The 144,179-nt window shown below is 39.3% G+C and overlaps 1 protein-coding gene across 4 annotated transcripts; it reads left to right on the top strand.

Moving 5' to 3' along the window:
- Nucleotides 1-26,434: 26,434 nt before the first annotated feature.
- On the top strand, nt 26,435-119,185 carry epha3 (eph receptor A3). 4 transcript variants are annotated; one of them, XM_030757387.1, is made up of 19 exons: nt 26,435-26,597; nt 34,256-34,320; nt 43,750-43,761; nt 44,669-45,329; nt 80,206-80,361; nt 84,519-84,878; nt 88,843-88,967; nt 93,871-94,033; nt 94,438-94,543; nt 95,284-95,348; nt 96,510-96,635; nt 99,703-99,888; nt 103,197-103,258; nt 105,549-105,758; nt 108,181-108,330; nt 108,621-108,814; nt 112,826-112,981; nt 115,066-115,184; nt 116,582-119,185. In XM_030757387.1, the coding sequence occupies exons 1-18, from the start codon at nt 26,504-26,506 to the stop codon at nt 115,145-115,147; spliced, it is 2,973 nt and encodes a 990-aa protein (XP_030613247.1). In that variant the 5' UTR covers nt 26,435-26,503; the 3' UTR covers nt 115,148-115,184; nt 116,582-119,185. The 4 variants fall into 4 exon arrangements, with proteins under 4 accessions (XP_030613247.1, XP_030613244.1, XP_030613246.1 ...); XM_030757384.1 differs by lacking the exon at nt 115,066-115,184; XM_030757386.1 differs by lacking the exons at nt 43,750-43,761; nt 115,066-115,184 and having other exon boundaries at nt 94,441-94,543.
- The last annotated feature ends 24,994 nt before the right edge of the window (nt 119,186-144,179 follow it).

Genomic DNA, 144,179 nt, shown 5'->3' with positions numbered 1-144,179 from the left:
TTCCATCATTTTTTTTTCTGTAATGCTCATGCCATTAAACGATTCTTCTTCTTGTTGCAGACCTTTAGCTATAGACCCAAGATTTTACTGTAATGCCACATGCCTATTGCATGCACAAGGGGGAAAGGCCACACATGAAGGAGCCCCATGTGAGAGAAAAATGAAGATAATTCCATTGCAGTTTGATTAAATCATAATGTGGCAGGTAATGAATCTTCACCTTTGCAGTTTCATTACTCATTGAGTCATGTTATCAAGCCCTAAATATAACCTCATTACATATTCCATTTCTACCAGCTCAGTTCAGAAAAAAAGAAATGCTCCTTTCTGAACGTCAGGTGTATATTTCACTTTACTGTTCACTCTCCTTTCCTTTCTTATCCCTCTCACTCCATTTCCTTGAGTTATAGTCACCAATCACATATATCAGCCAGATAAAGACGGCTTTTGCACATGAATTGGAAATAGATGAGAGAACCAGGGGTGAAGCACTTGAATGAGAGGTTCAATTATTTTGATGACTGGTCTCAGGAAATGTTTTACAAGTTGACACTATTTTGTCCCAGTAACGCTCCATGCAGACTTACTTACTTTACCCTCACCCACTCAGCATAACATATGCAAAATCAGCAGCCTATACTGGCCCATATAATCTTTATTCCTAGATTTACACAATATGATAAAATTTGTTAACTTATTTGAATCTTCAACTGTTAGTCCATCTTCAATTACCCTTTATACCTCAAACCAAAAACATCCAATTAAAAAAGTAAATCTGTAATTAGAATGGTGCTAATGAACTTGACCCCTGAGGTGGGGCACATGATGTCCTGAACAGAGATGATGACTAATACTGTTTCGACAGAAGAGTCAAAGGTCACAGATGAACTCAGATATGAGATGGGCCTAATGAATACAATTGCTGGATTAACTAGATGCCAATCCTTGATGGGGGGGGGCCAATAATGACCCCCAGATTTGCACAATGAGAATGGAGGTAATGGTGTCATGCAGACTGGAAGAAAGAAGAAAGTCTTATTTTGGAATTTTATCACAAGGTATTCTCTGGACTGACAACTCACAGTTGAAAGTAATTTTTCAAAATACAACAAATACTCATGCAAAACATACTGAATAGGACAATAAGAAACACCTTTCTAGTAAATCCATCATCCATCCATTTTTCTTCCGCTTATCCGGGGCCGGGTCGCGGGGGCAGAAAGCCTAAGCAGAGAAGCCCAAGCTTCCCTCTCCCCAGCCACCTCCTCCAGCTCATCCGGAGGGACCCCAAGGCATTCCCAGGCCAGCCGAGATACATAATCTCTCCAGCGTGTCCTGGGTCTACCACGGGGCCTCTTCCCGGTGGGACATGCCCGGAACACCTCACCCAGGAGGCGGCCAGGAGGCATCCTAATCATAGGCCCGAGCCACCTCAACTGGCTCTTTCGATGTGGAGGAGCAGCGGCTCTACTCTGAGCCCCTCCCGGATGGCCGCACTCCTCACCTTATCTCTAGGGAGAGGCCAGCCACCCTTCGAAGGAAACTCATTTCTTCTGCCGCTTGTATTCGCGATCTTATTCTTTCGGTCACTACCCAAAGCTCGTGACCATAGGTGAGGGTAGGAACGTAGATCGACCGGTAAATCGAGAGCCTCGCTTTACGCTAAGCTCCCTCTTCACCACGATGGACCGGTGCAGGCGTCCGCATCACTGCAGAAGCAGCCCCGATCCCCTGTCGATCTCCCGTTCCCTTCGCCCATCCTCGTGAACAAGACCCCGAGATACTTAAACTCCTCCACTTGAGGCAAGAACTCGTTCCTGAGCCGGAGATGGCAACTCCACCCTTTTCCGGCTGAGGACCATGGCCTCAGACTTAGAGGTGCTGATTCTCATGCCAGCCGCTTCACACTCGGCTGCGAACCGTTCCACTGCGAGCTGGAGGCCCCCCCCCTGATGAAGCAACAGAAACCGCATCATCTGCAAAAAGCAGAGATGAGACTCTGAGGCCACCAAGGAGAAGCCTTCCGCCACCTGGCTACGCCTAGAAATTCTGTCCATAAAAATTATGAACAGAATCGGTGACAAAGGGCAGCCCTGACGAGTCCAACACCCACAGGAAACAAATCCGCTTATTACCGGCTATACGGACCAAGCTCTCACTGTGGTTGTACAAGGACTGAATGGCCCGCAAACAATGGGCAGACACCCCATACTCCTCCGCAGAACCTCCCAAAGAACACGCCCCGATGAACACGGTCGAATGCCTTCTCCAAGTCCACAAAGCACATGTAGACTGGTTGGGCAAACTCCCCACGCACACTCGAATATCCTTGAGAGGATAAAGAGCTGGTCCAGCGTTCCACGACCAGGACGAAAACCGCATTGTTCCTCCTGAATCCGAGGTTCGACTAACGGACGCACCCTCCTTTCCAGCACCCTGGCATAGACCTTACCGGGGAGGCTGAGGAGTGTGATCCCCCGAAAGTTGGAGCACACCCTCCGGTCTCCCTTCTTAAAGATGGGGGACCACCAACCCCGGTCTGCCAATCCAATGGCACTGCCCCAGATCTCCACGCGATGTTGCAGAGGCGTGTCAACCAAGACAGCCCTACAACATCCAGAGCCTTCAGGAACTCAGGGCGAATCTCGTCCACCCCAGGGGCTCTGCCACCAAGGAGTTGTTTAACTACCTCAGTGACCTCACCCCAGTGATGGTCAAGTCATCCCCCTCATCCCAGACTCTGCTTCCACTACAGAAGGCGTGTCAGTGGGATTCAGAAGGTCCTCGAAGTATTCCTTCCACCGTCCGACTATAGCCTCAGTTGAAGTCAGCAGCACCCCCCCCCGCACTATAAACAGTGTGAGTGAAGCACTGCTTTCCCCTCCTGAGTCGCCTGACGGTTTGCCAGAATCGCTTCGATGCCGTCCGAAAGTCTTTTTCCATAGCCTCACCAAACTCCTCCCACACCCGAGTTTTGCTTTGGCCACTACCCGAGCTGCATTCCGCTTGGCCTGTCGATACCTGTCAGCTGCCTCCGGAGTCCCACAGGCTAACCAAGCCCGATAGGACTCTTTCTTCAGCTTGATGGCTCCCTTCACCTCCGGTGACCACCATCTGGTTCGGGGGTTACCACCATGACAGGCACCAACCACCTTGCAGCCACAGCTCTGAGCAGCAGCCTCAACAATGGAGGTGCGGAACATGGTCCATTCGGACTCAATGTCCTCAGCCTCCCTCGGAATGCTGTCGAAGTTCTGCCGGAGGTGGGAGTTGAAGATCTCCCGGACTGGGGCTTCTGCCAGGCGTTCCCAGCGCACCCTCACAATACGTTTAGGTGTGCCAGGTCTGTCCAGCATCTTCCCCTGCCACCTGATCCAACTCACCACCAGGTGGTGATCAGTTGACAGCTCAGCTCCTCTCTTCACCCGAGTGTCCAGAACATACGGCCGCAGATCTGATGATACGATTACAAAATCGATCATCGACCTGCGACCTAGGGTGTCCTGGTGCCATGTGCACTTATGGACATCCTTGTGTCGAACACGGTGTTTGTTATGGACAAACTGTGGTTTGCACAGAAGTCCAATAACAAAACACCATTCGGGTTCAGATCGGGCAGGCCGTTCCTCCCAATCACGCCCCTCCAGGTCTCACTGTCATTGCCCACGTGAGCGTTGAAGTCTCCCAGCAAGACTATGGAGTCACCAGATGGAGCACTCTCCAGCACCCCACCCAGCAACTCCAAAAAGGGTGGGTACCCCTGAACTGTCATTCGGCGCATAAGCGCAACAACAGTCAGGACCCGTTCCCCAGCCCGAAGGCGCAGGGAAACTACCCTCTCGTCCACCGGTGAAAACTCCGACGTACAGGCAGCAAGCCGGGGGGATACAAGAATACCCACCCCAGCTCGCCGCCTCTCACCGAGGGCAACTCCAGACTGGAACAGAGTCCAGCCCTTCTCCAGGAGACTGGTTCCAGAGCCCAGGCCATGCGTTGAGGTGAGCCCAACTATGTCTAGCTGGTATCTCTCACCTCACGCACTAGCTCAGGCTCCTTCCCCACCAGAGAGGTGACATTCCATGTCCCACAGCCAGTTTCGATAGCCGAGGATCGGTCCGCCAGGGCTCCGCCCTCGGCCACCGCCCGACACACATTGCACCCGACCCCTACGACACCTCCTGCGGGTGGTGGGCCTGCAGGAGGGCGGGCCCATGTAACCTCTTCGGGCTGCGCCCGGCCAAGCACCCACGGGCTAATGCCTGGCCACCAGACGCTCTCCCTCGAGCTCCCTCCCCCGGCCGGGCTCCCGGGTGGGGCCCCGGTAACCCTATCCCCGGGCAGGGTAAACTGTTCCCTTGTTTTTTCACTCATAAGGGTCTTCTGAACCGCTCTTTGTCTGGACCCTCACCCAGGACCAGTTTGCCATGGGAGACCCTGCCAGGGGGACAAGCCCCCAGACAACATAGCTCCTGGGATCACTGGGACACACAAACCCCTCCACCACCGATAAGGTGGCGATTCATGGTTTTATTTATTTTGTAACACAACTTACCGCATGTAACCATTAGTGTTTTGTAGTGTTTGTTCAAAATTACATCCTTCACGACCAAAGTTTAATAAAAATGTAATGCAGTTGTGCACATTTGAGAAATGTTCAGTTGTGGGAGACTGAGGCTACATAATAATGTCTCACATGCATAATAATATAAGTAATAAGTCTTACTTTTCATTGCTGAATAGAATGAACCATTAACTGCTTAGACTATTATGTTAAATTGCCTTTGTGTATAATATTTTCTTGGAAAAAAAGCATGGTTAAGACTGACACTGAGACACTTTCTGTTCAAGTAACCCAACAATAATAAATTGATTTATGTCTGAACATCAACACATAACTTGGTGATGCACATGGAAGAGCGATGCAGTTTGATACTGTTTGCAAAAAAGGGCTGATTTGGTTCAAATGTATAGCTTTAAAGTCACTCAGCATAACAATAATATTTGGATTCTTATTTAAGATTCTTTCTTCTTCTGCCCAACCATTATAAATGATAGGACCATTACAACCACAGTTAACCTGTTATATATATTTTTATATATTTATTTCACAGTGAGTGAAGTGTGTGTGCGTGTGCGTGGGCATGTGTCCTTACTGGAGAGCATCCCTGGGGGTCTCCTCGGCAAATCTCAACAAAGGTCATTGTGGGGGAGGACACCACACCCTGCGTTGACCCCTGAGGTCACAGGAGGCCTGTATGATGGAGATACCCGAGAGGGTCAGATAATAGAATAACAATGTATATGTGTTGTGTTTTACATGCCCTTGTGCACAGCCTGCACACATGCATGAATTCTCCATTCGGTATGTTTGCCCAGTTTAGAGCATGCATGCAAGTCATTTGTGCAAGCTTTGTCTGTTAGCTTGCATGAGTCTTGCATTAAAAGTGAGCAGTTTTCCTGTATCTGGGTGGATGTGTAGCAGATAATTGTGTTTGCATCTCTGGTTCTGTACATAAGAGAGGAAATCCTTGTGTCCACAGCCCAAATATTGCTTTCTGTTTATCCTATGGATTATAAACTGCAGATAATTAGAGATAACAGGCTTGCTTATAGAGTCTGTTAGTGTTGTTTCTCTCACCTGACAATAGTGCAATTAACCTTTCCATTCAAATGTGAATATTTGTTTTTGGCTTAGACAGAAAAGGTCCCCTCATGAAAAACTCAAAAGATTGCGAGTAACCAACATACCTATAATTATTTATATTATATGATTATTTTTCAACTTAACCCCTTAACACCTAGTGTATCATATTGTTACATGTGCCTTTGTGATTTATCAGTGTGACTCCCCCCCCCCCCCCCCCCCCCCCCCCCCCCCCCCCCAAAAAAAAACCTAAATAAATTGCACGATACATTTTTAAGCAATAAATTGCCAAAAATGCCATTTTCTCTATGGTTTGCCTGCTAATTATGTTGTGAAAAATATGTCAGCAGTGTCTATAAAGAGGAAGGAAAGTCAGGCACCACACACACACACACACACACACACACACACACACACACACACACACACACACACACACCACACACACACACAATCTCTTGCTACAGAAGCAGTTAGACAAGTTTAAAATGCAAAATAAATACATAAAACTACATAGCATTTTGTAAAGATTTGAAATTAAGAAGACTGACATCAATACTATGTGTAATTTCAACTGAATTCACCTAATGCAGGTTCTCACATTTGCTGCTGTTTCAGACACAATATGTTTTTATGTGTTAAACACTGAGCAGCGTTTTTTTTTTTTTCTCTCATCCTTCCCACTTGCCCCTCAGCAACAGATCCACATGCAGGCACGAAAGCTGTACTAATGTAGGTCTAATTGCAGCACTGGAGCCCTGAATCATCTCTTAGAATGTTTTTCAGAAAACCTAATCGTGTGGACAGGCAGAGTGAACTAATTATCTGCATGCTGTTTTCCCAGCCAAAGCTTGTAATTTAGCAGCAATTGACCTCCTGCAGTCTGCCAGCAAATGAAAACATGTAGGCCAGTCTGCTAACGAAGGGCCTGAAGACCTCAGGGTTTGTCCGGACCCTGCTCTGCACCGTGGACACAGAACCCCTCACTTCAGTTCCAATTTATTTCTTCACCACCTCCAGGGGAGACTTCATCGTCCTCACACTGTGTAATGACTTAACGTGTCTGGAGCAGAGGAAAGGCCTGTTGGGAGAACAACTCAATACTGTGATTGTCTGGAAAACAGGATGTACTTCTTTCCAAGGTGGTTCACTGATGGCATGTGGCCTTAATGACTTTAGCTGAAGTGAAGACTAGCCGGTTAGGATTCAAAGTTTTACAAATGTAGGTCCTTTTAAAGTGGTTTTGACTGCCGTGTGAGAAGGTAAGATTGCAAAGAAATGCAATTTGCAGCCAGTAAATTGCAGTGTTGCTCTTGATTTTATGAAAAGAAAAAAAAAAGAAAAGAAAAAAAAAGAAATACAGACAGCACAATCATTGTGTGTCTGTTAGCTTTATAGTTTCAGAAATTATTGCTTTTGTGCATGATCTACATGATTCTTATTGTGACATTTATTGAGTACAGAAGGTTTTAGCTCTTTTGGCTAATTATCTCTTGAAACAAGTATAAAGGTAGTAACAAAAAATTGCACTAATGACGTTGCCCAGGGATTATGTCTTTGATGCAGAGACCAACACAGGCCTTTTCAGCCCATTTTATTGAGACAGTGCCTGGTTAAAACATGGCCAACGGCTGATACCAGGTGACATGAGTCATTGTTTCTTTCATTAAGCAGTGTTGTTGTGCTTTGGTCATGTTGTTTACACAATGTTGCATGATGCTTGTACTAACAATATGCCAAATTATTTAGAGTAAGATAACTGGATAGAGTACCAGCATTATCATAGTTTGTAATGGGTGTTTTAAAATCTAATGGGCCACTGGGAGGGGACTGCAACAAGCATAGTTATGTGCACAAACAGGACAACACATCACAAAAGCAAGATCAAAGCCTATGAACCTTGGCTTATGCAAGCAAATATCCTCACTACTTGGGGATGAATATGATATGAAGTCTTAGAAGCTACAGGATAATCTCACTTGAGATTGAGAGGACTGAGGTATTCTATAAGAATGTAATATATGCAGTAGTTAATCTGATTTGTGCACCATACAAAAAGGAAATACATTTTTTGGTTGCGATAATGTGAATTACTCAGCCAGATTCCAACTCTTTCATCTGAAAAGTTCTTTGGCTGCATTGTACGTATGTTTATTGATGTACAGTGCTTCACAAATTTATTAGACTACTTGTCATAAAAACAGGAAAACATTTTTTTTTTTTTTTTAGAAATTGTCAAAAAAAAACTTGACTGAATTCACTGAACTGAACATCTCAATCAAAAAAATAATAATGTGCTTCTTTTATTTTTTTTTGTAAAACAGTAAATTTGAAATTTCATTGATAACAACACTAATAATATTTTAGCATTAAAATATAATTTTCACTAAAATGCTTGCAAATAATGGTGAATTAACCATTGCTGAAACCCAAAAACTGATTTAGGTAATTACCAATACTGTTAATTTAGGACACCTGTGACATAAACCTTGCATTGGGTGGCAGTCTAATAAATTTATTAAGCACTATATCTCTTTGATACAAGTAAGTAAACAGGTTTAGCTGTATTTGAGCACATAGATTATTCATGTATACAGCCATAAATGCCAGTGCCACTTCCACTGGCAGCAGTGTACGTCCAAGCCAAAATGGAAGCCAGGCATGTTTGTCAAATGAAGTTGTGCTTTGGTCAAGTTGGTGATTTATTTTTTTTTAAACTGGGACTTGGTATTTTTGAATTTCCATTATACTAATTTTATTTTGTTATTGTCTGTTCTGAAGTAGAGAACAAAACACTGTGACTCTACTAATATTTAAACTCTGTGCTCCAAGTGAACACCCTGCCTGCTGATAGCTCAGTCAGGTGAGCTGATGGATCACTGCTCCTTTGTGGTTGTATTCCAAATTTTATTCTCTTGGGGATGCTCTGCTGTCATCTTTAAAATGTCACGTGTCAAGGATAAATACAATAATAATTATTAAAATCCTTCCCCAAAAAGATATCTTTCCCCTGAAGTGATTTGTGCTTTTTTGTGCATTCTATGACTTATGTGAGTCTGAGAGATGAGAAACATAGAGTTTAACTTAATTTCCTTTTAGTGGTTGCTTAAACAAACAGTTTTCTTTAGTAAGCATGAGTAACTGCACCACTTTTACGTGTTAATGTGTTTGCATATACTGTATGTCTGTTTGTTGTGAGGGGTGAGTAAGTTCACCGCAGACACATGGTTAATGGTACAGTTACTATTACTACATTTTATTACTTGCAGTTTGCATTGCCAGTAACTGGCTGACAGAAGAGACATCTGTCATCAACATGCGGAACATAATAACATTGAAAAGCATTCATGAAGCCTTCAGACTGGAGAAAGTCATTCAAAGTCAAAGTCATTAATACTGCAGCAATCCCCTGTTTCTAATCAAAATCAAAGCTTTTCTGTAATTATGTTACTTTAACTCTGGCAACACTTAATTACTATATTCTGCTCATTTCTTTGAAATCATTAAGAGATACCCACCCTGTTTTATTGATAATTTCTTTCTTTTTATTTATCTCGTATTTCTTTAATCCTTAGACTATTTGAGCTTTATACTGTTCTTTTTTTGTACAGTAATAAAGAGGCTAAAACCCCTCTCTGATTAACATTAAGGGAATACTCTACATAATGTTTATTATCGAGGGTTGTGGATAACTGAACTGCAGTTTATTTAAAAGTGTTCCCTACTTTAGCATGGCTAAATACACCAATATTCATTACTATATGATATAGTTCTCCAGTACTCATGGATGCTTGATTTCACCTACACACCTACAGGCTTGTAGGTGTCTATACACGCACACATGCACGCATTTTCTGGGTTGTTGTCTACTCAATACTTTCTGCACTCTCTCACATGCAGTTAACACACACACACACACACACACACACACACACACACACACACACACACACACACACACACACAGAGCGAGGGAGAGACATGTTTTACATGTTATTTCCATATGCCTTTAACCATCTGCCTGTCATTTTATTGTGTTGAATGACAAGTAAACAGGTTGTGGATACTGCAAGGGTCAAGGCTTGTGTCACTTTACACACTTGTGTAAAATGATACACGTAAAAAATGCACTGCAATAACATTCAAAGTGATTTTCAGAAATCTGAGTGTTTTTTGCACCTCACTTCATGCTGCATGATGGGAAAATATACGAATCATACTTTTGCAGCTGGTAAATATTATCTGCAGTTATCTGATCCGCACTGGCTGATATAACCCAGTCAAACTTATAATCCCTTTTAATTTTTTCAAATAATCTCTATATTTAAATAGCATCTTTGAATGCAACCACACTAACTGAGCAATGTTACCATTCATTTGCAGCTTTGGTTTTTGGGAACTATGGGTGTTCAGACAGGAACATTTTGTTTTATTACCTCGCCCACCGATAGGTGGAGGGAGGTTATTTTTTCAGTTTTGTGTGTCTGTCTGTTTGTCTGTTATATGGATGACTCAGAAAATTATGAATAAATTTAGATGGAAATTTCTGGAGTTGCTGGGGGTGGTAGAAGGAACTTGATTAATTGATTAAATTTTGATGGTGATCAGGATCTGGATCCAGAATTTTGTAAAATGATTCTTTGCCATTGTGAGATAGTGACAGTGTTCACATATTTGCATCTAACCTTATAAGGATGAGTCAGAATCCTTTAAAAAGAATTAGGGTGCTACATGACCATAAGTTCTGCCATATAGCAAAGTTTGTTCATGATTGAAGGAGGATTCCAGATCTTATGATCCAGAATGCTGAAAAGTATTTGTGATGGAGTATGACAACATTGGGTGGTATCTACTGCAGCTTAGTATCGGCACATAAAAAAATTTGGGGTGGGCGAGGTATGCGCTCTAATGAGTGCCCTTCTAGTGTTAGTGCTAGTGTTAGTGTCAGCAGGTGCTGTAGCCAAAAAATGCACCCTAAAAGAAGTGAGAAACCAAAACAGTGAAGTTGTGCAGGACAGCGTTACACTGAGTTAGAGAAGGGTTCCACATGATTCAGGTAAAAAGTCTTAATGTATTGTATAATAAAAGGCAATGCTCTTAACTCATTCAAAGATTTATCTCCATAGACAGTGCTTTAATGCAACCATTATCATATTATTTTCATTTAATTATTGACTCCCAGGTGTCTTATTGTAATAAACAATCTGATGCATAGGCCAGATTTTACATTTATTATTCACCAGTTTGGAGTCCAAATACGCTGCACTCCTGAGGTTAAATTATCTTATTAAAAACATCAAATGACAGTTCACATTCTACAGTTTTAAGGTTCCCTTCTAGCTTTGCAGCGTGAGGAAAAATGAGGATCAGTTTGTTTACTTCTGCACCATCTCTAGCAAAAACACTACATGAATGTTGTCAGTAAAACATTGTTCATCTGCAGCATTTCCCACGAAAGTCATTGTTCATCATCCGCTGCTAAAGGTAAACATTTGTACACTGAAGTGAGACTTACGGTGAAGCAGATTGCACAAAGTATGGCATGCTGATATTGTAATCAGAGGATGTAGCTGCATTCTTATCAACCTGCGGACATATTCCTTATGTTTGCTCAGCTTCCGCTGTATTGAGCTGCCATTCCTGATTAGTTCTGATTGGTTTCATTTGTTCCTCTTTGTTTAGACATCAATCATAGCACTTCCTTTACTGAATCTCTGCTGCAGGGAGCCAGATTTTATTTTGTGTGCGACTGTTTGTGCATGTACTTGGTTTGTAACCGCACAGGTGGTCTGGTATAAATCTATAAGTGATCAGAGAGAAACAAACAGAACATAAATGGCTATGAGGGATGAAGGTGGGAGTCTGCATGTTTCTGGTGGAAGCTGTCTAAATTTTGGCCCACTGTTCTGGCAGTCTGCCTGCATATGTTTAAGCCAGCATGATTTAAGCCAGACTATCAGTTTTTCCATATGTTAAGCTAAATACCAGCCAACCATATGTAAGAGTTTGTCACTGACTGATATTAAAGTGATCATCTGAGGAGCTAAACAGTAAGTGACTAAAAAAAATTGTGTTTGTAAACTTGTTAGACAATAACTAATATCATTATTATAGATAATGGCAATGTAGAGATGTAACATTTGTTTAAAATAAAATCTCAGATTTCTGCTGCAACATCAGTGTGAGCATTGAAAATTACTCTCATTGATCAAACTAACATAAGTTTACTTTGACTGATTGATCCAGTATCTGTTTTAAACCCATAGATGATTTCAGAGTAACTTGTTGCCTGTTAATACTTAAACAGGCATCCTAACACTCTGGCTTCCCTGACTGCTGTTATTTAGCCATAGGTAAGAATGGCACTGCCCTTCCTTGGATGGATTTATTACTTTGGAAAGAAGCAAAAATAATCCTTCTTGAAGATCTCAGCTCCCACTCAATATCTTGAAAGAAAGAGGGATGGAGTGTTAGGATGCAACTTCTGGCACAACAAAAGTGGGTGATTTTCCATGAAAGCCTGAGGAATGGTGAGGTGGGAGGCTGGGAGAAAAAGAGAAAAAAAAGGGAGCGGTAGTGTGTCAAAGTGAGATGTCTGACATGCTGCTGAGTTCTTCAACCTGGCAAGGGTTGAAATGGCCTTGACTTTGGAGGATAGGAAGCAGTGAAGGAAGGATGGAAAGAAAGACAGGGCAAATTATGTGTGGAAAAAGAGGTCGGTATTGTCCTTCTTCATTTAACCACACAGGTCAGTTGAGGACTTTTTTTTTTAACTTTGCAATTAAAATGCTGTTCTCTGTTAAACTACCCATGTGGTTCTGCCCCTGGCACACCCTCAAATGGATGGGAGGAAAGAAGGGATAGCAGGACAGTGAAAGTGTAATACTGGGTGGGTTGGCAAATTGAACAGAATCTAAGTGGTGCCTGAGTACTCTGGCAGACAGCATGGCACCGCTAATCACACTGAATCAATCCTCTGTAGAAGGCCAAAGCCAACATCACTACCAAACTCCACCGGTCTCTCACCAGTGTTGTGCATGGGAGAGTTCATTGAAGCTAAATTTGAAGATGGTTGTGCTCTGACCAGAGGCTACTTAGCTACTTAGTAGAAACATCCTCTCTCAGAGTCATGTTAAAGACTAGTTCATGCATTTGTTAGTTTTGGGCTGGGCCTTTGTAATTCTGTATTATGGGGCAGTTCCAAAATCTTCCTGAAAAGCCTTTAAGCTTATCCATAATGACACAGTGAGAGTACTAAAGGGACTAGAAGGAAAAATCATATTTCTCCCATATTGGCTTTTCTTCACTGATTTCTTGCTAATTAAAATCATTCTTCTAACATGCAAATCCTTGAAGTATCAGCCCCCATCATATCCTAAAAACTTCCTAATATCATATAATCTTAAAAGAGCACTTCACTCTCCGACTACAGGCTTCCTAGAGATTCTAAAAGTAGACCGGGAGGCAGAGCCTTCACCTGTCGGACTCCTCTCTGGTGGAGCCAGCTCCCAGTTTGGACAGACGTCCTTTTGACTTCTAAGATTAGGTTCAAAATTTTCCTTTTTCATATATATACAAAAGTGACAGACCTGGCTCAGTTGACCTTGAACCATCCCTTATTTCTGCTACTATTGCCTCAGGCTGCTGGGGGACTTCCCATGATGCAGAAAGGATTTCTTCTACACTCACAATTTTTCATTTCCCATGCATTTATATGCCACTACTGCATGTCATTACTGCATTGCCTTGTCTCTCCAATAGTGTGTGTCTTGTTCTTGTCTCTCTGTGCCCTCCTTTTCTCTCTTCTCTTACCCCAGACCTGGCTAAGTTTGTTAATATCTGACTCATGAAATTAGGAGTGTAGTTAAAATATGGTTGACATATAAAGTTCCATGTGCAAGATAGTCCTCAGGTGTTGTAGCATTCAAAGCATATTTTTATAGTTTATTTTTATTTTGGTAAGTGGTATTTCAGCCTTAAGAACCCATTTTTGAATACTAGCACAATTTTTATCATTTCCTTTTAATTGCATGAATCCTATTTCTCTTTGCCAAAAATTAAGGTGTTTGCATTATAAACTTTTCAGTAATAACCAAACCCTGGTAAGTGTATCTGATGTGTGTCCCATGCACTATTAGGCTATTGGTCCAGGTGATAGCAATGAAAAAAACTAAGCTTTAAAAAAGAAATAGAAAACTTGTTTCTGCAGTTGTAACTTTGCAAAACAACATTTCGTCTCTGGTCAACCGCTCTAAAATTAGTGAAACTGCAGTTGTTTTATGTGTAAATGCCATGCCTTGTTAGACACTCCACTGACCTGAGATAATGACTGAAGAAAGCCACCAATAGTCATGTGCATTGTTGCACAGATTGTGGAAGAAAAGAGCATGTCTGGCTTAAGGCCAGCCCCAATTAATGACAGCAGGTCTGCTGTGAAGTTACAAGAAAATAGTAATTTGGAAGCAAAGTAATGGATGCCATGATGCTAAGCTTGTGTGTCAGAGAAATTGTGCCACTGGGCCTGTGTCACAATGCTTAAGTCTGTCTAATATGCATTCATGTCAATATTAGTTGTTATGTACATGCAAGCCAGGAACCTCAGGCTAATTCAGTGTATTGTGCGCTTACACAATCTTAAGATATATACAGCATTCTGCATGTTTTTGTGTTAGTACTTGCCCTTTTGTGCTGTTGCCTTCTCCATCAACAATGATGCTGCACTTTGGGATTACAGTAGGATTTTTACTGTGTGTTCACTTATGCAAACTTTGTATGCTATACACAAGGGATGTTCTTACACACTTTCACATGGGAAATGTATTATTAGTAAGTACAAATAATTTTCAGTGTGATGGCAGAGTCTAGGGAGGTGTTGAGTAGTTCTATGATTAGTGGGCCCAGTCCATAAAGAATTGCTGCTTGTCAAGCAAAATTGAAAGAAACAAAGTACAAGTACTTTAATTACTATGACAAAGTAAATTTTTTTTGTGTGTGTGGGTGTGTGTACAGAGCACATAAGACATAAACACATAGCTAAATAAGACTTAACCTGAATTACTTTATGAATTTTTATCTAAATTTAAAGTTTGTTTGCCCCAAAATTTGTAACATTTTTCCAAAATCTAGGCCTCTAACCAGTGCATACATTTGGGGTAAACTAATGAACAGTAGCCGCTGAATTTCAAGTTAACCGATGGTAATATTTTTTAATGTTTTGTGTTTGTGTAAGCTTTGTCATCTAGCAAACATTAGCGTGCTAGTTTTGAATGCGTAAGGCCTCAGTCACACAGGTCTAGAAATCTGGCAGCAACCATCTGGCAACTACTGGTCACAAGGGAAAAATGTGTATTCCACAACCATTTGTGAGGTTGTTGGCAGTCACTGTGAAATTGAGTGCTAAAGCCTCATTCACCCATGTCTAGAGAACAGTCAGTGACTCTCTGGTAACCATTACTTGCTAGGGAAAAGCGTGTATTCTGTGACCAGTTGGTGAGTGCTGGCAGTCACTAGCATGAAACCTGTCACAAAGAGGTACTGTATATCGCTATTGCTTTGGTCACAAACCAGTTGCTGTGGTTACCAGTAGTTTGATGGATGACACTGCCCTGTCAGCAAAAATTTGCAAACTACTCACTGAGTGGTAGTGGAAAATGTGATGCAAAACGGAAATGGAGACCATTTGCCCTTTGAGATGTTTTGGTTGCCGCAAATGTTCTCAGTTTCTGGTTGACATCACATGTCTTCAAGTTTCACTATAGACTGGACAGTAAATGTTGACAAATCAGTGTCATGCAAACGAGGGTGACTGAAGCAATCTGCTAAAGAGTAAAGCAATCACAAAGGTTTGTTGGTGTAGCAGCTCTTTGCAACTGATTCAACCATGCTTTAATGGCAATAGCAACCTCCAGCAACCACTCACAACCAGTTGGGGAATACACACTTTTTCCTAGTAAATTGGGGTTGATGGGGGTTGCTGGCCATTCTGAAGGCCTGTGTGACCTAGGCCTAAGCTACATCCATAGCAGAGGCATTACTACTGTAGCTCATTTAATGCTACATTTATTTGAATTTACAACTTATATTCTGTAATTTGTGCTGTGTAGGAGTAAATAGGAAATCAGCATTTTAATGCACTCTTTTTTTTCCCCGTTAAAACATTAGCTTGTTGCCCTTTTTTAGTGGATAGGAGAAACTGAGCCTGTAGAACAAAGTAAACAGGTCTTAATGGACTCAAGCTTGCTGATTGTTGCAACTCACTGTGCAGAGGAATGTGTTAAGCACTGTGCTGCAGTTTTGTGTGAGTACTTTGCACTGTATGTAAAAAAAAGTAGTAGTAGTGCAGTTCTTGTTTTGATGTCTAATGTTTAAGAGCTGCATTTTTGTGTTGTCCTGTTTTTACTGACAGGGGTAGCTTTTTCTTAAATTTATGTTTTCCATAAAAGTGGCTTGTTATGAAAATGACCAAGCTTTAAATCACCACATTAAAGTATATGGACACTGCCAGGGTGGTTTTGAAAGGCAGTTATATATTCATAATTGATTATTAGTTACTGGGCAGATATTGGGCAGCTGTGGCTCAAGAAGTTGTCTACTAATCGGAAAGATTCGGTTCAATCCGTGACTCCTTTAGTCCACATGTCAAAGTATCCTTGGGCAAGATACTGAAACCTGAGTTGCTCCCTATGTATCATCACAGTTTGAGTGAGTGTGTTGTGTTAAAAAGATATAGCTTAGAGTAGTGCTCAGAGTAGACAAGCACTATGTAAGTACCAGTCCATTTACCCTAAGTGTATGCAGTAAATATACACTGACGTACCTTTTACAGTGAAGTTATCCTATAATTTATTGTAGGCACCAAAAGTATTTGGTTTTGACTATCACAAAAAAGGGGCAAATAGTGTCCATGTACACAAGCAAATAGATCACATTTTTAGTCTTAAAACAAATCACTTGTGATAATCTTTTTCAAATAGGGTGGAAGGGAGTGGAAAGCAGGAATTGTTTTCCATTTGAAAGCACCCTTAGTCATCTGTCATTGTGGGTTTCCTATCCCTGTCATCGTCAAACAACAATGAAGCATTTGGACAAGAGAAAACATGCTATTAACTGCAAGACAGAACTATATTACACAATTAACTGGTGTGCAAAGAAAAGATAATCCTCAAATTTTAATTAACTACTGAGTATAACTGACACGCCAAGCCTACAGGATGATGTGGCACAACTCCCAGAATTCACAGCAAATTTTGGAGCCACACTTCTGACCTAACTCTCTGCACTTTAGATGTACTCCTTTCTAACTGTTTACCTGAACAGGCAGCTAATCATCCATAGAACCACAGAATGCAAAGCAAAAAATATCTCCTAATTGGGCACAGTTGGTTCATTTTTCATGTTTGTTTGTGCCTTGCAATTAGGAGCATTTCAGCTGCCAGTTGGACTGTATAGGGTGTTTTTGAGGATGAGTACATGCTTCATAATTTGAATCGCAGTGTATTGCAATCATCCATATATTAGAATGGATCAAACACCTTCTCCTCCCTAGAAGTTCAGATGTGCAAGAATAATTCATTTCTCCATTCATCCGAATAAAACGAAAACTCAAAATACCCATCATAAGCAGCTAGCTCTCATACACGTAGATGGGAAAGTTGTATGATTATTCTTTTTACAGAAATATTTGTGGCACCATAGGAGGTTGGTGCCAGAAATATGCGTGTTGATAAATTCCTGTGATGAGATTCAGAAACAGCTGGCTGCTCAGAGTAATTTTCTGGGTTGTTGTCTTCTCAATACTTTCTGCACTCTCTCACATGCAGTTAACACGCACCCACCCACACACACACACACACACACACACACACGAGAGGCAAGTTGAATTTCCTCTCCAAAGATCACACATAGATTCATCCGGTAGTTTAGTCTACAACTATCTTAGCAATTTGAGCAATTTCCAGCAAAATATAATAATCCAGGCAAAATCTCTGTGCTTTCAGAATTTCTTTGTAGTGGAAAAGATGAGTCGGAGACACTTAGAGAAGTGGTGTAAGCTAATAGCAGTTAAGCCATGCTTTAACCTCATATTTCAAACCAACACAGAGAGAAGCCAGACACAAAAACACAAAAACTTGCTCAAACTTGTATTTAGCTGGTGAGTGTGCTTATTAGCAAAAGCATATGATTCCTCCTCAGAATTATTTCAAAAGGTCTTAAATAAGCCAGGAAGAGCATCAGACATGCTGTGATGGCTGATGAAGGTTTTCCCACTCAGTATTCTGGCTGAATGTACTATAAATACATTGTGCTGTTTTGTGTGTCATAAAGCAAAGCAGCATAATGACACAGAGTCCATTACACACGGTATTTAGAGATTAGACTAACACTGTGGTTATGTGGTTTGAGCTGTGCTGATGGTAACCATGTGTTTCCAGAGGATATGCATACTTTGACTGTGCTGACAAATAATACACTAATGCTTGCCAGCATACCTGTTCTATGATGAAGTGCAATGTGGGTTTTACGGGAACAGGGTCGATTGTGATGAGCAACGCTAACCGCCGTTACCTATACTTTACTGTAGCTTTCAATAATTCATAAAAGTTTTCATATGTCAGAACTTTGGGCAGATCATTTATTCATTACAACACAAAGCTAGCAAACAAGCTGGTTCAAATTTCTACAAAGGAAAAGAAAGCAATTAGGTTTTGTTTTCAAGAGTTTCAGCTTAGAACCTCTTAATACAAGCACATTAAACTGATTCTGGTTGTACTTAATATCTTTGAAGTGTTATTGTAACCATTTGTATAGCTAGAAAAGCATGAACACATCCAGCAGACTCTCTGTGGGAAAGCGATACAATGTCTTATTATTCATACGTGGCTGTTTTTGTCTGAGTGTGCAAGTTAATTTGATGAGTAAGCAGTTTGAGCATCATCAGCAATGTATAATCATGGATGTGACAACCTCTTATTATGAGTTGAGGTGATTATTTTCAACTGAACAAACACAATCACCCTCAGTCCAAGAAGCACACCAATTATTCACTTGCTCACATCAGCAGCTCAGCATCACTTTCCCTCAAATGTTGTACTTTTGAGTTCTGTGGCAGAGTTTTGCTTGCTTACGCATGAACAACTGCAGTTTCTATAAAGCTTTTAATGATCCATAAGTGCCCTGTAAATGTGTGTTTATTGCTGCATTCAAAGTGCCGTCCAGTATGTAAAAGGTGGCGGTTTGAAACTTTTTCAGTCAATAGTGTAGCTAAAGGCAGTAATAAATCTCATTACTCCTTAAAGTTGTTTTATGATAAGAAAAGTTTATCTTTGCTTCTGTGAAGTACAGTACATACTGCCTTACAGTTTCAAGTACTTGAAATATGTTGTGGTTGGAATGTTTACCTCCTCGTTTGACTAATGAATAACTATATTGGAAGAAATGTCTAGCTGGGTTTCCAGTGGGCTTTTAATTTGCATTTTATGCATAGTAGCACACTCGAGAGTGTTGCCACAAACAAAACAACATTCCCGTGAGACCTCCAGTAAGGACTTAGCCAGGACACTCATAATGTTTCAACACAGGGTTTTACTAACGCAGTTGGGATTAAATTTGTAGCTGTGAACCACACCCATAGGCTTGGTTTTCACCAGGCTTGCCAAACTGTTACAGCTCCACAGGCAAGACTAGAAGCAGATGACAGAAACTAAGGTAGTTTAGGTCTACAATCTTGGAAAAAGATGTTATTACTAGGACTTTTTTTTTTTTTTTTTGCTTTACATCCTGTCCTGTTTTAGCTTTAGCTTGCAACTGGCCAGCCTCAAAGCAGTACTTGTTTTGCATCATCTGTCAAAGGGCACATTGATCCTCATGTCATTCTGTATCTACAGAACTTTCTTCTGTGTCAGAGCCCTATTCATTTTCTTTACACAGCTAAATCAACCCTAGGCCTTCAGTGTAAGTGTACAGTTTGAAAGAATGTCATTTAACGAAAAAGTGCTGAAATAATCACATTAATGTGATATAATTAATACATATGCGACACTGTTCAGTGTCACTCAGTGCTCCAGCTGTCTTTCTTTTGGCTCAACAGCTTGAACTGTTGTTCAGGTAACCTTATAAGCAGCCATGATTAATTAAAGAGGAACACCTCATTTAGTAGATTTGGCAGTGAGCAAGCAACAAGTATGTGTGTGTGTGTGTGTGTGTGTGTGTGTGTGTGTGTGTGTGTGTGTGTGTGTGTCTTTGTTGCACAAGAATTAAACACAAAAGACTCACACAATTCACCCATCTTTGTTTTTGTTGTGAATTGTGACTGACTACTCTAACTGTGCATCCCTGTGTGTTGCATATGTATATGCTGTGCAAATATACACACACACTATGTGCATGCGTGTGTGTGTGTGTGTGTGTGTGTGTGTGTGTGCATTTGCATATCAAAATAAAAAAGTACAGCAACAGTCCAGACAACAACAAAGATGCACCCAATGAAAGTGAGAGGTCTGTAGAGCCATTAGCCAATTAGCAGCTATTCTGCAAGCTGTGCAATAGTGACACACATTCATGCACACAACTTCAGGGCCTGTACTCTGTCATCTGTATAATTAAGGTGCTTTTCTCCTGAATATTTTAGTTAAGTGTCTCTGCAACAGTGCAGCAACAAACCTTCTTTGGAGCTGTCTTCCCAATGAAGTATGCTGCTCTTAGAGTGAAATCATTAGAAATCACACAGAGAAGTACACAGGCATGATTGCCATTATTCATTTGATGACATTATGTTGGCTAGTCCTTAACAATACACATTTTTACACCAAGACTTATAATACAGTCTAGCAGCACTCTGAAAGAATAATCAGTGCAAATGAGTTTTTTTTTTAAGCTGATTCTTTATAAATTATTAATATTAAGTAAAACTAAATAACTGAGATGCAAAATTTGTTTTGGAAGTAGATTGCATTGCTATCCAGGTCTCATTTGGCATTATTCTAAAATCTGTCTTGGGGAGTTTGGGTATGTGTGCTGGGGTGTGCAGAACTTTAATCCTAGCAGATGGAGGAGGAATGGTATCCAAGACAATACTGGCAGAAGGAACACCATAGGGAGTGAGATGGGAGTAAGGACGCTGTCCTTCAAAGGTTGAAGAAAGCTGATTCTAATACGAGCACATTCTTGTATGAGGGCAGAACCGTCTCCCTGAAGCCCACAAAACAAAACCCTTCCATTCATTTTAGCTAATTATCTCTGGCAGTATTTGGCCACGACGCTTATGTTGCAACACCGTGAAATGAGTTTATTATTACAGTAAAATTAGTGATCAAGTGCTTCAAACAAGTTTTTTTTTTTCTTTTCTCTCTGTGGAAACAACAGATTTTTCATGTCAAGCCAAAACGGCTTTTCAATTTGAGTTGAGTTGAATATAACTTGCATATGATTATTTATTTCTTTATTTATTACATATTATCAGCAAGCAATGCAGTATTAAGTGTAATTAAATTAGTTATGGATCCATATTGATGAAATTTATAGCACATGAATCATCAGGGCAGTTTTAAAGATTTACAGTCGACTACTTGAATGTCTCCAAAAAACAGTGGAGGTTGTGTGCGAGTGTGTCTGCGAGAGAGCGAGGGAGAAACTTTCTTTTTGACTTTCAGAAAGTCTATGTTTCTGCATGTTTGCATTTTTGTGCGTCTCCTTGTGACAAAACCTCAGTGCCATCAAGGAGACCACATGTTGTTTCGTCGCTCTCTAATTACCGACTCTTATGGTCTAGCCTTATTTAGTTGTCCTACAGTAAATAAACCCTTATGTCAGACTGTTTAGTTTTGAGCAATTCCTTAGCTAAATATGCTCCCAGGTAGGACCGGGTTTTTGTGCGCATTTTCAACATATTCACATCTATGTAATTGTGTTCCATATGACTAACATATACAGTAGATATACGTAAGCAGGGGTCTAATCTGTAGCTAATACGTGATGTATTTGCTTTCCCAAGGGAGAATCCTCAGGCATGTGGAAAGTTATGTGTTTGTCATTTTGCCTGTTAATTAGTCTGAAATGGTTTCTATGCCAGAACAACATAAGCCTGTCTCTGACAAATTACGCCTGTATAAAACTGAATTGCAACAGCAAATTATTTTGAGGGAAACCAATTACCTTTTTAATGAATCTAATAACAAAATGTCGTTAACTAACATGGTCATAAAATCACAAATATGTATCAGTAATTTATTCATTGACAACACATTGCAGTACCATTTGCACTTGTAATGACTGAAGCAGTACTGCATGTATTTTAAATCTTTTGTCAATGGCAGTACTCAATTAAAGTTAGGGAAAGATGTTCATATTGACTTGAGGCATGATGGTTTTTATTAATATTTTAATTAATTTTCTTTTCCTGAACTTAAAGTGCTTTTATGGTGCAAACCTAACCAGAGAAGGAACTCCCAGGTTCCTCTGTATGGTGAGAGTTATGCAACACCTGCCACCCACTCCTTATCACCCCCTGTTGCCAGAATAAATATACCATTTCATTCGTTTAAAAAACAAAGTTAATCAGCCAGAAATTATGTTGCAACCAAATGTAGTTTAGTTATAAATGAAGAGAGAGAGAGAGAGAGAGAGAGAGCCATACCCACTATGGCTACAGTAGACAGTCAGAGAAAAGATATTTTAACTTCTTTTAAAGAGTGAGAGACAGAAAAATAAACGGTGTTTTAATTTACAAGTAACTTTTTATTAACTGCTATACAAAACAGTAGCAAAAATCCTTTGTTTCAGTAATGGGTTCATGAAATTTCATGTCTGATGTAAGTAAATAAATACATAAAGTTGGGAGCACGCACATTTCATGCAGGATTAATAAATGCATAAATGCTTCAGAGCTGGAAAACCACCAGTTCTTTTTGTCATTTTTTTTTCCTGTTGTTTTGACATCATTCTGTAACTGATCTCAAACCAGGACAGTCCAAAGCATTTACTCACAGCAGTTTTACTGGATTGTGCTGAAAACTGTTTATATTTTGTTAATCAATATCTTGAATAGAGCAGCATATTGTTGCACTGTAGTGCTGGCCCTTTGATTTAGGTAAAGATCTTAAGCACTGTGTCCAACAGTGGTTTTGTGTTACTATGGTGCTGTTTCTCTCGGGGAATACCGCTATCATCTACTGATGGTACTGGCATACAGACACATGACTGAACACTGATTTGTGTTTGCATGTTTGAGCCACAGGAAACCAACAATAAATTGAACAGCACGCTGATTTGTGCAGTAACTCCACATAATTCGAGGTTTTGTTGATGGAAGCAGTTCATTGACAATGTTAACAATGGACAATGGCCACATTTAGTATCCAGTCCTTTTCCTATTTATATCAAAACACACTCATAAAACAACCCAAAAAATCTATCCCACTATGATTTATAACTCGGTCCTTGTCATCCCTTTCCACTAAACTATAATAATATGAGAGGACATGTTCGTGACTGGATGCAGAAAGACGCACTGCTCTGTCTCACTCTGTTATGGCTGGCCATTCAGACTTATCAGAGTCATCTCTCTAAGGGTGAGAGCCACATGCCACATGAACCATAACCCAATTATTCATTGGTGCAAATCCAGGAAATAGAGGGGCAGTTGGGCTTTTGCTTAGCTGTTTAGTTAGACACACTCAACTGAACACATTCTTCATGCGATAAGAATGAATGCTCCATGTGTGATGCTGTAATTAACGTCTTTTTCCCAGCATAAAGATTTCCTTTGCTTGATCTTAGATCACAGGCATTCACTGGGAATTGGTTGCATCTGTGAAAAACTCAAAGGTTTTGTAATCAGATGCTCTGACTCTCTTTAATCAACTTTTAATCAACTTGACACCATCGGTGAATTCAAGAAGGGGAATGAGTAATTCCGTCTTTACTGCTTTGCTTTCAGTAGATTCAAACAAATATTGCACCTCCATTTAATTTCAGGGAATAAATCTAAATCTTTTTTTAAAAGAATTATTAGTATTCCTCTTGAATGGATGCATAAAAAAATGTTAGTTGTATCCTTCTAGTCCACAGGAGTATAATATTGTAAATAATTCTTCTAAGAAAATAAAAGCATGGGGGAAAGGGTGAATGTGGTGCTGGCAATGGTAAGAAGGCCTCCGCGGTATGATGTTTGGTGTGGAGGGGATAGTGTTACATGCCAGCAGCCTGCTGGCTTCTCCTCCTGCTGTACACTGTGCGTATGGAGGAATGTGCCGTCTGAGAACCACAGGGAGGAAGAGAGTACTGACAGCAAGCAATAATCACAGTCAGCTTTTCTGTTTGTTTGTTTGTTTGCATGTATGTTACTGCATAAGAAGGCCAAGTCTTGGAAGCTTCAAAGCTGCTTCTAAAAAACATCTGTTCTGTGAGTTTGGAACGCTATAACAGCCTTGTCAGAACACATGATGACTTACAATTGCGGCTTTAAATCAATATTTTCCTCCATCTCATACTGGATTGTTCCACTGGCAAGAGTTCAAGATGGACAAGCGCTCATTGAGAAGCGGGGGGGAAAAAAATGCTGGAGTGGATAGATGGGAGGCACCCGTTGCATTCTTCCAATTCACCACAATCAGAAACAGATTTCCAGCAATTAGTCTGAACTAACTTGCAGGTTTATTGACTAAAAACATAGTGACAGTGCCTCTCAGACAACCAAATGAAAACAATAACTAGTAATTATGTTTGACCGTCAGAATGAAGATCCTTTAAATGCCAGGTTAAAATCACATTCACTCATACTGTGAACGTGAATTTGTTCACATTCTTTTCATTCTAATGTGAGTTTGCTAATTTTGCTTGATTTCTCTCTTTTGTAGGGAATGAAATGTCTAAAAACATTTAGTTTAAAGTTGAGCAAATAATCCCTGAATGCTTCTTCCCTTTCCAGCTTTGAGTATAGTTCTGCTAATGTTCTATGAATATGTAGTATGAAAAAAAAAAAAAAGAAAATAAAAGAAGATTCTGCAATGAAACTAAACCCTGTAAACTATGAGCCCAGAATGGCCAGCCTTTGAATTGATTGTTAGCTGTGGGGCCTCTTTTATTAATCTCCTTCAGTATGTAATAAGTGAATTAGTGGGATGTAGAAGATGATGTATGACAAAGGCTGGCATGTCTAAAACCTGCTGTAAATCCACATGCCACAGTCACTTAATAATGCAGCCAGAGACCTCCTGGCATCATTCTTCACTGTATCCACTGACAACCTGAAGCTCATAAATTTCTCTGATGGTGTTTAACCTAACTGTTAAGTTTTTTTCTAATATTTAGAATTATAATACACTGCAAACAAGCAACTGATTTTAAAGGATGTTTGAACATACTATATAACTTTTACTGATCATGAAAAATGGCAAAATTAAAACTTCTGTCCATAATTTACAGGCTTGTGTTACATAAGTAATAATTTAATGTAGTCAGTTGTTCTAATGCTGTGAAATGTATAGGTTTGTTCAGATCAGATTTAGCTGCATGTTCAGTGGTTTGTTTGAAATGTCACTTTAATTCAGCGGCTGCATAATATTATCATTAGTTAAACTGGGCACTACATCTCTTTCTGCCATTTCCAACAATGAAATAAATCTTAAATACAGGGTGTGTGTGTGTGTGTGTGTGTGTGTGTGTGTGTGTGTGTGTGTGTGTGTGTGTGGTGTGGTGGGGGGGGGGGTCCTTTTTCTTATTTGGTCTAAAATGAATGTATAACAAGACATTTCTTCACAATTTCTTCACATTCTGAGTGTGACATCCTGGATATTTCATCGGTAAACTGATAAAAATTATTTATATTCAGAAGCAGTTACTTCAAATCCAAGTGAAGCGGTATTGTTCCTCAGTGTGTGCTATGTCCTTTAACTTTTCCCATACATCACAAGCCTTCCACCCCCACTAGAACAGCTGGTGTCTCAGCAAGGGCCATGACGTTAGGCTGCCACCCCAGCCTTTCAGTGTACGTCAAGTATTGTGGTGTCAGGGGCCCCTAATGGCCTTCAAAGTAAAATGCAGACAGTAGAACTAAATACAAGCACAGCATATGTCCTTCAACACAGTGATAAATAAAACGTTGTCCTTCAGTGGGTGATTATAACAACATGGAAAAGGGCATAAACAAATATGTATATTGCTTCTTCAGAATCAAGCCACTATTTATGTATATATTTGCATTTATGTAGTATGAAGAATAAATAAGTTAAATGTAGATAGAAGCCTAAATATAACTTACATTTGTAAATGTTAGATTAGAAAACAGCCACATAATATGAGAGAAACTGGTATACCCTTTTTGATTTCTCCCATGTAACTTCCTTAAAAACTCACTGTTCTTTTTCACTTTTACAGTGGTTTCTGTTTTTGCCAAAGTAGAATTGAAACCATGACAGCATATAGTTGTCTGTTCCAGTTTCCAATTTTAAAGCAAGTGGGCACTAAGAGTTAAAGCTAAAACCAAATAAGTAAATAAATATAGGATCTTTAACCACAGACTTAATGTTGTTATATTTTAAATAAATGCTACATCCGTAAAATTTGTCTCAGACCCTGCTTTCCATTGTAAGTGATTCATGCTACAGTTTTCGTTAAAATAGACTATACAATAAGCTGAATAGCTGAATTCGTCATTCACTTCAAAAAGACGCCTGTGGTAGAAATTCTAAAATGACCTGTGATGAACTTGAACACTTTTTTGATGTCTGTTAGACTCTGTAGGACCCAGCGGAAAACTCCTCCAACCAGAGACAGAGCAAGAGAGAGCGAGAAAGCTGAGTGAGGAGAAGACGTTCCCAGATCAGTCAGTGGCTTCATGGAGTTATGTGTCTCTGATCCGCCGCCATGGATTGCAATCCGCGATCACTCCTTTTCATTTTACTTCTTTTATTGTCCTGCATTGTCCCCGCGTCCCCCGTCTTCTATCCCCCTAATGAAGGTAAGAGCACTCGGGCTGCGGACATGTGTGTTTGTGTGTATGAGCGCGCTTGTGTTTATGTATGAATGGTGCGCTACGGCACATATCGCGGTCAGTGCTGTGCGCTCGGCGAGGACTTGCTGTCCAAATTATAGCCACAACAGCACAGGACGATCCAAAGCGCACCACGGTGACACCGGCCATCACCGACATGAAGAATCAGATTTCTAACAGTGTTAATCAGAGAGTAAACTTGAATCTAGACCCAAATAAGGCAGACAAGGTAGCGCGATTTCCGATAATTTGGCTAAGGGGGCTTAATAGTTGTTTAAATGGGGATGAATAAACTAAGAGATGTCTAGCCAGCTCCCAAAGCGGCCACGCAACGTGATCACTGCGAGAATGGATGTAAAGAAACTCCGATACTTATGTTTATGTGCGATGCTCTTCTCTGTCTGTTTCACCCAAGAATCCATTTGGGGTAGACGCCCCAGTTACTGGGTAACTGTGAGCCTAACTTGGTTTTAAGGCAATAAATAGAATATGAGAACATTCTCATAGTGCGTAAAAACGTGGCTTTTTTTTCTTCTTTTTTTTAATGGTTTGGACCTAAATAAAGACTTAAATGCTACAGCTGGGATCTTGTAAAATGGCCGTTTTAAGAAGTCATGGCATGACTTTATAAAGTTGCATTTAAATCCGACTTTATATTAAATGAGCGACAAATACGTTTCATTTTATCCCTTTCTAAGTTCCAGTCACTTTCTAGGTGAATATAAGCTTGTGACTGTATTTTGAAGCCGGAGAGAATATGCTACAGCAGGCACGTCCACTCTCAGCACTCTCAACACATTTCTTTAAAGATATGAAACTATAAACAAGAAAGAACAAAAACTTCACATAACAGAAAAGGTAACTGGTGGACTTTGTAAATTATTGGTGTGCATCCTGGCATCTTTAAAACTTTAGCATGTTGGGGTCAAAGTGTGTGTGTGTGTGTGTGTGTGTGTGTGTGTGTGTGTGTGTGTGTGTGTGTGTGTGTGTGTGTGTGTGTGTGTGTGTGTGTGTGTGTTAAACAAGGACAGTAAGACGAAATGCGAATACGTGCTGAAGATGAGCTGTAACCCTGAACACCCCACAAGAGCCAGAAAAAAAAATCTGAGTTTATTATAATGTCGAGTTCGGTGTAGATTATGTGACACCGTGTAAGGGATCATAAGTGAAGTTATTCTGCGTATAAGTGCGGAAGAAAAATAAAAATCAATCCGTGCATGTGAATAGAGCCTATTAACACCGATTGCTTCTTAAATGGTGCTTTGTGTGAATTATCAACACACGCCGACACAAAGGTCTCAGTTTAGGCCACCCAACAGATCACAGTTAGTACCAATGAAGTAATGCAATCAGTCCGCATACTTTGGCTGGTAGAGTTTACTCCACAGTAATCGAGTGTTCAGAGACAAACCCATCCCGTATAAACTTCCAGATTAAGGCTGATGTTGTCGGGAAAGTTTGGAAAGTTTTGGACATTAGTTTATAGGTCACGTCAAACAATCTGTTCTATAATCCGAGACTTCTCAAACAAAAAGTTTTGCTTTACTCGCAGTTAGTGAATGAATGAATTAATCAGGCCAGTCATGTTTCAGTGGATTTTCTTCTGAACTTATAAGTTGATTTGCGGTGTCTTTTAGCCCATTTAAATGGATGTTTTCTCAACAAAAAAATGTTTGTGAAATGTAAAGTCTTTGTTTAATGCTAAAGAAGACTTTTTTTAAAAAAAATCATTTATTTATCGTTTTTATATTTTGTGTATGGGAAATATAGCGTTTTGGCTGTTAACGCAATGCAAGAGACCTTAAGATTTAATTCATGGTGTTTGAAAATGTGCAGTTCTGCGGTAAAACAGGATAGAAAGTCAGAGCCACCCAGGCCTAATTCAAATCCAGATATAAGCATTTGACTGAAAAATAACCCTGGCTAATTTTTTAGTATGGCTCAAGATTACAAAAAACAAACAAGACCACGCAAAATACACATTGACCTTAAAAAAAAAAAAAATATATATATATATATATATATATATATATATATATATATATATATATATATATATATATATATATATATATATATATATATATATATCAATAGTCCACTGGTAGGAGTGTGTTACTCTGCGTTTGGAGAAAGGGAGAAAGTAAGGAGAACGGTGGGTGAGTGGGGCAGGGGGCACTTTAAGAGTTCAGGCTAAAAGTGTAATTAAAAAAAGACAGTGAGAATGACACAGAGATAAATGGACTAAACAGATTGCAAGTTAGCTGGAGCAGGAAAAGTGTCAATACAATGAAGAAATCAGGCAATTACGTTCACCTTCCCAAGTCATAAATCTGCCAGAGAGTGTCAGTATCGAGCTGCGTCGTCTATACAGGACATCGTATAGAAATTCATATAGACCTGTACATCACAAATATGGAGAGGGCAAACCCATTTTTGAATCCGCTGAGCGCAGTTTCTCCGGTCCGGGTTAAAGTTAAACAGCAGATGGAAATGCACGTCTATTTTGGGCGACTAGACTGCAAGTCCTCACGATTAAAGGGAACTCATGTCGATCATTTACCGTCATTAATTGCTGCAAGTAACAAAGCAGACAAAACCAACATTATTTTACTACAAGCGATAAAATGAGGTCCACACACACGTTTCTCCGTGACACAGAGGAAATAAAAAGTATCATCAAAGAGTAAAAATGCACGTAAAGGAGTTTCTCAGATTCTTAAGTAAATAAATCTTTCGTGGGATATTTAGATAATAAGCAGATTGACTTTCTAAAAAAAAAAAAAAAAAAATGAAAAAAAAATCCTGAACAGGAAACATACATACTGACAGGATATACCCATTTGAACACATTGATGTTTATAAGATTCAGTGACACACTTTTTTCTTTTCATGTCCTTCATGCTGTACTGTAGGCCAGCATATACGACCACAGCATAATGACACAACACTGGCTTTTATTTACTAATTTTTACGTCAATATGTTGCGGGTGATAAAATCTATCCTGGCGCAGAGATGATAAAACAGTCCACTTGACCGTGGGGGCCTGTTTGTAAATTAAAAACTCGATGGCCATAAAAAGATGTAAGTAAGTTCGTTGACATATTACTGTAGTTTCTATAAGCTATCGGTAAATCAGGAAATGAATCAAGGGCTTTATAACAAGTAAAGAAAAAAATCCATAGAAAAGAAATCTCAACTTTAGAAGGATTACGACAAACTTATGACACTTTCCTCGCCATTAATAGGAAATCTGACGTCTGTACTTCGTATAATTTTCCATCTCGGCACCGAACCTCAGCAAACATTTTTATTTAATTTCACTGTGTGGCTTTCATTAGCTCTTAATGATCTTGTAAAACTTCAGGAAAAAGTTTAAGGAAATACAGAGAAACGCCCCAGTAATATAATTTAGAGGGAAGGATTCATTTTCACTTTGAGAAGGCTTCGAGGAGACTTTGTGCTGACATTAGATATCCGATATTGTTTAAATTTCCCATAATTAGAAGAAAAAAATTCTAAAGTTTTAAAGTCATTAGTTTCTGTGCTGTGGTGAAGCATGTCCTTTTTGATGGTGTAATGCTGACACGCTGCGGGACGTCCGGAGGCCTCTGGTATTTTTAGTCGGCGGTAGGGAGGCTTGGCTCGGAGAGCCCGGCGCAGCAGTCCCGCTGGGGCTGATGTACGTCTCAGGGCGATGGTACTTTTCAGAGGTGATGGCTCACCCCCCCACCCCACCCCCCACCCCCCACCCCCCACACACATAACACATACGCACATCTCGCATATTCTAAATTTCTATGTTTAGATGTGCATGCTGACCAAACACTACGCTGAAGACGAAGAGTGGCATCCTCATTTTAACATGTTTCTGCTTCAGAGTTAGGTGAAGGGATTTGTGTATTTGGGTAGGATATGTGTGATCATAGTGTGCAGTATTAGTCTGTGCCTTTATGTCTGTGTGTGTGTATGTAAATTATATGAGAAAGCAAGCAAGAAAGAAAGAAAGAAAGAAAGAAAGATAGAGGAATGGGAGCAGAGGGGCTGGGCAAGCAGCAGCAACATCAGACAGAGCGACTCTGCTCTTGAATAATTCATAATGGGAGGTGAACACTTCACCCTTAAACACAGACACAAGTCGCCTTGCTTTGCCTGCACTGCGGCCTGCCAACCTTCAGATGCATGGAGCCAGGCTGCAAAGCACCATCCACTTTGTAAGATGGTAGATATTACTAGATAAGGCCCATTCTGTTCTATTCTATTCTGGAGGTGGCAGCTTCTTTGATCATGCACCTGCATTGAGTGTCTGACTGATTGCCTCTTCTTTCACTCCTCCAACATCAGCTGTGAATTGTTTGGCTGAAGTGGAGGACTATTTCATTAAAATTTGTGTTGTACAGTTATTATTTTTATCTTGGCTGTTACTCATGGTAACACTGACATCAAAAAGTACCCTCCCTTGTTTCCTTTGCTACAGTGCTCAACACATGCCAAGCGATATAGGTCACCAGCAAGTGAAAAAAAAGGATGTCTTCCATTCCAGGGTTAGGGTTATGAGCGTGGGTGTTTGATGGTGGCCTTAGTTTGCTTTAATATTGATTCACCTGTTTCTACCTCTGTGATGTTTTGCTCCCTCCCAGACAGGCTGGCTGAGTTTGCTATTAATACTCGTAGTTCCCGTTTAGAGGCACTCCCTGTTGGGGCAAGGGCTATATGCTTGGCTGACGCTAGCTTGCTAACTGACTGTGTGTGTGTGTGTGTCTGTGTGTCTGTGTGTGAGACAGAGAGAGAGAGAGAGAGAGACAGAGAGAGAGAGAGAGAGAGAGAGAGAGAGAGAGAGACAGTAAAAAGACTGTCAGCAAATGTTGGCGTATGCACTTGTGTTTGCTTGAATGCGCATGTGTGGGGAAAACAGCATGTTTTTGGTCAGATTCTAAAAAAGTGAAAGCGTGCACTAGAGGTGGGCATGTGCAAATACAGTATGTGTTCTTTGTATATGCTTTCATTCAGAGGGTTTGATGTGTTTGTATCAGTTGGCTACCTCTTGTTATATACCCTTTTTGTGTTTCAGTGTATGTCAGGTCTTGCTTCTTGGCTGAGGATGTGTCTTTTGTGTTTGTTGTGCTTTGCATGTATTTGTGAGTGTACGTGCATTTGTGCGCATGTGTGGGTGCTGATTTTTTTTTTTTTTTTTTTTCAGCCAAGTGCAGCTGGAGGGGGCTTTTTGCTCCTGCGATATGAGAGCTGTCTAATTTTCTGCTCTCAAATTCCCTCACTCGGCTCAATTTGAGTGTTGGGCTCGGCTCGTTGAGAAATGTAAATTGGAAGCAATGGCCCTGGATGCTGAGCTGCTATTATCTGACATGAACAGATAGCTTCATTAGACTCTAATATGAATGTGTCCACTGCCAGTCAGCTGGCTGAGTGGTTTAGCATGGCTACAGCTCAGGTGAAGCTCTATTTTGTTTTGAGCCTAGAATAACAAATCTCGATATTCATGTCATCATTTCTCAGCTTCACTTTTAGACTCTTTTATGCCGCATTGGCTGATGTTTATCAGGCGAGTCTGAAGAAAATTACGATTTCCATCTCAACCTTTTCTGCAGTATGAAATAACAATTAGCTCAGAGAGAAGTGAGATCACTTCTTGCAATTTTAGGATCCTGGGGCTTGTTAGGAGTCTATTGTGTTTAACTAGAAAGGCTTCCCTGTGACACAGCGGTCCTTCATGATATGATATGCACTTGATATGTGGACATTCTTGCTTACCGAAGCCTTGCACAGAACAATGAAGGGAAAATGCCTTCTTCAGGTTCTCTCAGTGAACAGAGTTACAGCTGCAGGGCCTCTCCTGCATTGCTACTTCACTTTGCTGTATGTGTGCACTTGCTTTGCCAAGTGTTTGATACTTGTTTGAGTGTTTACGGCTGCGGACTGCTTTGCTCTCAGAGGGGTAAGGAACGAGAGGCTGAATCAGTGTTGTTGGAAGGGAAAAAGTGTATTGCTTAAATTATTGTCTTTTTTTTGCTCAGTAATGAAATATTAAAAACATAATTTGTCACAATTCAGCCTACTATATTTTTTCCCCTACAATATGGTAGCTTGTCATTCCCACTACATTTAAGCATCCTGTTTTTCTTAGCTCTGCTTGAAAAACCAAACAAAAAGAGATTAACTGTAATAATTTACATCATGAGCACTACCGTATTCTTTCTGTGTATTTTATTCTAACTATGTAAATACTTGCTTGAGGTGAGAGCATTGAAAAGCTGTATTAGCGATCATCTGATCTTTGTGTCACTAAACAGAATCTATTGCCAAATTGCTCGTGACAGTTTGGTTGCCGGAGTGGGGCATCCTTTGAGGATAAAGCTGCCTTCACATTCCTCACTCCATGTGTCATGACCCATGCTGACAGTTGTATTCAATGACAATTATTCACTCCACAGCTAAGTGTATACACTAAGAATAGAAAATGCTTCAACTCCTTTTAAGATACTCTGTGTCAGAGTCAATTTGGCCATCATATTCACTCTTTGCGAGTGTACTTCTAATTATGGTCTGTGGAGGTAGGCAATGAAAGTGCTTTCACCAGTAATTTGTGACCTCAAAACTGTGCTGCACAACTGACATAGTTATTAGTTTGGTCCCTTAAAGTTCATGATTTGAATCCTGTTTTGCTAAGCTTCCACTTGCATGATTAAACCACTGAAGCTTCTTGTCTCATTTGTCCCCTGTCATATTTCCTCTATTAGACATGGATCCCCTTCTGCTGCTTGATGTCTGTTTGAAAAGAGCAAATTCCTGGCAGGAGACACACATAAAGCTGTTTTTCCATTCACTCTGGATTGGATTTATATTTTGATTTCAGTGTGGCCAATTGAATTTCGGACCACCTCTGAAACCGGTGATTGCATTTGAATTTAGATCCAATGCAGTTTTGCTTTACCTGGTTACAGTCTATTTTCCATGGATGTATGTGTGGCTTGGTAGAGTGGGGCTCAGATGGGTCAAAAGCACAAGTCTTTAAAAGTAATAAAAAGAGAAAAAAGACATCTTGTGGTTTTTGAAAATCTGGCTGTACTTTGGTTCAGTGCCTTTTCATGATATCCACATTGTTTGGCCAACTAACTTTTGTTTTAATGCCATACAACAGAAGGAAACAGAGCCTACTTTATTCATTTACCTTCAGAGCAAGGATGTGTTGGAGTGGCTTTATAACTAGTCTTTACTTATTAAACTCCCTTCTAGGAACCTCTTAAATCTTAAGACTTGGTTTAAGAATTAAACTCAGAATTTGGTTTAGGGAAGGGTAGTCTAAAGGTTGGGATTAGGCACAGAGTTCCGAATTCTGATGAATGTCCTCACAAAGATGTGCATACAAATGGATGTGTGTGTGTGTACGTGTGTTGTGTGTGTGTGTGTGTGTGTGTAGGTGTGTGTGTGTGTGTGTGTGTGTGTGTGTGTGTGCGGGGGGCAGGGGGCAGCTGAGTAAATAGAGTCATGATCAGTGCTTGAGGTTGGTGAATCCTCCTGTGGGATTAGATAAAGGCTAATTGGGGCTAACAAGGGCTAGACACTCATATGCTGTCTTTGTTTTTTCTCTCTCTCTTCCTCACCACAGTCAACCTGTTAGACTCAAAAGCAAGCCAAGGGGAGTTAGGATGGATTTCCTACCCATCGCATGGGGTGAGTATCTTCTATCTCTATATTTACACACCTCATGCCTGAATATGCTTTCATTTAAGAGACAGATCCAATAACATGAACTCAACGTAAGCTTCAACCATGAAATCTGCTTTTTTCAGACTTTTATGGTTCTCACTATGCCATGTTGAAAAAATGAACCACTTTTTTTTTGGACCTTTTTTTTTATTTTTTCATCTAGCAGGTTAAAGTATTGAGAGCTTACCATACTGTCCATATTTTGAATCTACACTGTAAAAAACTCAGAATTTATTCTATAAATTTGACAGAATTTTTCTCTTATTTTGAAATATGTGAAATATCAATAAATTAGAAAAACAGACTAATTAATATGTCTAAATGACCTGATTTTTTTTCATAGTTTCACAGGAAATTCATTATTTTTCCCCACAAAGGACTGTAAAAATACAGTCACAAAAGTAACATCATTTCACAAATATGTAATGTTAATTTTAAAGATAAAACTGTTAAATTCTAGTTTATCGATGTAAACACAAATGTGAAATCTGGTGCACTGAGTGCATAATGACAAAAAATCTGTAATTTCAAATGGATTTGTTCATCAAGTAACAGATATATTGCATTATCCTTTTCACCAGAAAAATGTATTATTTCCGTGATTTCATGACGGAGACAATTTCAGCTTTTTTAAGGTATTTTTTGTCACCCCAGCTGCTGGAATATTTTCATGATTTGATGAATTTTTTTTTTTTTTTTTTTTTTTTTACAGTGTATGTGTATTTAAAGAAAGTTGGTGAATTTTGGGTTCTAGGTCCATAAAACATCTTCATAAGAATTCTAGACTTACTTCCATCCTCCCATCAACAGTTCAGATAGCAATTAACAGGTCTTACATGTAAAATGGAAATCCCATTGTTAAAAGTTGATTTATTGCACAATTTGAAATTGCTGTTTTAGTGTTGTTCCTACAGTATTTTAAATGATAATATTAATGGACAATCATTGCAGCTGACAATCACGCTGTTCTCATGTTATAGGTTTGCAACCTTTTTTTTTCAGAAAGCTTTTATAGTATTGATTAACTTTGCAAAAGAGTTCATTTAAACCCAAATTATCCCCCCCACCCCCAACCTAACCAAATAGTTTTGGTGATCAAACCAAACTAAGTAAGCCCCCAGTCACTCGACTGGGGCCTTATTTAGTTTAGTCATGGAAAAATTGTGTATTCCCCAACTGGCTGGTGAGAGGTTGTGGGAGGTTGCTTGCTGTCGTTATGTGAAATTGCTGAAAACCTTGTTGTGATTTCTTTGGTCTCTACCAGGTGGCTGCCAGTAGTTTCTTTGGAAGACTGTTAGTTATCTGCAAAAATTGCACCAACTACTTGCTGAAAGGTTCTGAAACTGTGAACAGTGTGATGCAAATTAGAAATGGAGACTGTGTACCTTCAAAGTAATAGTTATACTTTTTGAAAAGTATTGGTTTCAGTGATAACGTACAAAAGTTCTCCATTTACAGTTTGCATCGCACTTTTTCCAGGTTTCACTACTGCTCGGTGGTTAGTTAGCGAGTGTTTCCAGACAAGTTGGCATCTTTTATGCAAACTATAAGCAACCACATCAATCTGCTAGTCACCAAAGCAATCACAAGGAAGTTTCAGAAGCACCCTTTTTGCAACCGAGTTCACCTAACATCAGTTGGCAACCTCCAGCAATCATTCTCCAACTAGTCAGGGTATATAAATTTTTCCCTTGTGACCTGGGGGTTGCCAGGGAGTCACCTATTGATCTCTAGTTGTGTGTTACTGAGACCTAACCAAGTACTGTGTAAAATTAACCAGACTGACTGAAAACAAAAATAACCCACTAACTTTATCTAAAAATATTAAGTCTATTGAGAGTCCTGTGTTTGATCCATTTATCTACCACAGTCTCAACTCTCTATGGATTTTGTTTATTTTGAAAATATGCCTTTCACCACAGGGCTAATGACCATTTAGTTGTTTATGGCCTTATTCCCAGAGTAACACAGCTAGGAGATCAGCGTTCCCTTAACCAACTTTAATTTAATTCCACACAAACAACACTAACATGGCAATATCAAGAAAACCTTTAACTTGTTAATCCATCATACACCACCTCATTCTGTATGTCTACCATTATAGAACAGAAACTACTGTAACCTTTTAACCAACATTTTTTTTTCAAGTTTGCACTCTTCATAAATGTATGTAAAGTAAACAGGAGCACAAAGAGGAACTGCATTATTTTTCTTTTTACCACAACATAATTTCATTGGATGTAAAAAAAATATATATATATATACACGCTCATCTATCGTCTCTGCTACTAAAATCCTCCAGTGGGCTCTCGTTCAGTGTTTATTTCTCCAACTAGTTAGACTACTGTGCCTCTGGGCTGGCCCACTGTCTCTCTCTCTCTCTCTCACACACACACACACACACACACCTACACACACACACGCACACACGCACTCACACTTCCTTCTTTCTCCTTTATTAAGTGTTAGAATTACTCCTTGGCAGTGGCTTAAGGTAATCCAGTCATTTGTTCCATTGAGCTGCCAAACCTTGTTTCTCTCGGCCATATACAGAGCTGGCACCATCAGAACACTCAGTTTTTTCACGAGGTTCAACCACAACGAAAAAATTATCCAAAGGAAAAACTTCAGGTCTTTTAAATGTATTTAGTCAAAAGACAATTGCAAGCTACACAACAACTGCGTGACCAGCTGACAGGCCAGATTGATGTTGTGTTGACAGAAATTATTCACGTGTGAGCAGCTAGGGAAATACACATTGATACGGCCATTTGATCCAATGCCGGACAGGGGAATGTTTGACAGAGTTTACGCAGTTTGTGCAGTCATGTCTGTTTTATTTCAAGCTTTTTGCTTTTACCAAGTTCAGATGAAAAGCATGTGGTTATATAATTCATAAAAATGCTGCAGGAATGTGAGTCAATGTCATTGTTAAATGAGGATAACTCTAGAGAGATAGAGAAGGGAATGGGGGGGGGGATCAAAAAGAAGGAGAGTGATAGAGGCAAAGGGGATGAGGACAGAAAGATGAGGAGCGGGAGACAGAAGCAGGGAGAGGAAAGGACAGGAAAGGATGAGAGCGAGAGAGTCACACACAGAGAGATATTGCTGATGATCAAGTCCTCAAGGTGAATCATCTGTAATTACTCACGTCATCCACTGACTGCGCTCCGATAAGCAGCGTGCCCTGAGAGACTCCTGCTCACAAATGATTTCTCATAATGTGGCAGTGGCACTGAGCCCTCTTTCCCTCCCTTACACACACACACACACACACACACACACACCACACACACACACACACACACCCACACGCACACACACGCACACACAGACAAACACTCATTCACATTGATGGAGAGGCCGTGGCTATTGGCCTACCGAGACACAACGTGCTCCGGTCAGAACAAATTAAGAGCTTAGCCTCCCCAGGATGTTCACTCCAGAGCCACCGACTGGACTGATGAGTGTGTGGGTGTGTGTCTGTGTGCGTGTGATCCAGATATACAGTTATCTGTCTTGGAAGCCGGCTGATTGCTTAGCAGTGTCCAGGGGGCTTAGCCCATCACTAAAGAGTGTTAAAGATTACATTCTTGCATGCTTTGAAAGCATTCTTCAGCAACAAACCAACACCCCAGACACTGGCTGTGCATACAAAATAGAATTAATGGATAATTACAAAGTAAAGTCCATTCTTCATAGGAAGAGAGAATACAATGTCATTTCTGGTTGTACTTGGAACTTTGCATATTAGATTGATTGTTTTTCAAATAAGTAAAATTGCTGCGGCCTTTAGACCCAAAATACTTGCTTTAAGTGACAACTTATGAGTTATGACAACTTATGAGTCTTATGATAGTTATTTGCTACATATTACACTGTTCATTATAAATATGTTATGAAGTTAAAAGTACTTGCTAATGAGCCAAGAAAAGGAAAAGAAAAAAATTGCAGTTTTTTTTTAAACTGGTTGTACAGTGAAATGTGTACCTTGCAATTGTTTTTACATGGCTTCAACAGTCTACATTACTGTGTCAGACTCTAATAAAAGCACAGTAACAACTGTATTGTTGATGATGAAGAAGCTTGACATCTGTAGAAAAAAAAAAGCCACCCCCTCAGTATGTGAACTTTGCTTATAGAGTCTGGACTCACACAAAAATGTAACCAACACACATTCACACCTCACATTCCAACTCTCAGGTCTGGAATGAGAGGGTGGGGTGACAGGCAAATAATAGCAGGACTGATTATGTTTTAGGATCAGGCCCACCAGTCAGCCTACTCTCTCTCTCTCTCTCTCTCTCTCTCTCTCTCTCTCTCTCTCTCTCTCTCTCTCACACTCTTTCTTTCTCTCTCTCTTTTATTTTTCAACTGCTGTTTCAACTTATTTAGTCATCCAAGTGCTTTGTGCATTGTGTCCACTTCATCTGCAAAATCAGTCTGACCACATAAAGTGCTCTAAAGAAGGAGAGAGAGAGAACCTATCCTTAAACAAGGATTAGCTTGGTAAAGCAAGGGACCAGAGATGAGGATGAAGGGGGAGGCTAAAATGAGTTATAGTTACTTTCTTTTTACTAAGATGCATTAGAGTTTACAATATTGTGTCATATTTAAAGTTGTATGAATTACACCCAATTGTAAAGGAAGCACAGATAGATTTTTTACTAAAGCACAAAAATGTCAGACCTCAGTTTCACTAAAAAGGATTAGTAACAAGTAAACATATTTTAATAGTGCAATGAATACAAATACATTTTTGACACAAGCAAGTCTTAGAAAAAAGGGAAAAAAAAAGAAAAGAAAAGAACATTAAGAACTTTAAGATTTACAGTACTTGCATCCACTTACTTATAAAATATACTAATAAAAAATAAACTAAGCACAGAAAGTAAGGAAATTTGTGTTTGGTCAATTATTTCTTTGTTGTAACAATGCTTCTTGGCAATAAATCTTATACTGATGGAAAGCCTGTTTATTTCCCTTTAAATGGTGCCACATAGTTGAGCAGCAGAGTTGAGTATGTGGGCCGCGCCCATAAAAAAATTGCCAAATCTTCTCTGTCAATGTCATACAGCTTATTCTGCTATTGACTCGTGTTTGGAGCTTCTGGTGCCCCAGGTGCTGACAATCAGGTTTGTCATCATTGGAGGCAATCTCAATGCAGAGAGATATTGAGATGAGAATCTGAAACCGGTGGCGATCCCATATCTCCACAGTCTGGGACTGAACTCTCTCCTCCAAGATAACAATGCTCGGCCTCACAGAGTGGGGTTTATCAGAGACTACTACCTCCAGAATTTGGGAATTGAGAGGCTGGAATGGCCTGCCTGCAGTCCTGACCTCAACCCCACTGAACACTTGTGAGATCAGCTTGGATGTGATGTTTGTGCCAGGGTGACTAACACAACTGACATTGGCTGACTTGTGACAAATGCTGGTTGAAGAATGGGATACCATCCCACAGCAGTGTGTAACCAAGCTGGTGACCAGCATGAGGAGGAGGTGCCAGGCTGTTGTGGCTGTGTATGGTTCTTCCACATGCTACTGAGGCCCCTGTTTGTTCAATGAATAAATTGTTAAATTGCTAACATGCCTTGACTCTTCAGACTTCATCCAATCCAAAAAATGACACCAAACAAGAGTCAATAGCAGAAAAAAGCTGTTTGGCATTGGCAGAGAAGATTTGGCAAGTTTTTCATGGGAGCAGCCCACATACTCAACTCTGCTGCTCACAAATGCATTTTCCCTACAAATGGGGCACCATTTAAGAGGAAATAAACAAGCTTTCCAACAGTAGATTTATTGCCAAGAAGCATTGTTACAGTACAACAAAGAAATAATTGACCAAACACAAATTTCCTTATTTTTTGAGCCAAGTTTATAAATGACCAGTATTTGTGATTCCAGCACCCCTAAGTAATTGTCCATCAGTTGGTGTGTCCTTGAACAGAACATAAAGAAGGATTAGGCAGGCAAAGCTTGGGGCTGCCGATAAACAAGAGATAGGACAAAGACAAGAAGGGATAACATACACATTCAGCTTCTCTTTTGGCCAGACAGGCTGATGAAATCCTTTATCTGATATGCGGCAGTTGCCTGTAACCCCATAGACCTCTGTGTATTCCAAAATGTAAGCTGGCCCAGCATTTGTTGTGGACACTCCAGCTTTTAAAACCACCTTCTCCATCTGCAGAGGTGTAGCAGACCATTGTAATTATACAATTCATGGACTTTGCTCATGTTTTTTTTTTTCTTTTAGTAATCCAATATCCCCAAGTCACAAATAGGTAATTTTGGCATGAGTCAATAAATAAAGAGCTTATTTTAAAAATAAATGTTAAGATCTTGAAAAGAGGATGACCGATCTTGTTTTCTAATATTCACACTTGCTTTTAATGTATGGCTACCCGTCCATTAACTACCTTTGACCTGAGTGTCTTTGAAGTGGATAAACTGGTGTGCTGACTCTGTGGCTCAGAGATGTGCCTGTTGCTGTAGATATGTCCAGAGCAGATCAAGTTACCACACTTCACTTTACTGTCCCTTTAGCTACTTCACCTACAGCACAGATCAGAGAAACCAGGGGCAAGATTACACTGAACTCTGTCCCAGCTGTGACCATCAGGGGTCAGGGTCAAAGGTCACAAGGACTGCTGTAGGGTCCTAGTGTTGTTATATATCAATTAGAGGGCAAGAGGATGGGAGTTAAGCCCCCCGCCCGGAGAGAAACGAGGGGATAGCTGCTGACTTCAGATCTTTTTTTATCCTGGCTGACATACAGTGTGTGTTTCTTGTGTTAGTGGAAGAACTTTCATATATTGCAATAAGTGAGAAATAGTAGCAATAGTAGAAATGTTGGGTCTAGGGAAAAAAAAAAAAAGTAAATAATCTCAAATTCTGCCTAATCACCCAGGATTTCAGCTCATGCATTCTTTAACTCTGTTCATCTGTCTCTGGCTGGCAACCTCCCTCTGGTTATTGTTGAGACTCATGGGTACTGTGGTACACCTCCATTGAACCGCACAGAATGTAACAATCAACTAAATAATAATGATGTTAACATATTCTCTAGTTTTCCTACAGCTCCTCGAAAGACAGAAAGCCATAGCTGAGAAACAAAGTGAACTGATTCAAGGTTAGATGAGTTAACTCTCATGACGTAAAGTTTAGGGACAATGATGGGGAGACAGCTTTATCCCTCTCATTTACTTTGGCAGAAACTTGCTGAAGTTGAGTCATATTCTCAGGACTATAGCCTGCTTAATGCACACATGCACAGGCACATACTGGATTTGATTTTAAACCCTTTCTGTGTTTGTGTTTGGCAAGCTTCTTCCAAAGACAGCTTACAGCAGAACAGGGCTGCCATCAGTCATTGTTGCTTTAAATTAAGCCAAATTTGGAACATACTGGTTAAGTATAAAAAAGGAATTGGACATAAAGCATGTTGGTCACACAGAGATCTGCACATATAGACTAAACAGGATGCACACAAAGGCCGTCTCATTCTTAAATGATCACAGACTGAACTGATGGTTGGACAGGGCTCCTTGATGAGTCATTGTAAAACACAGGGTACTCTTTCACAGTACACTCTGGATCTACCTTGAAGAAGAAGATATAAAATAGTCCCTCAGCATCTGAAATAGAAGCCAAGGAATGTCTCAATGGATTTGTCACCTTGTCAACAAAGAAAATGGAGAAGAGGGGTGTTTGTGGAAGTAGATGAACTGGTGTTTTGCAATCCATAGCATGGTCTTTTCTTAACTTAATAAAGTAATTTTGATGCCTAAACATGAACAAACAGCAACTGAAAAAAAAAAAAAAACAGTAAAATGAAAGTGTAAAAATGTTTGTGTCTTTCTCAGGAAGGTTTAATAACACTATTTTCTATTATTTACTGTTTTAGAGCACCGCTCTGCACATTAAAAATGTTGATGTTTCACAAAGTGCATCAAAATGTGACGATAAGGGGTTCCACCTAAGCAATAGTACTTGGGCATGCAATTATTGTTAACTTGTTTTTTTTCTTTTTTTTGTTCTTGGCACCTTCACCAGTGCATTATCACCCATTTTCATGTATTTTTAGACAGAATGCAAAAATCTCTTTAAAGCAGGTGATGCTTCTGCAGTGATTAATTGTATCTGCACAAAAAAAAAAAAAAAAAAAAAAAAAAAAAAGTTAAATTACTGGTTGAACTCCATGATGGAAACTCTTTACTTAACCATGACAGAAAGCACGCGCACACATTTATATAAAGCAGAAGCATAGTAGGATATATTCTTTTTATTATGTTCACAGAAGTCTATTATCTTATAACATTTAATGTCAGCAACATCATTAATCACAGTGGCAGTTCTTGCCTTCACTTTGCTTTTTGCTGTGTCAAAGTCTGTCAACATAGCTTTTCGCATATCATCACATCATTTTTATACTTCTGTTTAAAGTCAGGCTCTTACACCTTTGAGTAAAGCAAGGTGAAATGTTAAGTATAGCTTTGCCTCTCTATATTTAGTCCCACTCATTTCTGCAGACATTTCCCTGTTATTGTTAGACCTCCAAAGAGCCAGGACTACACTCTGATGGATGATGTGATACCAAAGAAAGCATGATGGGGGAGACTAAACACCAAAGGAGTGTCGGCCCTCAGTTTTCATTTCACTTTATCTCCTGCTTTCTTCTTTTTTTCCTTTATTTCCTCTAGTTTTCGCTCCCTGTCCTCCTCATTCTCTCCCACTCTCAGGGGTGTTTCATTAACTTTACTGTGAGATGAAAAGTAAGTGGCTATCCTTCAGCCTGAGAGCTCCTTGAACATCAGACATTCATACATATGCTTTAGACCCACATACCCCCACACACAGGCAGACAAAAACATGTAACAGAGAACCAGCTCCTTCTTAGCTCGTCATTAATTTCTGAGTTCGGCTGAAGGCACCTGCTGCGTTTGCCTGCTATGAGACTTTAAACACTTCACATGAGGTTTATGCGAGTGAGTGTGTGGGTTTATGTTTCCATTAATGCCTGTGTGTGAAAGGAGCAATAATTTAGTTTCCAGTTACCGAGAAAATTCTTTCTTTGTGTATCTCTCTGCCTCTGAAGAAAGTGCTGCTCATTTGGGCACACATCCATTCTGAATTTCACCATGAGAAAATATACACAAAAGCATCCATTTACGCATTTACGCCCATTTGTTCTAATGATTGCCATTTCAACCACTATGAGCCTGCTATTTCAGGTGTTTGTCCATTCATCATCACTCCGATTCAGTGTTGATTTGCTGGGACAGCGAAGCCAAAGCACATGATCAATGAGTCTACCCGCTGTGTTGAATTCAAAAGGAATGACCCCGCTTTCTTTTTCTCCTCTCCTCTCTCTTTGCTTTCTCCCAGTGGAGGGAAAATGTAAGATAGACACAAACGTTCCTGGTATACACTCTCATCTGTCTATACGTCGTAGCTCCTTTTGTTTCATAGTGGATTCAGCACGTTTCCTTTAGTAGAAGTAGTACTGTGATGCAAATAACCAAGACTGCAGCTTGAAAGTCCTCACTTTTAGAGAGAAAAAAAAAACATTTTAGTATAAGGGTGGAAAAAAAAAAACACTATGAGATTTTGTTAATATTTAACATTAATTAAGCAGCTTCACACAAATTTAAAAAAGATTGAGATGGAAATCACACTTTGTGTTTTTTTCTTAACGATATTTTCACAACTTCCTAATCTAGAAAATTTGGCTAAGCCAGCAAGTTTGCTTTTAATTAATTTGAGCAATTTACAAGAGATCTGGTAGTGTGATTTTTTCACCCTTAAGTGTTTATTAGATGCTTAGTATTCAGCAAGAGTGTTTCTGGATCTAAATAATTCATCCCTAAATGCTTACAGGGTGGAGATAACTTTATTTTTTTCTCTGCTATCTTCCCCTCCTTTCCTCTTATTCCTCCTTCTCTGACTGCAAAATCCCACTTTCCTACTTTTTCTGTCTTTAACTCTCCCTGATCCCTTTGCTCCTTTTGCTTCCCTTTTGACCCCAAACTCCCCAATCCTCTTGCTTTCCTTTTTAATGTAATATCTTTCAACTTTATCCTTTTCATCACATTTTTTCCTTAACTATGCTTCTTCCACCTTTCCTTCCTTTACATCCATCCTTTATCACTCTCAATCTTTAAACCGCCCCCCCCCCCCCCCCCCCCCCCCCCCCCCCCCCCCCCCCCCCCTTTCTGTATTTGGTTCTATGTCTCTCTTGTCTATTGCTCTTCCTTGTCTTCCTCTTTTTCTCCCTTCGACCTTTCCTTGTCTCTATCTTTTCCAGTGGGAGGAGATCAGTGGGGTGGATGAGCACTACACTCCCATCAGGACTTTCCAGGTCTGCAATGTGATGGACTACAGCCAGAACAACTGGCTTCGGACCAACTGGATCCCTCGCCAATCTGCTCAGAAGATCTATGTGGAGCTGAAGTTCACACTGAGGGACTGCAACTCCATCCCATTGGTCCTTGGTACCTGCAAGGAGACCTTCAACCTCCTCTACGTGGAGGCTGATGATGACCAGGGCAGCCATTTCCAAGAGCATCAGTTCTCCAAGATTGATACCATTGCCGCTGATGAGAGTTTTACCCAAACTGACCTTGGAGATCGCATTCTCAAGCTCAATACTGAGGTACGCGAGGTGGGTCCCATGACCAAGAAGGGTTTCTACCTTGCGTTCCAGGATGTGGGCGCCTGTGTAGCTTTAGTTTCAGTAAGGGTTTACTTTAAGAAGTGCCCGCACACTGTGAGGAATCTTGCCTCCTTCCCTGATACTGTACCCATGGACTCCCAGTCACTGGTGGAGGTCAAAGGCTCATGCGTCAACCACTCCAAAGAGGAGGAACCTCCTCGAATGTACTGTAGCACAGAAGGGGAGTGGCTTGTGCCTATTGGGAAGTGTCTGTGTAACCCAGGATACGAGGAGAGAAGCAACACCTGCCAAAGTAAGACACGTTCTTTTTGTCATGTACTTATTTCTCAACAGTACGCTCACACATGCCTTGCCATCCATTTATTCTGCACATCATCTGCTTTTCTTTGCATGTATGTGTCACATCTCTTCTACACATATCCCATTTTTTAAATCATGACCCAAGCAAAAGGGTTTTTTTTGTTTTATTTAAAGCTGCAACACTTCATATCTGTCACTTCAGAAGTCTTAATGTCAAATACACTCTTTGTGTGCATGTGTGTATGTTTGTGTGCATCTGCATTGTTTATGTGAGCTCTTCAAATGAACCCAAAATTCCCAGGGTGCTAGTGGATTGGTCAGTAGTTATACGTGCATATTTCCATACATGTGAGTGGAGTGTTGTCCAGGTCCGGGGTGCAGCATATTGAGGTTCAATAGTAATTTTCTCTGCAACACATCATTAGCTATGGGAAGATTTTAACCAAAGTAGAAAAGATGGGACTGCTAACACAGAAGAAAGCAGTGGGCTGGAGTGGGTGGTGAATAATGGGATAGCTGTGGTGATGGTTGTGGGTGTTGTTGAAGGTAGAAAGGGGTAGTCATTTGATGTGGTTTCAAAAGTATGCATATCCGCATGCTTAAAACTGCCTTTCATGTTCTGACCATCATGACTGGTCTTCCATACTATCATCACACATGTTATGCTTGGGGACTGGTTTTTATTGCTGCTGGATGGTTATTAAAGTGAAGATATCAGAATGATAGCAGTCCCTAAATGATATTTTGGCAGCCAGAGCTTAAGAGATGTGCTCGGCCAATGGGGTGACACATTGCTCTGCAACATATCTATACAGGGTTTAACATATTGTGGACAATATGCAATTGTTGTTGTTCCTCCTCACATCATTTTGCCTGAACAACTCTGTCAAAAACAGTAAAGTATCCCCTGTGGGACCAAAAGGGTTTAATGTCAAAACTGAAAACAACTAAGTCTGTTTAAAATTCATTGTGTAATGCATTATAAACTTTCCAAACATAGATTTTTGGATCTGGGTATTAAATCTTGTAGACATGCACACAGATATGTAGGACATAATTACAGCACTTTACACAAAATTAAATTTCCTGTGTTGTGCTTCTGTGGCTGCTATAACAGCTTTCATCAATTACAGTTACAGTACTTTGGTGTTTCCATGGGAAAAAGTAAAAAAAAAGGAGAAAGTGGTCCTTGGTGCGAACAATGTGATGCAGATGTGTTTAGTGCATTTTACACATAAATACCACCATGGATTTGGTAACATTAAATGACAACATTTTGTTCGGTCAAACAAAATATAAAACTGTTCACAGTGGCACATGAGACCAAAGTTAGGTGAAGGAGTTCCATGATGTTCTATATCTGTTCCTTTTTTACTTTTTTCACTGAGATCTTCTCTGCTTAAGAAGCCAGACACAGCATCTATCTGAAAGCAGCCACCCCTGCACTGCGGCTGTCCCAGAATGACTTTAAAGTTAAAACGGTGTTGAAGTTTCAGAAAAGGAAATCGGTCTTTAGCATTCTAGGTTATCATAGCGGGTCCCAAACGGTCCCTTGTTCATAAGTTCTCTCTTTTCCAGAGCCATCCCCAGTGTTAATTAAAGATCAAAGACGGTCTCCCAGGTCAAGCCTCTGCTGTCAGGACCAGGGGAACTTTTTTTTTTTCTGTTGCTGTGGACTCTAGACCAACCTGTCTCACTGTCCAGATAAGAGGGGACACTTTTTCCACACTTGTCAGTATATTTCTGTAAATGTGTTAATTCTAAGCAGATTTTGAGTCAGTGGAATTTACTTCTGAACCCTTTTGTCCCCTGAAAACAGGTGTTGAACACCTTCAGAGTAATTAGAATTGCTCCCAAGTGTCATACCTAAATTTAATTTTGCATTGCATTTTTTTTCAAGTATTATTTTTAAGTTAAAGGAATTTATATTTAATATAACATATTTGTATTGTGCTTGCTTATATTTCCCCATATATATAAAAGAGCACAATATGTCATTTCAAGAATGGGATACTATGCAGACAAATGGCTCTCCCCATGTCCCCCTCCTGCAACACCCCCCCCCCCCCCCCCCCCCCCCCCCCCCCCCCCCCCACTTCCTGCCTCTGTGAATTGTGTGAATGTTTAGATGTATTTGACAATCTCTTATTAGTTTCAGAGTGGTCTAATGGACTCTAATAAGGTCTTATGTTACCATGGAGTGGGACAGCTGCACCAACAGGCCCCCACAATCCCTGCGTGCAGCCGTTGGGGGCCCCATCGTGCAGCTTGCTCTCCAGGCCTTCAGTGTTAACAGATAGATGGCTGAATGGGGTTAGGTCACCATACAAACAGATAGCAAAAAAAAAAAAAAAAAAACATATTTACAGTGCTACAGCCAACTAAAGGAGAAACTAAAGGACAGGAACATGTGACCCCAAAACATTGCAAGAGAACTCTTTACAAAGCATTTTGGTTTATTGTGAAATAGGCTGGAGAAGACATATTTCAGTGAACTGAATTATAGTTAAACAAAACTGTTCCATTGCTAAACTCTTCAGAGGCACCCTGATGTCCTGGGAAATAGTTCTTCCCGTTGCTGTTTGACAAAAATAAACAAATATGTTATTAAGACGCTAAAAACACAGACAAACATTCAAGTGATTAAAAATTCATGCTGTCTGGCAGCAATAATGAGGTGGAATTAATGACAAAAATACTTGTAGTGAGTATTGTTGACTTTGACTATAAAGATTAAGCACCTTTACTGAATACTTTAAGCTTTGTTTTCTTTGACGAGATGCCTTGTTGCAGCTTCTCCTTACCTCTCTCTCTGCGAGTGTGTCTGTCTGTTTTTGAGGGAACGCGAGGAAGAGAAAGAGTAAGAGAGAGGTGCTTTTGTTTATAAAGACTCCAAAGTGTGTTTAAGGGCTTTAATAGAGTAGACTCTAGCATTAAACTGTCATTATCTTTCTGGACTGTGTGTGTGTGTGTGTGCATGTTTGAGTCCATAGCCAGTAATGTTTGTGAAAGCAAGGATGTTGTTTCAGTGGCGCCTTTAAAAGAACACATGAATTCTGTCTGGCTTAGGCAAAGGGAAGCTACAGTTATGCGAGCATGTGTATGCTGTTTTGTGTGTTTCACTCAAACTGTGTGTGTCAATGCAAATTTTATAATATATTCCACTGAATATATGTCTTTCATCCCTTTTTTGTAACTCTGTGAGTAGATAAGATTAAGATTTTAATACGGTACAACGTGAATGGATGTGTCAGGTCATCGTCTGGATTACTATATGTTTTATGAGCAGCCTTCAGCCTTTCCACAGAGAATGTGAGGCCAGATCTAATCTCGCTAAGTCAGTCTTTCATCTGTCATTAGAACAGACTGGAGCAGGTGAACTAACTCCTATCTACCATCAGTGTGAAATTCCTGCAACCCTAATTTGATCCTAAAACAGCAAACGCACGCCTGTTTGTGTGTGTGTGTGTGTGTGTGTGTGTGTGTGTGTGTGTGTGTGTGTGTGTGTGTGTGTGTGCGCGTGTGTGTGCACGTGTGCGTGTGTGTGCGCGTGTGTGTGTATGTGTGTGTGTGTATGTCAAATGCAAGCAGCTGTTCAGCTATACGTTGAGGAGAGACCTAAGTTTACATTCTTGCTGGATTTATCAAGACACACAATCCTGAAACCTTCCAGTAACGCAACGCTTACTACAATTACGTAGACAAAGTGTCACACATAAGCCTCGGTTGTTACTTGCCTGGATTGTTTACCATAGATTTTCACCATGAGTGGAGGAAGTCTAGCTGTTTTAGAAGGAAAATTCTCACTTTAAAATCATTTACGTTTGGTGATGGGACTAGTCACCAAATAAAAGTTCCATGTTCCATTTGGTTTCCTTCCTTCCTTCCTTCCTCTCCACTCATCTCAGCGCCTATTCGACTTGGCTGCTGGATCGAAGCCCGTTGTCCATCTCATATCGAATGTTTTATATCACTCTCCACTCTTTCGCTTTAGTGATTTAGCTGCTGCCCTCATGTAGAGAACTGCATGGCTTTCAAGTAGACATTTCGGGCTCATATTATACATCTTTCACGGACACTGTCATGCAAACCTGTAACAACTTGACCAAAGAAATACTCAAGCTTAGCCTGAAAATATTCAACATCTAATTTAGCCTCTTACAGGGAAAGTATGCATATAAAGACAATAAATGAAAAATTTTTACTAAAATTATGTTTGAGTTGTTGTTATTCCAAATCAGCTGACTCACTGTCATGCAGTTTGAATGGACCATATATTTTCACCATAACCGAAAAATATATGATCCATTCAAACTGCAGGAAGCGAGTTACTACAGCTAAAAGAGCAGCACTGATTCAGTGCTGCTCTTTTTGTAACAGATGTGCATCTGAGTTTGTTTTGGAGTCTCCCTGCCCCCTAGTGATCAGAAATCCTTCATGTTTCATACAAAAGACAGTTAAAACCTTAGATAAAAAAAATTAATTGTCAATGGCCCATGAATTTTACTCACACACACTGGCATGCTTGCATGCACACACATGTGCACACATTGACATCACTGCAGAACTCCTACAGATATGCTTAATATTTTTCTTGCGTGTTTTTTTTTTTCCATGTTGTTTTTGTAGTGCCTTTTTTGTATACTGTTCTGTCAGACTGTTGAAGTTGAGTGCTGTGAATTCACTGAGCTGTTGGCTCTCCTCTGGTGCTTTGGAAAGACTCTGTTTGTTTGTGTTGGCCATTATATAACTGCCCAGCTCTCACAAAACATGTCACTTGTACACGTAAATGAACGCACACTCTCAAACCATTTGAAAAGCCCGTAGATGCAGCACTGCATTCCACTAAATTGCAGTGACAGCATTTACTATTTCTTATTCAGGGGAAAGCTAAAATTTATCACACCTATTGTCAGGTATGTTTTTATACATCTGCCTGTTGTAGCCCTTACAGTATGTGTCCAGTTCACAGAGTGGTCTGGTACATTATTCATTTTTTCCAGCAGCATCCTGCTACACATCATATACTATACTTGCCCACATTCATAATGAAAGAAGCATTCTAGCTCAGTATAGCAACAGTCTGTTACTACTGGGTATTTAGTTCCTTGATGAAGGGCACCTCCACTCTTTGCGGTTGAGAATGAAGGTCTCTGTTATACTACTGACACACAAATTTTAAAATCCAATCCAGGCAATCATGTCAGTTAAATCTGCCCCGTGTGTCACTGTGTGTGTTTGCGTGCGTGTGTTAGAATGGGTGAATTGAGCGTTATACAGTACATGGCTCTGTTCTAACACTGGTGTTCCATTGCATCGGCCTCCTCATCTCTTGTCAGTTTAGCTTAGTGTGGATGCTTTTTCTGCTGCAGCCTTTTGGCTGCGTGCTGCCTGGCGTGTAGCCGCTTTGGAGCTCATAAGGAGAAAAGAAGCTAGAGAAGAAAGACAAGGCGTGGATTGAGTGCTTCAGAGAGAAAAGTTGAGAATCATGATGTTAAATCTACATTATACGTACATACACAAATTTACCTCCCACCCCATGAATCACAGTTAAACATGACTACATGAAATAAATTTTAACAGTCTTTGTTAAAAATAAAACTAACTATTACTTCACAGAAGCCAAGAGGCTGTATGTGATTATATTGAACTGTAGTCCAAGTGACAAAGAATGACTTATTAACACATGATCTCAGCAGTGATCTTGTATGTGTTTATTTAATACAGGGCGTACATATCTTTGAATGTGTGACAGAGCCCCTACATGAGAGAGACAGAGAGAGAGAGACCACATTCATATGTTTATCCAATTCTACATGGGCAGCCTGAAATATTGCATGAATATATGTCTGTGTCTCAGTTCTTCTTAAATCACTGTGTACTTTCTCATCTCTTTGTGCACTCTTACAGTATATTGATGAATTGTCTGTGTGTATGTGTGCGTGTGTTTGTGTATGTGCATATGGCTGGCATCCAGAGCCAAGGAAGCCGTAGCCAAGGAAGCAGAAAAGGTTTGTTCATTCTTGGTATTATTGCCTGTTTACTTTTCTCTTTATGGGCCTTCCAGTGCAGGCTGGGGGTAGCGGGTAAGCCTGTCAACCAAGAGCACTGGTGCTATTGGGACTTCAAAGCTTTTGGTAACCACAGGCTCAGGAATTCAAGTTAACACACAGTCACAGACAAATATACACAAATGCACACACAAAACCATGCCTGCAGCAGAAACAAGAGGGATAGATAGATGGGGTGTTTATTTGTTGGAGAGGTCCCTGCCAGTTGACCGAACCTCTTCTCAGAGATCAGTCTTTGTGTGTGTAATGCATGTGTGGGTTTGTGCCTGCTCTGTTCAGAGAGATACAGTGTACATGCAGTATGTGTGTGTGCACAAAAAGCAAATACATAAAAGAAAAGAATTGTATGTATATGTGGATATGCATATGTGTGTTTTTGGTGTTCTGGGCATAGCCACAGATGCAGCCCATGGGCGTAGCTTAATACTGATGGATGATAACTGTGAATTTACCAATATGTTTTAATCTCAGGGCATCTAGTACTCCCATTATGCCAGAAGGCACTACATCACAGACATATGCACAAAGTGCCTATGTTGATGCGAAAGCCAAAGGTTGTCATTTTGTGATAGTTTGGAAGTTTTGTGTTTTGCACTTTGTCTTGCTTTGTTTGTACTTTAGAATAAATTTCATCTTAATTTGCTTTTACTTGGTGCTTATACCATGTATGTGGTTAGGTTTAGGTAGAAGCAGGAAAAATGGACAAGCGTAAGGATTTGAGCAAGTTTGACAAGGGCCAAATTGTGATGGCTAGACAACTGAGTTAGAGCATCTCCAAAACTCTTGTGGGGTGTTCCTGGTATGCAGTGGTCAGTATCTATCAAAAGTGGTCCAAGGAAGGAACAGTGGTGAACCAGCAACAGGGTCATGGGTGGCCAAAGCTCAGTGATGCACGTGGGGAACAAAGGGTGGCCCGTGTGGTCTGATCCAACTGACGAGCTACTGTAGCTCAAGTGGCTGAAAAAGTTAATGCTGGTTCTGATAGAAATGTGTCAGAATATAGCGTACAGGGCTGCATAGCCACAGACCAGTCAGGCTGCCCATGCTGACACCTGTCACCTGCTGTAAGCACCAACAATGGGTACGTGAGCATCAGAACTGGACCACTGAACAATGGAAGAAGGTGGCGTCGTCTTTTCTTTTACATGATGTGGATGGCCGGATGCATGTGCATCTCTTATCTAGGGAAGACTTGGCACCATGATGAACTATGGGAAGAAGGCAAGCTGGTGGAGGCAGTGTGATGCTTTGGGCAATGCTCTGTGTGGGAAACCTTGGGTCCTGCCATCCATGTGGGTGTACCACCTACCTAAGTATTGTTGCAGACCATACACACCCTTTGACGGAAACAGTATTCCCTCTTTCAGCAGGATAATGTGCCCTGCCACAAAGCAAAAATGGTTCAGAAATGTTTTGAGGAGCACAACAATGAGTTTTACATGTTAACTTGGCCTCCCTAGATCTCAATCCAACTGAGCATCTGTGGAGAAACAAGTTCAATCTCTGGAGGCCCCACTTCATAGCCTGCGGGACTTAAAGAATCTGTTGCTAGCATCTTGGTGCCAGATACCACAGCACACCTTCAGGGGTTGCAGTCCATGCCTTGACGGGTCAGGGCTGTTTTGGCATCAAAACGGGGACCAGTACAATATTAGGCAGGTGGTCTTGATTGGTGTATGTGATGATTTGGAATTAGGACCTGCCCTACCATTACCAAAAGGTATCATAATATTGACACCAAAAGTTGGAGACTGCAACAGGTTTGGCATCAGTATTTGACCACTCCTGGAATGTAGGTGAGCACGTGTGTCAGCGTTCCAATGGATAGTCAAGGACAGACGGATGTACTCCACAGGAAACATCCTGTTTGACAGAGTGAATGTTTTCTATCCATGTAATGTAACACGGGAGGAATATGATGCAGTACAACACGAGAGTCAGTCCATCATTTCTGATAGATGAGAGGAAGCTGGAAAGAGCTGAAGGCAGAGACGGGGAGGTGAAGGCAAGGGAGGGGAAAAAACAGCTGTCACTGGGATGCAGACCCCCGCTGATAACTCTTTGGCACTGAATGTCTGTTTCATGATTTGTGATGTCACCACCATTAATTCGACATCTGCATCATTCTTTCACCATTGCTCCACAAATTGTTTTCCTCTTTGCTATTTTCAAAACTTCCTTAACGTCAGCTTGTACAATGATTATCCACCACAAGTTGAAAACAAACAGGTGTGTCACAAGATGAAATAGCCATGTGTGACATTTACAAAGGTCAGTGCATATTTAGCTTTTCTTTGGAACTGCTTATTAACCTATCACCTTGACATATTCTACTCAGTTGTACATTTACTTTGTATTGAAAAAGATTAATCAATGGAAAACATAATTTTATAAAATCCTTTTTGATAATGCATCATAGAAACACCATTGGTGAACAAGCTTCTTTTTTGTAATTCTTTCTTGGGAAACTGGATGCAGCATAATCTGAAGCATATTTGTATTTTAAATTACTTCTTCACTTTATGCAACCACTTTCTGTCACTATTGGTAGCAGTTAACTCCACAACTGACTGTTTTTTGTACATTTGTGCAACCATAACCAAACCCCATTACCACTTTCAGCTGCACAAAAAACATATTAGAAGACCATATCCTGTCAAAAAATACTATAATCAAACATTCGTTATAATACTAATACTACTACTAAATAATATGGCTGTTAAAGTAAGAAGTGGATATTCAGCATAAGCATATATGACATTATTAATTAAGGTTCTCAATTAAAGAGGCCTAATACTATAATATTTGTGGGATCTCTGCTGTCCTTGGTGCTGAAGATGTAACCCCAGACACTTCTAGAGGCTGTGACTGTCAAGTGTCTCACTTATCTAAACCCCCACTACAGGCATGTATAGTGACACTGAGTAGTTGTCAGAAGCATCATCTTATTGTACAGATGAGATGCGTTCCGCGAAAAGAGGCCTCTCAGTGTCATTTCAGTTGAAAAACCCAAGCGTCATCACATAAACGTCTGTCTTCAAGCAGCTGTCTGATCTCGCTGTGCTGCTGCATCACAGATGTCAGCATAACAACCTTTCCGTTTTAACAAACACTACATCCTTTAATGTCAGCCAGGCAAAAAGAAGAAAAAAAAGGCAGTGTCTGTTTTAAAACTTCTGAAGGTTAGGGCACAGCATGGAAGTCTAGTGGCAATTCTGCAGCGAGGTCTGAGTCAGTTAATGTGGAGACAGTTGCTGTTGATGTGGCGAAGCATTAGAACTGCTGTACTTATTTGACAAATACCTCTGTCACTACACAAATCTCGCAGTCACTCAGAGTGTTTTCTTTATTATTTTTGATGTTTTCCTTTTCTGCATTGACATTTTTGCTCTAATGCTAAATTGTGTGACACATAGCACTACTTCATAATCAGCTCCGAGTATTATCTAACAAACTTGTCAGAATTTGGACTCTATTGTGGAAGGAGTGGAAGATAACAGTATTTTTGACTTGCTGTATTTTTAGTCAGTTTAATTCAGTTCTTTGTACTGCACAATACACACACAGGGAAACCCTATATGTTTTATGGTAAAGCATAGAGAACATTATTGAGAACAAACTTAATGACCATTTTATAATGCATTTGAAGGCTAATTTACCACAGTAGCCTGCAGCCTACAAAAAGTAACCACAAATAATCTAGAAGGACAACAAGGACAGCACAGTGTCCATCCAGGCCAATGTCCTGTTACACAAAGCCAGATCAAATTTGTCTTTTTTTTTTGTTTTGTTTTTTAAGCCCAGTTTTGGCTTAACCCTCTGTATGCCATAGCAGCTGGAAGCAGTGTAGTTTCTGTTACTGTTTCCGTATGAAAGCATTTTTGTGCACACTATTTTTTAATGTATATGATATCAGCACTTAACAATACACCAGGAATATAAAACACATATGTGTCAAATATTTTGCAGTATTTTACATTTTTCCCCCTGAGTCACCTCAAATGCTCTGGCTGGCATTCATCTGTAGTAAGCACAGCCTGCCAGTGTCCATGTCCATTCACTCTTGATGAGGCTGTAAAACGTCTAAATGGCGATGAGTCTGTGGAGCATCAGTTCTGTTCAATGACTTAGGTGCTGTTGTTTTTTTTCTCAGTGTTAGCAGGCTATCAGCTGGTGTTACTTAAGCTTTCTTCAAAGTGATGCTAACGTGTCAGACTCGGGTGTCAAACTGTTATTTTATGATACTTAAACCTAAATCATGGTCCTGGCTTATAAACTGTTGCTATTGTTGCATGTTGTTGCTATAGCTGGCTAATGGTCAGTTGTCTGGAGAAGATTTAGTTTTCTCTACTGGAGAGGGTTGCACGTGTAATCTGCTGACTATAACTTAACTAACTGCAACAGTGCTGAATAACTGTATAATTTATGCATCTTTATGCACTTTTTCTAATGTTAGAGATCTGATTTCAGTTGAGGAGATGAGGCTTTAAGTGAGGAGGAAGAGGATGAGGTGGAGATGAGTGAAGAGAAGTTAAGAGGTGGCAGAGGAAGGAGGAGAAGATGACAGGGACATGACAGAGTGAACAGGGAGTGTTCATTCCATGTTCCCATTGCTACCCAGTAATTTTGCCAATCACCAGTATCCCTTGCTCTCATTGGTAGTCATTTCAGTCACTTGCCTGAAAATTGAGAAAAGTTTATCTACAAACCCGCCCACTTCACGTTGCCAGCAGTTTTTTCTGCCTGTAGTTGCTGAATGTCATTGACATCCTGTGGTCCATGGTGGCCACATCGCTGTGAACAATGCTTCACCCTTTCTTCAGGAATTCTTGGGAATCTCGAGCAGTCTAATAAATTCTGATCGGGTATGGTAGGTTACTGTTGTTGACATGTAGACAGTCCAACAGAAAAACTGAAAACATAACAGCAATAATGGTCAAAGACAATCAACATTTCAATTCATTTTGAGTAAAACAGTCTTATTTATTTGTCTATGTGGCATTTCCTATTCTTAGTAATGAGATAGTTACTGTGTATCTAAGTGCGGGTTTTGCAATTTTACTTTCTTTCTCTTGCTTGCTTTGTATTTTTAAATGTGCTTTATTTCCTTGTACATGTTTCTGCTTGTGAGTCATTGACCTTAATACGGTGACCTTGGTGTTAATACGTGTCTCCCATCTTAATCACTTCTGCAAGATGTGGCGCTTCACAGTTCCTCTGGGATCTAAATGTGCTTATGTGAGAATGAGCACATGGCATACTCTAAGTATAAGACTCAAGCCTGTCAATATTATATAGATTGTTACTAACTAAGACGTTAGCAGAGAGAGAAGTTGCTTACTACAGCAAGAACTACCTCTCACTGACACATGTCAACACACACACACACACACACACATTCTGAAACCCAATCTAAATCTGTTTTTACTGGTGGAATCTATTATTTATTTATTTTTTTTGTCCATTCAGTCCTTATTTATATTTTTTTAATAATTTTTTATGGATGCCATAAATTCAAATGACTGGTTACTTCGACAGACCCACAGCAGGCAAAAGTGTTTTAAGCGAACCAGGTCAGAAGTTGTTTTAATCCAGCACTTCTAGGCTTTGAAAAGAATTTGTTTTTGAGTTTTCATTTCAAACTTTTCTTACATTATTTCTATGCCTGAGGGGCAGTTAGTCATATGTAATAAGGTAATATACAAGTATTACAGTAGGATTAAGTCTGTGATAAAGATGTTCATTACCTTTCTGTTTACTGAGCCGTGCCTTTAGTTAAGGATGTCATGAATTGATCTTCCATTTTGAGGCTGCACGGGAAATGGAGTGAACCACTGAATCACCTGCTACCCTTAATTTTGTTCACAAGTGTGGATGAAAAGCATAATGGGGACACACACACATATATATATATATATATATATATATATATATATATATATATATATATATATATATATATATATATATATATATATATATATATATATATATATATATATATCTGCATCTGTGGTTAAGAGAAAGAGAAAAGTTATTGATTTTCAGGGCATGTTTTTGATTTGACCCTCAGATGTGACCACAAGCTTTAGTTTGCTCCTGGAAAATTATGGAGACAAGAACTCAGGAGACGATGCCTGAAGTATTCTGTCATTTTTGGCTCCTGGTGTTAGAGCTCAATGAAGGGGAATTTTGAGATTTAGGGAAAGTAGTCAGTTGAGGAGGTGGCAAATCTGGTAATACTGTGAAATGGGCACAACTGAGTGCCAAAATTCAGGGCACTTTTTTATGTGAATACCGACAAAATAAAGTAACCAGAGGATAATATATTTCTCTGTTTGTGCCCGTGCTGAAGTTACTGATGTCCCAGACAGTGCTGTCTTCCTGAAATGATCCATAGACTCAGACGCCATGCATCCTTGGTTCTTCCTCCTCCAACAGTTGATACAGATAAAGTAAAAGGTCTCTGCACTCATTTAATGCATACTCTAGCCATCCCCATCCATGCGCACAAAGAGGAGTAGTGACATTTTACCTTCATCAGTGGCGGTTAACTTAGAAATGGTGTCAAATGGAACGACATGCCCTCCAGTGTAAGTGCGTGTGTGTGTGTGTGTGTGTGTGTGTGTGTGTGTGTGTGTGGTTGTGTGGAAAAGTGTTCATCTGCAAGAGAGGAATGGGTCATTTGTGTATGAGAAATGTGCTGCTGCTGTGTATGCATATGAGTGCGTGCACAGTTTTTGGTGCTGATTAAAGGCAGTCAGGCCTCAGTGATCAGGCCTTCTGCTCGCACTCTGAATGCCAAACACAACTGAGGAGTCCCAGCCAGCCAAGCACGGAGACTGCAATGCTAGACCACACTGGACAACCTTAAAGGACTGCAGCTGTGTGCGTGTGTGTGTTGTTTTTCATTTTTTCTTTTCCTTTATGCTCTTCACAGACAACATCAAGCTATCTAGATAAGAAAAAACAAATCATATTGAAAAGTGTACTTTTTCTCCCTCTTCCAATTTTCAACACTACTGGCTTTGTGTGTCTTAGTCTTTATCTATTGCTTATGGACCTTTAACTCTGAGTTGTCAAGGCAAATTCTAAAGTCATTCATGTTGTACGAGCAAAAGTTAGACTATGGGAGTTTTGGTCCTGTCATCACCCTAACCTTTAGAAGGAAAATCTGGTCCAAGAATTTGGTCAGCATTAATGCTTTTATGTTGCAAAATCTTGCAGACTTATTGGGCCATCCTAATAATATCATGATAATATCCATGATTCAACACCTATTTCAAAATCATTAGTGGAGATCTTTTTTTTTTCAGCCATCCCATCATCCTAGCCCCATAATGCTGTCTTTTATCAATCCCAGAATTGTGTACCAGCAAGTGTTTGCACTGCCAAAAATGTTAAATGCTACTTCCCTCAAAACAGAGGTCTCTGTGTGTGCCTTTGTCTCAGTCTCTCCTCTTCTAGAGGCTTGAGTGAAGTGTCACTTTATACCAGGACAAAGAATCCAACCTTTAAAGGTTGAGGGATATTGTGGTGATGAGCGCTGACCTTTCTTACAATTACATACGCACTCCACACACACACACACAGAAACACACACACAAATATGCATGGAGGGTTAGGAGCAGTGTGAAGATGAGCAAAGTAAAATGGCAGACAGCAATGTCCAACAAGATTACTGTACTCATCATGCACAGATTTCCCACCTCCACCAATTCATTTCCCTCCACCTCTGTCTGTTCAAATGGATGGCACCAGACATTTGTCAAGGTGAAGGTAGTGCACCCCATGCCCAGCAATACAACCAACCATTTTTTCCATTCTTCCGCTCTGCTAGTCTTTTGCTATTAAGTGTTCAATTTCAGCACCTGGAGGCGATGCCAAAGAGCAAAGCCTCGAGGAATGTTAGTGAAATCTCACTGATTAATGCAGCACCCCTGCACTGACTCCTGCCTGTTTCTGGCAGCTTTCTCACCTGGTTTTGTATTGCTGTTAATGCAAATACCTACATTGATGTGTGAGGGCTGATACTTGTACTAAAATCAGTTTTGTTTTGTCCATCTGATATATTATTTTCATAAACACATAAACAGTTTTCCTAAAGTGATTTATATATGAATTATGTAGTTTAACACTTTTTAGCTCTGCCAAGGAGGTTATGCTTTTGGGAGCGTTTGCATGCATGCATGCACGTGTCATTCTGTCTGAAAACACAATAGCTCAAAAAAGTTTTGAATCAAACCTGATGAAACTTTTTATGGGTGTAGAGTGGTGTCGCGTTAACAACCCATTAAAATTTGGCTTACATCCACCAATGTCTTCAAGGTCAACTTAACGAGTTAATGGTCAAAAATTGATAAAAAAAAAAAAAAAAACCCGAATAAATTGACTGTAATTCTTACAAGTGTGGTGTGTATTGTCAACATATAGAAAGTACCATATAAAGATTTAAAATATTATGCCACATTTGACCTATTATCAAGAGAAAGAGAATGAATCCACATAAATAAAAAGTAATAAAAAATAATTATACTCAAAATTATGTCAAGTATATTAAAATGAGTTTTGACAGGGTAAAGCCTGCACTTTGCTCTTGTTTTTTCTGCACTACAAACAAAAAATGAAATGAATATATAAAAAAATACAGTTCTAGTCCATTCAAAGTAAATACTGCCCAGAGAGTGAGCTGCCTCGGTGGAGGTGCTTCTTGTTTTCTTCTATGTTAGTGCATGTAATGTTGTATGATGCCAATACCATTTGTCAGAAAAACTCTCTTAAATCCTCCAATTAACATGTGATGAATATTAATGACTGAAATAATAATATCATTTAGATAATGGACAATAATAATAATGATGAGAAGAAGAAGAAGATATCAAAAAATAATTTCACTTTTCACACTATTTATCTTTCATTCTTGGTGAATTGCAAGTTTCTAGTTGAAGCGCCTGTATGTACCACTGGTTGCTACGCGTGTGTGAGCATGTCTGTGTCAGTGGGGGTGGGCTGAGGATGACAGCTCAGTGCCAGGGGTAATTTAGGTGTATTGTATTGATGAGACCTCAACTCTAATGAGCTTTAGCCAATTAATCCATCGATTTACATGTAAATGGCTCCTGAAAGGTTACTGGCTGTGGCTGCCATCTGCATGTACTTACCATGCTAATGTTGTGCTGAGTGACACTCTCGACACGAATGCAGAAATTTAGGGCTGAGAGACTGAAATTGATGGAGAGAGAGAGACAGAGAGAGAGCCGTGACTGCTTGATCTTTGATAGATTGCGCCACATCCCATTATCTGCAAGATAGGGTGTTAATTACAACGCCATACATCAGCTATGGGTGCACACACCTTTTAATTAAGAAACAAACATCTTTGATCTGTCAGTCTCCCCCTAGACCTGTGCACATGAGTGTGTAGGATTTTTCTTTTTGGTGCATTTTTTTCCCAACTTTACTAATAGTCATATTCTTCACCTTGAAGATACGAATTGTGTCATTTAAAAAATTTAAAAAGGTAAGAATTCATTTCATCTTGAGAATGATATATTTATAAACAAAACATGTTCATAAATTTTATAACAATAAGGCGTAATCACATATTTGTGATTTCAGATACAGTATAAAATCCAACTTTTGTACTTCATATTGTCTGCGATCATGAAAATGTGAAAACGTGAGTTGTGTGCAAAATGATAAACAGTTGTTCCTCTCTTGCAACTCTATTTTAGTTTTACAGTAATTGATACATTATTTCATGTTTCATATTTTAGGATGGCGCAGTGAAGAATAGCTCATTCTAGTTTGCAGAAAGTGCAATCTACAAGTCTTTCACCTTAAACACTGTGGGATTGCAGAGTTTTGCTATCAGCTAGCTTACTGGCTGAGATTCAGTGTTAATTACGAATGTGCTCAGCTTAACTGAGATACTCAGTAAATTGTCCCCAGGTGGGGAAAGAATAGGCTCTATTGTCATTTCTCATAACTGCAGCTGAGCTAATTATGATGGTGAGTGTGTGTAAGCCAGTTGTGCTGGCAAAGGCTTTTTTGTCATCTGTGTATGTTCAGGGCCACTTGAGACTGGTGGCTTCTACATGTTTGCGCATGTATGATTTGGTGCGGTCTGTGTGTATGTCTGTGCATATGTTCATGCATATCTCTTTGGAGGGTGTGTGTGCATGTGGATTCGATACTTTGAAGAGCTTGTGTATGTGTGTGTGTGTGTGTGTGTGTGTGTGTGTGTGTGTGTGTGTACATTCAAGCATGGTGAGACTACAATTGGCACATGCTAAAACACGAAACTTCCAAAGCCAACAGTTCTGTTAAGTGAGATGTGCTGTGTTATAATGATGCCATCTATCATTCCTTTCATCTCTCCATTCCTTTATCCCCTCACTCCTCCATCAATGTCTCTGTGGCCTCATTAATTTAGCCTGGACTATTTATGGGCCTATAAAAACAATAAGGAAAGAGAAGAGGGGTTTTACTGGCAAAAAAAAAGATACTTCCAAAACATGGGAAAGATGAGGAAGCTTGTCAAATTAGATGGAGCATACCACATAATTGCACTTAACCCTTAAAATGTGGTTAACATTGGACAATAGTTACAAATATGCAGTATGTTCATTTGAGAAATTGCAAGTAGTTTGGTCAATATTTCACATAAAAACTAAAATAAATAAAGGTGAATTTACTTTAAGCAGTCTGGTTTCTAGAAAACCAAATTAGAATTCATTAATACTGAAGGTAGCGTTATTGGACAAAGATAGCACATTCTCAAATTTTCACAGACTGCTGAACTGTAAAACTTCATGTGAACTGTAATATGAGCAGCCACGGCTGAGGTAGTAGAGCAGGTTGTCCTGATGTTAGTGGTTTGATCCATGACTTCCCCATTGGAATGTCTTTTGTCAAAATGCTGAACTCTAGCTTATGATGGCAGGCCAGCATCTTGGATAGAAGCTCAATCATCATTAGCATGTCTGTGAAGATAAGTAAATGAGAAGCTACTTTTTTAAGCTGTTTGTAAAGCTGATAAGGTCAAAAGGCACATATTAAAATTGTGTTGCTGTGGTCATTTTCAAAATATGTTAGACTAGTACCCATGCAAGACCTAACATTTTTACCTTTAAATATACAGATTTGCACTGGGTGCACTTTCTTCAACTCTGTCGCAAGTATGATGCAAATATAATTTATATTTGCTGTGCCTATACCCATATCTACCTGAAAACCCTTATTGTTTCTTTGTGTCTCAAGCTGAACAAACTTCAGTGCTGAGCTGTAAAGCATCAACAGCAGCTTTCCCCCCTGTTATCCAGCTGGAAACTTGAAGGAGCTGATCTTTCCAAGTGAGCTGTCAACAACAACAAAACAGACAAAAGTCTTGCACTGTGCTTCTTGATGCTAACAACCCAAAATTGTATCATTGAAATGAAATACATTACTGTGATGTTAGTGAGACAGTGTTTCAAATACATCTGGGGCTTTGATTACATGGACATGACTATTGCTTATTGTTATTTGTAATCCGCCAGTGCAAAGCTGATTGACAGCTAACTACAAGTTGTAGTGCAATTCATTGTTAGAAACACAGCATGATCAGACTTAGAGTTGCAGGGATAAAATAAGGTCATAGCCGGGCTGGCAACTGTGCAGCTATTCCGCTCCATGCCCCTGTTGCCCCAGGAATGTCCTTCCTACCATTTGAGGTACAAAGAGTTTAAACTGCAAGACTTTCTGTCAGCCAGTGAACCTCAGTAACCTGTGGTCACTAACAATGAAGTGTAACACACACTAATGACTAGTCTGTGTGGGGTTGTAGCATGCCTGTTGGCTCCTTTGAGGCCTAGAAAAATGGGGTCACATGAGAATGCATAGAAAGCAAGGTCCCCTTGAACAGGAGGCCACTCACATACACTGTTCAAGGCTAATTCTATGTTTGCTTGCGCAGTAGAGTGCTCTGAGGATTTGAAAGATATGAGAACATCATCATTATTTAGAAAATCTTTCTTCAGTGTAAAAATTTGCTTATATAAAGGAGATCAAGGACAAGTGTGATGAGCTCAGGAGAGAACATGAGTTGTGTAGCTTTCATATGTTTTCATACATGTTATCATCCATTCTGCAGCTGCCTGAGATGACAACCGTTCATCAAGTTTCTTTTTAATGATGGACTACCCTGAGTAGCTGTTATTGGGGAGAGTGGGGTTATCACCCTGCTGTAGAGCGAAATACCATGTGTTTGCCCAGCAGGAGAACATTCCTGCTGGCCCCATGATTTCCTCAGGTCATTCATGCAATTCTCATCCCCACTGTAATGGCATTGTACTGGGGCTCAGCTGCCCCACTAGAACCCCAACACTTCCCCCGTTTGGCCTCCCTGACAGCACTGCCCTTCAGCTGCCTGTCAACCACACTGGGCCTGTGGTGGTTGATGGGAGAGGATTGGGGTGGGGGCGGGGGGTAAGAATGGGGTTAATATAGCTTTGAGGTAACTTGAAATACATTTTTTTTGTAAATGCTGTTTACCTTTTTCTCATGATTTCCAATATGCCTTTCACCTTCTTAGCTAACCATGAAATGTATGTAGTAAAGTTGCAGTCACATAATAAAAGAAAGCAAAACCATGTAGTATTTTCTAAGTTAAATGCTATTTTATCTTTTCACATAGAAAAGATACATGACGCATGCTCGAGCAAAGCAGAAGAACGTAGGGGCCCATGCATCTGCTGCGCTGGCAAAGTGGATGTATGGAATGAAAGCAGAGGAAGAAGAACAACATCTGCCACTACTTATAAATTCAACACGGAGTATGCATCGCACATCTTTTCTCAAAGATTCTCTTTTTTTTTTTTCAGCATTGTGTGTGTAAAGAGGGCTGTTCATCATTATTCAAGGACAGAGCTGATTAAAGGTGATTAAGCCCTTCCCATCCATCACTCTCGCCTTTCAGCCTGTCACTAGCCCCAGTATTAAGGGGGACACTAGAGTATGTATGCGTGATTGTCTCTGTGTGTGTGAGACAGGGAAGTAGACAGTGTCCATCCAGCTATGTGTTTTCCTAAATAGTCGCCATTACGTTAATTGCAGATCATTTCTCAAATAGAAAGAAACAATATACATGGATCCTTAATAATGTTGCTTAATACTAAAATAATACACATAAGGATTCAAATTGTGGTTTCAGCTTAAATGGGCCGTGGAAGCACATTCTTTAGAAGACTCTTTAGTAACCCTATGATGAATGTCCTCTTTCTCCCTTGATGAATGATGCCAGTGAGAACCTTTCTCGCTCCTGCCATTCCTCATAACAACAACCTTAAGTAATGCTAACTTATATTTTTAGGAAGGGGAATTTTCTGGAGCAAGAACTGATTTGCTGTTGTGGTTTCTGGTTCCTATGGAAGTACAAGACAATTAGTAATATCCACAATTAAGCTTTCTACAAACAATATAGACTATGGGAAAAGAGGAGCTTAAGCAAAATGCTGCAATGCTTGGCAACTTGTCATTATATTCATTAATTTCTCATAATTCACTTTGGACAGGAACTTAAAACTGGATTTCTTTGTGTCTGCAAAACTAACTCTTCCCATGGCGGGTAGAGCTTCTGAAACCGTATTTAGACTACCATGAGGTACTATAAATTTCTGGCTTTAGAGGTGGAGTAAAGGAGGTTTTACAGAGTGTTGAGTTCAGTTTCCCTGGCTGTGCTCAGGGAGGAAGCTGTGGATGTCACAGACAATCTAGGATTTGATTTGTACTAAAAGGCCAATATCATCTTGACAGTGAGAATCTGTTTTGGAGTGCCTTTGTTGGTTGATTGTATATATGCACACATGTACAGTACATTTGTGTGACTATATTGTATGTGTAAGGATGTTGAAATTGAATAGATCGTGTCTGGAGACACTGTATTTCCTTTTTCTCAGTTTCAAGCCCCATCAGAATGACGGACTGGTAACACGATATTCATGATTGAGTTTATCAATCAGTGTGCAAGTCTGTATGTGTGCCTGTAAGAATGTAAGACCAAGGGCAGAGCATATTGTTTTATTATCATTTTACAATTGTGTCCCACTGCAATGGGCTGAGACTTCGCAAGCTCCCACTAACATTAGCTCTGTGGGGCGCCACACTAGAAATACAATTTTGCTGAACCTGCACTTCTCCAGGTACCTCAGCCTCACCATCGCCAAACGACATCTTCTCTGCATCCCAAGGGCGCAGAAAGTCACATGAGCAAAAGTTTAGAAAGTCATGATTTTGCTTTATTTTGTATGGATCTGTAGATTTTTAATATATTACCGCAACATTTTTATCTATTTGTATAGTTTCAGATAGCTCTTTTGTTTTGCGCACTTTCATACCCATGTAATATATGCATTAATTATATTTAATATAATAATACTATATAATGCTCATATTGTTTACAGATTTTCATTCTGTATTAGCTTCAGTAATCTATGGCACTGCATTGCCGAGCAAGTCCGCATTTCCGTGGTATTTTAAACCAATTATTGCAGCTATATACACAACTAGTGTAGCACTAGTTGTGTATATTGTTCCTCATCGTGAACAGTCCTGAACATATTTAATATTTCAGGTTTTACTTCACCTTAATTTGTTTGTAGTGTATCATTTCAGAGAGCTCTAATACATCTCCAAAGCATCTGCGATTGCGTGCAGTTTTTCTGCGTGTGTTCAAGGAGATTGTTTTAAATGGACTCATGTGAATATTATCTATGAGTCAGTGCTGACTCATTATTCCAAACCCACTTTGAACACAACATCTTGTTTACACACTCAGCAGGACTCTTTGTCTTTCTATGTGTGTTTGTACATGTGCCTTTAATTTTATTAAAGCAGGTGTGCATTTATGTGAATCCACATACACTCACAGGGAGTAAATGTCACCCACAACAACACCTATCATGACATGTAATCACACCTGAAAGTAATTTTGATTTTATAAAAATAAGCTATACTCATTGACGTTGACTCACCTTGCATGTGTGGACGCTGCACCCGCTGAGGGTGATGGGAGAATGAAAGTAGGGGCAAGCGAAGAGCTGGGGAGAAGGGGGTAAGACGAGAATCCTGATGTGTATTTTGATCGTGCCAGGATGTCTGGCCCTGTCTGTGGTTCACCTGCGCTGGTCTGTCACTCACACAAGCCCACACACGCACACATAACCACGTAACAGTGATAGGACTGGGCAAAGCATAGCATAAATACACACATCACAATCAAAGGTTTCTGATTTACAGAAAGGTTTTAGAGAGGTTCCTCCTCACTCTCTCTCTCTCTCTCTGCCTTTCCCTCTGTGTGACCCAGTAACCATTACCCATGGATTTCTCTCACCCCTCCCTCTCTCTCTCTCTTTTTTCCCATGTGCAGTAGCACATGGTGGGACACCCATGGTGAGGTGTGTCATTTGAGGAGTGATTTAGTGCTGTTCTGCCCCAACCACTGCTGAGCCACCTGCCCTAGGAATCCTGCTGCACACACACAGGCACACATTTATACACAGATGCATGCACATGATGGACACATACTAACAAAGTAGTTAAGCAGTACCATAACCTCAATGCTCTAGTCTCCACAGCCTGATTAGACCCCATTTTGCTATTTCCACAAATTCTTCTATGTATTACTGAATTTTCATTAGCTAATTAATGCTTTACAGGTCTGGTCATGCTCCAAAAAATGCATAGAATACACTAAGAGGCAGACATGTCTTTGACTGCTCAGTCACTTATGAATTCAAAGATGTGTGATGTGAGCGCTGTGACATTGCTTAAACTGAGTCAGCAGGACACGTTAAAAAGATTGCTAAACAGGAAATCACATAATAGAGCAACAATTTAGTCAATCTCCCTTAAAAGTAATGTAAATTATAAGAAAACATTTGTATTTGATGTTATTTCCCTCAGGAGTTGTGCTTTTCCATTACAGCAGTGTAATACAATTAGTGGCTGCTGTTCCAAATAAAGGTTTATATGACAAAATATAGGACAACAGATGTGTTTCTGTTAAGTTCTTGTTTTATATTCTTTCTTCCTTTTCCCTTATAAAGAAATGCCAGCTTTGGAACAACACTGGAAAATCAAATAAAACATGCAACAACACTAATTTGAATGCACAACACTGCGAGTTGAACGGGCTGCAACATGGGTATGAAGCTGAGAACATGATTATTAGTATGTTTATATGAAACCTTGATTAAATTTCCTCTTGTTATATTCCCTGCTGCATATGGGAGACTCCTATTAGCCACCTCAGGCCTGCATTGTACAAATACATCCTGACCTTCCTGTCTCTGTCAAGGATTCATGTTGTGTTGTTCACGTTCAAGGTGAGAACTAATGAGGTACATGCAAAATATTTGGGTTGATGTGATTTAGGGAGATAATATCAGAATGCAGAAAGATGATTAAACCTGTAAAATCAAGTGCATTCTACCTTTAGATGAGGAGTCACTTTTATTTTCCACCTGTAAATTTCTGAAAACAGCAGTTTTCTGCTAAAATTTATATTTTGCATACACATACGCATGTCCATTTTCATTCCAAAGACCTAGATATGGCAAAACACACTCTTAGCAGGCATGGTGTAAGAAGGCTTTTACTAAAATACAAGTGAAAAAAATGTTTTAGCGTTACACAGTGGAAACTAAAAGTGGATGAAATTGCTTGTATTATATCCCTGTTTTTACAGTAGTTTATGTTGTTTCCCTTAGTAACAAATGAAAACCAGATGTTGGTGTGTCAGATTACAGAATGGCAGTGTTGTTGCTGTTTGTTTTCAGAATGAAACACTATATAATCAACACATTATTAAAACAAGGAAGAGTGAATCAGCACTAAATATATATATATATATATATATATATATATATATATATCTCAACTCGGCGATATATATATCTCAACTCGGCGATAAAGACCTGACAATGATAATAAAGCAGTGAAAATAACCACCAGGATTTATTAGTTTCCAATAAATATTTTTTCCATTTAAATCTTTTCTCTACATCCATTCCTCAGTGTTGGTTGCATAGATCCCATCGAGAGTAACACTGTGGGCTATATGAAAGCCAGAGTGTCATATTGTCTGAAGTGAGAGGAGCCTTGGGGCTCTTTAGCATATGGCAGCAGCTACATTCTGAGGCTTGTGCCTGAGGTGCCTGTCAGCATAGTCATTTGTGGTGTGTGTGTTTATGTGTGCATTTCTGTGCATCTGTCTGCATGTTTCCTTCAGCTGTTCTCAGGTGTTCTAGCAGTAAAGTGGTCTTTACTGTAATTCGCCACACACATACCTCAGCAGGCAGAGTAACATGTCCCCAACTGAGGCTCAGTGTCAGCAATCACATGGATTCCTATTAATCTGAATTACAGTACTGTGGGGACTTCAAACTGGAGTGAGAACATGTAAGCTTTATTTATAAGATATCAAATAAAGATAGACATTGATTTAATGTTGGGGAAACCTTTAAAATTAAATTTGTATCATCACTAATAATAAACAAGGAGAAAATAGGTGAATTACATTTGCTTAGGAATTCTCTTTGTAATCACTTCCAGTTATTATTTTCCAGTACACAATTAGTGTACTATGTATCATTTTCATGGTATGTGTTTAAGCTTAAGTGTTTTCAGAGGAGCACAGTATCATAGTATTGTGTGCAGGCAATCATTACATCAATTACTACCACTAGCTGTTAAAGTATTGTCGACTGAGCACAGTGAGTGAAGTGGGTCACTACCAGTGTGTGTGTGTGTGTGTGTGTGTGTGTGTGTGTGTCCAGCAGCAGTGCAGATGACCTATTTTCTTTCAATGAAGAGAGCATGTCCTCTGTGCCACTGGTCAATAAAACTGTCCCGTTGGAGCATAACTCTAAAAAGGGAGGAGGGGGTCATGGGGGAACAACCCATTCATTATACTTATTTGTCCACTTCTTAAAACAATTTTCTTTTGGTTTTAACAAGCCCTAATACACATAAAACATACCAAAAATATATTGTTCATTAACAATTTCCACTTCTCCTCCAAAGTGTTTTCTTGTGCGTGCTCTTCTCTTACAGTAAACGATTGCAAATGATAAATATGTTTGTCTTTGAAGTATTTCTTCAAAGAGTAATAGTGACACCGACACGCACTTAGAGAGAGCATGTTGTGGGTTTCATTATCCCATGTAATGGAATACTTATGCTCAGTACTAAAAAAAAAAAAAAATAGCAATATTTACAAAACTTTTTGGCAAAATTAACTAGAAAAAAAAAGAGCAAAAGATGAAAATCTGTCAACATTCCAGATCAGTTTCTCACAAACAAGCTTGGAATTGGTGATGCGGTTCCCATTTGGCACCATTGTCATAAATGGGTTTAGCCTATAATAGCCTGGCCAGCTAAGTCAACAAGATGACGACATGTGTACATGACTGGTTATCACTAGTGTTAACAGAAACACAACAGTCCTGTAAAGAATGAGGGGAGGCAAATGGGTTTAAATGCTGACTGGGCTGACTGCTGTGTTGCCAGGGACTGTAAAAGTGGAATGTCTATGTATGTGTGTGCGATACATTTGGGCAAGTGCGAGGGCAATAACAAGCTAATGTCTTCTTCAAACACAGTGACTGCATGCACACAGATAAACATACATGTGCGCTGGACTTGAAAATACAGATAGTGGGATTTTTGTCCCTACGTGAGATGGATAACAGTTAAATGCTGGTGTGTATGGGGTGGTGTATTTGTGTGGAAATTCTAACTGTATTTAAATACCTACACTTTTGACTGACAATGATGATAATTTTGACATCTAGCAATGAATTACTCTTTCTTAGCCCATCATTTTATTGACAAGCAATACATAAAGCATTGCAGCTGATTTATGGAATCATTGCAAATATAAGACTTCAAAGCCATCTGTTAAATATTCAGTAGATACACACTTGTGTTGTTTACTTATTCTTTGCAGTGGCCCAACTCAGTGATGTAGGATGTAGTATAATAATTGGTGCACTGACTACAGTGTAGCTTGGAAGCATCATAAAGCACAGACCTGTAAACAAGAATTAAATGCAGGTTTTAGGGTAAGCTCAGCACTTTGGCATAAGCTGACCCCCAGCTGGGCCAAAGCGCGTGAGAAATATTTTTAAGAGGTTTTCCAGACACAAGCCACAGCTATAAAGTTAGTTAATGTGTCTTATTGACCTATATTTTCTCTTGAGTGTTGTTACACATAAAATTAGCTTAAGAATAAAACAATAAAAATTTTAAAATAAGTAATTATTTAATAACCTTATTTCCTTGAGTTGTTAATCTGTCCAGTCTTGTTAAATAATTATAGTAGGTTAAATCACTTGTGCCTTTGGATGGAGATACTATGAGAACGAGGTTAACCATAATTTAATGCTTATTGATGTACCCAACGTTACATTCTCTTAATGCTAGAGACGGTAAATTAAATCCCCAGGCTGTGTCTCTCTCTCTCTTTTATGCCTCACAGTATGTGTGACAGGTGGGCAGTGTTACATTAACACAGTGGAAAGAGAAATCCTACCACCACCAAAACTGAGCCAGACTATAGTCATCACATTTTTTCTCCTGCAAACACTCCAAAGTATGTAGCAATGAAACAAAAATGAGCAGAAAATGGTAACTGATAATGACCTGTTTCTTTCTCTCTCTCTCCCTCTCTTTCTATTATTCACTTCACACCATCATCACTCCATCAAGTGCAAGGTTAAACTTATGTCTCCTCACATTCACATCACCTCTTTATTATTGAAATTAACATCTCCTCAGTGTGTGTTTGTGTGTGTGTGTGTGTGTGTCTCTTTCTGAAGTTTGTTCCGGCTGGTGTGCCGGTTGCCCTGGATTTTTTTACTGGCCTGGCTAATCTCTGGAGTGTGTAGGAAACAGTTATTGCATCCTTGACGGATACAGCAGGGAGTTGATCCATGCCTCTGCATGTGTGGGGTTAGTGCAGTACTTGCCCTGTTTTGTCCCAGTTTATTGTCCTTCACAGCAGTTTTGCACACATAAAGACACATACATATGCACACGGGCTATTTTAATGAAAGTGCTTTTGCCAAATCATAGTCAAGGCAGAATAATTTGACTTAAAGTAGTTTTCATTGTGTTTGCTAATAATACTGGAAAAATGTGCAAGACATTTTAAATCACTGTAAACAGGAATTTTAATATACTCAGTAGAAGCACTCATGCAGCATACTTTCAAATGTCAGATCTTCTTCGTAATGAAAGGGAGATTTTTTTCAATACTGTTGTCAAGCACTGATCAATGGGAAAATGTTGGAGATCTCTATTGTAAGATCTTGACCTATGTATTTTTCCCTGAGATATATTGTGCTATGACTGGGTGCCATAAAAAGTACTGAATTGATTATACAGTGTATGTTTATGAAAAAGAACAAGAATGTAAAATTTACTATAAACATGAGATTCAAAGGGTGTTGTGTTGATACCTCCCAGTGCTTCTCTGGTTTAAAAATGCTAGGCTGATTTCACAGTGTAGCATCTCAGTATACAATATATTCTAATTGGCATCTGTTCTGTTGATTTTGCTAATTTTCTATCGAACTGAAGAGCCCTTTTGTGAATATAAAAGGGAGAGGGAGAATAAAAGAAGACTTGAATTTCCCCTTTTTTATTAAATATGAAGATTAGACTGATACATGAAGGTCGATACTTGCTGCTGTTAAAATCTAATGTGGTGCAGTTGGCACATTGTGGATGCACTGCTTGTTTTATGACTACATTACACTAATTTCTAATGTGATTTTAATTTGCTGGAATTAATGAAGTTTAATTTCAAAGACTACATCTGGTGAATCTGCTTTTGGAAAACAAAGAATAATCCATTATTTCACATAAACCCAGAATCATGCAGCTTACTTTTATATATTTAAAACAAACACATATAAAATCTAGTTTGTTACTATCATGATGTGCTAGTGTTTCTTTGAGAATCTAACCTCAAAATTATATACTTATTTCCTTTTCTGCCATAGAATCAGTAATATAAACCTCCCCCCTCCAATCCATCCTTTCTTCACCTCATCCCATCCTCCCCTTCTACCTCCCTTCATCCTCCTCTATTTCCTTTTGTCCTCCACTTACCCTCTCATCAGGCAGCTTTATTATGCAAATAAGTGTTGGACTGCATCACTTAATTAAGCTTTACTATGCCAGTTTGCATGCGAAATCTAACACACGTACAAAACACACTTTCACACACAAAAACACATACTCATCCTAACTTTCTTTCAAACAAACAAAAAAGAAACTGGTGGCAGTTGGGAGGTATAATGATTGGTATTCTGGACTCTGAAATTGCATACACAAGCGTGCAGGCAGTCCATCTAAGCAGCAGAAGCACCTCTTTGAGTGAGCACAGATAAAAAGACTTGAATAGCACGGTTTCGCTAGGTCATTAGCCTGCAGTTAGTATCGTATACTCCAATCTGGCCTTCCGCTGCTCAACTTGTGATGCCAACTGCTTCATTTCTGTTGCTACTAAACGTGATGCTTATGAGGTCGTGGTGATGAAGCTAAATACCAGGGTCAGAACTTGATGTATTGAACCATTGGTGCTCCTGACAGAGCTGGCTTATTAATTCATTTTAGTGAAAAATTTGTACTTAGACTAAATTAAATACAACTGAGCTTTAAGCATTTGAAACATGTGAAGTCGTTTGAACAGCAATACCATAGATTTTAGCTACATTATTATACATGTGGCTCTTTTTACTGGTATTGAAAACAAACAAAAAAAAATCATCACTATATGCAATTTTTTTTCTCTTAGCAACTTTTTAATGTGTGTTTATTCTGTGAAATTGAGATTAATTTTTTCTCGATCCATTGATTTTAACCCTTATGCCCTCCTCAAATTTTGCACCCCCTGGACACCTTCGTGGCAAAAATGTGCACACATCTAAAAACAGCAATAAAATCATCATACATCAATATTTTTTTTTCATAAAATCACTTCAGACCTACTCAGAAATGCCAAACAATCAATTATTTTCAGGATGATTTTAACTCTTTAAATGCCAGTTTATATGAAAAGAAATCAAGTTTTTCTGGGGTTTTTTTTGCAAAAAAAAAAAAAAATGCAGTCATTCACATAATAAAGCTGGCATTTAAAGGGTTAAAATCCTGAAAATGATTGATTGTTTGGTATTTTTGAGTACGTCTGAAGTTGATTAAGTGATTTATGTAAAAAAAAAAAGTTAAAAAAAACATTCATGTATGATGATTTTATAACAGTTTTTAGGTGCGTGCATATTTTTGCCATGAAGGTGTCCAGAGGGTGCAAAATGAGAGAGTATGAATGACATGTAAGAGTAAAAGACATTAGAAATATTGAAAAAGAAGATTTCCTGCAAAAAATCATGCCACTAGCTGCAACACAGCCAAAATGATCACAAATGAAAAAAGTTGAAAAAAAAAAAGTTGAAAAAAATGTACAAAAATGCTCGAGGAGGGCATAAGGGTTAAGGCATATTTGTGAAATCTTTACAAAAAGAAACTGTAATTACTGTTGCTGTCATTGCCGCATCCCTTATAGTTACTTCTTGCAACTTACTGTGTGCCAACACGGGACCCAAACAACCAGTAAAATTATCACAATCCTGAAACCATCATGACCCTGAGAGTTGAGAGCGTATTAAAAACTTGTTATTATTTAATTAGCTTTAGTGATTTTCATCCCATTTGCAAAAAAACTAAATTAAAGGTATAGTTGAAATGGTTAATGCCATCTTCAGTTGATGATTGCTGGTTCTTGGGGTTATGGAAGCTTGAAAATAAACAGAAAATCATCTGCTCAGACAAAAGCACACGGTTCGCAATATGACTACTGACACGTGAATATATTCTCATATGTCCCCACAGTGATTAGCGTGGCAAATGACACCATAATTGAGCATAAGAAAGATAGAATGTGTAGCAATTTGCCTTGAGACACAGCCTATCAATTCTGATGATTGGCTTAATTTATATTTCTGACAAAATGAATTTGTTTTATTGGGTTACAGACATATTAACTTCAACAAATTGATTGTAATTTAGCATGCTGGGTGTCTGTGCTGCTCTGTGTATTAGAATTCTGAGTTATGTATTCATGAATTAGTCGTTCTTACCTCAATGGGAATTTCCAAGTTTTATTTTCCAGGTTTTTTTTTAATGTAATAAAAATGTCAATATGTGTGTGTGTTGTAGCTGCTGGTATCTAACATTCCATGCCAAATCTAAGTACATTGAAATTTGTCATAAACTGATAGTAGGATGGAAGATTATAACATAACTGCACTTAATTAATTACTTAATTGATTAATATAGATTTGTCTTTTATGCATGTTGCCATTAGTGAACCTTATGCCTAACAAGTTTGTACAATAACACCATTATTGTGAAGAGAATCCCCCCCACCACCACCACCACCAAGATATGGCATAAAACACTTTGACCTTTCTGAGATTTCTGTAACTTGTTACTGGTTCTGCCTGATGCAGGATTTCATGGCAGGGGGCTAGATGTTTACTGTTGCCACGTCTCCAGTAACATTACAAGTGGCTCCGGATAAGACCGCCAGCCAAATGCCTAAGCTGTCAAAGTAAATAACTTTTCCATTTCAAAGCGAGCTATTCCAATTAAGGAAAGAAAGTTGGAGCAAAAGAATGAGAAGGAAAACCACAGAAAAGAACTTGGGGACAGAAGGCAGGATGAAGGGGAGGTGGACATGGAGGGAAATGGAAGAGGAGGAGAGAAAGAGTGAAAGTCATTGCAGTCTCATTGGAGTGAAAAAGAGAGGTGGTATGGAAACAGGAAATCAATTGTTGGGTCTGGGTTTTGCTTTGGCTCTGTTTGCAGCTAGACTCAACCTTGAAGTGTGTGAAGGGGAGAAAGCACTAGACTGAGATCAAGACTGAAGCTCAGTATCAGGCAGATGCAAAGATAGGAGGTCAAGGGCAGAGCACTTTCCCACTGTAAATTGATTGATGTAGCACCAATCAATTTACAAGTGATGTTCAGAGGTCAAGAGGACACTCATCGTGTGACAAGTAACCTGCTGAATGTCATCACATTTGGCCCAATAATCACAGGGTAGGGTATCCATATTTCAAAGGAGCTTAAAATCCTTTAATATTTTAATGATTTGGATTTTGATGACTATTCTTTACATTGTTGCTATATATCACAGCTTTCCTATCAAAAAAAGTGAAACACTGTCTATCTAGCAGAATGCTTTAACATTATTTCAGGAGTCGTTTGTGGAAGATAATAAAGACATATCAAAGGCATAGCAGACATAGCATTTAGAATTGGTGAAGTATTGAACTTCAGCAAATTGTTGTCAACAATGACAAAGTCCAAGATTTTGTCACTGCTAACATAAAGTAAAAAGAAGGAACTCTATGATGTCTAGACCATCTAGCACTTGTGTTAATTATTGATGAGGGAGCCCCCTCTTGTTTGCAGTGGAGATGGACAGGAGTTTCCATGGACTATGATGTTTGCAGACAACACTGTGATCCGTATGAGAGTAGGGAGCAGGTCGAAGAGAGCCTGGAGAGGTGGAGGTATGCTCTGGAGAGAAGAGGAATGAAAGACATAATACACGTGTGAATTAGTTAGGTGTTACAGTTAGGGAGTAGAGATAGTAATGGTAGATGAGTTTAAATACCTGGGATCAACCAGCCAGAGCAACGGACAGTGCAGAAGAGAGGTGAAGAAGAGAGTGCAGGCAGGGTGGAGTGGGTGGAGATGAGTGTCAGGAGTGATTTGTGACAGAAGGACAGCAGCAAGAGTGAAAGGGAAGGTTTACAAGATTGCAGTGAGATGTGCTATATGTTTTAGAGACAGTGGCACTAATAAAAAGACAAGCGGCTAAGTTGGAGGTGGCAGAGTTGAAGATGTTCAGATTTTCATTGGGAGTGACCAGCATGGACAAGATCAGACATGAGGACATCAGAGAGACAGCTCAGGTTCAGCAGTTTGGAGACAAAGGACATGTGCAGAGGAGGAATAGTGGATACAAAGCATGTTGAATATGGAGCTGCCAGGCAGGAGGAGAAGAGGAGAAGATTCATGCATGTAGTGAAGGAGGACATGCAGAGGTTTTGTGTGACAGAAGAGAATGCCAGAGATATGGTGAGATGGAGGCAGATGATCTGCTGTGGCGACCCCTAAAGGGAGCAGGCGAAACAAGAAGAGGAGTATTGATTGAGGAAAATGCATCCCCAGTTATTTTTCGACCACCGTATCATGTGGCTTCTGCAGCTGTGTATGTGTACATGTGTGTATTTCTGTGTGTGTATAACTGCTGTTTCAAACAGAATGTAAGGACTGACTTCCATCTGCCAATATGTAGAAAGTAGCAAGACATTGTGTTGTACCCATGTGTGTGTGTTAGTACTTGAAAGACCTTCAACTTGAATGGCTGTTTATATGGTTAAAAAAAGTACTACTACAGTGATGGAGCATGTTGAAGATGTTCCTGCTATTGATTGGGAGTAAGTAAATAGGATGATTAATGGTTTAGAAATTCCATATTTTTCTCCAAATGTCAGTGTAACACATTATTGCACAAGGAGTTAATCTCCTGTGTACAAATATGATTTCACCAGTCTCTTTCAGAGCTGCTTTTTATTCAGGCAAGCCTATATTATCCTTTTATAACAGTTATAAAAAATACACTTGTGGTCATGAAAAAACGAGCACACTGACACATGAAAAATCTCCTACTGCAAGTAAAGCTTTACTTCTTAACTTTGATGCAATTCAGTTTCATGGGTGTGTTGAAAAGTGTTCAGTGTTGACTTGCCAGAATGATTTATTTAACTGTAGTACGACGTGCCCCGCGATGGACTGGTGATCTGTGAAGGGTGTGCCCCGCCTCTCACCCTATGACGGCTGGGACAGTGACCCTGTATTGGATTAGCAGTTAACAAAATAGATGACTGGATAGAAGATGTGACGTTCATTCAGTAGGTGCAAAGGTTAATAATACTGCTCAGTAATTTAATTTTTATTCAATTCCACAAATTTATGTCACGGTAAATGAGCTCAAGTGCTCAAGATGTGCATTAATCTATAGCCAAAAATGACCCAAATCAATGTGCAGTGGCTTATATGTCAACAATCTTTGCTAAAAACTAGAATGTTGTACTGTTTAAAGGCATTTTGATTATTTTATCCTTTTATCAAAAAGAAATATACAGTATGTATCTATTTATAACATGTATGCATCAGGCTGGGCTTAAGAGCTGCTGACTGAAACCTTTATTCCCAGAGTCTGATAATATCCATGCAAATTTTTAAACTATAATATAGATGACTTGAAAAAAATCTGCCACATGTGAAAAAAAAGAACCTCAAACAACTTCTCCTATGAATATGCATGAGTCTGCATAAGTGATTCATTTCTAACCCTGAATGAAGTTGGTATAATACAGTAGCTAAATGAAAACAGATCACATTGGACCTGAGCCCAGTGACTGAGCTGGCCAGTATTATGGTAAAGGCATCTTTATTTGGTGTTATCCAGTGGTGAATTGTTAGTGGCATACATACTCTATCAAAATCTGTTTATGGCTAGACTAATCAGACTCTGCCACTAGTATGAGATTAATGGATTTTCACTTTTGCATTTTATCTATAATTCTCTTTTATATTCCACATTTCTGTTAACCCAGCCATTTCCTCTCTGCTTCTGTTACCCGATTGGCTGTCAGGTGTAATTTCCTGGTGTGTCCTCCAATCTGGGTGGTCTGTTTTCAGTGCGTCAGCGAGTATTGGGGTTGCTCTTCCATCAGTAGGATCATACTGGGCTGTTTGAATCAGCTTCACATTATATTACTCTTTCACACAAGCATGCACGCACCCTCTCTCAGAAACCAGAACACTGTAGAGGAGAGGTAGTGGAGTATTTAGTGCAGCACAGGGACCTTGGTGTGGCAGTGTCAGTGATGGATATGGCAGTAGGATCAGCAGTGTTGGCTTTTGCAGAAGTGTGTTGTCCACCACTGGGATCTGTCAGATGTGTTCTGCTGAGCCCACACATTCTGCTGGCTGGCTGCTATTGCTGTTAGCTATTTCTTTAATCACTTATGTGTGTGTGTGTGTGTGTGTGTGTGTGTGTGTGTGTGTGTGTGTGTGTGTGTGTGTGTGTGTGTGTGTGTGTGTGTGAGAGGGAGAGAGAGAGAGAGAGTGAGTGCAAGTTTGTCTGAGTACAGTGGGTTTACAGAGCACCTGATATTGCATTTGCAATCAGTTATAAATCCAGCAGAAAAATAAAATGGTCATCATAAACACCTTAATGGTCATAAAAAGGCACACACTCGTTTAAATTTCATTTAACTACTACTAGCAGAGTAGTAGTGTGGTACTTTTTCATAAAATGAAAAAAGTATACAGTATAAACATTTAAACCCGATTACTTTCTTGCCCCGATCTTTGTGCACACAGAAGAGCACAGAACATTTGTTTTTTCTTCCCAACAAAGAAGACTTCCAATCTGAAATGGTCCTCTTGTAGAGCTTGTATTTTTATTTTTAAGCTCTTAAGAATGAAAAAATTAAAAGCAACACTATGCTAAACACACAATTGATATCCATCTTCAAAGAGTAAACACATGCCAAAGAAGAAAGACAGCCATAAAGGTATGACATATTGTAAAGACACACTAATGACATATTCATCACTTTTGTGCACACGCTTTTTCAATTAAAGGTGTTGCCATCAGACTATATTAATTACACTTCCCATGTAGACAGCTTCCACATACATATATAGATATATATAAGCATTTCATTTGTGATTGTATATGTTCCTTACACATCCACATATTTTTTAAACACCAAAAAGGCACATTCCAAGATATCAAATTTCTGCCATTTTTCTCACATGAGCATGAGGAATGGCTATAGGAATTAGAATTTCCAGTTTCGGTGTCTCAGCAGTATCAATCCCCCTTATGCTTGGAAATACAGTACTCTTCATGCTGAACTCTAAATGCGGTTGACCATCATGGAAAGAGACATTTCGAATGCCTAAATGCTTTTTATCTCACAACTGAGTCTGGATAAGTTGACAGGGGTTTCAACCTGTGGTGGGGAGAAGAAAGGAGCACTGAATAAAGCAGAGTGGAACTAAATATGTAGAGAAAGGAAAGCGAAATAACACAAGGGGAAGTTTTTTTTTTTTTATTTTCCCCTTGATCTTCAATCCTACACAAAAAAAAAAAAAAAACCAGACACACATACAGTCTACTTTCACATGCAATATACTTTACACAGGTAGAGTGTCACCCTACTTGCACAGATTGCAACAGATTAGTGGTGAGTAGGAGTTAAAAGAGCTGCTGAGTGCACATTTAATACCACAGATATTTAAAGAGAACATCCCTTTTATCTGAGGGGACAATCTGCATTATTCATATCGTGCCCTCTGAGAGTTGAAGAGAGAAGGAAATAGATGCAAAGACATTTCAGAGAATTAGTTTTTACCAGCAGCCAATGAATTCTTGTTATATTAACAGCAGATATACATTCCGTCTTCTCCCAGCACTTTGTTTGTGTCAGTGTGCGTGTGTGTGTGTGTGTGACAGAAAGTGTGCATTAAGCACCTCCAATCTTTCATTTTTTACTTTCTATAGTTGAAGGTGCTCTGAAGAAGAATGCGGCTATTACATAGCTGTCGATGTGCTGGTTCAGCATGATGCTCATGTATCTGTCTGTGTTGTTTTGTTCTCAGTGTGCAGGGCAGGCTTCTACAAATCTACACTCGGGAATATGGAGTGTTCAAAGTGTCCACCTCATAGTTTCTCGCACCATGAGGGGTCTCTGCACTGTGGCTGTGAGAAAAACTACTTCCGAGCTGAGGGAGACCCTGCCTCCATGGCCTGTACTCGTAAGTGTGTTTTTTCAATGTAAATAGCATTAATATTTCAGGATGAACCATCATACAGATTAAGGAGTCAGTGGTATTCTCATTTGTTGCAATTTGTATTTTGTGTAACTAAGGTAAAAGTTTCCAGATATTTCCCAACTGATTAATTTATTGTTTCACAAACTACTTTAATTTCCTGTGAAAATAACCTCCCTCAGCACAACATTGAAATTCTATGCATAACACACGGGTAAAATAGTGAACTAATGGACAGAGGGAGTTAACTTTCCTCATTTTCTAAAAGGTCAGGTTTTTTACCACCTTTTGCGCTCCCCGTGTGAATCTCGTTTGCCTCTATCTCATGCAAATGGATTGCAGATGGATATGGCTCCTGCAAGCATTCAAAAATGCATTCCCTCTAAAACAATAAATCACTGCATTCCCTGATGTCAGATTATTGATACGTCTGTTACTAACGGGGTTAGGAAGAAAGGAAAAAAAACACCACAGTGTGGAGAACAGTGGAAAATATAAATCAAGGCCCGCAGCCTTAGGCAGAATGCTAATTAGAAAGACAGTCGCAGCAGGTCCCTGTTGTGATTATCTCAACATCATCTTGTCAACTACGCAAATTTCATCTCGTTGGGACAAACTGAGCAACGCAAGAGCTGAAAATGAATAGATAAGTTGTTAGGAGATAATGATCATGATTATCTCAGGAGAGGTCTTTTACTGTTAGCGGTGTGATAGAGATTGTTTCAAGTTGACTTTGGAAATTTGTTGTTAGGAAAATCTCAAAGGTCAGAGTGAAGGTTGGTATATTAAACTGAAGAAAAGGAGAAAATATTTTTATTTTGCTCTTCGTTCAATATGAGACATTGTATTATATGCTTTTCACCATTCATCATCCCCATAGTCTGTACCATAAGAAACTGTGAAATTGCCTCTTCCAAAATTGTAATATAATTTTGAGGTATTGGTAATTACAGGTTAGGGTTGTCTAAAAAAATGATACCCAGATATTAATCAATACTAAAAATTATTAATGGGATTAGATGATTAGCTGACAACTTCACTTCACGTTGGGTGATTTGCTCGATATTCCAGTTGTCCCATGACCCTGTGGCAAAACCCATGGCCGATCGATCGCATTGCCACAGGGCGGCAGCAGCCATTATGGTAGCACTGTCCACTTTCCACAGCCACAAAGTGTGGCCCAAATGCAAAAAAAAAAAAAAAAAAGAGTGCAGGGCTGAAAGAGAAACATACATCAGGAATTTATTTCTCACAAGGCTGATTGAGTTAGCTGACTATAATTAGTTAAGTGGACAGATATCAGTTGAACAACGGTGTTACTTTTCTCTTTTTTTTAAAAACTTAGATCTATAGTTCTACTATAGTCCTGGTCTGTTTTTGTTTTTTTCCACAGAGAGTGGAGTTTTTCACAGACAAAAATACCCAGTGGGGAAAAAACAAAAAAAAAAGTTAATGACAGAAACAAGCATCTCTGCAAATGCAGTCACATTACGCTGTGATTTAAACATCCAGGGGAAAAAAAAAAGTAAAACAGAGATATCCGCTTTCCTTCCTTTTCTCTCATTTGATGCTGATGATGGAGTGTATCTGCTCCACACTCGCTCATTAACTTAAAAGCATACAGAATTCTGGTCATGAACTTGTGTGTGCGTGCTCTTGCATGCCCAGGCACATCTGTTGTGGAGTTGCATGTGAAACTACAGCGATGCAGACTCAGCGTACTATGAACCTCGAAATAATGACTTGAAATAATGACTCAAAATAATTGACTCGATGCATCAATGAGGAAATGAGATAAAAAAAAAAATCGTTTCCTATCATCAAGCTATTGCCACCTATCGTTGATCCCCCGCGTCGTTACACATTGGCACAGCACAGCACAGCACAGCACACGACACAGCACAGTTGCAGACAGGCAGATACACGGCCCCTCCCCTCACTAGCAGCTAAAGTGGTTCACAACACTGGAGAGCTCAGTAAAGTTGCCGTTTCAGCAGCACTGAAGTTTTAAATAGTTATAATAAATGTTAACCTGGCCACCTCACACTACAATGTTAGCCGTTTAACTAGCAGTCTGTTCATTTACCATTAAGCTAGGCAAACAATAATGTTAAAGGAGCTAGGCAGCAAATGTTATTAGCCCTGCCCATCTGTAATGTTAATACAGTGTTAATTTAATAGGATAACAATTATTTGAGTGTAAAACGGGTTATGTTTCTCTTAAAGTCCCAGATTAAAGCTGAAAAAATACCAGCAACTACACAGAAACGTTTTTTTTCCACTGCCTAAGAGAAACAGTTATGTTACTGTATGTATGTTACTTTTTTATGCACCATGTGAGACAACTTGTCCTTGGTGTTATTGTTTGTGTTGCTCTAATCTTTATTTTAAAAAATAATGCCTCTTAATGTTTTTTGTCATTTTGCCCCTCAGTGTACCAAAAATTTTATTCAATATCGAGTATTTTCTTGGGTGTTAGTTCAGAGTTAGTTAGTATTGCAACAACCCTACTACAGTGTACAGCAACAAAGTTACATTGCTGAAAGTAAAGTGAGGAAGCTTTTATCTACAGACTGACTTTGGACACATTTAAATAAATAAATGCAACAAATAAAAGTTCAGCTTTTGACTTTAAACCTGCACAGGGTTTTCTCAGGTATAGTTGAAGGTGTCCTGATCCTTTTAGGCTTCTGCAGTCATCTTACAAAAACACTTACCTGTTGTTGTGCTGCAAAATAAATTTGGGACCAATCAGATGTCTTATTGATGACAAATCCAAACTAAAACAGCTTGAGAAGTGAAAGTACAGTACAGTGCACCCTCAGCTTTTCACGTCATATTTGCTTTTACATGCCTATAATGATGTGTTGGATCACTGTCATATCATTATTTTAGCTTCCTTGCATGCATACATGTGCGTACAAGGAGTGCAGTGCATGCACATGTATGCACATATGGATAATAGCTAAGTTGAAATGCAGGCCCGAACCTCTGATGTGGTCAGTGGATTGTTATGTTAAAACAATTTGTACTGATTTTTCAGATCTGTTTTTACCATTTAGATATTCAAATGACTCACATTTAGAAACTTGTTGTGCAACCTTTTCTGGAGTTAAAAATTTAGTCGTGTTGGATTTTTTTTTTTTTTCAAACATCTGACATGTCTTTAAAAGTTAGATTCATAAGACCTGCAGATACCCAGGTTATCAGATTTTCTTTACAGTCAAGCCGTGTGTGTATTTTTCTTTTGATTTCTCTGGCTCGAGCACATAAATATCTGTGATGCAGATAACTGAGACAGGCGGTGTGCATAGTTTGGGAGTGAAGTAAATTCAGCAAAACAAACTAAACAAAGCATTTTATCTCAAGACACAATCCAGTAAGCCCATTTAATTCTTTTTTTCCTTCCTCTGCCTTCTCAGTTTCCCCTGCTGAGCCATTTGGCAGTTTTGCTTTGTCCCCCATGTAATTAGTCATAGTTTTTCATATAAGAATCTGGAAATCTGTTTGTAATAAGACAGATTTTATATTAGTCCGAGTGAGTCAGACCCACTCACTCGGACCATGCCATGCACTTCTTGTTTCTTACTGATTTTGACAGAGAGATGGAAACATGTACTGATTTGTATTAGATTCACTTATTTGTATTAACATAACTCTGATATTACAACAGCTCATTCATTGTACAGCATTCACAGCAACAATTTTCTTCAGTGAAGATGCCCAAGTAGGTATATAGTGTTACCCTGGGAAAAAATGCACCATGATAATGAATTAAATTTTTTTTCTTTTTGTCTGGTGAAATGTCATCTTCCATTTAAAAGAAAAAAGATAAACTTTGGCAAGTTCAAGCAGGAATAAATACCAAATCCTTTGTCTTAAAGAGAAATGTTTCACAGTAAAGAAACATGTTCTGTGTACTATAATTAGCATATAGCTTTGCTGTTAAATGTAACTGCATCTAATGCCAGTCTACCGATTGATGTTAACATTGCTTCTCTTCTATTATGCTGCTGCACTTTTCCATTCTTCTGTCTTCTTTATACTGTACTATTCCATTTTTTCTATTACCAAGCTTTCTCTCCTTCTGTAAATCCAATGACCTCCTTCTCCATCTCACTTCATCTCCTTCTGTCTACCAGGACCTCCTTCAGCTCCCCGGAATGTAATCTCTTCCATCAATGAGACTTCTGTTATCCTGGAATGGAGCTGGCCTGAGGACACTGGAGGGCGCAGGGATGTCACCTTCACCGTCCTCTGCAAACGTTGCCGTGCTGTTGCTGCTAATGGCAGCAGCAGTGGGGCCCAGCGCTGTGAACCTTGCCGGAGTAATGTTCGCTTTCTGCCAAGAGCCAAGGGACTGCACAACACCACTGTGACGGTGGGCGACTTGCTAGCCCACACTAACTACACATTTGAGATCGAAGCACAGAACGGCGTGTCGTTGCTGGCACCGAAGATGAGACAGTATGCCGCTGTCACCATCACCACCAACCAAGCTGGTGAGATGTCTCAATGGATAGGTAGCTAGATAAAGGCATGAACTGAGATGATCTCAAAACAGTCATTTTGAATCATGTAGGATATTAATTGAAAGTTGTCTGCATATGTTAAATGAAAAAGGTAGCACATTGAAGTAAAAACCTGGGCCCATTTTCCAAATTAAAAATAAATAAATAAACCTCTGGCAAAACTTGGCTTAGGGAGGGTGGTCATGTGGTGCAATGGGTTGCAAGAGTTTGCTTTTCTCTGCTTTAAGCTGGTCTAAGGACTGGGAAATATGGAGCAGGTGCATACATGAAGACAGGTGCATTTAACACATGCATATTATTTGTGTATAATACAACAAAACACTGTGTGTAAATAAAAAAATAATAGCTACCATCTTGATAATATGCATGCACTTCTCACCCTCTTCTCACTCTGCTGAATATCCTTATAATATAATATACTAGCCTATGGTTTATATACCTCAAAACATATGCACTACAACCATCAACCCTGGACATTTACAAGCCAATCCCAGGCTGCTATTCTCTTGTTTAACGACCAGGATCGAATGTCTTCCTCCTTTTCCAAAACATATCTCCTCCTTTTAACATACTCTCTTAACATGAGGATGGGCTCCTAAAACACCCATCAATCTTTTTATACTAATATCTCTCCACACATCCAGTTCTTAGAAGAATAAGAAGGCTATGGGAAGTAGTGCTGTGAAATTCCAAGGGTAAAATAAATCTAGCTGCAGCAGAAAGTGCCAAACCTCAGAAATCCCTGACTCTAGCAAGGAATGTGCAAAGGTCCCAGTCTAGTTCATCAGCTTATTTTCTTCTTTTTGCCATCCCTTCACTGTTCTCCTACACATTTTGCCTTTGTATTTGGCAGCTCAGCATTTTTTTCCCAAACAGTGCGGTTCCCTAGATTTTTTTTTTTTATTCCTGCGATCCTTTGTCTGGACACCGGGTCCTTTTCCCACCACCTTTACTTCTACCTGCCATGTCCCAAACCAACCTCACACCCACTCATTCTATTTGTGTTCCAATAGTTTTCGGTTTGACTGCACCTGGAAGTTTTTACTTTTTTTTAACAGACCAAACAAATGTGAATTTCTCTCATAAGCTGTCATACAGCAAGGTCAGACTCCATCGCATCAATGATGATAGGCAGATGGCAGGAGCTATGAATTTAAACAGTCAGACAAGGCATGCCTTGAAGCAAAATCCAATTAAACCTTTAGCACTTCAAGCCTTTTGCGTGTTTTAAAATTTATATAAAAATAGTGGGTCTCAGTATCCCTGCTTTATTTTATGAATGTGTGTTTTGCTCTCTGTCACAGGTTACAGGATGTATTGATACTTTTCAGTATCCGTATCAATAAAACACGTGGAGAAAAATAAAAATCAAGTATTAAAACATAAAATATTAAACATTAAAACAACATGGCAATAGCCTCACACCTGTGTGTGATCTTAACTACAAATACTGAGAGGGTGGGAGGACTGGATAAATGATTCAGATTTAAGTAATTGCATGTAGTGCTATTTTTCTAGGAGGGAGACTCAAAAGCAGCACTGCATAAACAGTATACAGATAAATGTATAGTTATGTAAACTTTCTAAACTAGATACAAAAGTAAGTGCAACAGGCTTGGCGTAAACACATCACATACCGTATACAGAGAGATATGTTTGCTCTATCTTGTCACAGCTGGGCTGTATAATAAGTGATAAAAGACAAACACAACATATTTTAAGTGACAAAATAGGGATAAGCAGTAAATATAGGTTGTACAAGTCTTTTTAGGTGCATGTGCGTTTAATTGCATATGTGCATCTCAAGATAAGAAAGAACTCAAGAAACTTAAAGAGAAAAGTCACTGAAGATTAAAACCACATGTTAAAAAAATGAAAACAAATAAATTCATTTGAGGCGTCTTCAAATTTGCATTATAATCTGAGTGTGGTTAGGTAGTGGGATTCTCTCTGTAATCTGAATATATATTAGATTTGAAGAGGGCTTATCAACACTAAGAGGTCTGTGTGTGCTCAGAATTTTGAAAACCATCTTAGTATCTAAGTGATGATCAGAAGAGATGGAACTTGTCTTTACTTACCATTTATCAGTGTGCACACACAGATGCAAGCAGATTTACACACACAGAAGCACGACATACACACCTCAATGCTGTTCCCTCTGTCCTGGCCATACACACTTAAAATCCTCTCTCTCTTTAACAAATATCTCAGCCTGCAGCTGCACACTCTCCATCAGCCCTCAGAGTTTACAAGGATTAAGTATGTCATTGCACTTGCCCCACCCGCCTATACACTTTCCCTCGAATAAACACACATACTCACACACCAACAGACACGTATAGATGCCAAAGCTGTTAAAAGCTGGATTAAGTGTTTCCCTGGAAGGAGCAGTGTGTCCTGGTTGTGCTGTCAAGGTGCTGTCAGACAGTTCTCCTCCTCTTGCCTCCTTTGCCCTCCACTTGTTTCATAACTATGCTAAGAACAGAGTAACTATGATTCAGATATGGAGTAATTTATACTTGCATGGCTGTTCTACCATCAGCGATATGGTAATATGATTGGCAGTGACTGCATTTAAACAAAGAGAAAGTGAGGGCAAAGTTTTATATTCACATTCTCATTTAATCAGTGATTTTTGCCATTGAATGGCATCTTGTTTAATTGAATTTCTACTAGTAATCACTTCCAACCACGTGCCAGTTTTGTAGAGGTCACTTTGATCTGTTTCAACAGCTGCATCATGGCCCTCAAATTACAAACGAATGACAAAGAAGGACAGTTTTTAACACCATTACAGGCCTGGTATACTGTGTCAGTTAGGCCTCAGACAAAAACAGAGTGACAGCAAATTAAGCGCTTTGCAATAGACATGCAGAGAAAGATAGAAAGGGGAGCGCAGAAAAGGAAACAGAGGAGGAGAGGAACTTGAAGCTGCCTCTAAGCGACCCAGACACAGTAAATCATTACCACTATAAACCACAGAGCCAATAAAAAGCACAGCCTCACCCCACTATCAGAACCAGAGGGAGAGGAGGAGAGGAGGAGCAGGGGGTACAGAAACAGATTCTCCCCATCTGGATTCATTACAGGAGAAAAAATAACTTCCCGCGGAAATACACACGAGTGTATGTACACACACACTCAGATGCATTCTGCAGCCATATAATCACAATCAAGAAAGGCTTGAACATTTCAAAGACAAACATGTTTTTCCCGTGGTCTAATAAAATTAAAAGTCGATGCCTCAGATGCCGAGCTGGCCCCGGAGCTGCCTGGCAATTAGAGAGCAGTAAAAAAGGGAAATGAGAAAGGGAGTGAAGAGCGAGACACAGAACAAGGGAGGGGTGCAAGTCTTGATAGAAGGAGAGATGTTCTGAATTACTAGATTGGGACCATGTGAACTCCCTGAGGCAAGGCGGTGCATGGGCGAAGGATTGGCAAGGAAGATTGGCGAGAAAGCAGCTAACCAAAATGGATCAGGACAGCAGAGCGAAAATTGTTTATAGGGGTTTAAATATCAGTGATGGAGGACAAACTACTATATGCTGACCGGAAAAAAGCAGAAATGAATGTGGATAATTTCTTTTGTTTGCTTGTTTGTGTTTGGTAAACATGTCAAAGTTATTAGTACTAGTCTTTCCTAAGGAGCATTAAATTGAAAAATATTGTGTTTCTGCTGACACACATTTTGATGCTCCTAAAATCAAAACCACTCGAAAATTATATGTTCATTCAGTTTCATGTATATTAGTGTGCATTGCCTTGTTCCACTCACAACCCTGGGCCACTGCCTCAGAATGCCACCCCACCAGGCAGCAAACCGAATTAGGCTAACAGGAACTATAGACAATTGCTAGGATTCAACACTGCAGGCTGAACTTCCACTGAACTAACAGAACTCATTCTCTGTCTGTTTGTGCCTCTTGCCCAGCTCCCTCTCCTGTAGCAGTGATCAGAAAGGAGAAGACAACTCGAAACAGTGTCTCCCTGTCCTGGCAGGAGCCAGAAAGACCCAACGGTATCATCCTTGACTATGAGATCAAATACTACGAAAAGGTTGGTGTAGAATATATCGCTGTCACTCCTTAACCTCGGGTGCATTTCAGCAACGCAGCATGACAAATTGTACCTCTGAAAAGAAAAGAAAAATCTGCATTTGGGGGAAATATGATTATGAAAGATGAAAGATGATTTATGTCTGATAAAAATTAAGCATATAAAAGCAAATGACATGGTAATTAGTGAGCTGCTATTGAATTGATTTTATTATATTATTAGTCCAGCTGTGTCTCCGATCTATGTATCAAAGTAAAATGGATAACTTTGAAACTGGTCACTTTAATTCCCAAAAAAGATTCTCATTGTGGGTATACACTCAACAGTTTTATGTCCACCTTTTTAGGCCCATGTAGCATGTCCATTAGTCTTTCTCTATCAGACACATATCCAAGCCTTCCCCTGGCCCAACCGACTGAATCTCTGTGAATATAATCATATTATTCAACTTTAACCCTTACAATCTTTTTTATAGTGTCATTTGAACTAAAGCAAGTTGCAGTACCAAATGTACCTGCTACGCCACGATGCACTGTATGTGTGTATATGTGTCATAAAATGCCTTTGTGTGTTATCTTTTTTTCTAAAAAGAAGAAATTTCTTCATCAGAAGACCCTCCGTTCACCCTGTTATCTTCTTCTTTCAGCCTTCTTACATTCCCTGCCTTCCCTTTCTTTTTCTTCTCATCTCCTTTTTCTATCTATCCTTCCATCTTCCATGCTGTCCTCCTCTCCAGTCCAGTCCTTAATGGAGACAAGTTTTATGGCAGACAGTAAATGCATCTGTGGGGTCCCTCATTCTTCTGTGAGGGAAATTAGTGCAGAACGAATTACATTGGCTTTCAGCACCAATGCTGGGCTATGGCTGACATTTGATGGTGAAATTAGCCGTGGATGCAAGTTTAATCACTCTGGCAGATTCACTGTGTGCGTGTGTGTGTGTTTGTGTGTGTATATGTGTGTGTGTGCCCCAGATCAGTTTGCTTGAATGCCAACAGTGGCCCCTAATCTCTTGATTAGTAGGCTGACAGAAGCTGTTTCCTCTCTAAACTCTGGTCTCTGCTCAGCCATCCCTACCTAAGATGTTAAAACAAGGCCGGAAAACAGTGAGAGGAAAAGTTAATGAGTGATACCGGGTCAGAGCTCAATGCAGGTCTTATTCTCAACTGTGGTTTTTTCAATTGCACACACATGCTCACTTATCACAAATGCATGCCCATTCAAAAAAGACAGGAAAAATATAAGGGTGGAGTTAAAGAAGAACATTTTGTAATAAAAACCTTCTGGGTATTTTCACTGGTCCTTAGTGGATTATCTTTCAGGAAGTACTGGAGACACACAAACACGCATACCCACAAAGCCAGTTCCCATATTCTCCTCAGCAGACATACATACCCAGGGATTTTAAACCCTAGACAAAAGGTTCTTCCACGCAGAAGAGCAAACTTGGAGAATCACGGCAGATCCCAAGACTAATGCAAGACAGAGACTTCTTCATGTTGCAGGCACAGGGACACTGAGGGCATCTAGCATGCCAAGGATAAAGGCCACAAAAGGAGAAACACTGGAACACAAATTCCCCACACCAAGACCACACCATGACTCACTTATGAGACAGAAAGAGGCTTTTAGAGACACATGCACAGACACACAGATATAATTGCATATAGACATAAACAGGATGGTGAAACAGAACACAAAAACAGACTGAGATTAAAGAGATTAAAAGAGAGCGCTTTTACCAAGAAAGTGATGTTCAGATTTACAACAACAGCCAGACTTTTTGTTTTTTTCCGTGGTTTCCTGTCTGAATTTAAACAGACATTTGCAGTGAGGACAATCCAGTAATCCAATAGAAATTTACCAGTGACTCCAACCTAGCCTCTATCACTGTAGAATCTGCAGTCATACCAAAATATACAAAATTATGTCTAGCTTATAGCACATAGAGTTGTGGGCCCTCAGTGGACCAACATATCAGGGGGTCGAGCCACTGAAAGCCAAAAAGGAAATGATAAAATTACAGCTTTGTTGTTATTATTGAGTGATAAAAATCAAATAATGTTTCATGTAAACACTTCATAGTTGGGTTTTGGACCATTACATATTTCACTGGTAAAATTTGAGTAAACAAGACTTCTCTACTGGGATATTAGTGTGAGGCAGGAGGAAAAATGTTATTTGTCACAAGTCATTTCATCTCATACTGTGGGCTGCCACTCTAAATCCTGTGATTACTGGACTTCCTAATGCACCAAATTGCACCATATTTTCTGGTAACTGATAAAAAAGAAATGTGTTTCACAAAAGATTTGTGTGAACTTAATACTGAACTTATTACTTTAGTGCTACATGGAAACACGTGAAGCTAAGCCACTGAGGAAAACATTAACAAACCATTTTAAAAATAATCACCATTCCTAACCATTATTTTACAGACTGTTAAAATTATACAACATACAGTAAGTGAAAAAAACAATACTGGGTAAAAATAAATAAATAAATTGAAGTTTTATTGGAGAATGTCAGTAATAATAATAAAATAAAAGATACTTTATTTATCCCAGAAGTTGAGGTTACTGTGCTACAGCAGCCAAAATGTAAAAAAAAAAAAAACTAGATCGGTTAAAAAAAAATCCTACAAATAATATCACAAAACATAAAAAAAAAAAAAAAAATTACCTTAATAAAACAGTATTCCACAAAAAGCATAAATCTAAAATAAATGCAAAGTAAAGATGTTCTGTGTCCTGAAACACATGTTAAAAAAAAAATGTTACGTGAATTGGAGAAGAAATCAACTACAATTTCCACTGTTAAATCTTTAAAGGAACTTACACAATCATTTAACTTCTACCTCTGGCTTTGCCCACATTGCTCTCACTAGCACAGCTGTAAAACCAAAGGGTCAAAATGGTAAATGGACTGGGACTTATATAGCGCTTTTCTACTCTGAGTCATTCACCCAGTCGCACACACATACATACAAGTGCTTTTTTTTTTTCTATACCTGAGCACTTTGTCTAACATTTGCACACATACTCACACACCAATGGATGCATCTGAGGCAACTTGGGGTTCAGTATCTTGGATACTTCAACATGCAGACTAGAGGAGCCAGGAAGTGAACCACCAACTTTCTGATTGATAGAGAACCCACTCTCTCTTCTGAGTCATATCCACCCCCAAAAATGTCTGAATTGCTAGGGTTGGTCATTTCGCATTGCAGTATGGGGATGGTTAGGAATGGTTTGCTTGTAATCTTGGGAATTCCCAACCAGAAGGCTTCCCAGGAGAAGAGAGGTGTTTCATCTTCTAGAAATCCCATGGTGCCTGTGTGATCTCCCTGTCCCTTAAACAAGCTAAAGGGCACTGTGCAGTCGATAAGACAGTTCCAAGTGCACTTTGTGAAAATAGAATTTGTGGGAATACACGTTGCTAATTATTTTTGCATGTTTTATCACTGTAATCTAAAGAGCTGAGAGAGAACTCCAAATCCAAATTAATTTAGGCTGTTTATTTAGTCTTAGACAAAAGGGATGCTTGCTGAAACAATTTACAAGACCTCTGCTGCACATCACCCATTTTTGGGTCTGTGTCTTGTGTGTGTGTCTTTGTGTGTGTGTGTGTGTTTGTGTGTTAAGCTATAATTTGCTGCAGCTTTGTTTATATTATCAAAGCACAATGCAGCACTGAGACCAGATTAAATGCTTACAGTGTTCTGGTGTTCCTCACACACAAAAAATACATATAGACACATGCAGACAAAGTCCACAGTCACAAAGCTTGTTGGACTGCAGTGTGCACACACCTACGCACACACATATGCGCACACAAGGTGCTCGTGCCACACCTGTGTATGATTTTCAAGGGATGACATGCTGTCCTGAACAATGACAAGCTGCAAGAGATTTATAGCTGTGATGAAGGGTTGTTCCAGTGCAGGTCTGGTGTATCAGTTACCGCCTCACACACATGCCAGTTTAAAAAGCTTTGTGCACCATAAAACTCTGATCCACTCCATTAATAAGCATGAAGTTTCTTTTGGGCACATTTCTACATGTCAGTGTCTTTGAGTGTTTATGCCATTGCCTGTTCAAATGAGCGCCTTTTATTCACGGGAACTGTAAAAGGAGAATACGACAGTGTCGGGACACAGTTTAAGCTTGAATGAATTTTATAGGATTGGCTACATTGAATAAAACATGTAGCTCATTTTCAGGATTGCTGAAGTCATCCTTAATAGGTTGTCATTAACATTAAAGAGTGGCCTTGTGCTATTTTCCTGCTGATCCAAAGTTTGTGTCATACTAGAACTGGGTCAGTAATAATGTGACTGCAGTCCTCTGTGGGGCACGGACAAATCTAGTAAATTTTACCCAGGACAGTTGAAGGCTATGCGATACAGACAGAAAAACACTGCGTGTGTGTGTGCGTGTGCGTGTGTGCGTGTGTCTTCTGTACAATGTATTCATTGTTAATTAGTTTTATAGGGGGCTACTTTCTATCTTTCCATTTCTTCTCTACTGTTTTTTTTTTTTTTTTAAACCTTCCACATCTGGAAACGATGTGCTAAATGCAGACCTGGTGTGTAAATCCTCTTGTTGTTTTATCAGTGGAGATCAGTAGGAGAGAAGTCATAAAATCTAAAGTGCATAATTTATCAGAAGAATGCTATGAAACTGCCTGGGATGTTTGTGTTTTTGCATCTGTACAAAAATGGAAATACAAGGTTCTCCTTTGCAAACTTTGTATGTATTTTGTATTCATTATTAGTTTAAACGTGTAATGAATGCAGTATTTATACAATGCATGCATAAATTATGCAGCATGTTGTATGAACTGATCAAAATGAATGTATTTCTTATCTGTCATCTTGTTTCTTTGTTCTCCTTTTTCTACAGGAAGAGCAGGAGACCAGCTACACCATCCTCCGCGCTCGAGGTTGTAACGTGACCCTGAATGGTCTGAAGCCGAACACTGCCTACCTGCTTCAAATCCGAGCTCGTACTGCTGCTGGATATGGAGCCAGCAGTCCCACTTTCCAGTTTGAGACCAGCCCTGACTGTAAGCTCAGCAGAAATGAATGTTTTACAGCAGCAAACCTACAAGTGCTTTTGAGAAAAATTTAAAATACTGCCTTTTTTGTTTTGCTTTGTCTTTGTTACATGCCTAAGTTGTTTCATTTAGCTTTTACTCTTACGTGGGATAAAAGCTGTGAAAGCACGTTATTTTTCATATCGATGTTGCTGCCAGATATGTGTAAATGTCTCTATTAACGGCTAAATTGCCTTTATCTTGTGGGAATTGAATAGAATATCTTATTGAATCAAAGGTATATTTATTCTTGATGTGCATACAGTACATTGGAATGAGACTGGCAGGTAATTGCTGTTTTTTGTTGTGATGTGCTCTAATGTTACCAAAACAAAGTTAACACTGCTTATTAGCTGTTTCTTTCTGTCTTTCAGCAGCCTTCTCTATCTCAAGTGAAAGCAGCCAGGTTGTTTTGATTGCCATTTCCTCTGCCGTAGCCATCATCCTGCTCACTGTGCTTCTCTACGTCCTGATTAGCAGGTCTGTCCACCAATCACTTCCCTTGATTCTCACCTTGAGTGTTGTCTCTTTCGGACACAGCAGTCTGTTTACTGTGATCGGTTGATTATGGGTGTACTTTTCAAAATGACACATTTACACATTAAGACCAAAACCAATTTCTTTTATTAAAAAAAATGATCCCTTTATTTCATTTCCAAACATATATCTAGGAATTTGAGTGTATGCTATTGTGTACATATGATATTTACAAGTACTGTGTGAGTTAACACTTTCTAGGAGCTAGCCAAAAGTTCAGTTCACACCTTAATTTCTTACAATTTCTTTAATAAGCTGCTCTGAGGTATTTTTTTCTTTTAGTAGAACCTTCCCCAAGCAGTGCTCGTTCTGATAACCTACATGGTTATTTACAGTCCAGTGGCACACACACTTCATCTGAAGTCACTATTGGCTGTTTGCCACTTAATCAAAAAACATGAGCATGTTCAGTAAATGCAATCTTTTCGACGCATTCATGCACAGTGTTGGTGTTTGCATGCCAGTGTGTGTGTGGTTGAAGTTGGTGGTCAGTAGAGTTCAGAAAGAGCATTAAACCACAGTCCATTATAAGACTTACTGTATTGGTTATAAGAGCCAGAGTATATACACATAGACGTAAGCATGCACACATGGATCTTGGTAGCCTTTGGGCTGGGCTGGTGGGTGAATTTTTAATGGGAGATGTGGCACTACTTCTGGTCTTTCTCTGTTTGCATTGGCAGGTTTTGTTGCCGCAGCAAATCCAAACATCCTGATGAAAAAAGACTGCATTTTGGCAATGGCCACTGTAAGTACTGGACTCTGTTTATCCCAGAGTTGGCTCTGTCTCTCCTTGCTGTGCTTTACTATTCACTGAATCTAGATAAAGCTAGCCAGTTACATAATAGATAATTTGATGGTGTCATTTGAATATGCATGTCCTTCTGAGAACATTTTGACCAATAGCGGTTGTTTCAGGGGAGCGATGTCCAAGATTGAAGTGGGTTTCCCCTTCAAGCTTGGACGTATCTTTGTTTGTTCAGATGAGAAGACAATAATCAAAACAAGATCATGTTATGAAGGAGGCTTCTTGGCCCATTTGCAAACCAATCCCGGAGGCTTTATTTCAAAGGAGAACAAAATGACACTGTTTTCCAAACCAGCCAAAGGAAGTGCTTAAAGCTGCTTTTAAGTTTTTGCTTTCCAAAGAAAATGGCCCTTGATTTGTTCGTGTGAAGTGTTATACCAATTTCATTTTCTTTTTATGCTGCTTGCTCATTCTTTGCCTCTTGTTCCTGCTCTTTTTATGCCCTTACAAGGTGTTATTTATTTGGAATAGTCCTACCTTTAAACTTGACCTAGGCCTCCAGAATTCCCCAGGCACTGAAGAGCATCTGCCCACTGCTTCATGAGTAGTTCGGTTGGGTCAGACGCAAAGCATAAATTTTAGCACACAGGGACTACTAAAATACAGCTGTGTTAGATATTTTCACTTTTTTCTTCAAGTTTATCATAAAATAAAACATACCCTCTGAAGTCTTTCTTAAACTTAATGTGTTATGAAAGGTATCTTTCAAAGTGTTTTTTTTTATTGCATAATTCCTCTTCGTATCATTGCTCTCTCACAGGTCAATAAGAGAGTCTCTCCAGCGAAATAAGAAGAGTGAATTGTTTAAAAAAATACTCTGTCCATTAAAACAACTCAAAGTGTTTTGTTAACATTAGTGCAAACAGTTGTTGTTCTAATGCATAATATATGGAGTGGGTAAATCTCATCCTGACCTGCTCATTGAAGGGAATTCTTTACTAAAATTGAATCACTGACGCACTGAGGACTACACCATCTTCATGGTTTTGGTTTCCCGGTGTGATTCCCGGATTCTTCTGAATGTGCAATTTTAAACTGTGCTCTATGGATGACAGATTTTTTTTAGTCAGCAACTGATGCAACTTTCTTATGCTGCTGCAGTGCGTCTGCCAGGCATCAGAACCTATGTGGACCCCCACACCTATGAGGACCCCAGCCAGGCTGTGCACGAGTTTGCCAAGGAACTGGATGCCTCCTGCATCACCATAGATAAAGTGGTGGGAGCAGGTGAGAATAGGCAAAGGAAAATGTCTCATTTGCTGGTCACACAGATGCCATATAGGTTTGGCAACATTTCAGAGCACTGAATTTGTTTACTTTCAATTGTTATCAAAATAATTCTCAAAATTGACTTGGTGGGATATTTAAAAAAAAGGTAAATTAGAGAAGGCAAACCTTTTTACCCCCACTTTATATCAGTTACTTCCTTTTACTTTTGTACTCTTTCATATTTTGTTTAAATGACGAAGACAAACCAAGAGCACAACCACTCTAAGAAAAAATGAAGTGCATATAGAGCTCCTATATATCTATATTTAAATAGCAGCGAGTTATCTATGCGTCATGCTGCACAGCTGGGAATGAGAAAGCATTCTATGCCCCAGCTTGATGTCCCTTCATTCCAGCCCTCACCTATGATGGAGGGAAAAGTGGTGAAATGAGAAAACCTACAGTTGGTTCATGTCTCCTTTAACCCTTTCTTTCCCTCATTTTCATTCCTTTCTTTCTTTACATTTTCCATAGCTTACGCTTGAGTTCGTAACTCCCAATGTCCCGTAATTGCAATAGTAAAACAAGCCTTGTCTCCTCTTTTCCTCTCCCCCCATGTACTCCCTGATAACTTGAGCAGGAGTGCAGACGGGAGGGTAATGCATTATGATTCATGTAGAGTGCAGTCAGACTAGATGGAGACTAAAGCACACAGCACATAACAGCAGACTGGTCTCCAGAGTCCGACCAGCCCTTCACACTGTAAAACTGTCAGGACAGCCTGAGAGTCTATTACCTGAGTATACACTGAACTCACACTCCACAATACTAACCACAATATATTTTTCATACATAGCAGGTACAAAGCACAATGATCTTTACAGCGCTGCAGTGATACATAGCAGATCATTGTTTTTTATATTAAAATCAGATCTGAAAAGATCTGTTGTTCAATTTTAATCCCTTCCTTGTGTCATTTTGATTTCACACAACTAAGCATTAGCTTCTTCAAATCTGCCAGACCATTTGAAGAAATGTGCACAAATTAATCTCCATACGTCATTTAATATATTTAAATGCATTTAATTTAATTGCAGAGCCATAAAAAGTAAAACAGTGAAATGTGATCTAACAACAATGCAAGTAGGATGATCAAATAGGATTCCAAGCCAGTATTAGCAGAATACTACCCTAACCCATAGCTGATTTACACCACAGAGGGCTACACAGTACTATACATTTTTAACACATAGAGTGCATAGCTGAGTCAAAGTATATTTATTTTAGCGTTCTTTCATAGTAACATGAAGAAGTGAGAACATGTTTTGGACGATATAAATAAAATGACATGTTGACACGGTGATTACTTTTGAAAAGGAACTCAGTAGTTCGGACCTGTTTAATTTCAGAAGATGGACAGAAAATCCCTGAAACATTTTCAGATTAAAACCAGAAACTCTGTATGAGGAAACCATAAATTTGCAGATGCAAGTGTGAGCTGAGAGGAGAACAGGGGGGCACTTTGGCTTGCTCTTGTTAATCTGTCTTAACTTCATAAAATGTGAACCAAACACCAGAGGTGAAGCTTAAAGCTTCAGCCATGATGTAAACATTTTTGTCCGTCAGCTTCAGCGCAGCCTACCACCCATCTGTGTGATTTTTATAAAGCCACATAAGCACTCCGAACAATATACAACATACCTCTTCTTTCTCCATCTCTGCCTCAACCCCATCTGTCTTCATTAAACACGTTAACGGGACTTTGATCCTCTTGCCAATTGGTGATTGTGTGTTAAAAGACATGAAACACATGCTCCACTCTGCTTACATGGGTTCGACTTTAACATCAAAGTGAGATACCTAGCTCTACCTCTACTCATAACAGGAAAGGAACGCGTGTTCCTAATCAAGCCTTATTAGACGGAGATCTTCTTTCTCTGAGTGACCACATAAAAAAAGTGCCTTGGCCTGGCTTGTCTGTCCACTGCTGAGGGCCAGAAGTACAGCTCAGAGAAGGAAAGAACAGCCATGGTTTGGGTATTTAGACAGGTTGTAATTACTCTGGCTTAAGTCCTTCCAGACTCCATTGCTTCAACTCCAGGATCTGACCCATGCTCTCTGATCCAGAGCAGCTATAGGATATGATTGTACTGGATGAGGAGCAAGATCTGCATATCTTATGTCTGACATCACCTTTCTTGAGCACACTCAGCATGCATGTACATTATGTTCTAACACACACCCACATTTCATACATACACACAGATACACACATACACGTCTCATCTTCTGCAGTCCAGCCAAAACCTTGTCTCCAGGACTACCTTTGAAGTGGCCAGCATACCTATAAAACTTACTGTACCTTCTGGATATTTACCCACTGCATGCACATACTTACAAGTAGTTACTGAAACTCACGCATCCCCTCACGAGCGAAGAATGTTAATTGAGCTCTCCCAGAGCGGATATTGAGTCATGATGTGTTTTAATTTGACATAGAAATGAAGTTGAAAGGTTGTATTGCTGTCTGTTTGGTTTGTTATTTTGGCTTTGGGTTCAAGTTATACATTAATCAGGAAATGCTTTTTTTGTCCAACATCAGCAAAAGCATTTCCTGATTTATTGGGAGTTAAGTTATTACAGATGAAAATTTCAAGACCCCTTTTTGATCTGCAGCTTCATCTGGATGTATCACCGACAGGCAGTTGTAAAAATCATATATTTTCACACCTTAAACAACATCTGAACCACTGTTCTAAATCAGAGTAGTCAAGCAATTCTGCATCATGCTATGTTTGCTGTCAGGCTCTCAGTGGTGAAACTGATCTAGCCAGAGGTTAAGTAAATATCAACATGCATTCTTTCTTTGTGTTTTTGCTGTAAGTGTTGAAAATGTATTCAGAAATTTCAGAGTAAGGTTGCTAGATGAGTTAGCCACTGAGCTTGCATGCATTTCTGCCTGCCATATTCAATCCAAAATGCTTTTTGTGACAAAATCATTATCAGGGATTATTTTAAAAATGCCAGAAAAAAAAAAATAGGATGAAACTTCTGTTAATAGAACTTGCCTTTACTTTATCTCTAGGTGAATTTGGAGAAGTCTGCAGTGGTCGCCTGAAGCTGCCCAGCAAAAAAGAGATCTGTGTGGCCATCAAAACTCTTAAAGGTGGATACACAGACAAACAGAGGAGGGACTTCCTTTCTGAGGCATCAATCATGGGACAGTTTGACCACCCTAACATCATCAGGCTGGAGGGGGTGGTAACGCGCAGTAAGTTCACTGACAAAATTGAAGGGAATTGAATTGTCATCCTGGTTATTGCAGACTAAGAGTCTAGCAGGTATTTATTTAGATTTTGAGAGGCATGATGTTTCACAGAACACAACCATTTTTAGTCACATTCCATAAGAGATCAGGGTTCTCCTGAGTCTTTTTACCGATTCCGGATTTGCAGTTGTCTTTGACAAATGGCTCTAAAGTGGCTGACACTTCTGTGAAGGAGCAAAGGAGTTTTATTGAGTTGCCGTGGTGTAAATCTCTGCAGATCAATGTGCTCTGATCAAAGCCTGTGTCCAAAGCAGGCATAAATCCATAAATCCATATCTCTGACTAGCTTCCCTCTGGGCTTCTTTATAAGACTATCATTAGCACACAGAAGGCCTCTTTAAAATGGAATGACTGCAGAAAAGGGAAATAATGAGTCTGAACTTTGTCGTGAAGAAGCAGTCCTGGCCTCTATATTTCCCTGCGGCACTTGGCTTGTTAAGTAGTTCTGCCAGTATTGTTATTCTAAAGAGCAGAATAAAATACTGGGAGAACTTCCCTTCTCTTTGTTATTCAGGGTTCTAGGTTCCTCTGTTCTGTCTCATTTGTTCTTTGCTTCCTTATCTCCACCTTGCCTTACATTAACTTGTTTACCTGCTTCCCCAGTCTTATCTTCTTAGTGACTTTTTGCCATGACTTGTAATCAAAAACAGGCTAGTCATACAACGCACTGGACTGGATATTTAAACCATATTGTTCTGAATATGCCTCTTCTCCACAAAGAAAGAAAGAAAGAAAGAAAGAAAGAAAGAAAGAAAGAAAGAAAGAAAGAAAGAAAGAAAGAAAGAAAGAAAGAAAGAAAGAAAGAAAGAAAGAAAGAAAGAAAGAAAGAAACCAGTTGATGTCTTATAATTGATCATTATTTATTCATTTATGTATTTGCAAAATAATTTCAGTGAAGGCTAGTCAAGTTCCTTCATCCAGTTTTCTCCTTTGGCAAAATGTTTCAGCACTGTGCTGCACTGTACTGCAGAATGAACACAGTACATTATTAAACTGAAAGAGTTTGTGTGTGTGTGTGTGTATGTGTGCATGTGTGTGATCCCTCATCACACACTGTTTGCCTAATACATCTTAAACCACTCTTCCTGTTAATGTCCAGCCTGTGAGAAATTCTGCAATAACACAGGACTGCAGTTTCATTTGGTGTTTTGAGACTAATAGGGGAGGCCCCAAGTTCAGTACTTCGTACATGACATTTGGAGAGATGCCCTGAGCACATGTGCATAAGTAGGAGCAGCATGAGTGCAGGGCATAGTTTTAGGAGGTCCATTTGATATGCTCCCACACACAGACACCTACACAGGCATACACACTCGCACTGCTGTCGGGTGATTTATTAAGCTGCTCCTGTTAATTCTTAATAATCCTGAGACTTTCACACCCCATTTACCTTGCTGCTGCTTTTGGCTGATCCACAGGCTGCATATTTGCAGGGGCACACACACACACACACACACACACACACACACACACACACACACACACACACACACACACACACACATGCACACTTCTTGCTCAAGCTCATACATCCACATCCACACTTGCACGCATACAAGTACACTCATTCTTGGGTCCACAGAACAAAGGGGCTTGGGGGCCTTTATCTTTGCTGCCAATGTTGAAAGTGGAGAGAAAGAGGGAAAGGAAGGGGCGGAGGACAGGAGGGAGGACCGGGTGTGTGTGTTCCTGTCTGCGACTATAAATGCTGTTCTCCGTTAAACGGAACAATCCATCACAGCCTTTTAAGGACAGGGTGTGAGTGGTGGGTGTTATACTGGTCCTGTGACCATGTTTAAATGATGAGAGGTTTTTACTATAATTGCAAGTGAAATTGGTGCAACTTTCTAAGACAACCCATGCTGTTCTGTGAGTTTAATCTCCTTTTTTTAAGAGGCTAAAATGTCTGTCATACTGAGAAAGTCCTTTTTCAGGTAAAAAGTTGGAAGAAACAGTTGCTAGTATAAATTATCATGTACATACTTCATAACACAGTGGGAGTCAGTTTATTTTTTTTTGTCAACATCCCCTACTTAGCTCAGCTTACTCTGGTAACATGTAAATAAATAGAATCAGATGAAACAGATTCAAAATCTTTCTGAGTCATTTCAAGCAGAAATTCACAACATCTGTTTTGTTTAGATCCGCTCTGATTTAATTAAAGAAACTGAATTACATCTACAGTGAGCGCCAACATTATCCATGAAAAGACCTTTTTAAAAAAAAAAAAAAAAAAAAAATATATATATATATATATATATATATATATATATATATATATATATATATATATATATATATATATATATATATATATATATATATATCAAGTTTAATGTATTTACTTCTTTTCACAACTAATTCTGACACCCTCTCCATTCAGCCTGTGATTCCTGAAAATAAAAAAGGTCCCTTTCTTTCCAGATGTGGGGTAGCTTCACATTAATACATTCAAGAGGGATCGAGAGGGAGGGATGGGGTGATGAAAGAGAGAGGTATGATAGAGAAAAGGTAGGTCAGGAATGAAAGGGGAGGGAGCAGGGCACATTAATCAGAATAAAAAATGGAAAAGAGGAATATGGCTGGTGGTAAGTCAAGAGTGAAGCTGGGAGAACAAAGTCATCTGGGGCACAAACAAGTCCTGACACGGATGCTGTTCATTTAACCATGGCACTGATTTAAAGCTTTCTTAAAGAGTTTTTTTTTTCCCCCTCTCTCCCCCCTCCACCCACCTCCCCATAATAAACTTTGTGTTGGCCACAGTCTGATCAGGTACAGATGATAGCAGGCAGCATGGATTTACAGCCAGATCTTCCACAGAAATAAAGATGTCACACTTTGACAGGTGACCTGCTGGGACCCTAAAACTAGGATCCTAAGACTAGGATCATTTCATTCTGGTGCATGTGCGTGCGTGTGTTTGCGTGCGTGCGTGCGTGTGTGTGTGTGTGTGTGTGTGTGTGTGTGTGTGTGTGTGTGTGTGTGTGTGTGTGTGTAAAACAGAAAGAAAAGAGTAAGTTCAGTCTGGTCACTGTCAGGGCCTGTGTACGTCTGTTTAATGTCGAGTTACAGCAGCTCTTATTGTCGACTCGTTATGATTTTGGCTGTTTCAGAGAATAAATCTAAAATCAATATGACATTGGCTCAAAAGAGGTTTTTTTTTAAGTTGATTAGTATTCAGGATGTTATTGTAATAATTCTTTTGAATAGTATTGCTGATATGACCATGGGTTGAAATCTTCCTCTTGCAGGTAAACCTGTCATGATTGTCACCGAGTACATGGAGAATGGATCTCTTGACAGCTTTTTAAGAGTGAGTAATAAGAAAAACACACACATTGAATTTTAATGTGTTAAACCCAAATCAGTTTGGGCAACGCACACATACTGAATAACAAAAGATTAAGAAACTTCTTTAGGGGACATTTGTCTTCAGTGCTTGCTTTTATTAAATGCCCTAAAGTGCCAGGTTTTAAAATCAGAAAGTCAAATGATTTTGTCTAACAGCATTTTTTTTTTTTTACAATAGAATCCATTTTTTTTTTTTACAATAGAATCCGTTTTTTAGTATAGATTAAATGTAGAAAATATGTTTTTTCAATATATGAGACATTTTCGCAGAGGTCTGCACTTCATCGTTGAAAATATGTCATATGTATAAATACACACACTGGGTGGACACACTCACCCATTCATATGAATGGGTGAGTGTGTCCAAACTTTTGACTGGTAAAGTAAATGGTTGACTTTTGTATAATGCTGATTTTTAGAATTGTGTGTCAGTATTTACACAGATAACAATTTTATAAATTGTATTAAAAAAGTTTGTTTTATAATTAGGACAACCATGGTCAGTTTTAACACTAGACTAGAATACATTATACTGTATATACACTATACGGTACCTGAGATTTGCTGGTTTTAGCAGTTCTGATTGTTTCCAGCTGTGTTCTCTATACATCTTGTCATGTGACAAAATATTTTGAACTGTATCCCTACTGCTCTTGCAGCCAGGAGTGAATGTGATTCTTGCCATGCCTCTGTCTCTTAAAGAGAAATCGACCTGCCTTACTGAAATTAGCCAACTCGCAGCAGCCAAGCCGCAACAGCAACACTGGCATGAAAGCATGTGTACTGATGCCTGTTTTAGTGTTTTTCCACATGCATCTGCAACGCACGCAGTCAAATCCAGGATGTGTAGCTGTTGTCTCCCGACATTTTCGCAGAGGTCTGCACTTCATCGTTGAAAATGCGTCATATATATAAATACACACACTCACGGAAATTCATAGCTTTGCACTTCAGCTTATGTCTGTGCTATGAATCTGCAAAGCTTTGAAGTGACTAAACCAGGTTTCCTGGCCACTAATGGCTCAAGATGAAATGGAAGTTAAGGTGGGTCTAGTCAGTTTTTAGAGAAAACCATACTTATCATACACAGAATAAGCCAGTGTATGTGAAAAGCAGTCATTATAAATGTATAAAGACAAAGTGTTATAGGCTGAAAAGGAGCCTAATAAAAGCTTACCTTGATAGATTGCTCAATAATGACAGATAATTTGAAAGAAAATTGAAAAATGTCCTGCAAAAACAGTGACCATGCAATTTACATAATCTGCAGTTACTTGGAAGTGATATTATAGAGCAGGGGAGATCCACAATAGATGGCTTGAAAGGCAGAGTGACCAACCAAACTGAATTTAAAAAACAGGGAAGCAGGCATGATTGGCCTAGACAGACAACGCAGGCACATAAATCTTTGGACAAGGGTATTGATGCTGAAATTTTGAATGGGGTGAATTCGACAGTGTGGGATGACAGAAGACACGAATAGCAGTAAGAATAGCCAAAAATGACAAAAAGGTATGGAGACTAAGCATAACAGGCTCTTCCTCAAAAAAATTCATGTAGCTCTCCTCATGTTTCCTATGTTTATATTTATCTCCTATCCAGATAACAGCAACAGATCACAGAACATGTAGGCCTAGTTATGAACGCTTGCCAGTATGAATCAGTGTAAACACTGCTGCTTGCCAATGCAAACAATAAAGTGCGCTTTGTGTTTACATCTCATCCACTATATGTTTGACTGCTGCAACTCAACACCTGGCAAACATTTGGCTATAAACATTCATGGGAAAATGTGCCATGGAAATGCATTATATCCTTTTTTTCCCCCACATTATATAGTTTTCTGATGAATATACAACTATCACAACTATGTTTGGATGCCAATTTTCATGTGCTCTATGTGTGCCATCATATATATATATGTAGCATATGAAAACTGGCCCACAACAACAGCAGGGATTTATTTAAAAAAATAAATTCATTTTTATACTCTAATCCTTATTTCCATACATTACTGTGTATCTGGCTGTGGGATTTCACAGTTGAACTAAAGATGAGGTACAGAATGTCAAAGGTGATTTTTAAAGGTTAATGAAAATGCTGTGGATACTAATGTAGAAAGATTTCATTTGATGCAAATACCCCAAAAGGTCAGATTCCCTTTGTGTACTATATAACGCATGTTAAAGTGTGGAAAGAAAGGAAAAACATGCTTTTCTTTCATTAATTATTTCTTTTATCTTTCTTTTTAGAAACATGATGCCCAGTTCACAGGAATCCAGTTGGTTGGCATGCTGCGTGGTATTGCTTCAGGCATGAAGTATCTGTCAGACATGGGTTACGTTCACAGAGACTTGGCTGCTCGAAACATTTTGGTCAACAGCAATCTGGTGTGTAAAGTGTCAGACTTTGGCTTGTCCCGAGTCCTGGAGGATGACCCGGAGGCTGCTTACACAACCAGGGTGAGCTGAAACACAAATTTAAATAAAGAACCTAAATGACAACACAGTTTTATATAAAACTCTCTGAATGCAGCTGTGCAGTATGGTACCAAACAGATTACTTTTCCTCTCTGGTAAAAATGATCAGAAAAGCAAAGAGTCAGATGGACAGCAAATGGACAACACAATCCATCCTATCTGGGCTTTGTCTCACGCACACTTAACGTATACAGAGGTAGTCTATCGCCATACATACACAGGCAGATACTGTGCACCTGTTCCACTCACATATCATGGCAAGGGTGAACAACACATAAAAACCAAAATGTTAAAGGGCAGACATAAATCCACATATCCCAACTGGAAGGTCATGGAGAAGACCATTTTGGCACTGTGTGCCATAAGAGGAAGCATCTCATTAAGAAGAATATATGTGTGTTTGTGCACAGTCACTTGGGGTTTAAATATACTCTTTCAAAATGTAAATGACATTTTGCACAGCTCTATCTGTTACCATGACATTTACCACCAGACATTTTTCTTCTTAGATTGGACTTTCACACAACTCTTTGACGCGTCCTACATAATCTGGTTGCTTTCTATTTATAGCAATAGATCACAGTAGAACACAGATGTCTCTTGAACCTGCTAGCTGGTAGAGAAGGGCGCCTACTGGCCATATCTACTGGACTGATTATGACTGTTGAAAGCCATTTGACAGGCTAATATCCTCTGAATTGGTTGCTTTTTGGTGACCCACCCGTTACATAACCCAACGAGTACTTTGGCTCAAGTGTTATCCCACAAGGGAGGTTACACAGAAATTTATAAAGGCCATAGTTTGCATAAGCAGAATAAGAAAAATAAGAAAAATAACTGCTACTTTCAAACGGTAGCATATCTCACTTTTAAAATGGTAAGTGTTGAGAAGACAGTTTGAGAGATTCACAGTTTATCTTATGATTATGGAAAATCGGTGCTTCAGCTTACCTTAGAAATCCACTTATGAATTCATCCTATAAGCATTTTTTGGGATACCCTGACAGTAGATGCTCATGTTCCAAACTGGAACACAACCAGTAGGCATGTTATGCCCCAGATACAGATCTAAACTTCTGGAAGTGTGTGCGTGTGTGGCCATTTTCAGCTGAGGAATCTGTGGTCTTAACCATGCGTGCAGCCTTTTAGTCAGAGTATAATTTGCTGGCTGAGAATGGCTTGTCAAATAAACAGTCAGTGTGCCGTTTGCCTTTCTCCCAGAAATTCATAATCTGAAATAATGAGACAGAATAATAAACTCTGCCACATTAAAGTAATTGACAATGCTAGCACATGTGGACTTCAATGGAACTTTTTCTCTCAAATTCTTTAGTCTCTACTTTTTAGGAAAAGTCTAAAGTTTGTGGTCGTATGTGCATATGTACACATAGATAAGGGTATTTCTGCTCATTTTAGACTTGTAAACTGCTTTATTGGTGCCACTATTTGTCTGTTGTTTGCATTTCACTCTCCCATAGATTCCCCGGTATTTCCATACCCATCAGGAGTAGAAGAATGTAAAGTTTAGATTGCAGTATGTATGACTGCACAGTGCTAGGCTAAACCTAACATATTGGGTCAATGTTTCTGTTAGCTTTGGCTACCATCAGCCTCCAACCCTATGATCCATTTTCTTCATCTGTCTTGATTTTTAGCTAAAATGACAAATACGGCTACACACTGCAATAAAGGGTTATCCGGGGCACCTTGGATTACAATTTGATGAATGAGTTTTTCTTTCTGGCTTTAACGTTCTTTAAGACTGATGATAATCCATTTTGATTAAAACTTAATATAATGTGTTTAGTTACAGTAAGGTTCAATGTCTCCCTATGTGACATTTTTTAAATCTTTTTTAGAAGCGTTAAAAGATTTTTATCAGTCTGGGAAAACAAATTAATCAAAGACAATCAAATAGAAGTCAAAGTCAAAAAAAGCTTGTGCATGGCTCACATTTCCATGAGGAAACATGAGTCACGTTTCACTCCAAGTTCTACCACACCACACTGGAAATAATAATAATAATAATATTTTAAATTGTTACAGTTTTGTGATCCTCACTCTTAAATCCAAACCACAGAGTCGACCGGGATTTAAGGGTTTCAGAACAGCCTATGAAATATTCTTGCATCGGACACAAACTTACACCTCAGATTTTGTTTGAGAATACATCCAGGCTTACATATTTATATCCACCCAGCAGTACTTGCCTTTAACATGCTATTTTCAAAAACTTCTTTTTTTTGGGGGGGGTGGGGGGTTAAGATATAATATCAAAAGTTTTATTCACAAAACTTAATTCAGCTATGGTAAATGGCAGGTGCAAAGATAGTCATGCTCGAGAATTACTGATGTTTTCCAATGAAAGTAAGCACAATGAATGATCTCGTTTTCTGTATTTCAGGGAGGTAAAATCCCTATCCGGTGGACAGCTCCAGAGGCTATTGCGTACAGGAAGTTTACATCTGCCAGCGATGCTTGGAGTTATGGCATTGTGCTATGGGAAGTGATGTCATATGGGGAACGGCCATACTGGGAGATGTCCAATCAGGATGTAAGTACTGCCCGTTTGCAAATTTACATTCCTTTAACAGGTACGCATCCACAACTGCAGGGATAACACCTTTGCACATTTCACAAATTCCACTGGAAGTGAAGGCATTAACAAATTCCACTGATTTAAATAAGATATTTAATTCATGCTAAGGTGAGCTACAGAGAGAAGGATTCTTGAGTGCACATAAAACTCAGATCTTAACAAAAGCACTTACCACAGCTTATTTTGTTATGAATATTAATTATCTGTCTTTTTTTTTGTCAAATCCTATCTGTTCCAACATAAAGGTAATAAAAGCTGTAGATGAAGGTTACCGCTTGCCCCCACCCATGGACTGCCCTGCCACCCTCTACCAGCTGATGTTGGACTGCTGGCAGAAAGAGAGGAACAATCGGCCTAAATTTGAACAGATAGTTAGCATCCTGGATAAACTCATCCGGAACCCCGGTAGCCTCAAAATCACGGCAAACACCACATCCAGGTATCAAAAGCATCTTTTATTTTTGTTTTTATTACCATTTTAGGTGTTGTGTGCATATCTAAACCATTACACAAATGGCAAAGTGAGTTATTGTGAGTGTGAGTTAGTTTCAAGTTGTTGGTTTTTTTGACCCCCCCCCCCTCTTTGGTGAGCATGAGGCATCATCGGCATTAATGGAAGTTGATGAATGATGCACAATTCAACATTATTAATGTCATGAACAACAAATGAGAAAAGGTGACACAGTTGGGGGTGAGGGGGTTGGGGATGGGGATGGGGATGGGGAAGTTTCTTCCACCTGTCTTTCCACCTGTACATTGCAGGTGATCAATATCAACACTGCCTTTCTATTTCCTGTGTTTGTAAGATTTAAATGAAAATTAACACCACTTATAAAAGCCTAAATTTATTAGAATAAAATATTTTACATCTTTTCTGATATTTTCAAAGATTTTCTCTTATTTGTTTCCATGTTACTTTCTTTTTTGCCCTGCCTAATGCTTCTCTGTCCCCTTTGTGGGAGCAATCATTCTCTCCCAGGGGTCTGCGGGTAAGCAGGACAGCATACACTTGTCAGTTATGGGCAGGGAGGGATACAGGCATTAGGTCTGCAGCAGACAGCCATGGTATTATGTAGACGTCAAAGCTCATAACATTGACTAATGATTTCTTAAGAAAGTGAAAATAGGTCCCTTGGAGTTTGCATGTAATCTTCCTGATTGGCTTTTAACACTGGGTGAGCACAGGCTGGCCGACAGAGGCTGGTACGTTGATTTATGAGAACTCTGTGCGTATGTGTGTGGTGGCGGCGGCAGTTGCACAGCGGGAGCAGCTGCACTCAGCTCCACACACCTCGTTTGTCTCAGGGCTGTCCTGGCTGGCTAATGCTATACCCCCTCCTCCACAAAGCCCAGAACAAAGCCTGTGACCCAAGTAGAGCATCTGGAAACTTCGAGGGTGGGACCTGGTCAGTTTACTCTTCCTGCATGTGGATGATGAGAGAGTCAGTAGGCCAAGGTTGACTGTCAGAGGCTATGGGCCAGCAGGAATCCAGTAGAGCTTTGAAGCTATTGTGTATCTGACTTACTTTTCAGGGTATCTAAATCATGTGAGATTCATGCAATCCTGTTTTCTAAATCAAATGTGTATTTTTTCTACACAACAAAGCATGACAATGGCTGCTTATAGTGGTCCTTATAAATGCATGACACTCAGCATTATATAATGTCTAGAATATCAACCTTTATCTGGAGAGCCCTGGAACTTGGGTTGGAATAAAGGGCTTGGGAAGTAACAGGGATTGGGGGCTGGGGCCATGCTTGGCAATGGAAATGGGCAGACATTCAATTGTGAATGAAAACCAGCTGACAGTAGAAAAGAACACAGGCATTTTACACAAATATATGTCTCCATCAACACAGACAGGCATATGTTGTTGAGAACATCAAAAAAATCTGGATAGAATCGAGATGGAATAGTTGGTACTGCAAATAACACAGTGATGAACAGTAAGTACTTCAGTTAATACCAAAAAAAATAAAATGTTCTCAGACACTAAAACTCAACAGTGAAAATGAATTGAATAAAGAATTCTGAGAAAAAAAAATCACGTGCTGAAATCAAATCAAAATGTCGGTTTAGCTTTCCTCAAACCACCTGAGTAAATTAAAAACTACATCATATCAAATCTGACAGTGGCAGCAAATGGCCACAACTGAAAGGGCCGTTATTGCCCCTAAATGTTGGTCTAACCTCTCCCTGATATTCCCTGGGAGTTTCATTCCAATATGAAGGCTACATAGCAGTGGGTATTTGGAGGTTAAAACAATAAGAGCTAGAGCACAAGAGGGATAGTGTCATGACAATGAAAAAATGGGTATAGACGTGATTCCCTTTCTGTTTTTTTTTTAAATATATTTTCTTCTGTTCAAGTGGGAGTTGTCTGCATTGTTATATGGTATTAAGTAGGCATTACCCCCAACCCCACCTGTCAGACAGATGCTATCTTTTTTAATGATTATTTTCCAATTCATAACATCTCTCTGTTTCCCCACCAATCGCTGTGTCTCCTGAGCTGCGATGAGATGTTGCTGAAAATGTAACAACAAAGGAAACACTGAAAATGATAAGGGAAACGAATCAAGGTCATCTGCAGTTTACCTCTCAGTGGAGACAGCAGAGGGGAAAAGAAAGTAGAAAAAAAGAAGAGATCAAAGAAGAAAAAGAAAAAAAGTGAAGAGAGGAGGGAAAAAGATCAATAATCCTTCAAAAAGATGAAAAATCTTTTCTTTATAGCCCAAAAGTTTAAGAGAAATGAAAAATCTTCCACATAATTTTTTTTGTCCCAAATTTATCTTTCAGCAAAAAAACAAAAAAACAAACAAAAAAAACCCCAGAAGTAACAAGTATTTAAAATATTTGTCTTTTTCAGAAGATTCACACATTACTTTCTTTTTGTTCTTGTGCAAACCACCCCCTCCATCTAGCCCTCAACTCCCTCCTTTGCAGGCAAGCCATCTTTCCAGGGGGTCCTGGGGGCCCTCTGCTTTTTTGACAAACCTCTGATCTGGCAGGAAAAGACTCAATCATTGTAACAACACCCACTCCACCACCTCAAGTGGATCTTTTTTAGTCTCCTTTTTCTTCTTTTCTTCCATGACCATTTAGATACCATCTGAAGATTCTCAATATACCTAATAATTGTTGGCTTAATGTGATGTTTCTGACACTGTTGCTTAATGGGAGCTAGATGATTTTCTGTTGTAACATTATTTTGATCATATTTAAATATTCCAAGGGGCAAGTGGGAAGAGTAAACAATTTCATTTATAAGACATTTTATCACATATCTTATGAAATTGAACCTTTGCTCCCTGTGGATACCCTATTCCTGACTAATATTTCCAAATTTGGCAAACATAAACATTTAGAGTGGCTTTAAACCTCCTTGCCAGTCCAAGTCAGTAAGGCAGAGGTGTACTTTCTGGTGTTCTAATGAGTTTGTTTACAGTGCTATGAATAGTATTCCCCAAGGAAGAACTATCCTTTTTTTTTCTGTCCTGTCCTTTCCTGCCTTGCTCTATTCCCTTGAGCACCTACATATCTTGGCACAGGCATCTTTATCTAATCTTTGTGACAGATGCAGTGTGTCCTTATTTTTTGGAACCCAGTTTTAAATGATTCTCACAAATTCAAAAGTAAACACGCACACTGTTCTACTGTTGGACTGGTCATTGTGTTATGAGCCCTAGATTGACCTAATATGGTTTGGCCGTGTTTACTGTTCACTGCACTGATGTGCTCAGGTTTCGCAGCATCTAAGGGAATCACATTTATATAAACTAACATTAGTTGTGGCATCTGAAAGTTGACGTTAATAAAGCCCATTGGTTTCCTTCTGCCTTCTGCACTCTTTCTTGCTCTCTGTAAGTCTTTTTACCCCCCCCCCCCCCCCCCCCCCCCCCCCCAGCAAACATCAATCAGCGCTAGTCACAACAGTGCCTGCAGTATTTCCTTTAACCTCTACTGTTGACTGAGCATTCTGAAGCCCAACGCAGTGCATTTAATTTGATTTGATCCAATTGAAACCATCAACTCTAATCAAATCTAATGTTGCGTTCTGCCGCATGGTACATGTGCTACAGGAAACAGTGATGAAATTAGCCAGAAACTGATGCTGCTTTTGCTAGTAATTTTGTTCCTGAATATCTTAAATATATTTCATGTGACAGTTTGATTTACCTTTATCAGAGCCTAAAGATATTGTACATATATATAAATCAGGCACATAAAAACATTCTGGGCATATGTGCACATTCAGTCACGGTAAAAAGAAAGTACACGCTCTTTCATTTCTAAAGTTTTACATATCAAGGCATAGGAAAGATTATTCAGTATGGCATGAACTCTGATGTTATCTAATATATGAAACTCTTAAAAGCAGTTCATCATTACTTATTGATATGTTTGGTTCACCCTTGACCACTTGTTTTTTCTTCTCCTCTCTGTCAGGCCAGCCAACTTGTTGTTGGATAGAAGCAGTTCAGAGGTTCCCTCAATGGGAACGATGGGTGACTGGATGGATGGAATGAGGACCTTGCCCTGCAAAGAGGCTTTCTCTGGGGTCAGCTACAGCTCCTGTGACACACTGGCCAAGACCTCAACAGAGTAAGGCAACAACACACACAGACACACACATTAGGCTTGTTTGGCTATTTATGCTAGTAGTGTTTACAGGGCTCAAGTATCAGAGAATTTGAAGAGACTCTTGGTTAAGAATGAGTGCGCGCGCGCACACACACACACACACACACACACACACACACACACACACACACACACCCTTGTTCTCAGTAAGTAAAGAAAGCTATAGAGCCATTACTAAAGGTGTCCAGATGAGAGTCATGGTAACTCATAATGACAGGTCTTTAGCCATGCTTTCAATGCTGCAAGTATGACCAGAGGGGAAGGTGAGAGCACTGAAAGAAAGAGAAAAAGAATGAGAAACAGAAAAAAAAAGAGAATGGGAGAGTGAGAGTAGAAGAGTTGTGAGTTCCACAAGGGAAAGGGAATTAGAGAGAAGCTACTGAGGGAGAGAATGAGAAGGGAGATTTGACAAGATAAAAGAGCAGTGAGATGGGTCTTTGAAAGAGAAAATGAAGGCATAGCCGTCAAGTAGGTGTGCAAAGATATGGCACTCTCTGTGCTGTAAAGCATTAAAATGCAAAGAATAGCGCATGGAAAGATTGCTCGAAAATTATTTGGCAGCCAAATCTAGAGAAATCACAGCCGGCGAGCACACACTATAGGACCTACAGTACTTTCAGTTAATAAGAAAGTAGGTCCTGCAGTATGTTCAGTTGGTATTGTTGTTAGGTCCCCTTCTTTGCCTCTCTCTGTCCTCCTTTTTCCTCGCTCTGTTGGCCCGCTGCTTGTTTAATTGATGTGGAATGTGACAGAGTAAATAATTGGACATTTCTAATCATTGTGATCAAAGCAGCCATTCTCTGTGGTGATAGCAGCTGCGGGGGCAATTGGGGACTGCTGGTCAGCACTACGAGCAGTTGTAACTCAATAACTTTACAAAGCAGGGAGTCATTAACAGTGTTGGGCTTAATATGCTGGAAAGAAGTACTGTGGAATGTGCATCAGTTTAAATGATGTTGGATTGGTTAGAGTTAATGTGAAAAGAGGAGGTTTTTTTTACCAGACTGCCAGCTGTAAAGTGCAATGACTTGTAACTGAAACAGAATAGTTTCCTGGAAATGTCATACCTAATGCTTTGTACCAAAGATGCCACTGGCTACCTTAACATGAGCTCAAGTGTGTTTATTTTCCAAATCTTGTTGTAGTAGAGGAAATATTGGATTCCTGTAATTTTTTTTTTTTAATATTAACTGTTTTACTTTATATCATTTTTTTTCTGCACCTTTATTAGGAGTACACAAAATATATATATTTTTTTCCTCTTCTCTGATCAGTCATCATGCCAATGTGATCGGTAAATGTGTTTAATCAATGAAATGTTATCTAAAAAAGGTTGCGTTTACAGTGCAAACCAGGTGACAATCCAAAATGGGTATTGGCAAAATACACCAAAGACAAATGGCACTGAAGTAATCTTGCACTAAACATATTATATTGGTCCAGAATGCCTTTTCAGTAGCTAGATGCTAAATTGGATCACTGCAATATTAATCCACTGAGGGCTTCATCTAAAGCACCTAAGCTCAGCTACAAGGCAAGAAGCCTTGGTTCAGACTATGAATTGCACAGTATAGATTTCTCTATTGATTTGTACAGTCTTAATCTAGTCCTTGATATTCAGCTCAAGGCTTGGCAATGCTCTGACCTCAGAGGAACAGTTATCATACTTGGCTGCAGAGTGCTGAGTCATCTGTTGGAGTAATTGATTAATCTTTTTTCAAGAATAGGATGGACTGACTTGGAAATACTGCATCATTGGGACTATTTTTTTTATTTTTATCTGTGCAGAGAAAGCAACGTTTATTTCAGGTAATTTGAGAAAGTGAACTGAAGTGCTTGAAAAATTAAAAAGGTTTTATGGAGAAAACAATACAAAATATACATTATATTCACAATCTAAACAGTGGATTTGCACCCCACTGCAATTCAGGACATATCTGACAACTCCACCTGTTAAAGAATGTGATAATACCACCCAGAACATAGCAACTATTGATGACATCCAGTTTAATGTGTTAACGTTGCTGGGCCTGGCTGTTTCTCAGTAGAGTGGTTCTGACGGAGGTCCATGTCACACAAGCCACTTGCCCAGAATGGGAGCCGTCCATGGGGATCACCACTCTCTAACACCCAGCTTCTCTCCACCCTACTCAAGCTGTGGATGGTGGGTGGAGGACCGAGCCCTAGGTCTAAAACCAATAACCTCCAGAACCACTGATGGGCTTTCACTTGTCTGACTTTTAGAGGGATAGTTCATTTTTCATTCAACAGTAACTCTGTCCCACTTTAAGCTGTAATTACAAACAACAGTAAAATGCAACAGGCTCTGAAATAGGGCTACTGGTTTGGTGCTCAAAATACTATTACAGTGCATGTTGATGTTGATTAGTATTGCAAGCATAATCAGAATTAGATGTTGGTTTAAGCATCCTTTGCATGCTAATGACCGTGCAGTAATCACAAAGAAGATCAAATTTAATGCTTATTGACTGCAGTGTAAATTTTCAATTTAAGGTGGTCTGGTTATTTATATGCAGCAAAGGTAAATAGCTGTAAACCTACCTATTATGTCTATATGACAACCAAAAACACATTTTGAACGACAATGTGACATAAACTATCCCTTTAAATTGTCACACAGGAAAGCAGAATCTCTCATTTGGATCGCTGTCAGTTTCTGGGTGTTTAAATTGTATTTTTGCTGTTTTTTCTCTATTTCTAACTAAATGTTCTGCTTTCATATGGAAAATTAAAAACATAATTATAATCATAAAAAGCACTAGATGGCTGAAAGAGTTTCTTGCAGTAATGCCATAATTCCACCTGCAACTCCACTGCTTCTACTAATACATTACAATACAATATTTAGGAGAAATGTTCTGTGACTGCTGTGTATACTGTAACATCAATCCTGTGTGTATTGCTTGGTATGTATTTTAAAGTTGTTGGTTGGTAGTATATTTTTGTTATTTTAGAAATGGCTCAATATTTAAATGAAGCTGACTAACTGCTTTGTGTATTTCAGGTTTGCACCGTATAACAGTCCTAACAACTGTATTCTAGATACATGCAAGTGGTCTTTTCTTGAGTGCATGTAAAGTAACCAGCCTTCTAAGAGCTTTTAAGAGTATTAACACTGTAACAGATATGTCTGAACCAATGTCGTGTTCAACACCTGTCCCTGTGCTGCTCCTCTTCACAAAATTATGTGTGCCTGTCAGAGAAATCCAGCTTAATGCAGTGCAGGAGAGTAGTTCTTTTCTGCCACTGTGCCCCTTGCATCTTATTGTTTTCCCTGCTGACAGGGTCATAATGGCAGCTGTCAGTGAAGCCTTCTGGGAAATGCAGTCCTTTGCAAATGACAGGCACACAGGGAAGCAAAGGGAGCAACACTGGGAGCATGCCACTTTATTGTCACATGGATGTCACTTTTACTATCGCTAACGTACACATTCCTGTTTTTTCCCCTCCCCATCCCTCTCTCTGTCTGATTTTGTCTCATTTTTTTTCAACCTCACTCTGCCCACTTCACCCCTTCTCTCCCCTCTCTTTGCAAACCAGGGATCTGAAAAAGGTTGGCGTGACTATTGTAGGACCGCAGAAGAAGATAGTGAGCAGCTTGAAAGCCCTAGATTCTCACAACAAGAATGGCCCAGTACCTGTTTAAAAAAATGGACCCAACAAATGAAAACCACCAGAGACCTATCTGTTGGTCTGTGTTGACAGACTGTGTTTGCTAATCGCACTTAACACAGTGGCTGCGTATTCAGACTGAAAATGGAGGAAAAATATGGCATGATTCAAGTGATGTCTTTCATTATTTCATTTGAAAGATGTCCTGACAGAGAAGTGGGAAAAAGTCAGTTCAGCCCTACCAGCTAGGTAACTGACTGACTCAACCCTCTGTCCCTCTATGCCCATGTTGAGTTGCCTTACAGACTAAGAGGGGGGTAGAGAGCAGAGAAAAGAGAAGAAGGTCAGAGAGACGTGATCAGGAGGACAAAGTATTACTGTACTGGGATGCAGGGCAAGGACTACATTAACATATAGCAGGAGGTCTCCATGATTGTGGCTTAGCCACAGCACACTGGAGTAGCAGCCTTTAGACCAAGGCCGTGAAATGGCTGAGATGCCTTGGAAAGAAGAGCATGGCGGACAGCAGCAGCTGACCCGGATGTGGACCCTTCCTGACGTGAAGAAGTCTGAAGCGTGAGATTTTGTTGCAACTACCTTCATTTACCGTCATTATCCATGCGAGATCTGAGCTGGTATGGACACACCTAGATGCTGATCGAGCCATTTTACTCTGTAGCTCTAATCTATAGCATTTGCATTCAGTAGACATGTCACTTAAAAGCAATAATAATATAATCAGTGGAATAATTTCATTGTATGGAAGCCATGAGTCTGTCACATGTAAAATGTATTGAATGCTGTGCTCTAAAGATAACAGGGGCCATAAACTTCACTTCACCCACAGATTTTTGTTTATGGTGACATCTATGTTCTGTGTGCTTATGAACAGATATTGTACAGTTTTAGTGCAGTTCTCTCTGTAACCCAATGCCCTTTGTGTGAAATCTCAGGTCGTATACTCCCTTATGTTTTCTCATACAAGGAGAAAGTGATGGAAAAAAATTGGGGGGCAAACTAGAACTGAGAATTCAGGTTAAGAAAACACATGCAAGAAAAGGGGAAACAGTAGAGTACAAAAAGATGAGAGCAAAGACAACAAATAAAATCAGTGTCAGTCTTCTGCTTCAGATATGGATGTGTTGCAGACCTGTAATATGTTTAGAGCTCGGGTTTCTTCTTTAGGGAAGACAAGTTAGCATCATCAAACCGCCACAACACCAAGTATCATTTTCTTTCTTTGCCTGTGTAAGATCAGTTAAGTAGGTTGAGATTAACACTGCCGATCTGAGGTTACAGTCCATTTACATAGGTTTGAATCCATAACTTATTAATAAAAGCCATGTAGGAACAGTCATTTTCTTTGATTGGAAAATTTGTGTAAAAAACAAAGTAGTTTGTTATATTGTAAAATTAACTTTTAACCCATTATTTTTGGTGTGTTTAATGCAAAAAAAAAGTTGAGTGCCTCCTGTAGTTGGACTTGGTTTTGGTTTGACTCCAAGAAATTCTTGGCCTTTTTTCTCTGTTCTCTTTGGGGATGTAGAGTTGGTTATTTCCTGAACTAACTAGGTTTTGCCCTGAAAGAGATGCAGCATTTCTAATAGATGATTGCTTTCTGAGATAGTATCCAAGTATGTCATATCTCCAGTATGGGCTTTCCTAAAAGCACCTTTGTACAGTGAAGTACTTTAAGATGCTAGTCTCCTGCTTTGATGTTACCCAGCCAAGCCCTCAGTGCAACATGTACCCAGATTTTTTTTGAACTGGCACTTTGGTACTTTGTGCTGTTGGATGGGTAATATGTAACCATAAGGATGCAATATTTAAGTTTCTTCAAGCACTTAGTACACATTATTACAGCACTTTGAAATGAAATGTTATGGCCTTGGCGCTAGATTAAACTTATCTAAGAGACAGGATGATTTTGGTGCTTTTGGGAAACCCAGCCTTGGTCGGTCTGTCAGTCCTGTCTTCTTTTCTTTGGTCTACCTGTGGATGCTACTGTTGCTGCTATGTGTTCTAATTAGCATGTACATAATGTAAACCATTGTTATAATTGCAACTAGCACTACAGATCCCACTATATGTACATGTCCATCCCTTTTTGTACAAATGTTTGTATGTATAAATGCCTGAAAAAAAAATTGTGCAACATTTTTAATTAAAAAAAAGAGACAAAAATCATTTGTATTTTATTTTATCTTATTTTGAAGTATATTTGTCAGCCTTGTTTTTTTCTACAATAAAAAGGCTATTATGATTACATTATTTATTTGTTAACATTATACAGTGCATTGTTCATTTCTGGGGAGGGTGGGGGTAAGGGCGTAGAGTAAATAATGTGTCAATGCTGTCTGTGTTTTGGTTTTAGACTTACTCTATAAATCTGAGACAACTGACAGAGCAATACTGTTATGAGCCCTATATCCAGATTCCTAAATTTATGTTTCAAGTCTGATTCAAGTGTCTGTGTGAGAGTTTATGTGTGCAAATGTAGATGGCCTTGTCTACTAATGTAAAGTGATTTGTAGTGGAAACATTTATATTTTTATAATAAATATTCTCAAAATATTTTCCAAAAAAACAGATGATGACAGACCTGCTCCTGTGTTTTTTTTTTGTTTGTTTTTTTTACTACGTCATAGTCTTGCAGGCTAGCGAACAATATTTTTTTCATTACCAGCACATATTTTCATATCTTAAATAGATCACAAGTGGAAGTTGTACATCTAAATAATTATTTAGATTTCATTTAGATTTTTGTTTGGAACTTTACATCCCATATATTTCTTATTCTGAATAAAAGCAACCACCAAATTAATATTTAAAGTATGCAGTCCCAATAATCATTGACAGGCACCATCAACAGCTACACTCAGCGATTTGTTATTTACAATCTAGAGTACTTTACAATAAGTAAAATATATAAATAAGATAAATAAAAATAGTATACCAAATAACATAAAAAAGGACAAAATTTCAAAGAAAAAGTAAATGTTTACAGTATGGGCAAATGTTATTATATTTAACTTGGTTTAGATGGTTAGTTAAGTAACAATTACAGTGTGGTTGGTCTTAAACCTATGTGGATTACATGTATGTCAGCATAATTTTCAAAAAGTTTTATTTAACTGGTGCAGTTAATCCAACTGGATGTCATAAGATCCCCAAAATATTTTAATGGGTAATTCTGACAGATTTTCTAAACGGTATCTGGATTAATCAGAGAATGGTCAAAGAGAAATTCATATTCAAAACTATTTACTCTTTGATTACAATAAATAGATTACAGACACACACACATGCACACACACCTCTGACACTTAAACTGAAATCTCAAGTTGATAAAACAGTAATTTATTTTGGAATTATTTACTATCCTCTCTTTGATGTCTGCCCATAAACAATTACAAGAATAAAAGAATGTTTCCGTGAGTATATATTAAACAAAGTGTTTACATACCCAAATTTCCCAATCCAAACCAAGTGTTTTCCCATTATAACAATGCATACCAACTGTGAAAATAACCAACCTTTAAAAAGTTTGCATTTAACATTTAAACATTTTGTCATTCATATGTAGTAATCTGTCAATTACTTACATTCTGTCTGTTGCAGAATTGTTACAAGACACATTCCGAACCACTTATTACTCTATTTGTCCATACTGGACCGACATCTTCCACATCCTCCACATCTGTTAACCAGCTTCCCACCTCTGCCTCTGTTTTTAATCTCTTCCACTCTCCTCCTTGTATCCACAGCCACATCTAATAAAGCATTTTGCTTCCGATCATCCATGGTTAAAGTTGATTTGTTTCATGACTTTAATGCGGAAGATCTGTATTTTCTCTCTATTTTTTTTTTTTTTTTTTTTTTTTTTTGCTGACTGGGAGGAGATGAGATGTGTCAGAGGGGAAAAAGAGGGATGGTTGCTCTGCACAGTGTTGAATGCTGACACTATCCAGATGGTCCCAGGCAGATGTGCACAGAGAAAAAACAGGACATTGCCCTCCACAAGTTGGGGAAACAATGAACACAGTATGCTCGACACCGCCACCAATTTTTTTGTCTTGTTTTTTATCTGGAAGACCTCTGTGGCACTGAAATCGCTGGGGTGATGAGAAAAACAGAGTGAGAATGGAAGTGGAGGAGGTATAGCGAGTGAATGTTAACAGTTGATGAAGCCACAGACAGGAGGATAGAAGGCAGGTGTGCTAAACATGTGATGCCTATCATAGTTCTGTCCAAGTAGATAAGAACTTTTCAAACAATGGCATAGTATAACGGAATAATGCAAGAGGAGATTAGCCAGCAGCATTCATCACCCTGCTTGGCAGAAACAGAAAGCATGGTTCCAGTTGGAGAGTAATGATAATGAGAAAACAAAGTCATGAAGTGTAAAATGAATTTCCCACTTTGCACAGGGGTAACATGCGATCATGAAAAATACAGCTTTGCAGTGACACACTGGTCCTCTTTCCGGCATCTGCCGAACACCACTGTTTCTATTTGGCCTCAGACACTTCATAACAATCAGTGAAAGTGTTATCACTGTGGTTTTCAAAGAGTCAATGTCACCAAACACCAAAGCAACAAAGAACAGTAGAAAAAACTGCAACCTGCAAATGATTTATGCTGACCTGAGGCCAGTGTTTTTAATTGGGTGTCAGTCATTTTCCCATCATGTTCATGGGTCCATAGTTTGTGTTTTAAACTTGCAGTTGCGGTCAGTTCTTGAAACCTTTTGGTGTATGCCTCCAGTGGAGCTTTTGTAGCCACATAAATACAGCTGATGGAAATTAACCTGATTCTTATGGAGAAAGAGTCCAATCCTCCCCATGTAGAGATCTCTCCTCCCTTTGAACCCTGTTCTATGGCCTCCCCTCATCCCTCTATCTCCCCTATCTTTCCTTTTGCACTTTGGTAAGAAGCGATCTCCAGCTGTGTGCAGCTGCTTTACAGGGCCTGACGACATGTTGCAAACTTCTATTGCTCCGGTGAGCTAGTTCTCTGGCCTGCTGTGAGGATGACATCTTTGGAAGTTCACTTCCTGGATTCAAACCTCACTGAAAAGGGACCATGGTGTCATGTGTTAATTATCTTTGTTGAACAACAGGTTTATCTGTCTGCAGTAGCATGTTGAGAATAAACCAAAGCTGTGTACCTCCAGTGTTTTTCAAAATGTGCAACAGCACACACAAAGCGGGGCACTGCTGACACAAGGAAAATCTTATATGAAAACATGTACACTGCAGGGACCGCTAAGCTGTCACCCACGTACCGGCGCGCACATCCAAAGATACTGTAGATGGATGTTTGTTGGTGGCTTCGTAATGTCTGTGTTCTCTATGGAACCTAAACACATCCTAACTCTTCAATCATTTTATTACCACATACAGTGTTATCATCACAGCACACACTAACACACAGGTCCCAGGACTACAGCACGCAGACTGCTTCTGTCATTTTAACAAATGGTCCCATCACAAAGGGAAGTGAAGCTATCATCACAGCCTCCACACTACGACTGGATATTTGTCTTTTTAAGTGTAAACTGCAAGTAGGTGTGCTTTTTGATCAACCTGGGCCCCGAGTGCAATCACTGTCACCGACTCGTCCCAAAAGAAATGACCTTGATAAAACTTTTTGTTGTGTTTGTTCAAGTGCAATTTCAACAATTCAAAAATCTTGTACAAGTGGGTGAGGTGTTTTGAGTCTAAACAACAACAGGGAGTCTTGTCTTTGGACTGCATCCCATCTAATTATTAAGGTATTATAATTACAGTATTTACCCAAAGTTGTTTTTGTTTTCAGCTACTGGGATTGATTAATGACTGGGAAATCCTAACATGAAGAAGGTTTGGCCTTGTTTACTATCCAAACCACTTACTAAAAGTAGATGATTTAGGGGTGTGACTTGTTTCTATGTTTCTATATTAAAATGCTCTTTTAGAAAAACTGTGTGTTAGGCTGTTTACAGACCTAAAAATAGTATTATAAATAGCATTTTCCTGAATAATTGCCAACATACACTCACCAGCCAATTTGTTAAGTACACCTGTTCAGCTGCAAACACAAATATCAGATTAGCCAATCATATGGCAGCAACTCAATGCATTCAACAAGGTTAAAATGACCTCCTGAGGCTCAATGTGAGGATCAGAATGTGGAAGAAAGGTGATTTAAGTGACTTTGAATGTGTCACGGTTGTTGGTGCCAGGCAGGCTGGTATTTCAAACATTGCTGATCTACTGAGATTTCCCCACACATGCATCTCTAGGGTTTAGAGAGAATTGTCTGAAAAAGAGAAAATGTTCGGTGAGAGGCAGTTGTGTGGGTGAAAATGCCCTGTTGATATCAGAGGTAGGGAGAAGAATTGTCTGATTGCTTTGTGCTCTGATAAGTCGTCATTTCTGCTGCAACATTTGAATGGTGTGGTCAGGCTGGCTTAAGCAACATGAAAGCATGGATCCCTCCTGCCATGTATCAGTTGCTCAGGCTGCTGGTGGTGTAATGACGTGGGCTACTTGATATCAACTAAGCATCGTTTTAAATGCCACAGCCCACCTGAGTATTTTTGCTGGCCATGTCCAGCCCTTTATGACCACAATGTACCCATCTTCTGATGGCTGCTCCGGCAGGATGATGCACCATGTCACAAAACTTGCATCTCAAACTGGTAACTTGAACGTGACAATGAGTTCGCCGTGCTCAAATGATCTCAATCCAATAGAGCACCTTTGGGATGTGGTGCAATGGGACTGTGATTGTGTGATGCTATCATGTCAATGTGGACCGAAATCTCTGAGTAGTGTTTCCAGCACCTCGTTGAACCTTTAAGTGTCCAGTGAGATTATCTTAATGGCATTCTTTGCAAAATCTCAGCGTGTCTATGCTAATATTTGTGTTTAATTTAATTATCCTGGTCTGTCAGCCTTGGCCTCTGTTATTTTGAGTGATGAACTAGATTTTTTGTAGTGTAGTTGCTTGTTTTTTCCTGTAATTATTTAGAAAGAGCAGTCCTATGCCTGTTAAATAATAGGACATGTTACAGTAGCCAGTTGTCTCACTTTTACTTACAAGACACCATACGTCTCTAAAACCCTGCCATATTCTATAAAACTGTATAATCACATTATAGAATTTTGGTTACTGATTTGTTGTGTTTAGGAAGCTTTACACACAGACAAATAATACTACTTAGTATCTTAATATCAGAATGGGAGTGTCTGAACCTGAAGAGAAGGTGTTTTTACCACTCTGTCTTTTAGTGTTAATGGCAGAGCCAAGGCCACACTGTGGCTGGTCTTGCCTCCTGCTGACACCATTGTCCATTCCAGGGAGAATTGATTTTCCATGAAAGCTGAATGATGTAAAGGGACTGCTGGCCCTCTGATGTCAGCACTCTGTCATCTCACTCTGCATTTTCTTTGTCATTCACTATTCTCCTCTCTCTCTCTTTTTTTTTTTTTGCTCCCCATCTTTTCTAGCCTCACTCGCTTTTCCTCACTCTTCAACTCCCTGCCCTCTTTCCTCATTTTTCCCTCTGCTTCTCTCTTTCCCGATCTCTTTCCTTCCATCAGCTTCTTGCCTCTCTTCTTTTTCCCCTTCAGAAAAATTCTGCTTTATTGCCATCACTTAGTAAGTTATATACTATTCAATAATGTTATATATTAACAGCTCATTAGTATTAATATTAATTAATTAGGTGTAATACTGCCTTTCTCGTCAGTGTGTGATATTATAGGTTGGAGTCAGGGTCTTTAGTTGACGCTACATTGTGTAAATTGACATGTGAAAAGCAAAAATATTCAGTTTCATCATATCATGCTGCCTTCAATGCTTTTTCTTTCTATAGCAGCAGGTAGGGTGATTACATGATGCATGATCATTATACTTAATAAGAGTCAGATTTTCACTGTTATCATATTCTTTGCATTTGGAACAACATGAATTTTATTTAATTCATATTCTCCACCAAGAGTTTTGTTTTTTCTTTTTTTCTGCCAAAGGTTGAGGGTAAAAATTTCTCCATTATTGTCTTAATTAAAAAAAATATAAACAAGAAAAAGGGTAAACATATGTTGATTTAACAGTAAACAGTTCACGTTTTGTTGGACTAAGATGTCAGTCACTGGCATATGTAAATCGTGGCTGAAATGCTGTAATACTGAATATACTGATGTTTACTATTAGTAGCCTAATAAATATCAAACAGATATATAATGACAAAGGAAAAGAAGGCACATTTATTCATTTATTTGGAATTGTCGTTAAGATTTCCTCTGATGCACACACACGTTTGCCAGAAACAGTTCTCTCTCGCCCACTCTCTTCCTGTCCACTTAAATCCTCTTCATTGCGCCATACTACCATAAACATATTAAAGGCATATATCACCAGGATCAAAATCAGTGTGTGAGAGGCAGCAAAGGGCTGATTTATTGCTGGGTTTCCTCTGTGTCTGCAAGTTTTATGACTGGGGTCGAGGGCCATGGACACAGGGATACATTTCTGACAAGGTCTCTCTCTGACTACTGGTATTCTTGCCACTTTTCATGCCTTCTCACTCTGTTTGACCTCAGTGAATTGCAAGGCCACATGTTAATGCTGCTATTGACTTAAACAGCTGAGTTTCAGAAGACGATCCAACGCTTGCCAGCTGCTACTGTGGTTAAGGGATGACCGTATTTATTCTTTAGTGGGTTGCCATACTGTTGCAACATTATTTCCAAATGCAGCAGAGACAAAGAGTGTAATGTACCACAGAGTACAGGTTAACATCACGGCAGTTTCAAGAACTATCACATCTTTTTAAGAGCACTTTTGTTTGCAATACTGACCTCTTTTCTCCTGTTGACATCACTAAATTGTTTTCTGTAATATATTATTTTGATTTTCACCATTTCCTTTCAGTTTTTAAAATATATAATTGCTTGTTTTTTTCTGCTAAATGATTGTGTTCATACTGTATACAAACTCTACAGATTACTTGTGAAAAAGTTTGAGCAACACAGTATCAGAGGAACAGGACACTCATGGTTAAATACCTCGAGGCGTTCCACAGTGTTCCATGCTGGGCCCTAAACTATTTAAACGGTACATAAATGACACATGTAATATGCCTAATTTGTTAAACCTCACTTTATTTGTTAATGACACTAATTTATACTGGTATCAGAAAAGTTTGGAACAGCTTCTGAATGCAGTGGAAAGGGTAATGAAAGTTTTATAGAAATGATTTGATATACATAATTTATAACTAAATTATAGAAAAAATTGTTTAAATATTTAGTAAGAGGAAATAGTAACAACAGAAAACATAATAGTATATTTTGGGCGTGATATTTAATGATTTACTTGATTTCTGCACTGCACTGATAATGTGCAAAGCACAAAATAATCTCCTACCAAAATGTATTCAGAGGTTGTTTGATATTAGAGAGATAAAGTATGAATTCATAGGAAAAGTTATGTTCAAGAAAGCAGGGGACAAAAAAAAAAGTATCTTTATAAGAGGTAAACTTACAGAATCATTTTGATGGAGAATTAAGACTATGTTGCTCACGCTGTAAATTTAGGAAAGAACAAAACATTAAAACTAGGTGCTAAACAAATATACAAATGAGTTATATTATCACTGTTTATGAAATATTAATTTATTCCTTTTTTATATTTATTCTTTTTTGTGAAGGGAAGTTAAAACATTGTTGCCATTTAAAATATACTGTATGTTAAAAGGGTAGGTGTAATAAGCTCAAATGTCAGGCTATATCTTTTCAGTCAATAATTTGTTTTCTTCTCATTTAAATCAATTCTTCTTACTTCTTATTTTTTGTTGTTGTTTTAAAAAATTTAATGACCCAAATAAAAAAAAAAAATCATTATCATTATAATTATCATTATCTATAGTACAGTAGGCTATTACCATTATGTTCTAAATGGAGTTGGTGAGTCTCTAACTCTTCCATAAACAATCATAGGCTAATTTCTAACTGGTCCAGAAGGACTAATCCTCTGAATCATGTATACATGAGAGTAGCAGAGTGTAAAGAGCTTTCTATCCATATGATTTATTGTCTTTTTTTCCTTTTTCCCTCCATTCCTTTTTTCTAGCATGTCTCCATGTTGGCGAAGTACATATGAACTTCTTCCATGTCTTTCTTTAAAGTATGTTAGTTTACTACAGTCCATCTGTCAGCCATTGGTTCATCCTTTAAATGTCAGATACATCATCCGCAGTGTGATCACAGTGAAAAAGAAAATCTGGAAACTTACATATATTTTAAGTGTAATGACATGTTGAATGTATTTTGTTGAAAAGCCATAAAAGTTACATGGTTCGCATATGTGTAATCTGTTTATTCAGTCAAAATGTGTAATTGTGAATTATTTATGTGTAACGTTTGCGAGCATGGATCATATTCCATTTACAATCCAAATTATACAAACTTGACGCTACGAAACTAGCTGATGACTGACTTGCAGAAAGCTGTGTCTTATGGCTCTGCTGAAATGTTTCTCCCTTGATCCAACTCACATATACACATAAGGAAAGTTAAACTATTTATTTTGTGTTAATTCTGCCTGACATTTACAATTACCACTGTGTTTGGTTGCAGCAAGCCTGCTTGAATAGGGCTGTTGACTGTCAAACTTGGTTAGGTCTCCTTAGATCTCAGCCTTCTTTCATGGGGACCTTATTGTTTGTGTGCGTGGAGGAGGAAGTACGTGTGCGGAAATCCTTGCTCCTAAGTGTGCTCTTTATTCTGTTCTATTTTAGTTCTAAATGAATGTGAGCAAGTGCAGTGGTAACTGTGGAAAAGTGAGACCTGCTTGTCACTACAACCATGTGGATCACCATATACCTAAATCCACCAGCGGGTAAAATTTAGTCGCTGTTTATTTTAAAGGTCCACACCTCATTTATTTATCATTCTACCACATAGGGTCAAGTAACATGATGGTAGCTATAGTGAAAGTCCCTAGTCTCAAGATTTCAAGGTGGTTCACCCTAAAAGAAAATAAAAACAGAAGAAAGAAAAGTAGAAAAACAACACAGAGATCATAAAAAACTGTGGTAAACAAGAAGTGGTGCCCTGTCCCTGGCAGACTAACATATCTCTCTCGACATAGATCCCATTGTCCATAATGAGAAAATACATGATTTGTCGGGTGGGCGATAATAGAGGAATTAAATGATCAGATTGGCATTACATGTCTGCATCACCTTTGTTTTCTTTTTCTTTTTTCTTCTCATGATTGTCATTACATCATCTATTTCGCTGTAATGTATCTGTTTAGGGTGTCAAAAGTTGTGCCGTATATTCGCATATCCGGATCATATCCTGGTTAAATCTTACATATCCATGGACAACAGTGATATGCTTCTTTTTGCAACAAATGAGGATGATGTGTCTTTTTTTTTTCAGTTGAGATAAGGCCAAAAATCGAGTTTTATATGTTAAATTCCAGATTCAGATGATGTTTAGTTTGGCACTAGTTCTTGGCCCTCCACAACTTTACACCGAATATCAAATGAATCCAATAGGCTCTGAGGGACATGTGTTTTGTTTTTTTTTGTTTGTTTTTGCCCAATGTGGAGTCTACAGTACAGCTGGCTGTTTTTGGCTACTTTTGGTTTTACCTTTATATTTCACCTTAAAAACTGTTTATCTTACCTTATTTAGTATCTTTTGTTTTTCAGCAGAACCTCACGTTATTTATTCATTTATTATTTTTTCATTTTGACATACTTTATCAACACACTGGATGTAAAATCACACAAAAAAAAAAACATAAAATCTGAGCAGAAAAAAGTACTGTGAAAACCACAAAAAAAGTTTCACAAACTATTTTGATTACTTAAAATACAACTGTAAGCTGTAATTTTCAAAAATGTATGTACAAATTTAGCAAGCAAAGTTATGTACCATTTACATTCAAATGCAGGCAGTTCCTGTGTTTGTACAGCTATTTACAAATCAATCAGGTGTCACACAAATTATTTGTGCACCACAAGACAGAGGGGCACATCACAGGCCTGTCACTACCAGGTGTGTCCCTCTTCCTGTTGTACACCTGGAAACAGCATTTACGTTTGAGTCTGCCCTTGGTGGCTTTTTTGGCTAGGCATCTGCCTGGTCCATGATACACAGCACACTAAAAACACTACACTAAACACAAACTATACACTCCAACATGCTAAAATCTCTCAAATTTCAAAACTCACACTCAGTGTTGCTGTCGCTTGTTTTACTGAAACAAATTTAAAGAGTTACAAAAAAATTTTTAGCCACTGACATTTTTTGTTTAGTGGGGACATTATTTCAGTGGACCTTTTCCATTCATGTCAACATGTGCACCCTGTACGTTTGTAGTCCCAGTGAGGACCTGCAAAAGAGCGGATGCCGCTCATTGCTTTGGTGAAAATGATAAAACCTTCCCTCTTCCTATGATTGTCATAAAAGGAAACAAGACATTAACAAGCTAGGCTGTATCAGCTGGCTTGTCATGCTCTCTGATTCTGACTTCCTCTCCAGTTACAGCTATTCGTGCAGTTCAGGGAAGTGGCTGCCATAATACACTAATGACATGAACAGTTAGCAGGGGACAGACAGACAGACTCTTGGGGACTGTCAGAAATGTCTGTATTGATTGGTAATATGAAACCATTTCCTAATGGAGGCATTATATTGTTAATATGTTTTTATCGCAGGCCACTGGAAGAGCAAACCTAGCATTTAGGGGCAAAGAAAGACTTGAGTGATCACGTGTTTGAATATATACATGGATGGATGAATTGGTAGTTCATATAATAGCAGCTTATACTGTATATAGTACTGATTTGTTTTATAATGATTTCTATTTTCACTGAAAATAAAATGCCCAAAAACAACATTGAAACAACCGAGGAAAAATAGCCTCCTAGGTGGGAGTTTTTTTGGCATGTCCTACTAGGACGACACCCTGGGGCAGACTTGGGACATGCTGGAGAAATTATAGCTCTTGGCTGGCTCGGTAATTCCTCAGAATTCCAATAGAAGAGCTAGAGGTACTGGGCTAGAGAGAAGAAGGTCTGGGCAGCTCTGCTTAGACTGCGACCTAGCCTAGCCCCCCCCCCCATAAGAAATTGTTCTGCTTGATTTAAATGTGTTAAATCAAGCGGAAACACTAGGGAGGGGAAAAAAACATTAAGTGAAGACTGAACAGAAGTGTAAAGAAGCACAAACCTAAGACAAAACTGTGAAAATGAAAAACTGAAATGGGCCAGACTGGCAGATGAGACACAGACAGGCACAGATGTACACACACACGGGGCACTTTGCCTACTTTCCCTTATACCCGTGCTATGATTATCAAGGCCCTTGTATGATGTGATGGTCTGCTGGCACCCCCAGCCACTTTAGATGGAAAATATGAAGAGATCCTACTAAAGGTCCAGCTGATCAAACACACATACAAACTCTACCTCCTACTCTCCCCTGCCTTGAAAGGTGGCAACATCAGGAGGAATATTTTCATTGTATTAAGAAGACTCTTTGGATACCCTGGTCCTCATCAAGCTTGTAACTCTAGGAAGAAAATATCAAAAGGGATGATCACTTCATCCCACTGGAAAGTTCTTTCTTCTTCCTTATAAGATGGAAGAATATTGTCAGTAGTGAGGAATGTGAAGCAAGGTGGACAGTGTGAGCAAAGGTCATCAACATTGGTTGTCATTAAGACTGCACCCAGCTCATCATGAGAACATAATCTTTCGTTGCAGTGAGGTCATCATCATCATCATCATCATCAAGCTTTATTTATCAAGCACTTTAAAAAGCCACAGCAAATACAAAGTGCTGTACACCAAATAAATAAAATATTTAGAGAAGAAAACAAACAATTAAAAATAAAAAATTAAATAATTAAAAAAAAAAAAAAGTAAAACATTAAATAGATAAGATCAATGTCTCATGCTGGGTTGGAGGCCAGACAGTATAATAAGTTTTAAGATGAGTTTTAAAAATAGACAGTGAAAGGCGACTGTCTAACGTGCAAAGGCAATTCATTCACAACTTAGGGGCAATAATGTAAAAAAACTCGGTCCCCTCTGAGCTTCCGCTTAGATCTCTGTACGCGTAACAGCATCTGATCAGATGACCTGAGATCTCGGACAGGAGTATAGGAGCAAAGCAGTTCAGAAAGGTAAGGTGGAGCAAGCCAGGATATATATTTGAACTAAAATAGATGCTTTGATCCCTACTATAGGACACCATGTAAACGTGAGGTGATGCAACACATTAAATGGGACAGGAAAAAAAAACATTTGATAGTGTTGAGATTCTTTGAGATTAGATTTTTTTAAAGTTACAATATTTGGGAGGAACAGCTGTTACTTGCAACTGGTTCAATGTCTTCAATAGACTTATAGATTTGTATCTAGAAAAGCTCAAGTTAGACATTTTAATTTTAAGGTGTTGGGAAAAAAATTGTGATCAACAGGTTTTTTTCTACACCAAAAAAAAAGAAAAAATTCTCTTTGGGATTTTTAAAATTATTTTTAGATCAGATTGTATTGCAAACCATGTTAATTACATTTTGAGCATTATATTATATATTATATATTATATATATATATATATATATATATATAATATATTATATATAAATCATACTGATAATGTAGAGGCCTTAAAAACTTACGTATCAAATATGATACACTTGGTGTTGGAGGGTTAAAATTCAGTTTTAGTTGCTATCCTCAATGTTTTAACCAGTTATGAAGGGTAAGAAGGGATTGGGGCTGTTTGCTGTACAAAACCATGGGATCTAAATTATAGCTTGTCACTCTTCACAGTACAATTGTGATTATCTAAATACAACGTCTCTCAGGAAATCAGACCTGGGGCTTTATTCAAACTCCAAAAAATTTCAAACTGTTTCAGTCATCTCACCTCTGCAGAACTTGGAAATGTCATCTGACAGCCTGCATCCCTATCTGGGTGAGATCAGAAAGTAGTCATCACAGCCCAGACCATCTGTTTATACCAAGACAAGCCACAGAGCTCTGACTCAGGGTTATCCAACACCACCAGAAAACGCAGCTGACTCCCAGTGAAAAAAGCAGACATTGTGAGGTGGCTGCCACAGCTTTTTAGAGTTCTGATTTCACATAGTCTAAACAATACAAATAGTGAGGAGTGCTTTGGAAGCAATAGTTCTGGATATGCTGTTAAGCTAACTAAGATCATGTACTATGCTGCCTCACTGAGTCAGCATTTTCTCTTTTTTAATGTGGATATGATACAGTTTTACAGTGTTATTATTCCCTTCTGTGGAAGGAATTGTGTGTTTGCATGATTCCTGGAGCTATGTTGTTGGGGACAATTTGCCCCTGGTGGGGTCTCCCAAGGCCAGTTGGTCCTGGGTGAGGGGCCAGACCAAGAGCAATTCAGTGAAAGAACGCCTACAAAGAAATCAAGGGACATGGCTACCCTGCCCAGGATAAGGTTACTGGGGCCCCACCCTAGAGCCCGGCCTCGGGGGAAGTGCTGGTTGACAGGCCTTAAGCCATGTAACACTCTTGGGCACTTCTCACAGGAGGGACCATAGGGGTTCAGTGATGTGTGGATCAGGCGCATGCCTGGATGCCTCCTAGGTTTCACCAATGTCCTACCAGGAAAAGGCCCCGGGTCAGACCCAGGACATGCTGGAGAGATTATGTCTCTCAGCTGAACTGAGAATGCTTCTGTGTCGCCCTGGATGAGCTGGCTGGTGAGAGAGAGGTCTGAGTGACTCTCACGATTGAAACGCAGACAAGCAGCAGAAAATGGATGGATGAATGGATTATAATAATAATAATAATAATAATAATAATAATAATAATAATAATGATTATTATTATTATTATTATTATTATTACAGATTTAAGTAAAATTACTACTTACTTAAGCATACAAACTATGTACTGTTAATAATAGTAGTGTTTGGTTAAATAGTGGTTTTCTAATAAAGTTACTTGCGCTTATGTGTCCTAATTCAGGAATATCGTGGACAAAGTCAGGAAGAAAATCACAAGTTCATACTGAAACCACAAACTCAAAAATAGAGATCTACACTGAAAATTAGACTTGTTGCAAGCTGCTTAATATTTTAACCGTCTTTACAACGGAACAGTTACAGTTAGATCAATCTGTTAATACATTTGAAATATCAAGAATTTAATGTCACAAATACAAGTAGACTAGACTTGTAGAGTTTTAGTATTTCAGTTTGGGGGTTTTTTTTTCTCAGTTTTAGTTTTTCCTTGTCTGTGCCTGTGTGTATCTATGGTGATATTGCATAGGGACTACTCGGTTTTGTTGTATACTGAAGGTATTGTTGTAAGAGGGTGTGTAGAACACCCACAAGGACAGCTATGATACTGTTAACGGTGCTTCACTCAGCTGGAAATATTGGCCAGCTGAGTGAGACTTTTATCTCTGATAGAAAGACTCATTGCTCTTTTTATTGTAGAGTCTCACCCAGTGGTGCTTAAAGAAACCTGGGAAATCAAGTTAAGTCAGTTAAGAATGTCACTTTCAGGAAAGATGTATGTTCTTCGGCAATATTTCCCAAACAAGATATTAATACAGCAAGGGATTTATTTTCTATTTCTATTTGCTTCTTTTTTTTTTTTTTTTTTTTTTTTGGTGTGTGTTTCCTTTTTTGCAAATAAAAAAAAAATCAGTCAAATTATTAAGTGATAAATTGTACAGCGTAGCATAGGATGTGCATTATAATGAAGCAAAATAAATAAATGAATAATAAATAAATAAAACAAAAAATAAAAACAGCAGAAAGCATATTTTCACACTGTAGCGGTACATCATCCAAGTACAATAAATGCTGATTCCAATAAACAGCCTACTTTAAAAAAAAAAAAAAGTCTTACACCAGTTCTGATATCTCTTTTGTCTAATTCATGTCTAAATGTATGAATGTATTTAGTTACTTTTATTCAGCTACTAAATTATTTCCTACAGCTGGTTGCATCTATGAATGTTTCTTGGCTCAGTGAACAAAACAAAAGAAAACATTTGTATTACCTCTCGTCTGCATTGTTCCTATCCACAGCACTTAAAACCTGCTTCTAAATGAATGAAAAGAAATAACATTTCTCATGAATAATCATCACATGACTTACTGCAGACACAGCTTGTCTGAATATAAAACCTTATAATAAACAAATTTCCACTGGGTCAGCCAACAACAGCAGACATTAGCAAGCAATTGTCTCATTCTTCAGCTACATTATTCCCATATACTGGGTAAATCCCCCTTTGGTGTAATTGCATGTAAAAGCCATTATCATCTGGGTCCATGCTAATCATATTTTGAGGCTGGGCTCTGGGGTAATTGTTGAACTTTCTGTCAATGTGTGGAGATAGAAATGCAATCCTGGCACTGGCATAGCTGCAGCTGCTTCCCTTTTCTGGTCTGAACCCCTAAACCACTACAGATTGCCTTTCATTCTGCCCTACAGCAGACAATGAAGCAGAGTTAAGTTCTTTAGATGGTTTGGAGTTTTATTGTTGTTACTGTACCTTGAGAGTTGGCACCTCACTCCTTGGGATGAAAGATTGACTCCATCATGCCTCAGCAGCAGTGGAAAGAAAAGAGAAAGAAAGGCCAGCAAAAAGTAGAATGAAGGGAGAAAGAACAAAGGGAGTGGAGAGCGAGATGGAGAGTCTCATGTTAACACTGTATGTGGAGGCAGCTGTCTCAGAGCAACTCACTCTTTGGAACCACTTACAGACTCATCAGTCAAAAGAGCTGCACCTGCAGCTATGCTTGTGTGTGTCTGTGTGAGAGAGAGAGGCGCTCACGCACACGTGTCACTGTTAACACGTGAGCGGCCAAATTTGTATGTAGGATAAATTACATTTTTGGAAACACTTACTAATATGTGTTTACATTTCTGCATGCATAGTTTACATCTCTTGCATGAATATTATTGTATACTTCAAACTTCCTCTCTATCAGCCACAACTCGCTTTTTCCACAATTTTACTGGTCAAGATATAGACTGATATAATAAAGGCCCATACAAACAATGAAATGTTTGACCGATAATGCCAGCTCCTGACACTTGTTCAAATATTCTTTAGACCTGAGAGTTCACCAGGAACTGAATGTTTTGTTCTGAATGTCATTCTTAGTAGGGTAACAAAAAGCAGCAGCAATTTTAATCATATAATTCATGTAAGTGATAAACTAACATATTGTTATAAAATATTGCATTATATTAAAAATGATCTTTGTTTGATTTGGTTATCTTAAGAGGTGCAGATGCTACCAATGGCTGGACAGCAACTCAAACGTAAATGTTCATAAAGAACCTCGGGAGAACTTTCCATAATTTTAATATGTACATACAAAATGTGAACAAATATATTCATAACCACCAAGTCTCATGAAACATTCATCACAGGGAAAGGCGGTAATGATTCTGGCATCACGTTGCTTGGGAAAATATATGGCTCCTAATTACTATGCTATCAACCATATTTGGCTTCCCAGTTTATCATACATAATACGGACTTGAATCACAATCAGAGGCAGGATTGTGCTTCGTCACTTTCTCTGCTGAGCTCAGAAAAATGTAAAAAGACATTCAAAAGAAAAAAAAAATATCTATCTATCTATCTATCTATCTATCTATCTATCTATCTATCTATCTATCTAGATAGATAGATATAGATTTTTTTCAATATATATATATATATATATATATATATATATATATATATATATATATATATATATATATATCCATCCATCCATCCATTCACTTCCGCTTATCCTGGTCAGGGTCGCAGGGGGGCTGGAGCCTATCCCAGCTGTCATAGGGCGAGAGGCAGGTTACACCATGAACAGGTCGCCAGCCTGTCACAGGGCCAACACAGAGAGACGAACAACCTTTCACACTCACATTCACACCTATGGGCAATTTAGATTAGCCAATTAACCTAACCCCAGTAAGTGCATGTATTTGTACTAAATTTATTGTATTGATTGTGTTTGAACACAAATAACTGCTAAACAGCTGATGCAATAGGACGTTCCCATCAGAGTAGCTGTCTCAAGTATGGTACTGACATGTGGAGAGGTAACATTGATTGGCTGAATTCAGACATCAAGATAGATGTTACAGTATTGAATATCAGAAGACTTTACAGTTTATGTCTTCCTAACCACTCAGAGACAAATCCCCTTAACTTCAGGGTAGTAGAGATTGAAAGAAAGAGAAAATAAACCAAAACAAAATACACTATGTGAATATTTTCAGATCTTGCACATATGGTTAATGTTTGCTATATGAGTCTATTAGAATTAGGTGAAATGTTCATGTATTTAAGCAGTCTCAGACATTATTTGACAGTTATAAACTCAAACAACTGTGAGCTTTTCAATACGCTGTAAGTCACTCAAAGAACTCCAAAGAAACTTCAATATAAACTTCACTTTAAGAACCCCCCCCCCCCCCCCCCCCCCCCACACACACACACACACACACACAAACCCTAAAAAACAGGGGGTAGCAGTCACAAAAATCATAACAAAGTCCTGTACCTCTTTTCTTCCATTGTCATGCAAAGGTCAATTTGGAAGCATATAAAAGAAAATCTACATCACATGAACTTTGCAATCTGCTTCTGATAATGCAGATAATGCAGCTCTCAATTAATACCAGAGTTGAACTGGAAACCACTGAGCACTGTGGGCTAATTCTTTATTTTTTAAAGAATGAGGACTTGGTATGCGTGTTCAACAATGTGCATGAATCTGAGTTTTGGTGAAAGGGTTCACTGGATTTGGATTCTCTCTCCACGGTGTGGTTGTATGAAAGTTATAATATCTTAAATCTAGTCTGCCATGGTCAGGGCGCTCATCAGGACACACAAAGACACTCACATATTCAAAAAATAGGCTGGTCATCCAATGGCTCCAAGACACTTCCACAGAAGTTACACAGCACTGAAAGACAAAATCTAACCACATCAGATGACTGGAAATAAGGACTGTCTGCTAAATATTCCATTCCAGAACCGCTAAATGTTCCTATAACTAATCCTAACCAAACAGCAACTGAAAATTGTATAATAAAATTTTTTATAAAACTTGTTTCTATGGTATACTGAAGTATAATGACAAGCCTTTCATAAGTTTCAAGCACCTTTATTGACAATTACTTTATGCAAAGAGGCAATATTTGCTGTGTTGGCCCTCGCTTTTCAAGATCTTTGCCGTTTGCCCTGGCATGCTGTCACTCAACTTCTGGGCCAAATCCCGACTGATACCAATCCATTATTTTTGTTTGTCAGTCCACCTCTTGAGGGTTCAAGTTCTTGATGAGATTAAGGTCTGTGGAGTTTCTGGGCCATCGACACACAGTTATCATTTTGCCTTATGGAACGATGTTCCATCATGCTGGAAAAGGCATTGTTCTACACCAAACTGTTCTTGGAGGGTTGGGAAAATTGCTCTCTGAGGATATTTTGGTACCATTCTTTATTCATGGCTGTGCTTTTAGACAAAAATGTGAATAAGCCCACTCCCTTGGAAGAGAAGCAAGCCCACACATGAATGTCTCAAGATGCTTCACCGTTGGCATGACACAGGACTGATGGTAGCACTCACCTTTTCTTCTCCAGACAATCGTTTTGTTCAGATGCCCTTAACAATTGTATCGGGGGTTCATCAGAGAAAATGACTTTCCTCCAGTCCTGAGTAGTTTAATCTCTGTATTTTGCAGAATATCAGTCTATCCTTGATGTTTTTCCTGGAGACATGCCTGTGAACCCATGCCTGTGAAGCCCTTTCTATGCAAAGCATTAATGACTGCATGTGTTTTTCTTGCATGTAACCATGGTTAACAGAGGAAAAACACTGATTTCAAGAACCACCCTCCTTTTAAATCATCCAATCTATTATTCAAACTCAATCAGCATGACAGAGTGATCTCTAGCCTTGTCCCCATCAACACTCTCACCTGTGTTAATGAGAGTATCACTGAAATGATGTCAGCAGGTACTTCTGTGGCAGGGCTGAAATGAAGTGGAAATGGGTTTTTGGGGATTTAGTTAATTTTCATGGCAAAGAGGGACTTTGCAATTATTTGTAATTCATCCCATCACTCTTCATAACATGCAAATTGGCATCATAAAAACTGAAACAGCAAACTTTGTGAAAACCAATACTTTTGGCCATGACTGTATATTTTCAACTTTGCAAAAATGAATATATCAGTTGAAAAAAGATAAAGGACAAAATATCCACAAAAACCTCTTTACCATTTTTGCAGCATAATCCACTACTCCAGAGTTCCAGCCATATTCACAGTATGTTGCAAATGTTCACCTAAGTATAGCTATTTTTTAATTTCAGATGATTACACAGTATCCAAGCAGCAGGCACACCATTGCATTTTTACCATGTCCAATCACAAAATTAACAATATCTGTCATTATCTCTAACACACACTTTTTAAAACAAAAAACAAAAAACAACATGGACTTTGTCAGCAACCATGTTACTAAAGCAGTGGACAAAACTGTTCAGTGTTAACATTCTCTAGGTGATCTATAGGAAAGCAAGACATGTGTTGCTGAACTTTCTGTTTCGGCAGGATGAATTGTCCTCCTGGCTCACTGGAGGACTGTGCTGGATTACAGGACTGTACAGGCCTGGTGTTAATGTTTAATGTGTGCCTCAGGGCTCAGTATGCTTATTACAGAATGGTCAAAGTAACTGCTGCATTTCAAAAGGCCTGGTGTGCGGATAGAGCTGTTTATACTGTACTTCAAAATCTAAACTGTATAGCCGCTGTTACAGACCGTTTGTGGCTGATGCGACTGGCATGATGTCTGCTTCTCTAATGTGTGAAGATTTGACTTGCTGGATTTTCTTCGGGTATTTTCTGATTCATTATGGCTGTTTTAAGGCTGCCGGTTGTGCGTATAAAGTTGCAGTTCTTGTGAATATGAAGAACTTGGGGGCAAAACCGTGAAGGCATTTTTCACTATACGATGATGCACAATCTTTTACAGTAATTGCACACTCCAGCTGATGTTACACAGATATTTGAAAATATTTACTCCACAAAATTAAAAAATAAGATTAAAATATAAAAACAGTGTCAGTCAATCCATACATACATACGCACACGTCCTGAAAAAGACTCATTGACAAATACCCACCAGTGTGAAAATAAGATTAAAACAAAAAAGATTCACTTGCCAGTCTGACAAAGTAGACACTTTTAAAAATCACAAAAAATTAAGATAATTCAAGATTTTGGGCACCTTTTTAATGCTTTAGACATAGCTTCTACCAGGAAGTCTCATTCACCATTTACACTTGCATGCCTGCGATTTCACTGCCTGTGATCTCAAACTAATGAGAACATAAACCTCTATGTAAAACTGACACAACTTTAACATTCATCATATAATATTCAAGCAGGGAACATCTTTCTGGAGGGTAAGTACTTTTGATACTTTATGTGCAATTTGTCAATAATACAGTTTATGTGCAGTGAAGTGTTTTCATTAGTGTTTTATGGCTACTTCTGCTAAAGGAATGGTTCTAAGAAAATCCTCCACTTCTCATCATTGTCAGCAAAATATTAGTAACATTTAGATGTTGACTGCATAAGTAATAATATTGTAGAATTCCCTCAGCCAGGGAAGACTGTGGAAAGGTAAAGACATCCACACAGTGTGCAGCAGGATGCATCAGGCTCTCAGCATATAAAAGAATAAAAGACAGGAAGCGGCTTTGTCATAAAAAGATGATAAAATCATCCACCATTTGTCCTCAGGGAAGTAACGTGTCTGTTTATCCTGCTTTTGTTGATATGCAAATGGTATCAAACACAAAATAATACTTTACTTTTGGTAAATGGCTTCCTACATGCATGTGTTGATGCATGCGTACACGACTAGTTTTAATTTTGGCCCAAATTTTATTTAGTCTGGGTGTCATTTAATAAAGATCCCATTTTTAAAGTAACCTCATAGTAGAGTGTTATGTGGTGTGTGAGGAATTCTCCTCACACGGAAAAAGCAAAACTTGACTGGAACAATTTTGATGATGTTTGTTTGAATAAAATCCTAAACATGAGCAAAACTGAAAACATGTCATGCACTCAGCTGCCTGTTTAGTATGAGCTGTCATTAGGTGATCTGACATTGTTTCTAAACATGTCAGGCCTGGCTTTTGGTTGTTATAGAGTAAATCCAAGCAGTTCTTACCCTGACTATATTAATGACTCCCATATGATTAATAGAGGTAATAAATGATGGACCACCATGATTGAGACGCTAAAGCTGGATAGAAGTTATAATATGATATGCTTTTATCAAGACTTTTTAGTTATTTTTGTTGACAGTGAACAATAACAATGAAGTTCATTATTTTGCCAGAAGTGACAGGACCCCATTTTTTTTTCCTTTTTCCTTTTTTCATTAAATGCTGTAAACTGTGTGTTTCCAGACTTTATGGAAGACTTGAACTTTTGGTTGTTGGTAACTTTTACCCGTTACCAACAGCTAAATTATACCAGTACAAAAACTATAAACTGAAGATGTTTTCTAAATATGTAGACAGACAGAAGTGGCAGATATTGAAAACTCCTACCAATGGCTTGACAAGGCTGGGCTGAAAGACAGCACAGAGGCACTAATCATGGCAGCACAGGAGCAAGCTCTAAGCACAAGATCGATAGAGACCTATAGGGGTCCATCACACCGGGCGAGACCCGAGGCGCAGGCTGTGCAGAGATGCCCCTGAGACAATCCAGCACATAACAGCAGGGAGCAAGGTGCTAGCAGGCAGGGCATACATAGAATGCCATAACCAAGATTAAAGAAATAAGTATTTAAAGTTTTTAGAGTATGTAGTGTGTAGCGCCAGCTTGTGCCAGTACAGAACATGACGTCACTGGTTTGGTTAGTTGCCGCTAATGCAGTGTTGACAACTTAGTGACTTTGTCACTAGATTTAGCAACTTTTTTCCAAAAGGTGACTAGTGACAAATTTAAAAATTTTAAAAGTGCCTACAATGTTGCTTTCTAGTAGTGCAATCCCCTTGGGTCTGTCTACCTTCCCTCTCTTTGTTACCATCCGACTACGCTTCTCCAGTCCCAGTGACATTACGACATCATTACTGTAGATCCTAGATGTGTGAATCAATGTCTCGTTCACTCCTGACATGCAACATGATGTCATACATGTAGAGGAGGTGGCTGAGTTTGCTCCTGTCTATAATCAGTATCTGTAGCCAGTCTTGTATGATCTCGATGAGGGGGGATCAGGCCTAATGCAGAACAGCAGTGGGGACAGAGCATTTCATTGCAACTGGTTTGAAGTTGGGGCAGCACGGTGGCGTGGTGGTTAGCACTGCTGCCTCACAGTAGAATACCATCTGGAAGGCCTGGGTTCGATCCACCTTGGCCCAGGCCTCTCCCCCTCTCTGTGTGGAGTTTGCATGTTCTCCCCGTGCTTGCGTGGGTTTCCTCCGGGTACTCCGGTTTCCTCCCACATTCCAAAGACATGCACTTACTGGGGTTAGGTTAATTGGCTAATCTAAATTGCCCATAGGTGTGAATGAGAGCATGAATTGAGTGTGAAAGGTCGTCTGTCCCTCTGTGTTAGCCCTGCAACAGGCTGGCGACCTGTTCAGGGTGTACCCTGCCTCTCGCCCTATGACCAGTTGGGATAGGCTCCAGCCCCCCCGCGACCCTTAACAGGATGGGCGGAAAGCGAATGGATGGATGGATGGATGGATGGATGGTTTGAAGTTGGCCTCTGGTGTTGTTCTCCACATCCACTGAGTTCCTGATTGATCTTGTACAGTTCTACTGTAGGCATTCCAGGATCCATGTATGAGGCATTGTGTGAGGCTTTCTTGTAGTCAATCCAGGCAGTGCACAGGTTGGTCAGTCTGGTTACAATCTTGAGTTACTGCTCTATCCACTAGTAGCTGGTAATTCTGCCAATTCCTTTCTGGGCCCTGCTCATGCATTGAGCCATGCCTGTTTATTTTAGCCACTATGATGCCTGTCGTTTGATCTAGATCACTAGCTGGAGCAGTGTGTTGTGTTGCATCTTTCTCCCATATGGCTCTTGCAGTATTGCTCCGTCTCCAGCCTTGGTGGGGAACTGTTTTCATATTGTTTCCCTGGATGGTTCAGTGGAGAACATCTGGTTATTCTCCTGGCTTCTATGTCTCTGGTATACTGTACCTCTTCAAACGTTAGCCAAGACTGTGAGTCTTTCTTTGCTTGCCAGTTTCTGAAGCCTCAGCTATGGGCAGCTTGTTGTACTTCGTTCTTCATCACACCTTTCTGAAGCTCTGATAGCTGGCTAACTTCCCACTGTGCTACCTCTTAGCTTCTAATCTTCTTTTCCATGGAGGGTACTGCTCCTTGTGGATGTTCATCTTGTAGCCAATCATCTCAAGGTTCACTGCTGTGCTGTGGTATACATCAGCTTGTTGGTTTTTTCCTCTTTGCTTCCTCTACTTCCGACCTCCCAGCCCTGTTGGGTCCTGCTGCAACAAGATGGCGGCGCGCATAGTCGCAGCGGCTCAGTGCTCTCCTTTTCGATGCTCTGTGAAATTGTGTATGTTGTTATGTGTGCTTCAACTGTGGCTCAACACATCACCATTATGTCGGGCGGACATTATAACATACAGACGGCACGAACTCCTACATATAGGAGCACAAAGTGAGCAGGCGGTGTATGGCTGACTTCCTCCACTCTCACAACATCCGGTGGACATCGCCAGACCACCTGGCTCTTTGTGGTTCATCATCCCTGTGAGGGGGGGGTCGCAGACGGAGACGGCGCAGAGAAAGGAGGCAGAAAAGAGGCGGCAGAGCTGGCGTTTTGGAGAGAGGCTACGTAAACGGCCTCATAGACCTCCGTTACCCAGTGTTTTCCCTCGCCAATGTAAGATCACTCCCGAATAAAATGGACGAGTTGAGACTGCTGGTGGCTACAAACAGGACCGTGAAGGACTGCTGCGTTTTGCTCTTCACTGAGACCTGGCTTCATTCATCCATTCCTGATGCAGCCATCGAGCTAGCCGGCAGGACAACGCACCGGCATGACAGAATGCGGACTCCGGTAAGAGCAGAGGAGGGGGTGTGTGCTTGTATGTAAACAACAGCTGGTGTACAGACAGTATGACTGTGAACAGCCACTGCTCTCCGGACCTGGAGTACATGACTGTTAAATGCAGGCCCATCTATCTGCCCCGTGAGTTTACAGCTGTTTTGATCACTGTTGTTTATCTTCCCCCTGATGCTAATGCTAACTCGGCTGTTAGTCTCTTACATGACACGGTTTGCAGTCAACAGAGCAGATATCCTGAGGCTGTACACATCATTGCAGGAGACTTTAACCATGTCGATTTAAAGACTGTTCTACCCAAGTTCCATCAGCATGTTAAATGCCCTACAAGAGGGAACAGCACACTGGATAAAGTCTACTCTAACATCAAGCTGGGTTTCAGGGCTGTGCCACTGCCACATCTGGGCCAGTCAGACCATCTGTCCCTGCTTATGATTCCAGCATACACCCCCCTCAGCAAAACTGCTCTTTCTACATCTAAGACTGTTCAGACCTGGCCTGAAGGTGCCTCTCAACAGCTGCAGGACTGCTTTGAAACAACTGACTGGGACGTATTCAAGCACCAGGACCTGGAGCAGTACACCTCGGCTGTTCTGGACTACATCAAGTTCTGCACCGACACTGTAACTGTGGACAAGAATATCCGGGTTTTTCCAAATAGAAAGCCATGGATGAATGGAAAGGTGCAGAGCTTACTCAGAGAGAGGAACATCGCCTTCAGAGCTGGTGATGGGGCGCTTTACAGCGCTGCCAGAGCCAACCTGAAGAGGGGCATCAGGGAGGCCAAGGCTGTGTATAAGAGGAGGATTGAGGACTGTTTCCAGAGCCACGACTTCAGGCAGGTGTGGCAAGGGGTTCGGCATATTTTGAACTACAAACCCAGCCTGTTAGTTGATCAGCGTAACATCAATCTGGCAGAGGAGCTGAACAGCTTCTTTGCACGCTTTCAAGTCAAGTCAAGTCAAGTTTATTTATAAAGCACATTTAAAACACGACGTTGACCAAAGTGCTGTACAAGATCTGTAACCCCAAGGACTATACTAAATAAAAATAAAAATATATAAATAAATAAATAAATAATAAAATAAAAATAAATAAATAAAAACATTAAGAACAATAAATAACATAAGAAAATTAAAAATTAAAACGTTTAAAACAAGTACCATAAAATACCATAAAACAATCATCTAAAAGGAGGTAGCACTGCAGCCAAATGCCAAGGAAAAGAAATGTGTTTTTAATAGAGATTTAAATGTGTGTATCGTCTGAGCTGTGCGGATATGGAGAGGTAGATCGTTCCATAGCTTTGGTGCTGCTGCTGCAAAAGCTCGATCACCTCTCTGTTTTAGTCTAGT

The sequence above is a fragment of the Archocentrus centrarchus genome, chromosome 21 (assembly GCF_007364275.1).
Source record: "Archocentrus centrarchus isolate MPI-CPG fArcCen1 chromosome 21, fArcCen1, whole genome shotgun sequence".
In the NCBI taxonomy this organism is placed as follows: Eukaryota; Metazoa; Chordata; class Actinopteri; order Cichliformes; family Cichlidae; genus Archocentrus; species Archocentrus centrarchus.
Note: the sequence above shows the minus strand (reverse complement) of the source record. Positions and strands in the feature narration are given on the sequence as shown.

Excerpts from the sequence above, each read along its gene's own strand:
- epha3 (XM_030757384.1), top strand. The coding sequence starts at position 26,504 with ATGGATTGCAATCCGCGATCACTCCTTTTCATTTTACTTCTTTTATTG. Across the intron at positions 108,331-108,620 it reads GGGAGATGTCCAATCAGGAT|GTAATAAAAGCTGTAGATGA; the intron begins GTAAGTACTGCC and ends TCCAACATAAAG. Across the intron at positions 108,815-112,825 it reads ACGGCAAACACCACATCCAG|GCCAGCCAACTTGTTGTTGG; the intron begins GTATCAAAAGCA and ends CCTCTCTGTCAG.